The sequence below is a fragment of the Tasmannia lanceolata genome, unplaced genomic scaffold (genome assembly GCF_043159265.1).
Source record: "Tasmannia lanceolata isolate RefF3 unplaced genomic scaffold, GAP_Taslan_0.1 ptg000002l, whole genome shotgun sequence".
NCBI classification, from domain to species: domain Eukaryota; kingdom Viridiplantae; phylum Streptophyta; class Magnoliopsida; order Canellales; family Winteraceae; genus Tasmannia; species Tasmannia lanceolata.
The window spans coordinates 33431253-33533974 of NW_027518679.1; the positions used below are offsets into that span (position 1 = coordinate 33431253).

Genomic DNA, 102722 nt, shown 5'->3' on the forward strand with positions numbered 1-102722 from the left:
AAAAATGCCCCTTGTTTGAGGTTTTGGAAGACTTTTGATTTTGTTAAGGCTCAAAAGGGCTGCGAAAGGTTGTTGTATTAGTTTTTCAGGTTTTTTTTTTGAAGGTTCTGGCTGGCCAAAGGAGGTCTTCTGGTGCTCTAAGCATAATATTTCTTGAGCTGGTCCAGGTTTGTTGGCTCTGTTAATTTTTCACCATTTTGATCGAGGAGTCTGACGGATTTTCCTGGCAGGACTTCGTCCACAATATAGGGGCCTGCCCAATTGGGCTTAAACTTTCCCCTGGGATCATAGACCGGTGCCCGAAAATTTTTCAACACAAGGTCTCCTTTCTGCAAGTCTCTCATGCGAACTTTCTTGTTAAAAGCTTTCTCGATACGGCACTGATATCCTTGAACATGATATAGAGCTTTCAACCATTTCTCATCAATCATGTGAAGCTCCTGGTATCTAGCGTGTGCCCATTTTGATTCTGGCAAGTCAGCCTCCATCATCACTCTCAAAGAAGGAATTCGCAGTTCTACAGGCAGGACGGCTTCCATTCCGTACACCAGTGAATACGACGTTGCACCTGTGGAGGCCCTGATTGACGTCTTATAGGCCCATAGAGCATATGGGAGCTTGTTTGACCAATCTTTGTAAGTTTCGGTAATTTTGCCAATGATAACTTTGACATTCTTATTCGCCGCCTCGACAGCTCCGTTGGTTTGGGGCTTATAGGGCGAGGACTTGTGGTGCTTAATTTTGAACTCTTTGCATAAGTGTGCCACCTCCTTCTTGAAGTGAGATCCATTATCTGAGATCAGCTCATGTGGTACTCCGTATCTGCATATGATATTTGCTCTGATAAACCTGGCAACTGAAGCAGAGGATAATGAGGCATAGGAAGCTGCTTCTACCCACTTGGTGAAGTAGTCAATGGCAACCAAAATGTACTCATGTCCGCTCGATGACTTCGGTGATATCTTCCCAATAATGTCTATTCCCCATACTGAGAAAGGCTAGGGCGATGTAAGAGAATGCAACTGAGATGGGGGCACGTGAATGAGATTAGCATAAACTTGGCATTTGTGACACTTTGTTAGCCCAAGGGTTCAACAAGTACTCCTATTGAATTGTTTTGATGATTAACAAACTAAATTTGTTTTAAAGGTTTTATACACTAATGATTTCCATTGGCAAAGTTATAATGTTCACAGTGTACCATCCTCAAGAGTGCATGACAAGGTTGAACTCAAGGTTGAACTCGAGGTTGAACTCAAGCACAAGAATGGCAAATCAACTCAAGCATCAATGGAGTTGAGTGAAGACATGTCAAAGCCTCTACAAGGTGCCAACAAGATTGAAGACCAAGTAAATTTAGAATGTAAATGGTCCTCAATGTTTAGTCTAGGTCTATGGCACAAAGGAGAGTTAAAATCAACCTAGATAGAATTTAATGGGTTTGTGAATGTTCATAGTCGTGTCTCAACATTGTTGGACCCTCATGACACTCCATTTATCTTGAAAAATCAAAGTTCCAAAAGCCCAAACAAAATCAGCAAAATATAAGGAAAATCTGCTGGCCGTAGGCTTCTCGGAACTCCGAGAAAATTCTCGGAACTCCGAGAATTGTTCCAGGTTCAAAAAACATAGCCGCTCGGAGCTCCGAGCCCGGAGTCCGAGACGACCGTTGGGGTGCGAATATTTTGTGTTTTTTGTCCCCTCTATTTATATGAACCTAGGGACTCTTGGGTTTTTTACCTAAGGACATTACAAAGATTTCAAGAGCACAAAAAGCCATTTGTTCTCCTTCTCTTGAAGATCTTCACTCTCCATCTCTCACTTGTGCCATTTACCTTAGATTATTCTTGAGAGACCTTAGGACCTTCACTTGTTCAATCTTGTTCTTGTGAGAGTGAGTGAGCTTTACCTTAAATTAGCCTATCTAGAGGCAAGCAAGCTTTTTTATTTCATCTACTTTGTATTTGGCACAAAGGGCGCCGTAGAAGACCCTTGGAGCGTGGAGCTCGATTTGTACAAGGCGGAAGGAACGCCGTATTTAAGTTCCTTGGAGAAGATAGTGGAATCCTCAAGGAAAGTAACTTGAGAAGAGTGGAGTAGGTCTTGAGCTAAGACCGAACCACTATAAAAATCTTTGTGTCAAAGCTTCTTTGCCTCTTCTCCTCTTCTTGTGTGGTAAGTTTTCACTATTGTTTTGAATACTATTTTGGATTTCCTATTCAATCTAAAACTAGTGCAATCTAAGTTTTCAAAAATCTTAAAATTAGAAAAGAAACCCAATTCACCCCCTCTTGGGTTGCTAAGTGGAATTTCACTTGGTATCAGAGCATAGGCTCTTACATAGGAATTCTCTTTGAAAACCTACAAGGGAAAGATTCAAATGGCAACCTTTTCTCATAGCAATGAGGGGCAATCCACCACTAGACCTCCCTTCTTCAATGGCTCAAACTATCCATATTGGAAAGCTAGAATGAAAGTGTTTTTAAAATCTTTGGATTTTGATGTTTGGAGAAGTATCCAAAATGGATATAATGAACCTAGTGTTGATATGGAACTATGGGATGAAAATGAAAGAAGAGAATCCACTATCAATGCAAAAGCAATGAATGCCTTGATTTGTGCCTTATCTCCCGAGGAGTTCAATCGAGTTTCTACTCTTGAAACCGCTAAGGAGATTTGGGATATGCTAGAGGTAGCTCATGAAGGGACAAATCAAGTGAAAGAGTCCAAGATGAATCTTCTCTTTAGAGAGTATGAGCTATTCATGATGGACCCAAATGAAACCATTGCCGAAATGCATACTAGGTTCACAAACATAACAAATGGGTTGAGATCCTTAGGTAAACAATTGTATAGCAAGGACTTAGTTACCAAAATACTTAGGTCTTTACCTAAAGATTGGGATCCCAAGGTCACCGCCATTGAAGAAGCAAAAGACGTATCAAAAATGGGCTTAGAAGACTTAATAGGTTCCTTAACAACTTATGAAATGATTTTAAAAGGAAGAGAAACCTTAAACAAACAAAAGGAAGATACAAAAAGGAAAGGAATAGCTTTCAAAGCAAGAGTTGAGAGTGAAGAGGAAGAGAGTGAAGAAGACACACAAGATGATCTTGCTCTCTTTACCAAGAGATTCAAGAAATTTCTCAAATTCAAGAAAGGAGGCAACTCTAGCCAAGGAAGAAATAGACCCTCAAACAAAGAGGAGATGAGATGCTATAAGTGCAACAAGGTTGGTCATATACGGCCAAATTGCCCACTCATCAACAACAATGACAAGGATAGGAAGAATAGAAGACATGGCAAAAAGGCTTTGTGTGCGGCGGCTTGGGATGAAGGGAGTGCTTCATCCGGAAATGAATCCAACGGAAAGGATGAAGATGACCTTTGCTTCATGGGACTCGCCGATGTAACACAAGACATCTCCTTATCCGAGGTAAATGATGTTGATGATATATCTCATGAATTCTCTAATGATGAACTAATTTTTGCTTGTGAAAAACTTCATGAAAATTTGGATTTACAACTCGCCAAAAACAAAACAATGAAAAAGTCCTTACAAAATGTCACTAGGGATTTTGGGTTCATGAAAAAGGAATTCGATTTGCAAACCAATACAAGTGAAAAATTGTTTTTGGAAAACAAAGCTTTGAATGAAGAAGTAGACAAATTAATCTTTGAAAACAAAAGCTTAAAAGAAGAAAATGAGAAACTTATTTTGAAATGCAAAGAACTTGATTTGACATTTAAAAAATTCTCATGTGGCAAAAATAAACTAGATGAAATTCTTGAAAATAAGCTTGTCTCTCTAGAAAAAAATGGTCTTGGTTACCAACCCTTTTCTAAAGGAAAAGCCTCATTCAAAAATAAAGCTATAGGAAATTTCTCCTACATCCATGCTAACACTAGTGCCTTTATTCCCACTTGTCACTATTGTGGTAGAATAGGACACTTAAGGTTTGCATGCAATGTTAAGAAATCAAAAGCAACAAAATTTATGTGGGTTAAAAAGAATGAGCTTTATGATGTTGCTAACCTTGAAGGACCCAAGAAAAAGTGGGTACCTAAAACTTCAACATGAGCTTTGATTCTTGTAGGTGTGCTTGAAAGGAAAACCCTCAAAGGACAAATGGTTTTTGGATAGCGGTTGCTCAAGGCACATGACGGGAGATGTAAGCAAGTTCGCCTTTGTCACCATGAGTCATCAAGAAAATGTCACCTTTGGGGATGATACAAGAAGCAAAATCCTCAGTGAAGGTACCATTAAAATTAAGGACATTAAGGTTGAACATGTTTTGCTCGTTGACGGTCTTTCATTTAATTTGATAAGCATTAGTCAACTATGTGATCTTGGTCACAAAGTTCTTTTTGAAAAAGATAGATGTAAAATTTTGAATTCCAAGAATAATGAAGTTGAATTTGTTGCATATAGAGATGGCAATATGTATTCATTAGCATTAGAAGACCTTGAAAATCAAAACATCCAATGTCTCTCCGCCATGGATGATAACCCTTGGTTATGGCATAGGAGACTTGGTCATGCTCATATGGATTTAATTTCAAGATTATCTTCTAAGAATCTTGTGAGAGAGTTACCTAAACTCAAATACATTAGAGATAAAGTTTGTAGTGCTTGCATTCATGGAAAACATGCTAAAAACTCTTTTAAACCCATAAGTGTATTATCTACCTCTTGTCCACTCCAACTCCTTCATATGGACCTATTTGGTCCCATGAAGACTAGTAGTAGAGGAGGAAGTAGATATGTATATGTGATTGTTGATGACTACTCTCGATTCACTTGGGTGTTATTCTTAACTAGTAAAGATGAAACCTTCAAGAAATTTGTCAACTTGTGCAAGCGAATTCAAAATGAACAAGGGGTTTTCATAAATGAAATTAGAAGTGATCATGGAACCGAGTTTGAGAACTTTGAGTTTGATACCTTTTGCAATGAAAATGGAATCAAGCACAATTTCTCGGCTCCAAGAACTCCCCAACAAAATGGGGTAGTTGAAAGGAAAAATAGATCTATTATTGAAATGGCTAGAACCATGTTAAATGAGCACAATGTTCCAAGAAACTTTTGGGCGGAAGCCGTTCACTCGGCTTGCTATATTTTAAATAGAGTGCTCATTAGACCTCACCTTAACAAAACACCTTATGAACTATGGAGTGGAACACCCCCCAAAGTTAGTTATTTCAAAGTCTTTGGTTGTAAATGTTTTATATTAAACATGAAAGACACCTTGCATAAGTTTGATTCAAAATCCGATGAAGGTATCTTCTTAGGCTATTCAACCCATAGTAAAGCTTATAGAGTCTATAACAAAAGAACTCAAATTGTGGAAGAATCCGTGCATGTCAAATTTGACGAGTCATTTGAACCTCCTAATGTCATTAATGAAGATGATGATGGTGTCAATCTTCTAGAGCCTCTTAGTCAAGTAGAGTCCATTGTCCAACCCTTAGAAAATCTTAATTTAGAAGGTCAACCTATAGAAGAACTTGAAGTAGAAAGTCTTCCTAAACATAGTAGAATCATGTCTAGTCACCCCTCTACTCAAATCATAGGTGAAACCTCACAAGGAGTTAAGACAAGATCTCACTATAAGAATGTTTGTGCCAACATGGCCTTTATCTCCCAAATAGAACCCAAGTCCATAAAAGAAGCTGAAAAGGATGAATTTTGGATGATTGCTATGAATGAGGAACTAAACCAATTTGAGAGAAACCAAGTATGGAGGTTAGTTCCTAGGCCTAGTGATCACCCGGTTATTGGGACTAAATGGGTGTTTAGAAACAAACTCGATGAGCATGGAGATATTCAAAGGAATAAAGCTAGATTGGTAGCCCAAGGTTACAACCAAGAGGAAGGTATCGATTATGATGAGACCTTTGCTCCGGTTGCTAGATTGGAAGCCATAAGGATGCTACTTGCATTTGCATCCCATAAAAACTTTAAGTTGTATCAAATGGATGTGAAGAGTGCATTCCTAAATGGGTATATTATGGAGGAAGTTTATGTTGAACAACCTCCCGGTTTTGAGGATTTCAAATACCCTAATCACGTATATAGGTTGGACAAAGCCTTGTATGGTCTAAAGCAAGCTCCTAGAGCTTGGTATGAGAGGCTTAGCTCCTTCCTATTAGAGAGTGGCTTTCAAATGGGCACGGTTGACAAAACCTTGTTTATTAAAAGAAAAGGAAAAGATATGCTTATTGTTCAAGTCTATGTAGATGATACAATATTTGGTGCTACCAATGATAAGATGTGTGAAGAATTCGCACAATCCATGCAAAAAGAGTTTGAGATGAGTATGATGGGAGAGCTTACCTATTTCCTAGGACTTCAAATCAAACAATGTAAAAATGGAATTTTCATCAACCAAGAGAAGTATACTAAGGAACTCCTTAAGAAATTTGGCATGGATAGCTCTCAAATCAAGCCAACTCCTATGAGCACTTCCACCAAATTAGAAAAGGATGAAAGTGGGAAACCGGTTGATGAGAAAAAGTTTAGAGGAATGATAGGAAGTCTATTATATTTGACCGCTAGTCGGCCGGATATAATGTTTAGCGTGTGCATTTGTGCTAGGTTTCAATCGGGTCCTAAAGAGTCTCATTTGAGTGCCGTTAAGAGGATATTCAAATATCTCAAAGGAACTCCTTCTTTAGGATTATGGTATGAACGATCGAATGAATTCAATCTAGTAGGATTTTCGGATGCCGACTTTGCCGGTTGTAGAATTGATAGAAAAAGCACAAGTGGCACTTGTCAATTTCTAGGAAGGTCTCTAGTGTCCTGGTTTAACAAAAAACAAAACTCGGTAGCCTTGTCTACAACCGAAGCAGAATACATTGCGGCCGGCGCTTGTTGTGCACAAATCCTATGGATGAAGAACACTCTCATGGACTATAATCTTGCATTTAGTAATGTTCCAATCCATTGTGATAATACAAGCGCCATCAACTTGACAAAAAATCCAATTCAACATTCTAGGACTAAGCACATAGAGGTAAGGCATCATTTCTTAAGAGATCATTCTCAAAAAGGGGATATTGAAATTAAGTACATCCACACCAATGAACAATTGGCGGATATCTTCACAAAACCCCTTAATGAGGATCGATTTTGTGACCTTAGGAGTGGACTCAACATTTGGAGTCTAGATCAAATGAAAGAGTTTGCACATGAAGCATGAATAGAAGACATAATTATCTTTGTATATATATATCTCATATTTTGATTGTGATTACATGGTTTTTGATGATCCAACCCTAACTCTAAAAATCACTCAATTGGTACCCATAGCCCACTTCATTTCAAGGGGGAGTCGGTACCATCACCCTAAATTAAGATACTTAAAACTTTGGCCTTGCGCCATCATCAAAACCCTCGGAAAGTCATCTATGTTCATGCATTGGATCATGGTTGGTTAAGTTGCAATTCAAAATATCACATGTAACTCTGTTCTCCTCCCATTCAAAAAAAAAAAAAAAAAAAAAAAAAAATTCTCGGAACTCCGAGATTTTGTCTCGGAACTCCGAGATTTCTTCCAGGCTTCTCGGAACTCCGAGAAAATTTCTCGGAACTCCGAGAATCGGACAGTAGAAAAATAAAAAAATTGCGTGTGTTCTCGGAACTCCGAGAAAATTTCTCGGAACTCCGAGAATCGGACAGTAGAAAAATCCAAAAACGCGTGTGTTCTCGGAACTCCGAGACTATTTCTCGGAGCTCCGAGAATCGGTCCAGGAGCGTTAAAACCCCTGGATCCGGTTCATTTTTTCATTTTCTCCTCTCCCCTTTCCCTCTTCCTTCCCTTTCTTCTAAAATACTACCTCCATTTTCGTTCTTTTTCTTCCTTTTTCTCCTTCCACAACCCCTTTTCCTCCTTCAAACCATTTCCTTTAACTCTCTTCTTCCTACCAACCCATTTTTCTTCTTCAAACCCTAAAATTTCTCCTTTTTTTCGTTTTTTTTCTTCTTCCTTTCTCCCCTTCTTCTATTTTCTTCCATTCTAGGGCTATTTCCTTGTTTTTAAACCATTATCCTTCTCTATTTCTCTATTTTTCTCTATTTCTCTCTATTTCTCTCTATTTCTCTTATTCTCCTTCATTTTAGGGCTATCTCTCCACTCACATTTCTTCTCACAATGCCTCCCAAAACCAAAAATCTCAACATTGGAGGCTCCTCCCAAGCTGCAGACCCTGAATACTTTCCTGAAGAAGTTCCCGAGGAAGAAGGGCCTTCTCGGAAGAAGGCAAAGGCAAAGGCTGTAGCGGCTGAGGTTGTGCCTAACTCATTTTTTACTGGGGATAAAGCCATGAAACTCTGGGCCGACATCGGCACTAGGGGCATCCTCACCGGCAGGTACATTGATCCTCCTGTCCTTCAAAATTTCGACTTACAGGCCAAATTTGATGCCCTTCACTGGACATCCATCCTACACCTCAATGAACCAGTATACCCTCGATTGGTGCGTCTCTTCTACGCCAATCTCACAATTTCTCCTTCCTTCTTCAAAATTGAATCCAAAATCAAGAAAACAGTGATCAAACTCAACTATCACACCTTTGCCACTCTTCTTGGGATCAGCTTTGATGGCCTCACCCACTATTTCTGGCCGGAAGATGGGACCCATTCACTTGATGATATCGATCATGACACGATCTATGGTAGGATTACGCGGCACTACCACTCTGGTATGCCCGTCCAATCCGCCGACCTCATTCCGGTAGCGCGTATGCTTCACAACTTTATGTACCACATCTTCATCCCTCGTGGTGGGATGCGTGAAGCCCTCAGACCCTTAGAGGCCTATCTTATCTACAGCATTCTCGAGGGCCGCCAGCTTTGTCTGCCGTACATCATGTTTCGCTACATGTTTCAGACCCCTGGCCGCTACCGCTCTTCGTTGCCCTATGGCATGGTCCTCACCCGTGTCTTCCGTCACTTTGGCATCACCTTGGATGGTGAACTGACCATGACTCCGACTGCCCCGTTTGATGAGCAGACCTTTAACCGCATGGCTTTGAATCAAGTAGCGGTTGACGATGCTCCTGCCGCTGGAGGCGGCTACGAAGCCGATGCTCAGGCTGCACCGGCCCCGCAGCCATCACAGGATACATCTTCATACTGCACTCGCCAGGATTTGGCTCAGATGCAGGAGGCTATTGAACGATCCATGGCCTCACAATTTGCGCAGCTATCTACCCATGTTGACTCTGAGATCTCTGCTCGCTTCCAGACCATGACTACCCACGTTGATGAGCAGTGGGCCACTTATTATCGCTACCTCTCCGGTGACCAGTGGGGCCAGGCGCCGGGCAGCTCTTCTCATCAGCCACCGCCTCCTCCGCCTCAGTAGATGGCTCGAGTTCTCTGATGCTCAGATTTCTATTTCTATTCGGTGTATCTATCTGTTTCTGTTGTGTATCGATAGTCTTTGGACTATACGCTGGTTGTATGGATCTTTTTTTTGGGATGTTTTAGGTTTATCTACATCTGTCGCCATTCTGCTGTGTCATGAATGCTATGTATGCTGACTGATTGTATGCACTTTTCTGTATGCCATTTCACATCCTCTATATATATCTCTATGTTTCATTCTTTTTGCTTGCATACCATGTATTATGCCTACTCTCTTTATCGCATTTCACGTTACTTGTTCATTTGCTCTCACCTACCCTCACTCCTTTTGTTCCACCTTTTTGGTGATGACAAAAGGGGGAGAATATTTGAGCTCCCAATGCATATATTAAGGGGGAGCAAAGCTCTATGCTTAAAATGTTGCAATCAAATTTTCATCCTTAAAGTAATGCCTTAAATGTTCAATTAAATCAAACTCTTAGGGGGAGCCCAAAGTGTTTTATTCATCCCTAAAGGGGGAGCTCCTACCCTAAAACAAATTATGTTTGTCATCATCAAAAAGGGGGAGATTGTTAGCCCAAGGGTTCAACAAGTACTCCTATTGAATTGTTTTGATGATTAACAAACTAAATTTGTTTTAAAGGTTTTATACACTAATGATTTCCATTGGCAAAGTTATAATGTTCACAGTGTACCATCCTCAAGAGTGCATGACAAGGTTGAACTCAAGGTTGAACTCGAGGTTGAACTCAAGCACAAGAATGGCAAATCAACTCAAGCATCAATGAAGTTGAGTGAAGACATGTCAAAGCCTCTACAAGGTGCCAACAAGATTGAAGACCAAGTAAATTTAGAATGTAAATGGTCCTCAATGTTTAGTCTAGGTCTATGGCACAAAGGAGAGTTAAAATCAACCTAGATAGAATTTAATGGGTTTGTGAATGTTCATAGTCGTGTCTCAACATTGTTGGACCCTCATGACACTCCATTTATCTTGAAAAATCAAAGTTCCAAAAGCCCAAACAAAATCAGCAAAATATAAGGAAAATCTGCTGGCCGTAGGCTTCTCGGAACTCCGAGAATATTCTCGGAGCTCCGAGCTCGGAACTCCGAGAAAATTCTCGGAACTCCGAGAATTGTTCCAGGTTCAAAAAACATAGCTGCTCGGAGCTCCGAGCCCGGAGTCCGAGACGACCGTTGGGGTGCGAATATTTTGTGTTTTTTGTCCCCTCTATTTATATGAACCTAGGGACTCTTGGGTTTTTTACCTAAGGACATTACAAAGATTTCAAGAGCACAAAAAGCCATTTGTTCTCCTTCTCTTGAAGATCTTCACTCTCCATCTCTCACTTGTGCCATTTACCTTAGATTATTCTTGAGAGACCTTAGGACCTTCACTTGTTCAATCTTGTTCTTGTGAGAGTGAGTGAGCTTTACCTTAAATTAGCCTATCTAGAGGCAAGCAAGCTTTTTTATTTCATCTACTTTGTATTTGGCACAAAGGGCGCCGTAGAAGACCCTTGGAGCGTGGAGCTCGATTTGTACAAGGCGGAAGGAACGCCGTATTTAAGTTCCTTGGAGAAGATAGTGGAATCCTCAAGGAAAGTGTAAGCCCAAGGGTCTACTCTCCTATCTTGTTTTGATGATTCTAAACATAATTGATTGTGTTTTTGAATACTAATCAATTTGCTTTGAAGTGCTGTGTTTGAGATAGGATTGATCATTGAAGAAACCAACACACAACATGGTCATGCTTGGAGATATCCCATACAAGAGTCAAAGGAGCTAAGTGAAGCTCACCTCATCTCTCAAGCAAGCATACACAAGATGGAAGATCAATTGAAGACCAAGACTAAAGAGAAGTTGAAAGCTACATAGGTATCATTGTACATTCTTTCTCTTTAGATTTCCAAGTCAAGGCAAAGTGTTTTCAAAATGTTTTTTCAAAGAACACTTAAGAACTTAAAATGGATTAGTGAATGGTTATGTGGTGGACCAACATGTTGGGACCCTCATAAACATTCCAAAATAATCATAGGAGTTGAGTTCCAAAAGCTAAAAATCAAATAAGCAATAAAAATCAAAATCTGTGGATTTTTAGGCTTCTCGGAACTCCGAGAATTTTTCTCGGAGCTCCGAGCTCGGAACTCCGAGAGTTCCCTCGGAACTCCGAGAGTTCCCTCGGAACTCCGAGAAAAGGTCCAGTAGCATCTGGACATTTTCTCGGAACTCCGAGAAAATTTCTCGGAACTCCGAGAAATGGTCCAGTAGAAATTTTATTTCTTCTGGCCGTTGTCTCGGAACTCCGAGAATATTTCTCGGAACTCCGAGAATTCTCGGAACTCCGAGAATGGTTCTCGGAACTCCGAGAACCTTGCGACAGCTCAAAAAAGAGCCGTTGGGTTTTGAATTAAAATTTGTTTTTTTGTTATCTACACCCCCAAACGGTCATATTTTGAGGAGAGACTATTTATACAATATCTAGAGGATTATTTCCTCTCTCTTGATCTTTGAAAAACATCCTTAAGCATCAAAAACATTTGCAATCCATTCTAGCTTGAGTTTTTTGTTTTTCATCCCAAACTTGCCTTTCACTTGTGAATCTTTTGAGTTTGGATATAGTAGTGCTTTCACTTGCAAATCACCATCTTTGAAGAGCAATCTAGGGTCTACAAAGAGCATCAAGCTTTCAAGAAGAAGCCAAGCTATTCTCTTTCAAATCTTGTATAGGTGGCTAGGGCATTCCCTTTTTAATTCCCTAGAGAGCAACCGCTTAGAACTCGGCGGAGAAGGAGAGTCTTTGTAAAGGTGTAAGGGCATCCTTGTTTAATATCCCTTGGATTTGTAACCGCCTCGGAGCCGGGCATCGTGGAGGTCTCCAATAGTGGAATCCCTCAAGTGCGACCTTGAGTAGAGTGGAGTAGGCCGTTGGCCGAACCACTATATATCGGTGTGTCATTTCTCACTCTTGCATTTCCATTGTTGTTTTGGTTTGGCTTTTCACTTTGTTCTTTCAATTATATTTGCACTAACCAAATATTTAATTAAGTGAAGAAAAATTCCAATTAGGGTTTATAGATAATTTTCAAAAGGCCTAATATTGAGTTAAATTCAATTCACCCCCCCTCTTGAGTTTTTCAATTGGTATCAGAGCCTCGTCTCTATTTTTTTTTGAAAACCCTAACCGGTTTAGAGTAAAGATTCAAAAATGGCAAACTACCCTCAACATCATGAAGGTTATTCAAACACTAGGCCACCCTATTTTGATGGTACAAATTATGGTTTTTGGAAAACTAAAATGAAAATCTTTTTAACTCAAGACTATCAAATGTGGAGAGCAATTAATAATGAATATATCCTACCCACAAGAAATTTAAATGATTGGACCGAAGCCGAACAACAAGCTTCGAATTATAATGCCAAAGCCATGAATTCTCTCATTTGTGCTCTATCTCCCGGAGAATTCAATAGAGTATCAAATTTGAATTCGGCTAAGGAAATTTGGGACACTCTAGAAGTCACCCATGAAGGAACCAATCAAGTTAAAGAATCTAAAATGAACCATCTTTTTCGGCAATACGAACTTTTTCAAATGACACCCGATGAAACAATTGCCGACATGTACACTAGATTCACCAATCTTGTAAATGGATTAAGGGGACTTGGAAAACAATTTTCCAATAGAGATTTAGTAACTAAAATTCTTAGGTCCCTACCTTTGTCTTGGGAATCCAAAACCTCCGCAATCACCGAAGCCAAGGACATGAACACTTTGAACCTAGATGAACTTATAGGGTCCTTGATCACACATGAAATGGTAAACTAAAGCATGAAAACGGTAAACTATCTTTTGAATATGATGAACTCAAGAAACTCTTTGAAAAATTTGAAAATAGTTCATTAAAATTGGATAAACTTGTAAATCTTCAAAGAATGTCAAGTGACAAAAGTGGACTTGGACATAGATGGAATACCACAATATCTAACTATAAAAACAAACTTGAAAAGACTTCCTCTAGTAGTACCAAAATTTGCTTTTATTGTGGATTGTTAGGTCATTATAAAGTTGCTTGCTTGCATGCTAAACAAGATAAGATCAAATTGAACTCTAAAGTGAAAACAAATGAACATAGCAAGATTAGGAAGATTTGGGTACCTAAGGGATCTCACTTGCCTATTCCTATGTAGGTATGCCTTAAAAGCCACAACAAGAGGAACACATGGTACCTTGATAGTGGATGCTCTAGACACATGACCGGAGATCTCACTCAATTCGCATCCCTATCACTCAAGGATGGTGGAGAAGTTACCTTTGGAGATGATAAGAAAGGAAAAGTCAAAGGTGAAGGCACCATAGGTAACTCTACCTCTCCCATACATGATGTACTCTTTGTTGATGGCTTGTCCCATAATCTTATTAGCATTAGTCAATTATGTGATAATGGTTTTGAAGTTGTCTTCAATCCCGATAAATGCATTGTTAAAAATAAGATAAATGGAGAAGTCAAATTCATAGGTTTAAGAGACAATAACATTTACACAATCGGATTAGATGATCTTAGACTTCAAAATGTAACTTGTCTAAATGCCATAAGTGAGGATTCTTGGCTATGGCATAGGAGGTTGGGTCATGCCGGAATGGATCTCATTTCGACCCTCTCCTCAAAAGAAAGTGTTAGAGGATTGCCTAAGTTCAAATTCATCAAGGATCACATTTGTAGAACTTGTCAATTAGGAAAACAATTGAAAAGCTCATTTGCACCTAAAAATATGATTTCAACTTCCTACCCCTTGGAGCTACTTCATATGGATCTTTTTGGACCAATGAAGACTAGTAGCCTAGGTGGAAAGAGGTACGTGTTTGTAGTTGTGGATGACTACTCACGATTCACATGGGTCATATTTCTAGCACACAAAGATGAAACTTATGAAAACTTCCTTACATTGTGCAATCAAATACAAAATGAAAAAGGTGTTGCTATCTCTTACATTAGAAGTGATCATGGAACTGAATTTGAAAATGTACATTTTGACACTTATTGTAATAAACATGGCATAAAACATAATTTTTCCGCACCTAGAACACCTCAACAAAATGGAGTAGTAGAAAGAAAGAATCGAACTCTCCAAGAAATGGCTAGAACTATGTTGCATGAAAATGATCTCCCTAGATATTTTTGGGCGGAAGCGGTTAGCACCGCTTGCTATATCATAAACAGGGTATATCTAAGGCCAATTTCTAAGAAAACACCTTATGAGCTTTGGAAAAACTTGAAACCAAATATAAGCTACTTTAAAGTGTTTGGATGTAAATGCTTTATTTTAAACATCAAAGATAATCTACACAAATTTGATAGGAAATCGGATGATGGAATATTCTTAGGGTATTCTTCTCATAGCAAGGCATATAGAGTATTTAATAGGAGAACCCTAGTAGTAGAAGAATCCATGCATGTGACATTTGATGAAAGAGAGCCAACACCACAAGAAATGCCACATGATGAGGATGAACCCATTGAACATCTTTTTCCAAAATTGAGTGCTCCTCCTCATGCATCAACAAATCATACATTACCTAGTGAGGAAGTAGAAAATGAAAATGATGACTCATTGCCTAGGGATAGGAGAACATTGGTAGATCATCCTGAATCCCAAATTTTAGGTGATGCCACATTGCCAGTAAGAACTAGATCATACTATCGTAGTGTGAGTAACAATTTGGCGTTCCTATCCGAATTAGAACCAAAATCCATCAAGGAAGCTGAAAAGGATGAATATTGGTTGATGGCCATGCAAGAAGAGCTAAGTCAATTCGAAAGGAACAAAGTGTGGAGGCTAGTACCTAGACCTAGTGATCATCCAGTCATTGGCACGAGATGGGTGTATAGAAATAAATTGGATGAAAATGGAATTATCACTAGGAATAAAGCTAGGCTTGTAGCCCAAGGGTACAATCAGGAGGAAGGGATAGATTATGATGAGACATTTGCTCCTGTTGCCCGTATGGAGGCTATTAGGATACTTTTGGCATATGCATCTCATAAAGGATTTAAACTATATCAAATGGATGTCAAAAGTGCCTTCCTAAATGGCTATATCCAAGAGGAAGTGTATGTTGAGCAACCTCCAGGTTTTGAAGACTTCAAACATCCAAATCATGTCTTCAGGCTTGATAAAGCTTTATATGGATTAAAGCAAGCTCCTAGAGCTTGGTATGAGAGGCTTTGCACTTTCTTAGTTGAAAAGGGATTCGAGATGGGAAAGGTGGATAAAACCTTATTTATCAAAAGAGAAAATCATGATATCCTCCTTGTCCAAATCTATGTGGATGATACCATCTGTGGCTCAACTAATCAAAAATTGTGTGATGAATTTGCAACCTTAATGAAAAATGAATTTGAAATGAGCATGATGGGAGAGTTAACCTACTTCTTAGGACTCCAAATTAAACAATACAAAAATGGAATATTTTTAAATCAAGAAAAATATACAAAGGAGTTATTAAAGAAGTATGGCATGGATAGCAGTAAGACATCAAGAATTCCCATGAGTACTACTGCTAAGCTAGAAAAAGATGAATTTGGCAAATCTGTGGATCAGAAATTGTATAGGGGTATGATAGGTAGTTTGCTCTATTTGACAGCCAGCAGACCAGACATTATGTTTACTGTCTGTCTCTGTGCTCGATTTCAATCGGATCCTAAAGAATCCCACCTATCAGCCGTTAAGAAGATCTTCAAGTACTTAAGAGGAACCCAAAGTCTAGGACTGTGGTATGAAAGATCATCTTCCTTCACTCTCATCGGATATTCAGATGCAGACTTTGCTGGATGTAGAGTAGATAGGAAAAGCACTAGTGGAACTTGCCAATTCTTGGGTAAATCACTTGTTTCATGGTTTAGCAAGAAGCAAAATTCAGTAGCTCTGTCCACAACAGAAGCAGAATATGTGGCAGCTGGAGCTTGCTGTGCTCAAGTCCTATGGATGAAAAGCACATTGATGGACTATGCAATTAAAATGGAAAATATTCTCATCCAATGTGACAATACTAGTGCTATAAGCTTAACAAAGAACCCCATACAACACTCAAGAACAAAACACATTGAGATTAGGCACCACTTCATCAGAGATCACTCACAAAAAGGGGATATTTGCTTAAAATATATCAACACTGAAGAACAATTAGCGGATATCTTTACAAAACCCCTTAGTGATGATAGAATTTGCTATATCCGAAGTGCCTTAAACATATGGAGTGCGGATCAAATCAAAGAAATTGCCAAATAAATACTTTGTGTCTTTAACCAGCTTATCTATATAGTATTTATATATATAATCTTTGTTTGGTAGTATCTGCATGAATGAGATGTCAAATTTTTAATCTTAAAAATCACTCAATTGATATTCTTTGCCTTCTTAGTTTTTCTAAGTTGGAGAGGTATCTTCACTTTAATTAAAATACCTAACATCTTGACATATGTCAACATCTCGATCATGAACAGGTATATGTACATTACTTGGTTATATATTTTTATACCATAAGCATTGATTTAGGGGGAGTTATCCACTCCTAAATTTTTTTTTACACCCTTTCTGTCGATGACAAAAGGGGGAGAAGTTTGAAATTGATTATCTATTCAATTGACTATATGCACCACTTGCTTATAACTTGTATCATTTATATGTGTGCATATATTGAGGGGGAGTTCTAGTATTCACTTGCCTACTATGTCACTCCACACACACCTCATAATCAATTTTGTTTGTCATCATCAAAAAGGGGGAGATTGTAAGCCCAAGGGTCTACTCTCCTATCTTGTTTTGATGATTCTAAACATAATTGATTGTGTTTTTGAATACTAATCAATTTGCTTTGAAGTGCTGTGTTTGAGATAGGATTGATCATTGAAGAAACCAACACACAACATGGTCATGCTTGGAGATATCCCATACAAGAGTCAAAGGAGCTAAGTGAAGCTCACCTCATCTCTCAAGCAAGCATACACAAGATGGAAGATCAATTGAAGACCAAGACTAAAGAGAAGTTGAAAGCTACATAGGTATCATTGTACATTCTTTCTCTTTAGATTTCCAAGTCAAGGCAAAGTGTTTTCAAAATATTTTTTCAAAGAACACTTAAGAACTTAAAATGGATTAGTGAATGGTTATGTGGTGGACCAACATGTTGGGACCCTCATAAACATTCCAAAATAATCATAGGAGTTGAGTTCCAAAAGCTAAAAATCAAATAAGCAATAAAAATCAAAATCTGTGGATTTTTAGGCTTCTCGGAACTCCGAGAATTTTTCTCGGAGCTCCGAGCTCGGAACTCCGAGAGTTCCCTCGGAACTCCGAGAAAAGGTCCAGTAGCATCTGGACATTTTCTCGGAACTCCGAGAAAATTTCTCGGAACTCCGAGAAATGGTCCAGTAGAAATTTTATTTCTTCTGGCCGTTGTCTCGGAACTCCGAGAATATTTCTCGGAACTCCGAGAATTCTCGGAACTCCGAGAATGGTTCTCGGAACTCCGAGAACCTTGCGACAGCTCAAAAAAGAGCCGTTGGGTTTTGAATTAAAATTTGTTTTTTTGTTATCTACACCCCCAAACGGTCATATTTTGAGGAGAGACTATTTATACAATATCTAGAGGATTATTTCCTCTCTCTTGATCTTTGAAAAACATCCTTAAGCATCAAAAACATTTGCAATCCATTCTAGCTTGAGTTTTTTGTTTTTCATCCCAAACTTGCCTTTCACTTGTGAATCTTTTGAGTTTGGATATAGTAGTGCTTTCACTTGCAAATCACCATCTTTGAAGAGCAATCAAGGGTCTACAAAGAGCATCAAGCTTTCAAGAAGAAGCCAAGCTATTCTCTTTCAAATCTTGTATAGGTGGCTAGGGCATTCCCTTTTTAATTCCCTAGAGAGCAACCGCTTAGAACTCGGCGGAGAAGGAGAGTCTTTGTAAAGGTGTAAGGGCATCCTTGTTTAATATCCCTTGGATTTGTAACCGCCTCGGAGCCGGGCATCGTGGAGGTCTCCAATAGTGGAATCCCTCAAGTGCGACCTTGAGTAGAGTGGAGTAGGCCGTTGGCCGAACCACTATATATCGGTGTGTCATTTCTCACTCTTGCATTTCCATTGTTGTTTTGGTTTGGCTTTTCACTTTGTTCTTTCAATTATATTTGCACTAACCAAATATTTAATTAAGTGAAGAAAAATTCCAATTAAGGTTTATAGATAATTTTCAAAAGGCCTAATATTGAGTTAAATTCAATTCACCCCCCCTCTTGAGTATTTCAGAAAGTAACTTGAGAAGAGTGGAGTAGGTCTTGAGCTAAGACCGAACCACTATAAAAATCTTTGTGTCAAAGCTTCTTTGCCTCTTCTCCTCTTCTTGTGTGGTAAGTTTTCACTATTGCTTTGAATACTATTTTGGATTTCCTATTCAATCTAAAACTAGTGCAATCTAAGTTTTCAAAAATCTTAAAATTAGAAAAGAAACCCAATTCACCCCCTCTTGGGTTGCTAAGTGGAATTTCACACTTCTTTACAAAAGCATGACAATCTGCTTCCATCGTCGGCCAGTAATACCCAAGTCTTGTGATCTTTCTCGATAGCATTTTTCCATTCATGTGCGGTCCACAGACACCTTCATGAATTTGTTCAATGATTTCAGCGGCTCGATGTTCATCTATACACAAGAGCTGGATCCCGTCGAATGATCTCCTGTATAATTCTCTACCACATATGATAAAATTAGAGGCCAACCTCTGAAGTGTTCTCCTCTCTTTTCCCGAGGCTTCGGCTGAATGCCCTTGGCCTGAAATGAGATCTTTAATATCTGTGTACCATGGCTTGCCGTCTGGACACCTTGCTGCTATCTCTATTGCATTAATATGCGCCGGGGCCCATTGCAATCGTACTGCCAAAGGCTGAACCTCCATTGTCGCAGATAGTTCCAACATGGAAGCTAAAGTAGCAAGGGCGTCAGCGAAATGATTCTTCACTCGAGGCAGGTGAGTAAATGAGATGTTTCAGAATTTGCTGACTAGAGACCCCAAGTACTCGTGATACGGGATCAGTTTATCTTCTCTTGTTCTCCAACATCCTTTGGTTTGACAAATAATCAGGATCGAGTCTCCGAACACATCGATGTCTTGGATGTTTAAAACTAGAGCTGCTTCGAGACCAGCAATGCATGCCTCATACTCCGCCATGTTATTTGTACACTCAAACTGTAGCTTGATTGATATAGGGGTATACTCCTTTCTCGGTGATACCAGTACTGCCCCTATACCACGACCTTACTTGTTCACAGCTCCATCGAAGTACATAGACCAGGTCGTCCCTGGGGCTTCGTCTTCTACATTCATTATCTCTTCATCTGGAAATTCTGTTTTCAAATACTCAACCTCTTCTACGGGCACTTCAGCCAGCTGCTCAGCTACTACCCGCCCCTTGATTGACTTCTGAGTGACGTAAGTGATGTCAAACTCAGACAACGATAATAACCACCTTGGAGTTCTTCCGGTGAGAGCTGGTTTCTCAAACAAATACTTCAAGGGATCCATCCGTGAAAGAAGCGAGACCCTATTTGATAACAGATAATGCCTCAGCCTTTGAGTAGCCCAAACCAGCGCCAGACAAGTTTTCTCGAGCAGGGTGTACTTCTGTTCATACTCAAGCATCTTCATACTGAGATAATATATAGCCTTTTCTTGCTTCGACTCTGAATCTTGCTTGGCTAACATGCATCCCATCGCTGTATCAGTCACAGACAGATACAACAACAATGGCTGGCCTGGCGTAATTGGTGACAACACTGGAGGCGAGGTCAGACACAACTTGATCTTTTCAAAAGCTTGCTGACACTCTTCATCCCATTTCTTTGATGCATTCTTCTTCAAAAGCTTGAAGATCGGCTCACAAATAGTAGTCAACTGTGCTATGAATCGTCTCAAGTATTGCACCTTGCCAAGAAATCCTCTGATTTGCTTCTCCATTTTTGGTGGAGTCATTTCTTGAATAGCTTTTATCTTTTGAGGATCAACTTCGTTCCTCTCTGACTCACCAAGAAACCCAATAACTTTCCTGATGTAACACCAAACACGCACTTGTTTGGGTTAAGACGAAGCTGATACTTTTGGATACGCTGAAAGAACTTCCTCAATGACACAACATGCTCTTCTCTGGTCTTAGCCTTGACTATCATGTCATCCACATAAACCTCAACTTCTTCGTGCATCATATCATGCAACAAGGTAGTAGCAGCTCTCTGATAGGTCACTCCTGCGTTCTTAAGTCCGAACGGCATCACTTTGTAACAATATGTTTCTCATTCAGTTATGAAAGCTGTTTTGGTCATATCTTTGGGCGCCATCTTGATCTGATTGTATCCCGAAAACCCGTCCATGAAGGAAAGCAATGCATGACCGGCCGTATTGTCCACCAGGATATCTATGTGCGGCAGAGGGAAGTCATCCTTCGGACTTACCCTATTTAGGTCTCTGAAGTCTACACACATACGAACTTTTTCATCCTTTTTGGGCACCGGTACTATGTTCGCAAGCTATTCAGGGTATTCCACCACCTCGAGAAAGCCCACTTCTAGTTGTTTGGTAACTTCATCTTTAATTTTCAAAGCCCACTCAGGTTTCATTCTCCGAAGCTTTTGCTTTTTCGGTCTAGCACCCGGGATTAAGGGAAGCCGATGTTGGACAATGTCTTCACTTAATCCCGGCATGTCTTTATAGGACCAAGCAAAGACTTCTTTGAATTCCCTAAGTAGGTCAGTTAATTCCTCCGGTTCCTCAGGGGATAATGTTTTGCCAATTCGTATTTCCCGAGTTTCAGTTTCATTGCCAATATTTATAGTCTCGATTTCTTCTTCGAGTGGCTTTGCTCGACGCTCCTCCCATGTTTAATCATATACTTGATTTCGGGGAAAGTTTCGTCGGCATCCTCATTTGAGGAGGGCTCTTTATTGTTATTATTATTATCATTGAATTCATCAGATAAAGAAGCAGGCACAAAGCCATACTGAGAAGAGATATTCATTTCATTGGAAACTGCAAGTACATCCTTGGACGCACCTGACTCAGGCTCAACATTGGACTCGATAAGGAAAGAAACAGACTCGGCATCGGTCCCATCAGCGGACTCGAGCTTAACAGTAGCTACATCAGACAACTCAAACTCAATTTCAGACACATCACCAAACTCTGACTCATAACCAGACTCCATAACATTGGAAGACTTATTGACAAGAATGTCATCATACTCCATAACAACCTGAGGAAGGACATACGAACTCCAGTTAGTGAGGTCTCCTTCAGCTGAGGTGATCATGGCTTGCGGGTTCAGAAATGGCGCATCTTCTCCGATCATAGCTACAACCGGTGAATTGATCTTAAACAGAGATTCCAGAAGATACGGTTCCATATGGTCAGCCCAGTCTGATTCAGATTCCTCTTCATTGATCTGCAAGGAGGGGAATTCATCTGGTAGTTCCATCTCAAAGAAGATCTCAAACCATGGCAGCTTTTCATTGGTTATTGGATCGACCCATGGCTCAGCAAAACCACAAAAGGCGAAATCCTCCCCTTCTTTCCTGTAATGTCCATTCCTCAACAAACTGTAAAACCTGCTCGGCTCATCTATCCCCAAACGACGAAGTTCAACCTTTCTGCGCATGTACTTCTTCATCTCACTGATCTCTTCATTTGTAGGTTCATAGCCCAAACCAAACAGTCCAATTGCTCTGCCCATGTTCGGCCACTCAGCTACACCCTGATGGTGGCGACCTAACCCGGCTCCCGGAACATAGCTCTGTTTGCGCATCATTCGGACTACGGTGGGGTTTGAGCTTGTAAGGAAAGTGAGAGGTTCATTCATAGCTTCTTCCACTGATATAGCTGTGACCTCCAGTGAGAAACCAGTCAGACTGACATCTTCATTCTTTTCTAAAGCGGCCGGGATGATGAGCTCCTGAGAAATTTGGCCAACTTCTAGGTCTGGGTCTCCTCTAACCGTTATCACTCTGTTACCCTTAATAAATTTCAGCTTTTGATGCAATGATGAAGGTACCACTCCGTATTTATGAAGCCAAGGTCGGCCCAAGAGCAAATTGAATGATGGTTTAATGTCTAACACTTGAAACTCAATTTCAAACATTCCACCTCCAATCTGGATTTCTGTGGCTAAAGTCCCAACAACATCACGCCTCGTACCATCATAAGCTAAGATGCCTTGTTCATAAGGGATGAAATCACCAGATTCAAATCCTAAAGCAGTAGCGATACTCAGAGGACAAACATTCAAGGCAGATCCATTGTCAACTGAAACCTCAGGAACTTCCTTTTCATTATAGAAAACGGTGACTCGGAGCGGGCGGGTATGATTGCAACCTTCGAGACTCAAGTCTTCATCAGTGAAATACAAGGTTTTGGAAACTCGGGCCATAGCTACAAGTCCGACCAACTGATCTGGAGTGATATCCACAGACACTTTAGCAGCATTCAGCTCCCTAACTATAACCTCTCGGTGCTTTGCAGAGTTCATAAGCAAACCCCATATTGAAATATTTGCATGAGTTTTCTTTAACTGCCGGAGGAGGTTTTCGTCTTCTTCATCTGACTTCGACTTAAACAATTCAGATCCCCTGGCCAACTCAGCGGGATTCTCAACCCTTAACTCAGCTGACTTAAAGACACGCCCACCGCGAGTAACATGGTGGACCTCATCACAAACAATCTCCAAATCCTCTTCATCGGGCTAAAAAATATAAGGACGAACTTCATGATCTTCCTCATCAGGCTAGAAAACATAGGGAATTCGGGCTTCCTGATCTTCCTCATCGGGCTGGAAAACATATGGAGTTTGTGCTACTTGATGGACAGCGCGCTTAGCATGGACACATGGGTAAATCACTCGGTCTTCCTCATTAGGCTGGAAAACATAAGGAATTCGAGCGGTGTGATTGATGACAGGCTCAGCAAGACATTCTTCTTCCTCTTCTTCGAAACTTAAGACATAGGGAGTTGCAGGAGTTATGGCACAAATAAGAGAGGTTGGATCAACAAAGGGCTTGTCATCAGAGATGGCTCCTATGTCAGGTGAAGGGGGAGCGGTATGTCTGGGTAAGGGATTTCGAGTGACATTAGGTTCAAGTAGAACAAGGTCACCCACCGCTAGCAGTTTCTCAATTCTGTATCTCAGGGCTATACAACGATCAGTATGGTGTCCAGGACCTTTGTGGTACTGACAGAACTGGTCTTCTCTGAAACCTCTGGGAAGACGGTCTGGGGGAGGTCTTGGTGGTAAGAGTTCAATTACACCATCTCTGACAAGATTTCTCATGATGGAAGATGGGGTGTAAGGCAACGGAGTGAACTCTTTCTTTGGCTTTTGTATGGGTTTCTCTCCTCCCATTACTATATTTCTTGGAGGTGGGCGAGAAGTCCCCAATTGATTCACTTCTTTGGGAGCATTGATAGGTCTTTTACCCTCCTTCGGATTCACATAATGCTTTAGAACTACACCCTGTGCTAAAGCATCTTCTGTCTTGTTCCCAGTGTGGATGAAATGCTTAAAATCCGGATAGTACTGAGTAGCCATATACTGCGCATAAGGGCCGGAGAGATTTTTGATTATAATACTGAGCTGGTCTTCTTCAGATGGGCGGTTAGTCATCTGAGCTGCCTTTCTCCTCCACTTCTTAACAAAAGTACTAAACGGCTCATGGAGCTGCTGCTTGAGCATTTTCAGATCTCGACGAGTGACCTCAACCCCGTCATCATAAGAGAATTGTTCAATAAACTTTTCAACAATGTCCTCCCAAGTTTTGGTATAAGCTGAATCCAACGTCAGAAACCATTTACACGCCACGCCTGATAGAGACATTTGGAACAATTTGACCATCTGCTGAGAATTTAGACCGTACTGCTCAAGCGCATTGATGTACATCTTCAGATGACTTCTAGGACTCCCAGATCCGTCATACTTGGCAAAGTCAGGGATTTTAAACTTGGGAGGGAGAGTGACGCCAGGGAAGATTGAGAATTCAGACATGTCTATTTTCCTTGGATTGTGATTTTTCAAATTCAGAAGCTCGAGGGCCAACTGGTCTACTTTCTCGAATAACTCCTTCTCTTTTCCGGCTCTAACAGGAGATGGCGGAAGATTTTCCTCAGCGTACTGCTCATCATCGTAATCATAGGCAGGAGCTTGCATAGATCTGACTGGGATATGGACTCCAGTTGAAGGATTCTAGACCACAGGGTCCTTTGAGGTTGAAGACTTCTCATTTGCTTGACCCTCCAGACGTGTCACTTTTTCAGTAAGGGTCGACACATGTCTGGTAAGATTCGACATCATTTCTCTCATTTCGACCAGGAAAATACTCTCGGTAGACTCAGCCATTAGGTCAGGATTAGAAGATAGAGGTGAATCAGAGTAACGACTTAGTCTCGATGTTTGACGAGACAAACAGGCTTAGAAGCAGTAACTTTTCGGGGAGCGATGATTAAGCAATCGGGCGAGACTCCTGTCATGGACATCACAAACACTAGGTTTTAATAAGAGGTAATCATATGACAATATTACATGCAAATTGAAACAAAAGATTATACAAATGCATCCCTTCCCCAGGTAAAGCCAGCAGCATAGCAATCGTGAGAAGGGTCACGACGGCCTATCACACCTAAAAGAATTGCTATTACACTCAAGGTGTGTCTGATAAAACAAAAAAAAATCCGACAGTATAACGGTCTTACAAAAGGATCATGGCATGGTAAACTCATGGTTTATCAATACCCCAAAGGATAGTGATTACCCTTAAAAATTTTAGCTAAAATCCGGCAGCATAACGACAGTTCATGGAGACAGGGTAACGTAAGCACATGATTTGTTAACAAGCCTAAAAGGATGATGACCACTCTCAAGGTATTTAGAGAAAATTCGGCAGCATGACGGCCATACTAGGAGATGTGGTACGGTAAGCACATGGTTCGTCAACAAACCTAAAAGAATAATGATCAGTCCAAGGTTTTTAACGAAAATCCGACAGCATAACGACTGTACTAGGAGGGTCTCAGCAACTAAACATGAAGAATACGCCGTCATGGTCAATATAAAGCAGGGCTCTCGACAAAAACACACACTCTGGTAGCAATAATGGCAAGATAGGATCAGGCTCATAGAAGATAGATAGGGCTATAAAGATGATGAAGTGAAACCAATGATCCGATCATAATCTGAAAGACGGATAGATAGGGATAGCAGATTAGGTTAGGAAGGAAAATCTAACGTAAAAAACAGACCCTAATCTAAAAATAAGTACATACATACGTATACATATATATACATCCTAACCAGGTGCACCAGCCTAACAGAGTCAAGGAGGTCTCGACTGATGACAAACTGATGAGTGTACTAGGACCGTGTTGTAGCCACATAAGGTGAGTTGCCTTAGTCTATAAATGGAACAAGGTTCCTAACTCTAGGCTCCACATGTGTAAGCAATACATATTCGTCCTTATCTGAATGCAATATATACATATATAAACACGGGTACTTCCTAGTGGGGTTTCACTAAGTCAGTAAGTATATACATAATATATAAAATAAAGTAGGGCTCCGGACTCAATCTATCGGGCACTATGCATATGAACCATACTTAATATGTATAACAAAAGTACGCCCAATGTTATACATAGTATGCTTCATTGCTCATCGGTTGTTGTAGACAAAAGTACGCTCAATGTCTACGACTGCAACACCGGCGCATAGCTTGGAAATAGATTCAATAGTACCATCAGGGTAATGACATCCAAGTCGGGCACGCATTGTATCTATCCCATGGAACCAATGATAATGAAAATCAATAAAAGAAATAAAGAATATGATAATACATGCTGTGCAGTGTGTGATTTCCTCGTTTTATTTACACACCTATCTGGTGCCTCTGGATTCTAAGCGAAAAAGTTCCCATTTAACTTGATTTTGGCCCAAATTTCTTTAAAATTAGTAAAAATTGCATATTTACAGAGTTAGGCAATGTTTCAAGAACTCCCCAGCAGAGTCGCCAGCCTGTGGACCCCGATCCCGAGGACGGTGAGCGAGGGACGCGAGATCCTCTTCAATCCTCTGAGACCTCCACAATGTGAAGGAGAGCTCTACCAAGGAACTCTCGAAACATGATGCCAGTCACAGCAAGGGTGGCGATGGCTATGTATGAGATACCTCTTGATCAGGAGACAGGAGCCTCGAAACCAAGACGCACCTGAAAATAACTAAGAGTCGCCATCCAAGGAAATGGGCCCTGGATCCCATGAAATACTCTGCTGCAATGGATAACCAGAGATACAAAAGGTCTGTGCCTGGTGACGAATGAGGAAGATCCGAAAAGCACCCCCAATTTGCCCAAGTGCAAGCACATGGTCTCTTATGCTAGTTTTAATTAACTTTGAAGAGTATTGGGCAAAAATCATGTGAAATGGGAACAATCATCCCCGAGAAAACGTCTTTCTAAGTATGCATGATCCGGGGATGGGCAAAAGAAAATAAACATCAAAATCCTAACTCACCGCATCTAATCCTAACTCATCACATTCTAGGAAAGCAGTAACATCCGCATGCAGAGCTATAACTAAACAGACAATGATAGATATAATGAGATAGAGAAAGCAATAAAGAGCAGATCTAGACAGATAATCAGGATAAGACGAATGAATAAACGCTATAGCTAAGCAACCAAAGCAGTAAAGTAAACACACTAGCATGCGAACCTATGCGAGAGACAAGGACAAGAAAATAGTAATCAATCACAGGCGAGAAGAACAAACAAACTAGAAGTAACGCATAAGAAATCTAAGACAAGCATACAAAAAGCTAAAGATGCAAGAAAGGAAAGGGATCAGAAAATTGACGGTATGCGATAATAAAAAATGCCAGGAAAAAGAAAATGGAACACACGATAGGTTCAGAGGGCGATTCAAAAGGAATCAAGCCCAGCAATCCTAATCTGCCGAAGATCGGACAAGTGTCGTGATCGTTGGGCTCAGCGAGGACAATCCTTGTGAAGGGGTCACGCTACGTCATCGCCCGTCCCCAAAACTCGATAAAACGTCGGAAAACCGATGTAAACCATAAAACCACGATCAAAATCGGAAATGGAATGAAAAGGGGGCTCCGAGTGACCTGGCCATCACCATCCTTGCCCATTTTTGTTTTTGTTTTGAAATGTTTGAAAATATTTATTAAAAATGTTTGACTGAACTTGGGTGGACCCAAGCAACCTACGTACCCTGTGGAAAGGGATCAAGCCAACGTAGTTCGAAAAAGATTTTCGAAAAAAGCTTTTGATGTTTTTGACGATTTTTGGATTTTTACTATTTGATTCTTATGTGCTTTCGTTTATCCCTTTGATTGAAAGGGGTTTTGGCTCAGGAGGTTTCCGTCCGTCGTCGCCTTAGCCCGACGATGTGTTCCCAAAATCGATGGAATCCCGAGATGCAAAGAGTATTCCAAGGAACGTGAAGACAGTAGTCCTGAAAGAAGGTAAGAAAGGAAACCCCTCGAGCCCTGCGAAGACTCTAAGACGGAGAAAATGATAGGAAGGGCAAGGGGTTGGCTCAAGAAACATTCCGTCATCGCCAAGAGCCGACGATGTGCGTTCTAAAAATCAATGGGATCCCGAAGTGCAGAGAGAATCCCAAGGAACATGAGGAAAGAAAGACCTGAAGAAGGGAGCACTCCTAAACCCTATAAGCAAAAATATCCCCAGAGAAGAAATAATCCACGAACCCTCTGGAAAGTCCCAGTACGAGAAAGGGGACGAGAAGGGTAAGGGGGTTCAAGTAGCCTCATCATAGTTCTATATGAATTTCCTCAAGCTTAGGATAGAAAACGCTAACTAAATGCACGAGAGAGAAGATCGTACATAGAAGCATGAGGTTAACGACACTTACACTGCAGTATTTTGATAACGTCATATACTTATCATGCTTATCCATTTTGGTCAGTTAATGAGAGCCTTCTGAAGTGAGGTGATTTTTTTGTAATGAATTGAAGGGCGAAGAACACACCACACCAACATGCCCTTTTGAAGTGATATTTCAGTTGATATGGGTGTCTCAATAAAATTCTAAGTATAACCTGCCCTAACCAAAATGAATCCAAACACATTGACTTTACAACGACAACAAGAATGAGTTTAAGAGATTTGAAGGGAAGACTAAGTATGAATGAAATCCCAGCTCGAATCAAAGTAGGCCACAAAAGGATGGAACTAAAGGCCTATTGATTTCGACCTGTTGCATAAACCTTCACAAAACAAAGTGCTCATATCACATCATGAAAGCTGATTAAACCATAAAATCTCTTCGCATAAATATCACTTATGAAGATTAGAGTGGGTTATTGTTATCAAAACATGGCAGTGCAAGTATATATAACCTCAAATCTCCTCTACACAATTAAAATGACTTGGGGAACCAACATGTAGACAAGGACTGAACCAATTTGGGCCTTTGTCTCAAGATATTGAGGAAGATAGTATTGACACAACTCTGAGATCTACAATTTCAACCCAAGTTAACTTTACAGGTGTTCTGAGTGACTTGACCTTACAAACACTAAGAAGGAATAATTCCTAAGCTATCTATTGAGAACACAAAAGGGGAAATCTCAGTTGATTTTCAAATAGAAAGTTTGATTTGCTTTTTGAAATACTTTGGAAGCCTGACTCCATGTATGGAAACGAAATTTTAGTCACATTATTAATGCCCAGACACTCTTGAACTCACATGTATTACATAGAATTATGCCCAAACATATGAAAAATGAAATCACAGCTGGTCGGCGCATACCCCAAGCAAAATTTGTCGTGGAATCCATTTCCTCATATGAAACAAATTGAAGAAAATATTTATGAACATGCCAATGAAAACCTCCCACTCATTATAATAGTTTTCTACTCGAAACGCTTATTAAGCAAAAGCGAAAACCAACACACCATCACAGATATAATAAGAGAGAAATTTAAGCACCATGAGAGCAAGGTATTTAATAGAATAGGGGAAGGTAATCAGATAATAGAGCCCAGAATTAAATGAAGAAATCTAGATAGATGTTACCTTTTTTGCTTAGCTCCTTCGCCCCGGAATCGGGGTGGAGTGATGGTCAAATCTTTACTCCAAACCTCGAAGTTGGCCGAGCTCCAAACTCGCCTCCTTCAATGACCTTCTTGAAGCTTCAAATCTCAGAAATGAGGATAGGAACTGATAAATGGGGTGAGTAGGTGATAAAAAAAATAAAAATAAAATGGAGGAATCGAAGTGGGTTTGAGTGATAGTTGTGATAAAAATCAGCAAGGGGAGAGGTTAAAATGAAATGGGTTTGACCAATTCCAGATTGGGGTTGGATCTATGGCTGTAATTGGGCGTGAAAATGAGATGGGTTTAAGGGGCTGTGAAGAAGAAAATGATGGTGACCGGATTTGAAGAGGTGGCTGTTGGTGGAAGAAGAAATGCAGAGGTGAGGGTGAAATGGGTTTAATGATGGTGGAGAGATGGGGAAGGTGATGGCGGAGGTAGAGAGGGTAGCTAGGACCGGATTCTTGCCGGATTCCGGCTAGGATGGCCGGAGAAGATGATGGCGGTTGGGTCGGTGGTCGGAGCTCCTGTGATGGAGAAGTTACAGAGATGGTGGAGATGGGGTGAAAAATGGAAGGTTTGATGGTGGTGAAGAGATGACCAGAGATGGGAATGGTGTAGAAGGGAAGGAGTGTGTTAAGATGGAGGCTAAGATGAATTTGGATGGTCGGATTCTGGCAAGATTCTCGCCGGAATCAATGGAGGCTGAGGTTAGAAAAGGGAAGATAGTGGGGAAGGGTTTGAGAAGAGGGTTCGATAATAAGGGCAGTGGTGGTCGGTGGTAGGAAGAGGAAGAAGGTGGAAGAAGAAGATCGGTTGAGGCCGAGCCTCCTCTCTCTCTCTCTCTCTCTCTCTCTCTCTTATTCTCTCTGCAAGTTCTTCCCCCAAAAATCCAGAGCCTCTCCTCCTTGCTTCGCCCCTCTCACGAGCTCTACTTAGGGCTTTTATCATCAAGTCCCCCTTTTTTCCTATTGATCTCCACCCTCCTTTTGTTATCTTACCCATCTTAACCATCCATCCCTTTTTTTTAAGCTTAAACTTATTCTAGAAATATTAGCAATCTAAAATGTTCCTTCTGATCTCAGCCTTACACCTAAGCTTTTTGATCTAATGGCATATTCTTGTTGCTTGTAAAGAAAGCAACATGAATTGCCAAGAAGACCCTCTTGGAGACGGTAATTTACTCTTCCATCCACCTCCCTATTTGCTCTCTTTGGTTAGATATGCCTAGTAATTGGTATGACCACACCCATGATTTGATAAACCACCCTCCTTTTACAAGGAAATGAAATATTTCGCCCCTCCTATTCCATGGACAACCGCCCTATGGTGCATTTGTGACTACTCTTTTAATCTAGAAGGGGAGTCCAAGAAAAGGGCAGGGATGTGAATAAGAGAAAATGATATATTTATTCCATCTTTCTTCCTTGGACAAACTGCTTTAGCGAATTTTCTAGCTATAGTGGGTGGTCTAAGCGGAGTGAATTACTTTTTTTTGTATCTTTTCCTAGGGAAATGATATTGGCACATCCATATTTGATACTAACACTCTCCCTACTCGTCCTTTCTCACTTGTGGAGTACTTCGAAAAAATGTAAAACCCATTTGATAATTCTTTAAATCCCAAAACAAGCTGGGTTAATGAAAATATCAAAATACGACTGTGCCTATATACACTGGAGTTCGAGGGTTCAAATAGGGGAGCTACTACAAAAAACTCAAGGATATTTTGCAATATTTGTAAATTCCGGGAAAAATAAAAGGGAAAATTGGGGTAATTGAACAGAGGCTATCAGTGAGGCTTCAGGATCACTCAGGTTTTAAGGATATTTAAAAAAATGATTTTCAAGCGGGCGCTTTTGGATTTTTCAGGTTCTTTTGCAATTGGACCTCTTTTTTTTAAAAAAAATTTCGGGACTCAGTTTTCAGGGCATTTCAGGAATCGATTTCAGGAACTTGAAACCTAACTTGGATTCAAAATTTGGTTTTGAGACTTAGGTCTTGAGATTTATTCAGATTTTTGGTTAATTTGGGTTAGGTCAAAATGGGGTGTCTAAACTTGGGTGGCTGAGACATGTTTACGTTTATTCGCTCGCCCAGAGGACGTCCGTACAAGGATCATAAGAGAATATATCAAGATGCATTGGAGTATAACTATTAGCTATTGGAAAGCGTACAATGCGATGAACATCATACTTGAGATTAAGTTTGGGAATGTCGAGGACTCTTACCGCATATTGCCCGCATTTTCAGTTGAGATAATGGGCAGAAATCCTGGAAGCTACATGCGTGTTTTTCGACATAGAGATTTACGTCCAAGGGGAGATGATAAATTTGCTCACTTATTCTGGACATTTGATCCCTGCGTACATTCTTTTCGAACATTGACCTATAGTTTTGGTGGACGGAACACATCTGCGAGGAAATATCTAGGAATATTATTGATTGCAATCGGTGTCGATGATAACAACAGTTTATATCCATTAGCATTTGGGGTGGTGGGGACGGAGAATGAAGATAGTTGGGAGTGGTTTCTAATGTTGTTGAAAAGGCACGTATTGCCAGAGCAGATGAATGTATTCACTATATGCTCCGATCGGTAGAAGGGGTTGTTGCAGGCAGTACCTAAAGTATTTCCCAATTGTCATCATAGTTATTGCATGCGTCACCTCGCTGCCAACTTCCGGTCCGACTTCAAAGATCTTCTACTTGAGAGATTGTTCTAGAGAGCCGCAAGGACATTGAGGGAGAGTGTTTTCAAAGAAATAATGGAGAAGATTAAGGCAAAGAATGAACGCGCACATAAGTGGATAAGTAACATTCCGAAGGAAAATTGGGCTAGTTTTTATTTCAATGGGGATAGGTATGATGTACTGACTACGGATAGATCGGAGTGTTTCAACGTTGTCTTGAAGGATCCCAGAAAATTACTGATTGCATCATTGGTAGAGCACACTCGACATCAGACTACCCAGTTCATTCAGAAGAGTCAGAAATTAGGTAGTAGTTGGCACACAAAATTGACTCATTACGCAGAAGAACGTATGGAGTCATCACTGAGGGAGAGCTGCCAATATACACCTTATCGAGTAGGGACTCATGAATTCGAAGTAAGGTCTATTGAAACTACAGATTCTGTAGATTTGATAACTCGAACGTGTAGTTGTCGTGCCTTCCAAACATATGGACTTCCGTGCATACATGCAATCGCAGCCATTAACATCACAGAATTCGATCCGTCCGATTACTGCGACGAATGTTTTCATGCAGAGAGGTATCGAGATACATACGCTGAGGTTGTGCACGCAACACTAGATCGGATGCAATGGCATGAAAGTCCCGAACAGTTGATGAAAATATTACCACCGCTTACAAAGCGACTGCTTGGAAGGCCACGTACGAGAATAATGGATCGTGAGTTGAAAGGTGGATTACATTACAAGTGCACTCGATGCCGACAACTTGGTCACAATAGAAGAAGTTACAAAGACCCTCCCGTCGTCGGACCGAACCTCGACGAAACTGCTATTGGACCTTCTGCACCAATACTCACTAGGTCGGCCGTACCTTTTCAAGCTCCCTTCTTTGCATAAGGGTGTGGGTTGTTTTGAGAAGTTGTATATGATTTTTTGTGATGTACTCATATACTCTTACTAATTTTTTTTGTTATTTTGTAAACAGTGGTTGTATTTAGATACACTTATAATTTTTTTGGAGTAGAAGTCACCCTATTGTTTTAATTGCTTTCCTTTTTCTTTGGTTGGTATCCTGGAAGGGGTTACTAGGTCAAGGAAAATGGGGTTATCACATATGAAAATGGGGTGATCAAGAGATGAAATGGGGTTATTACACCTGAAAATTTTCGGTTCTTGTCTGTTGGGCCTGGAAGGGGTTACCAGGTCAAGGAAAATGGGGTTATCACATATGAAAATGGGGTGACCAAGAGATGAATTGGGGTTATCACACCTTGAAAATTTTCGGTTCTTGTCTGTTGGGCCCGGAAGGGGTTACCAGGTCAAGGAAAATGGGGTTATCACATATGAAAATGGGGTGACCAAGAGATGAAATGGGGTTATCACACTTAGAAAATTTTTGGTTCTTGCCTGTTGGGCCTAGAAAGGGTTACCAGGTCAAGGAAAATGGGGTGACCAAGAGATGAAATGGGGTTATCACACCTGGAAAATTATCGGTTCTTGTCGGTTGGGCCTGGAGGGGTTACTAGGTCAAGGAAAATAGGGTTATCACTAATGAAAATGGGGTGACCAAGAGATAAAATTGGGTTATCACACCTGGAAAATTTTCGGTTATTGTCTGTTGGGCCTGGAAGGGGTTACCAGGTCAAGGAAAATAGGGTTAACACTAATGAAAATGGGGTGACCAAGAGATAAAATTGGGTTATCACACCTGCAAAATCTTCTGTTCTTATCTGTTGGGCCTGGAAGGGGTTACCGGGTCAAGGAAAATAGGGTTATCACTACTAAAAATGGGGTGACCATAAAATTGGGTTATCACACCCGGAAAATTTTCGGTTCTTGTCTGTTGGACCTGGAAGGGGTTACCAGGTCAAGGAAAATAGTGTTATCACATATGAAAATGGGGTTCTCACATATGAAGCTGGGGTTATCACACTTGCAAAATTTTAAGTTCTTCTCCTTCTCTTCCTCACACCAAAGAGGTGGCGGCAACAACAACTAAATGGTTTAGGGGAAGTGATACCCCTTTTCTTCCTGTGGACGAGGCACTTTTCTTCCTCGAGCCACCCTATATATTGTTTATGACTCCTCTTTTTGCACTAAAATAGGGTTGCCCTTGAAAGTAAAGGGAGCAGATATATCATTTTCTTTGTTTATATATTTGAAGAAGATACGCCCATTTTCTTTGTTTAAATCACTTGGGCCCCAATGTAAATAGGCATTCGTCCGTCAACAGAATGGAGGGATAGGACCATCCAATAGAGATGATTTTTGGGACATAGTCTATTTACATTGAGGCCAAACAAATGAATGGTTTAGATCTTCGAACAAGTATCATGAACGCCATATAATGTCTCCTATTTTATGCGATATAATGGGTGGGCCCCATCTTGCTCAAAGGCCTTTCCACAGCAAAAATAAAGTGAGCACATATGCGCAAACGTCATGTATAGTGGACCCACCTATTATATGTGCACCTAATTGCGGACGCCATACAACATCCAAACCATTCACTTGTTTGGCCTCTATGTAAATAGGTTATGAGTCAAAGATTGATCTGTGGATGAACGACGCTTAAGGGTGTCAATTTTGGCTCGGGCTCGGAAGCTCGCTCGAGCTCGGCTCGAAAAAAGCTCGGCTCGAATCTTTAACGAGCTGGCTGGCCAGGCTCGTTAAGCTTAACGAGCCGAGCCTGAGTTAGGCCAGGCTCGGCTCGTTAAGGCTCGTTAAGAATTTAATATATTTAAATATATATATATATATATATATATATTATATGTTAATATATACACTAAAAGGGTTGTCCAGGGAGTGAAAGGGGGAGGCAAAATATGTCACTTTTTTTTGGAACCCCATTTGCTACTTGGACGGGAGCCTTGGACCACCCCCCGTAGTGTAAAAAGAGTAGTCAAATTACACTAGATAGGGTTGCCCAGGAAGATGAGGGGTGTGAATTTAATATAACTTTAAGCCCAATGGTTTCCACCTTGGCATTCCCATCTTATTTTGATGATTCCAATACACAAGTGATTTAAGATCACTAATGTGTTTGAATGTCTAAGTTGTAGATCATAATGATGTTAAGACAAGATTGCTTGGATTGAGGCCAAGAAGCTCTCATTGGACCACATTATGAAGGCCGAAGACATCGGAGATCCAAGACAATTGAAGACTTGAAGAATCTATTGAAGATCGAAGTCTAATAGAATGTATAAGATCCAATCTTAGTATTAGACTTTAAGAGGCATAAATTAAGTTAATCTCACACACCCTAAATGTCTAAGAGATTGTCTTTGTGATGTTCCAACACTTTGGAACCCTCATAACAATCCCAACTTGGTGTAAAGATGGAAGCCCAAAAACAGAAATTGAAAATCGCTTGACATAGGCTTCTCGGAACTCCAAGAGAATTCTCGGAGCTCCGAGCTCGGAACTCCGAGAGATTCCTCGGAGCTCCGAGAAATGGTCCAGTAACATTTTCTCATTTCTGTTTGTATTCCCGGAACTCCGAGATTTTTTCTCGGAACTCCGAGACCACTATAACGGGAAGAAAAATGTGACCGTTGGGACTTTGCCAGATTTAAGACAATGCCCATCAAACGGTCATATTGGGTTTTCCTATATATATGGGTATTCTATACTTCCAAATTATCAATCCTAACACTCTTAAACTCTACTTGAATATCACAAGAGTGAATCAAAGCTCGTTTATGCCTCTCATCCTCTAAGATTAGGATTTGGATCATAGGCTCAATTTGTACATCTTATTCAAAGTTGTAAACCCTTGTGAGGGATTTTTTAGTTCTTTCTTTCTTATTCTAAGATTGTATTTGGGCGAGTGCGAAGGGACGCGGAGCCATCCCTAGAGGGCTAGTGCGAAGGGGACGAGGAGCCATCCCAAGAGCAAGTGCGAGAGATGCGGAGCTTTCTCCGGTTCGTGGCAAGTCTTGCTAGGCGGAGCCGAACCAAATTGTAATTGGGTTGATTCCTCGCCATTAAAGGAATCCTTAGTGAAGCCATCAACGGGTTTGGTTGGTGGAGTGGAGTAGGCCTCGTGTTTTGAGGACCGAACCACTTTAAATCTCGGGTGCACTCTCTCTTATCTTTTGCTCTACATTTGCATTGCACTTAGGATTTAACTTGTTTGCTTAATATTCATTCCTTGATCCATTGATCTACAAAATTAGGTTAGAGGTTTTCAAAAGATCAAAACTTGTTAGGAATCTAAATTTTCACTCCTCATTTGTTGCCATTTCGGGACCACCCTTGGATTTTCACTTGGTATCAAAGCCTTGGCTCTTAAAAGATTTTCTTTTCTAAAAAAATCTTTGGAAATTTTTTGTTTTCAACAAGGGAAAGATCATAAGATCTTTGGCAACTTTCTAATTGTGAAATGGCGGATAAAAATGGAACCGGACTTCCAGAAGGCCATTCCACAACTAGACCTCTTTTCTTTGATGGGTCCAACTATGGACATTGGCAGACAAGGATGCGCATCTATCTTCTTTCGATAGATGTGGAACTTTGGTACATTGTTGAAAATGGATACATTTTGCCTTCCAAACCATTTGAAGAATGTAGTGTCGTAGAGAAAAGGCACACAAATTTAAATTACAAAGCCATAAATTCTTTGTTTTGCGCCTTATCTACGGAGGAGTTTAATCGAGTTGCTCTTTTTGATTCCGCCAAGGTTATTTGGGATACACTTGCCGTTACCCATGAGGGAACATCACAAGTTAAGGATTCCAAAATAAACTTGTTAAAGAGCAAATATGAAATTTTTAGAATGGGTCAAAATGAAAGTATCTCCGATATGTATACCCGATTCTCTAAAATTTCTAATGAATTAGCTAATCTTGGTAAATCTTATCCTACTGATGAGCTTGTGAGTAAGTTGCTTAGGTCACTTCCTCCTTATTGGGACCCAAAAGTCACCGCCATCCAAGAATCAAAAGATCTCAAGACGCTATCTATGGAGGAGCTTGTAGGATCTCTAATCACTCATGAGATGCTCCTCACTAGCCGTCAAGAAGAGAAGAAGCCGAAAGAGAAAGAAAGAGAAAGCCGATCTCTGGCTCTAAAGGCCTCCAAGACGGACTCATCATCAAGTGATGCGGATAGCGATGAGGAAGAAGCTTTAGGAAAATTTAAAAGCTTATGGAGAAAGCAACACAAAAAGGATAAAAAGAAGAAGAAAAAAGAAAGTAAAGTAGAAGGAGGAATTAGGTGCTATAATTGTAAGAAGACGGGACACAAAAAACCGGAGTGTCCACTTCTCAAGTCATCTTCCTCAAGATACAAGGGAAAGAAGGATTGGAAGAAACACAAGGCTCTTGCAGCCGGTTGGGATGGGGAAAGCACGTCGGGCAAGAGTTCAAGCGAAGGGGAAGATAAAAAAGAGGATCTTTGCCTCATGGCATTCTCCCATGATATTGAGGTAAATTCTAACCCCTCTTGCTATTCATCAAGTAGTGATAGTGAAAACATATCTTATGATGAATTATGCTCAACCTTGCATTCTCAAATTTCTAAAAATAAGGTTCTTAAAAAATCTATTTCAAAATTAGAAAATGAACTTGATTTTTTAAAAAATGAGTCATCCTCTTCCATATCCAAATCTCAAGCACAACTTGAAAATGTTAAACTTGAGATTAAAACCCTTAAGGGTTGTTTGGATGAGAAAACTTGCCAAATTGTCAAACTTCAAGATATGGCAAGCTCTTCCAAAACTTATGAAGATGCCAATAATGATTTTCTAAATCAAATAACCCATCTTCATAATGAAAATGAAAGGTTAAGATTATGTCTCCATGGTTTTTTAAATGGTGATAAAATTATAGACATAATCTTGAAGAAGACTAGTCAAAGACCTAATCATGCACATTATGATATGACTAGTTTATCTAACCCTCACGTTAGATGCCATTATTGTGAAATTAATGGTCATTACAAATTCCAATGTGCATCTAAGATTAGAGATTATGGTGGAACCAAGAAATCTTGGGTTCCCAAAGCCGCCATATGATTCTCTTCATATGATTCTTAGATTAGGGGCTAATGCTTAAAATTGAATATCTTTTTATGGTATGTTTTAAAATATCCCCTCTTATATTGAATTTGTTTTCAAAATAGGGGGAGTTGTATGTTTGTCTTTTTTCATGAAAAAGGGGGAGCTTTAAAAATTGGAAGAAATTTTAACCCTTTGTTTTTCTTTTACCCCATCTTTTTCATAGATGCCAAATGGGGAGAGAAATCTAGGTTAAGGAAATTAAGGTGTGCTTTTATTGGAAAATCTCTTCTGCTTGTCATCATAAAAAAGGGGGAGATTGTAAGCCCAATGGTTTCCACCTTGGCATTCTCATTTTATTTTGATGATTCCAATACACAAGTGATTTAAGATTACTAATGTGTTTGAATGTCTAAGTTGTAGATCATAATTATGTTAAGACAAGATTGCTTGGATTGAGGCCAAGAAGCTCTCATTGGACCACATTATGAAGGCCGAAGACATCGGAGATCCAAGACAATTGAAGACTTGAAGAATCTATTGAAGATCGAAGCCTAGTAGAATGTATAAGATCCAATCTTAGTATTAGACTTTAAGAGGCATAAATTAAGTTAATCTCACACACCCTAAATTACTAAGAGATTGTCTTTGTGGTGTTCCAACACTTTGGAACCCTCATAACAATCCCAACTTGGTGTAAAGATGGAAGCCCAAAAACAAAAATTGAAAATCTGCTTGACATAGGCTTCTCGGAACTCCGAGAGATTCCTCGGAGCTCCGAGAAATGGTCCAGTAACATTTTCTCATTTCTGTTTGTATTCCCAGAACTCCGAGATTTTTTCTCGGAACTCCGAGACCACTATAACGGGAAGAAAAATGTGACCGTTGGGACTTTGCCAGATTTACGACAATGCCCCTCAAACGGTCATATTGGGTTTTCCTATATATATGGGTATTCTATACTTCTAAATTATCAATCCTAACACTCTTAAACTCTACTTGAATATCCCAAGAGTGAATCAAAGCTAGTTTATGCCTCTCATCCTCTAAGATTAGGATTTGGATCATAGGCTCAATTTGTACATCTTATTCAAAATTGTAAACCCTTGTGAGGGATTTTTTAGTTCTTTCTTTCTTATTCTAAGATTGTATTTGGGCGAGTGCGAAGGGACGCGGAGCCATCCCTAGAGGGCTAGTGCGAAGGGGACGCGGAGCCATCCCAAGAGCGAGTGCGAGGAGACGCGGAGCCATCCCTAGAGGGCTAGTGCGAAGGGGACACGGAGCCATCCCAAGAGCGAGTGCGAGGAAACGCGGAGCTTTCTCCGGTTCGTGGCAAGTCTTACGAGGCGGAGCCGAACCAAATTGTAATTGGGTTGATTCCTCGCCATTAAAGGAATCCTTAGTGAAGCCATCAACGGGTTTGGTTGGTGGAGTGGAGTAGGCCTCGCATTTTGAGGACCGAACCACTTTAAATCTCGGGTGCACTCTCTCTTATCTTTTGCTCTACATTTGCATTGCACTTAGGATTTAACTTATTTGCTTAATATTCATTCCTTGATCCCTTGATCTACAAAATTAGGTTAAAGGTTTTCAAAAGATCAAAACTTGTTAGGAACCTAAATTTTCACTCCTCATTTGTTGCCATTTCGGGACCACCTTGGATTTTCAATAACCCAAGCTCGATAAGGCTCGCGAGCCGAGCCTAGCCGAGCCTGACTGAGCCGAGCCCGAGCCCGGTTCGAGCTCGAGTCGAGCCCGGTTCGAGCTCGAGTCGAGCCCGAGCTGAGCTTTTGAGCTTAACGAGCCGAGCCGAGCCTGGCCAAGCTCGGCTCGGCTCGGCTCGTTTACACCCCTAACGACGCTGTATATAGTTCTCTATGTACCGAAAGAGTTAGGATAATCTTATGGAGATGATTTTTGGGGCAAGGCTAGTTTATGTTAGTGCCCAACAAAAGAACGGTTTGGATCTTTGAAAAAAGTGAGCCCAAGTGATTTTTTTTAAAAAATATACATTATTTGATGTCAAAGCATATAGTTGAGATGATAAATTCGCTCCCCTATAGGATAATTCGCACCCCTTTGACATGAATTATGTGGTAGACTTGGTAGAAAAACCGGGGAACACTTATTTATGGCTTACCGTGATTTTGAGGGTGGAGGCGTATTTCGGTCAAAAAATGTGTCAGGAAAAGCAAAATGGAACCCTCTGACAAGTTTGAAATTCAGGGGTCCATCTCACTATTTATTTTTACGTACCTTTTGACCAAATTTCCTTTCTCGGCTGTGCTTGTGCGTGTTTGTCTTGGGAGACTGGAAAAAATAATCGAGTGGCACGTACTAGGTGTTGTCAAGAACATTAAAATAAGTCAATATCATCCATTCAATATTCAACATTAGACACCCAATTATTAGCCACAGAAAAATTCCAATAGAATTTGTACAAGAAAGTGAAGAAACAGATGGATCTTCTCCAAAATTTTTGAATTAATAATATGCCCATTGAATATGTTAAAAATTGTTTCAAAGAGGAGAAACAAATTTGCCAAATAACTAACTTTAAAATGAAAGGATACATTTTTCTTTGAGAGTTGCTAGGAAGACACGTGTGAAACTTATGACAAAAGTACTCAGCATTTTATTAAAGGCTAATGATATTGCCACTACCATGTACTATGCCATCTTCTCTTTAATTATTTAAACAGCTGTCAAAGTGTATTACAGTTCCCAAAAAGCTCGCAGAAACCAATTAAACAAAAAAGCTGAATTTGTGTAATTATTAAAACATAGCAGTGCCAACATAAGAAGCCCTTATTGAAATGACAAACATATCTCTAGTTGTGTACATAGTTGCAAGTTGCAGAGATTTTATAGGGGCAGGTACGGAGAAAAAGCAAAGAATTCACACAGTGGCAAGGGATATCATATGTAGGCCTAAAAGGGAAGGTGACTTGGGAGTTTGAAGTCTCAGAGATGTAAATCAAGCTCTTCAAATGAAGTTGCTGTGGGGGCTACTCCAAGACGTTTTGGGCTGAATGGATCAATGAAAAATATTTAAAAAATAAGAGCATTTGGACAATCTCCATGCCGAGGAAAGCCTCATGGGCTTTTCGAAATATTCTCAGAGCAAGAGATCTCCTCAGAGGTAAAATTTGCGACATTGTGGGCTGTTGGGGGTAAAATCGGTATATTCGGCACCGAACCTCAAACTCCTTCTCCATTACTCAACTGGATCGACATAGTCCCCGCAGCAACACTCGGTAATGAATCTTGATTGGACCTCCTTAATACTCCTCCCTTGAACGGTACCGAGCTACCAAGGGAACCAAACACAATCGCAGAGATCTCGCCCCCAAACGGGAAATCCGGACGGCCGGTACGCGTAAGGCGCGACTTTTGAATTCAAAACATCCCGCCTAAATCACCATCTCCGATCTTCGCCCATATTCATTGGAAATCGTATCTCCACGTGTTTATTTGCCAGCTATCAAGCTCCACGTGGATCAAATCTAGGGTATGATTGATGTCTCCACGATCTTACTCTCCCGCCATCACGCTCCACGTGGGCGAAACCAAAGGCACGATTGATATCTCCAAGATCGTGGATCTCCACCCCTGTAAAAAGGGGGCTACGCACTCAAGCAAGGGAATCCAACTCACCCTCTCTTCTTCTCGGGTCTGGTAACTTGACTTACCTCTCTCCCATTCCCCGTCTATTGTCTGTGATTGCCTGTCTCTGACTTGAGTGTCGAAGTGGCCGTCCGGAGCCACAAGTCCGGGCCCGCTGACGCTTTTTCTGTAAGCGCAGGATTATAGGTTCTGCGAAGTTAGTTTGTGCAGTCAGATTTTGGGCGTCATCAGATTGGCCAAGACAAGGAGATCGACTTTTGGACCCAATCATGGCACCCAGATGGAAGCCTTGACGGTCTAATCTCAAGAAGAACAACTGTCTATTCCCTCTCATCGATCAAAACTCTAGACGAGATTCATCGAAGAGATGAGTGGAATCCAATCATTGACAATCCATCCTTGAGCGCTGAAAAGGAAATCTTGAAGAGAGGTCTGTTCCAGGACACTCCTTTCAACATGCCCATAAGGAAGCCTGAGGTGAATGGTATGTTTACTGTCAAAAGTGCATGGAATGCGATAAGGAAGATCAACTGCTCTCCTTCTTGGGCAAATACTACTTGGTTTTCGGGTCACATACCCAAACACGCTATAACCACTTGGAAAGCCATCCAACTGAAGCTTCTAACGAAGGATCATCCAGCATTGCAGGATGCTAATATTGATGCCTCTTGTGTTCTCTGTAATGCTGCAAGGGAATCCATAAATCACCTTTTTTTCGATGTGGTTATTCTGCCTGGATTTGGAAATCAGTTCTTAGGAGGTGTGGATCAAGGAGACCTCTCAAAAGATCATTTATCTGCTGAGGAAGAGTGGATCAGGAACAAGTGGAAAGGAAAATATCAGAGTACCATTGCTGTCAAATTGGCCTTCGCTGCTGCAGTGCATAGATTATGGACAGAACGTAATCAAAGAATTTTCGAAAACAAATCCATGCATAAGACTGAGATTTTAAGACTCATTCTTCGAGATGTTAGACAAAAGATGTCCCCTCTGAACTTATGTGACCTGGCTGATGACCAAAGAATTCAAATATCTATTAACTTCGGGTACAGACATATCCCTAAAGAGGTTTCTGATAAGAGTTGCAGATGGTTACCTCCAATTCCAGGTGAATGCAAGCTGAACACTGATGCATCCTTGTCAACTGAGGGGGGAGGTATCAGGGGCATTATCAGAAATGATTGGGGAGATCCTGTTTACCTCTTTTCTTTGAATGTGGCCAAAGATGAAATCTTTACTCTGGAAATTCAGGCAATTTGTGAAGGTATTGTTGCTGCTAAAAATCTTGGAATTACAAGTGTGGATTGAAGCGGATTCATCCTTTGCAGTGGACATATTAGCTCAGAAATCTCAGCCACCCTGGAGAAAGATCCCTGCTCTGATCCAAGCAATGAAGGTCCTGAAAGAAACTCAGTGGAGAATCAGCCATATCTGGAGAGAGGCAAACTCCGCAGCTGATTTCCTTTCCAAGGGCAACTACCCATGCAAAGGCACGGCCATTCCAATCAGTTCTACCCCCCCAGATCTCACTCACATCCTAAATGGGGATGCTACAGGCAAAGAATATATACGTGCGGCTGTAACTCCTTTGTTATCTATTGTAAGCCCAAGAAAGCATATTGTATGTTTTGTCTTCGGACTAGTATGTTCTGTCTTCAGTCTCTGTCTTTCCTCTTTTAGTCTCTGTCCTTCCTCTTTTGCTTTTGGGAGCTTGTTCCCTTTATGATGGCCTCCGAGCCCCCCTGGTTGCTCTCTTGCTGGGAATTTGTTCCTATTTTGTGGCTTTCGAGCCCCCATAGTTATACTTCTTTTTTCGTTAATGAAATCTGGTAGGGGTCTTGCCTAACCCCAGCTTACCCACCAAACCAAAAAAAAGTTGCAGCTCAGGTGAAGCAGGTCGGGCCTACCTGAGAAATGACCTAGGGGTCAGTTTGGGTGGAGTTTTTTTTTCATAATGGGTCAGAGTTTAGTGTTTAGCCTAACTAAGATTATAGAAATTAACAAAACTTCAAAAAAAAATTCTCTAAATTTAAGTCATCAAGTGCATAAATTTAAGAAGGAAACTACTTTTTCACATCACAAAATTTACTACCTTAATGAAAGTAATTATATATTGGAAAATAACTTTTCTTGTTATTCAAGAGATAATTAAGAAATTCAAAGTACATGTCGGGTTTTAGGTTTTGAGTTTGTTTTTTCTTTAAACCCGACCCAACCCAAGATTGGGTTGGTTTTTCAACTTCAAAACCGACCCAATGTAAGGCCCATGATTTCTAAACCTGACCAAGGGTATTTTCGGCTCAGGTCAATGTGGGTATGGGAGAACCCGGCCCAAGATTCAACCTTACTTATGTAGCACCCCATTTTGTTTAGGGGTGAGCATTATTCGGTTATAACCGAATAACCGAACCGATTTGGTCGGTTCGGTTCGGTTTTTTTCCATTTCGGTTAGTTTTTTTGGAAATTCGGTTATTCGGTTTCGGTTTCGGTTATCTAAAAAATATTTCGGTTAACTGAAATAACTGAAATAATGGATGAAACCATTTTTTTTTCAAAAAAAGTTGCTTTATGTGCACTCCATGGGATGATCAAAACTGTCCATTTGATTGATCACAACTTAATTAGGTTGTGCTCAAAAAGTCATTTTGATCGGATGATCCTAGCCCTCCGATCCGAGGCAAAATTTTACTTTTTTCCCTCTTTTCCTCTTACAATTCGGTTATAACCGAATAACCGAATTTGTAATCGGTTTGGTTTCTCATAAATTCGGTTTCGGTTTCGGTTCGAATTTTGGGAAACCGAAATAAATTCGGTTTTAACATTTTGGTTTTTTTGGTTCGGTTTTAACCGAATAACCACCCCTAATTTTGTTGTTGTCGGCTTATTTTCCATTAAAAAAAAGGAATTCTCAAATAAAAGGGCGGACCCACATCTTATATCTTTGTATTTCTATTTGAGGACTTGAGAGAGTATAGACACTTGACACTTAGGTAAGCATATCACACCACTTCGTAGTCATATTAGCACTTTGATTCGAGGTTCTAGTGTTCCTGAAGCACATTAGGAATGCTAAGCTCAGGTGCGCACTTGCAAAAATCAGATGAAACGGCGCCCCCATTGGATGCACGTCACCAAAGTGAACTGAAGAATGTAAAAGTCAATGAATCTTAAATGCACTTTGGTGACGTGCATCCAATGGAGGCGCCCTTTCATCTGATGTTTGCAAGTGCGCACCTGAGCTTAGCATTTCTTGAAGCACAATTATGTCACAAAATAGTAGGATTTTTGTAATTTAGGCTTAATAGTACTCCGATATCATCTATGGGCACTTTTGACTACTTGGATCGAGCTTTGGCACCATGTGATCCACACAGACGTAGCTTCAAGTCCTAAAGTGATCACAAATCATCAACCTCTTCTTTTTTTTAGGATTTACTAGTGCCCTTAGAATGTTGTGATTGTACTAGGAGAACTTTGGATCGGGCAAATTCACGCATTTGATGCTTAGATAAAGCAATCAAGTAATGGATGCTCCAGATTTATCAAGATTTGCACACAATAACAAATCCATGGTAAAATTTCTAACAGTTGGCATCAAGATAAGAATATCCAATGGTATCAATCGGTTGAGGTTGAGATCGCCGAGATCAATTAGAATTGCAAACCGGAGCTAAAAAACATGTTTTCAACCAATCGATCAAGAGGGGTGCCATTGATAAATTTGTAGGGTTGATCATACCCCAAAACCTACAATTACATCTCCTCTATAAAACCTAAAATTACACTAATAACCCCTTTGTGCCAAGTCCTCAAACTTTTTAGAAATTCCCAACTTATCCTAGTTGTATTTATCGTGCCCGGAACAAAATCTTGTAAAAACAACTTTGATTGCTAATGAAAAATCAGATAGTTTTTTTTTCTTTTTTATCAAAACCGTTTGTATACTCAACTCAACTCAACTAAGCCTTTGTCCCAAACTAGTTGGTGTCGGCTAATGAATCCTTAAGTGGTTTTTTATAATTAGAAAAATAAAGGACGGGCAGTGATAAATCGGGTATCCCCTAATATCTTAAATCAATCCCCAGGACTCTCTCTCTCTCTCTCTCTCTCTTTATATATATATAAGCACTGCCCTATATGGGGATCTCTCTCTCTCTCTAAGCACTGCCCTATATGGGGATCGATTTAAGATATTTGGGGGTCGATTTATCACTGCCCTAAAAGAAATAATTAAAATGATGTTTGTTAGAGAAATTAAAATGCAAATCAATCATGATAATCCCCTCCCTGGAGCTTCGAAGTAGGCACGTAATCATGTAGATCGTCACTAGTAAGATATGATTGGATGAAGTGAAAGATGATCAATACATCAAAGGGGTTTAGTACGTACACTACTAGGGTGTTTGTACCGATACATCTGTTATATCTAAAGTTTGATGAAGATGGGCAACCCGGGTCAAAACTGGAATCATGGGAGCTTAGGGAAGAGAGCAGAGGAAGTGTAAAATTCTTTGATTTTCTATTAATCTGAGATATTTACAAATAACAATTACTAGTGCTTAAATAAGCACTTGAAGATAAACATGATAGATAAAGATAAGCAGATCATCATAATCTAAACCAACTTCCCTAATCTACCAAATCCTAATTTAAACCAACTTCCACCAAGATCATAAACGGATCAGATCTGATATGGTTTGACAAATCTCAACACACCCCCTCAAACGTATATTGATTGAAAATCTATATACGTTTGGATACAATGAAAAATCCCAAATTGATTACAATAAAAATCCCCAAACAATTAAAATAAAAACACCCCCAATATACTCAAGCATCTTCTAGTGTTATGCACATCAAGTTGATGAAGAAGGTCTATTAACGCTAATTGCTGCTTCCTGCCGATGTCCATAGATTCGAGTTGTTGAAATGAAGTCGCTTGCAAGATGAGCAACGATGATAGAATCAAGGCTTTAATAGGCGAGCCTACATGAAATGGGTCACCATGGACCAATGTCAAAATTGGCGAGAATGAGCCTAGTGGGCAAGAAAACTCTCTCAAGCAGCACATATTTCTATTTCAGGCACATACCTAAAAAAGGAGCCTCAACTGAAATAATTTGGAGAACGAAGATTTAGAAGAAAAAGAAGATAGAAACGACAACTAAACGGTTTAAGGACAACAATCATTGGCAAACATCAAAGGTCAGAGGAACTCAAAGGAAAAACAACAAAGGGGTGCTGTTATCAACATAAGAGGATTGGCTTATTGCAAAAGACAGAGAGGATTGCTGTTATCAACATGATAACGAGAAGGCATCGAGGCAATATGAAACCAAGATAATGTAAGGGGGTGTCATTATCAATACCTTAGATTGTGTACTTTGTAAAAGACAAAGCGAGGGTTGTCAACTATTTGCGTAAAAAAAACACATGGGCTGTGTTAATGAAAAATAGAAGCTACTAAATTTGTACCTCTCTCAATGCCCTATAGGCTGGCTTTACATTTCAGAACAAGAGAAAGAAGTAATGTCCAACAGTCCAAATATGATTAGTGGAATGTTACTTCCTTTTTTATTATTTTTATATTCCGACAACTTCACCTTTTATCTTTTCACCGTTGCCTCCCTTTAATGAGCATCTTTTCAGACAGCCATAGGTTTTGTGATGGGGACACCTTGAAGTTTTGGTTGAATCAGAGACGAACCTTTGTCAAAAGAAGTGCTTGCGGAGAGTGAGAACGCCGCATAGCATCTAAAGATGCCGAACAAGGGCCCCAATCAAACCAACAAGATGGAGAGGTGTTCAAGGTGGATCAGACCGGTCGCTACGCTAGACACGGTGACTTGTTAAGCTCCTGCGCGATGAAGAAGTAGGTCTCACAAGTGACCTTGAAGCTTGTTTTGCAGCGGTGGTGGACATTGTGATAGGGATGGATGGCGACCCGGCGGACGACTATATCGGCCGTCCACCAGAGAACAAGACTCCGTGCGTTGTGAGATCAAAGATCGGTCGGATCAAATTGCTCAGATACCATGTAAAATTCTTTGATTTATTATTAATCTGAGATATTTACAAATAACAATTACTAGTGCTTAAATAAGCACTTGAAGATAACCATGAGAGATTAAGATAAGAAGATCATCCTAATCTAAACCAACTTTCACCAATATCATAATCGGATCAGATCTGATATGGTTTGACAAATCTCAACAGGAAGAGACTTGGGTTTTCTTTTCTTTGTGGTATCTATAAAATGAATCTAATAACTCATAATTATAGAAAAAGAGAATCCTTTATCCTAATCATACTCAAATTGATATTAACTATAATTTCAAATATACTACCAAAATCTCTATGCATCAGGGACATTATAGGTAATGCCTGAGTCGATCATCAGAATAATAGGTATGCATGCCAAAGTAGTGATCACCAAACTATACCTTCCTAACGAGGTGAAGGATTGCCGATAGGGGTGCGACTTGGGTCGGGTCAGGTTGAGCTTTTGATAAAAAAATGAATTGAAATCAATTCGTATCCAACACAATGCTAAGCTCAACTCGAATTCCTAAACTTTGACGCGATTTACACCCCGAGTTGCTGAGGGCACACGGGTCACCTACAAGACCGGCTTCTCGCACAATAACAAGAATATGGATCAATCTTGTAATCTTGTACCTATAGGTAATGGTCTACAACAGTGGCATGATATACACATCATGATGTGATTCCAGAAAGCTTCAAGTAATCTCAAACTAGGTGTTACCCAATTATACTGATGGGACATAAATACGGCGCTGCTCTCAAATCTCGCCACGTGTCGCCCATGCACCAATAGTGCCTAACCAACCAAAGAAAGGCGCGGGGAAACAGCTAGACCGTGCGATTACGAAACGTATCACCTTCTCGCCGTCCAAACCTCATCATCACAAATTATGAAAGGGATTATCCAGCGAAACCACGCACGCCTTCCAGACAGGGGAACGGCCCAATCCCGCCAAGGAAGGTTTTCTCTCTATAATGATGAAAAGATCCGCGTGCCGTCCAGGCAGGGGAATGGCCCAATCCCGCCAAGAAAGGTTTTCTCTCCATAATGATGAAAAGATCCGCGTGCCACCCTTTAAAAAGGAAGAGAGGAGAAGAAGAGAATGATCCTTTTTTCTCAGCTCCCACAAAACAACCGGAAAAAGAGGCAAGGCAACAACAGAGGAGACTAGGAACTTAATCCCACTCTCCCTGTTAGTCCCCTCCGACGCATCCATCCGTACACCCAGAAAAGAACCTGCGCCTTGGTCCTGGTAAACCTGATCGAACCCTCTCCTCTTCTCGCTGTCCTTTATATTGATTGGTCGAAGGATCTGACTTGGGTGTCGAAGTGGTCATCCGGGACCCACCCCGGACCCCCCTGACTCCCTTTGTTTGTGATTGCAGACCCCGCGGAGGCCCTCTACCGACCGTGCGATCGCAGACCCGGATTCAGACGCCATCATATTGGCGCCATCCGTGGGACTCGTCGAGTACTGAACGCCTTATGGCGATGAGAAACCACACCCAACAGCAAGAAATATGGGTAATGACCAGGAGCCAGGCTCAACACGCACAAACGTACGCCTCAAGCTCCCGGGAGCCTAACTCACCGCTCTCGGGCCGACACCAGCCCTCCTCCAGCACACCGCAGATGGTCCCCACCATGGAAATGTTCAACGAACTCCGCCAAGAGCTACTCCAACGCATGCCTCCGCCGGAACCTCAGGCCCCGGGGAGGCCCCTGACAACACATGACCAGACGGAAGCCTATGACGAGAGTGACGAGGAACAACCAAGGGAGTGTCATCTCGGCCGAAGGCGAGCACCAACCCGCCGGACGCCGTCCCTATCGGCAAATAGCTCTTTGCCCCCCACAGCTAGGGGAGGCCAGCGAGACGACGGGAAGCAAGCTACGCTAAGCCGCGCTCCCCCTGCCCGGACTGCTCGTTTCCAGGAACCGACCCCAGCTCGGACGGAGGAGGTAGCAACCTCAGCGCAACCCCCCGGTATGGATCCGATAGCCAACCTGCAAAGGCAAATCCGAGAAGTAAAACTGGAAATGAAAAAGCCCTACGCCCACGGCATCCTCGACGAATGGGAGAGGGAAACGGCATCCCCGTTCACCTCGGAGGTCTTAAAGACCCCAGTGGAAGCAGGAATAGACCTCTCCCGTTTCGGTCTGTACGATGGAAGCACAGACCCCCTCGAGTTCCTCCAAACTTTCAAAAGGGTAATGACGCTCTTGGGCACGTCGGATTGATTTATGTGCAGAGCCTTTGCCTCCCTGTTAAGAAAGACCGCTAACGACTGGTACATGAGATTAGAGCCCGACTCCATCGCATCCTTCCACGAAATCGGAAGGAAGTTCAGGCAAGGTTCGCCAACAACCGCCTCCGCCACGACCCAGAGGATGCCCTCTTAGCCCTCCGACAAGGAAGAAACGAGACCCTAAGAGACTTCATGTTGAAATTCAACGCCGAGCTAGCCCAACTTTCCAACATGGACGTCCAAATAGCGAAGCATGCCACCACCGACCCAAATCTCAAGCTGCACCTTACCCTCAAGCTACCAAGGGACCTGCAGGAACTTGAATCCAAGGCTGACAAGTTCGTACGATCAGAAGAAGCCTGCGCTCGAGAACAGAGCCGGCCCGACCCCGATGAAAGAAAAAGCAACGAAGGCCGAGGGGCCAAAAGGCCACAGGCCAAGGAAGGACAGGCGAGCCGGAACCCCGTCCCCGTCTTCGAAAGACTGGGAAGCGCCCCACTGAAGGTTCCCCTCTCCCATGTCCTGCTAGCTATCAGAGATCAGGGTCTCCTGACCCCCCCCCAAGAGAATGGCCACGGACCCGAAGAAGCGGTCCACAAAGAAAGTTCTGCGAATTCCACGGGGACCACGGCCACGAAACCGACCATTGTTTCCACCTCTGGCTCCAGCTAGAAAAACTGGCTGAGGAAGGGAACCTAAATCAATATCTCAGGAGCCCTGACAAAAACTCGCCCGAGGCCCATCACCCTCCCGACGAACCCAGAGGCAGGCGTCAGTCACATAGCAGGCGCCGGTCCAGTAGCCGTCGCCGATCCACAAGCCGACACCGATCCCCGAGCAGGCATCGCTCCCGAAGCAGGCACTGATCCCGCAGTAGGCACGACATGCGCCGCCACCAGCGCCCCAAGAAAGAAGAGCCCCCTGAACAGCCGCAGGCCCGCGAACAGCCGCCTACCATTATCGGAAAAATCAACATCATCGCGGGCGGACCGACGGCGGGAGGACCAACAACAGCTGGTCGGCGAGCGTATGCAAAGCGGGTGTTTTTCCTGGAAATACGTTCCAAAAAGGCCCGGACGGATCCTCCCCATGAAGATCAGGTCATCACTTTCTCCCCCGAAGACCTCAACGGACTACAAGAGATGAAACTGGGAAGCTCCGTCAATGTGCTACACCTCAGAACCTACGAAGAGATGAAACTGGGCGAAGGGAGACTAGGACCCGTGGAATATTCCATCTACGGGTTCTCCGGGGCGTCGGTACGGGTCAATGGCAAAATTGACTTACCCGTAACCTTTGGGACGTACCCCCTCCAAAAGACCATCTTGACCACCTTCATGGTCGTAGACATACCCTTCACCTACAGTGCCATCATAGGGCACCCCGCTCTAAGAGACTTGGGAGCGGTAGTCTCCACCCCCCACCTCAAGATGAAATTCCCCACTCAAATCGGAGTAGGGGAAGTTCGGGGGCAGCAGATGATAGCACGCCATTGCTTGCCTAAGAGGAAGCAACGCCCCGGCCAAAAACTTCACGATCGGGAGTGAAGACCCCCGGCAGCAGGCCCGTACGATCAGAGGAGAGCCCGCTGAGGAGCTAGACTCCCTCCCCATAGCCCAAGATCAGTTGGAGAAATAAGTCCGGATCAGTTCCCTGCTGAAAGGCACCTTGCGAGACCAAATGATCGATTTCCTTAGAGCCAACAAAGACGTGTTCGCATGGTCCGCTAAGGACATGCCCGGGATACCCGAGGATTTGGCCGTTCACAGGTTAAACGTGAATCCAACCCTCAAACCCGTTCGGCAGAAAAAGAGGAACTTCGCGGTAGAGCGCCATACCCACATAAAAGTCGAAGTGGAGAAACTGCTACAAGCCGGATTTATCAGAGAAATCTGGTACCCCGAGTGGCTGTCAAATGTGGTCATGGTCAAGAAAGCCAGTGGGGGCTGGCGGGCCTGTATAGACTTCACAGACCTAAACCGAGCTTGCCCAAAGGACCCTTACCCCCTCCTGCGTATAGACTAGCTCATCGACGCCACATCCGGGCACGAGCTCCTCACCTTCCTAGATGCCTTCTCGGGTTACAATCAGGTGAAAATACCCGAACCAGACATCCTGAAAACAACGTTCATCACCGATCAGGGCGTCTACTACTACACCGTCATGCCCTTCGGGTTAAAAAATGCGGGGGCCACATACCAGCGGCTCGTAAACAAGCTATTCTGGGAACAGATCGGAAGGAACGTGGAGGTGTATGTTGTTGACATGCTGGTAAAAAGCTAGGAAGCCTCTAAACACATCTCCGACCTTCAAGAAACCTTTGACACCCTGCGACGAGCCCGGATGAAGCTGAACCCCACAAAATGCGCCTTCGGGGTGACTTCCGGGAAGTTCTTAGGGTTCATGGTTAGCCAGAGAGGCATCGAGGCCAACCCCAAAAAAATCCAGGCCATCCTGGACATGGAGCCCCCGACAACAGCGGTAGAGGTGCAGAGGCTTGCACGGCGAATCACCGCCCTCGGCCGTTTCATGCCCAAGTCGGCGGAGAAATGTCAGCCCTTTTTCAAACAGCTAAAAAACATACGAGAATTCGAATGGACCCCGGCCTGCCAAGAAGCCTTCGACGCCTTGAAACAATACCTTCAGACACCGCCCGTACTAGCCAAACCTGAGCCGGGGGAAGAACTATTGTTGTATCTGGCCATCAGCCCCACGGCGGTAAGTGCGGTGTTGGCCAAACAGGTCGACAAGAAGGAACACCCGGTGTACTATGTAAGCAAGACCCTCCACGGTGCGGAGGTCCGATACTTAAACATAGAAAAATTCGCCCTTCCAGTTGTCAGCGCCGCCTGGAAACTCCGCCCCTACTTCCAGGCCCACCCCATAATACTTTTAACTGACCAACCCCTTAGGAGAATTCTCCAAAAACCGGCGACCTCGGGCAGGATGGTAAGCTGGGCCATTGGGAGAGTTCGACATACAGGTCCGACCGAGGCGGGCCATTAAATCCCAGGCCCTTGCCGACTTTATTGTGGAATCCACAGCCCCTGCCACGGAACCAGCAATAATGGCAACTGCCAGGGGCCCCACCGAACAGACGGCTCGCGAAGACATGAGGCCAGACTCGGCGGAACAGAGCAGCGAGATTAACTGGACCCTGCACGTTGATGGCTCAGCAGGTAAAATGGGGCGCGGGGCGGGAGTGGTCCTCCACGGCCCCGAAGGATTCACATTAGAATACGCCCTCCGGCTAGATTTCAAAGCCTCCAACAACGAGGCTGAATACGAGGCCTTGCTAGCAGGGCTAAGCCTAGCCACGGAGCTCGGCGCAGGAAAGCTAAAAGTCTATAGTGATTCCCAGCTCGTCGTCAATCAAGTAAACGGGGCATACGAGGCCAGGGGCCTCAGAATGAAGAGATACCTCCAGAAGGTAAAAGAAAAGCTGCAGAGAATGGGGAAAGTTGAGATCCTCCAGGTACCACGAGACATGAACAATAGAGCGGATGCATTGTCAAAAATGCCCTCTGAAGAAACCCATGACTTCGGCAACGTGCTCACAGAGATACTATCCCACCCCAGCATCGATGAGGTACAAGTCTTGAAAATTCCACCAGGACCAAACTAGATGGATCCTATCATGCGATACCTGAAAGACGAGATACTACCCGAAGACAAGATGGAAGCCCGACGTCTAACCGCAAGAGCCGCCCACTACGTGGTCCACGGACCCAGGCTGTACAAACGGTCATACACATGGCCATACCTCTGATGCCTGGTACCCTCCGAATCGGAATACGCACTACGGGAGATACACGAAGGAATCTGCGGAGACCACGGAGGCGGCAGGATCCTAGCTCAGAAAATCGTAAGGCACGGCTACTTTTGGCCTACGATCCTTAGGGACGCCAAGGAGTTCGTAAAAAAATGCAGCCCGTGCCAGAGGTACGCAACCACCCCCCGTCAACCGGCCACCCCATACACTGCGATGGCAAGGCCCCTGTCTTTCCCCATGTGGGGCATGGACCTGCTCGGGCCGTTCCCAAAAGCCCCCGGGGGACACCCGATGTTGTACGTCGCCATCGACTACTTCACCAAGTGGATCGAAGTTAAAGCCGTGGCAAAGCCCAATTCAAAAGCAACGGAGAAGTTTTTCTATCATGACGTGGTCTGCCGCTTCGGCATTCCAAGAATACTCGTAACAGACAACGGACCCCAGTTCGCCAGTGTTGAATTCGGCAGATTCTGCGATAACCTAAGCATCGAACACCGTTTCGCCTCCGTAGCACACCCGTAGGCCAACGGGCAGGTAGAGGTAACTAACAGGATTTTGCTCCAGAGCCTCAAGAAGTGATTGGGAGAAGCTGGAAAGAACTGGGTAGAAGCACTCCCTAGCGTCCTCTGGGCCTACCGAAAGACGCCACGGACCGCAACCGGGGAGTTCCCTTTTAGTTTAACTTTCGGGGCCGAAGCAGTCGTTCCGTTGGAAATCGGCCTCTCCAGCTTTCGCACAGAGAACTACGACGAACAAGGAAATTCTGAGCTCCTCCGGAACACTCTCGATCTCGTGCTCGAGAAAAGAGAGCAAGCCCTCCTCCGAACCGCCTCCTACCAGCAAAGGGTGGCACGATACTACAACGCCCGAGTAAAAAAGCGCACAGTAAAACCCGGAGACCTAGTACTAAGACGGGCGGAGGTATCCCACCCCCGCAACACCGGGAAACTCGTACCAAAATGGGAAGGACCCTACAGGGTCGTTCGAGCACTCCGCCCCGGAGCCTACCAGCTAAAGCACCTCGACGGGACCCCAGTCCCTCGAAGTTGGAGCATGAATAACCTCCGAGAATTTTACCAATAAGAAGGTAGGGTAAGGTCCGTGTTTTTCTTTTAAGATATGACGGCTGTTTTGTTTGTTTCCTTTTTGTGATTTCTAGAAGCAAAGCCATGTTTTCCCCTTTACAAATCAATGGAATAACGTTTCTACCTGAGCCATGTGCATCTCCACTTTCCGGCCTATGATGAATAAAGGGCCGGAAAAAGACAAGGAGTGGGACAGAGGTAGCATCGGGGCCGATCCCCCCGAAAATACCCTAAAACGCTCCCCATGAAAAAAAGACCTCCCCTTTAAGGGCAGGCGGGACCCATTAACTCCGAGCTGATCACTCAAGGGGAAGATGGTCCTTCCACGAACAAGACGCCCTACAAGGGTGCACTAGAAGTATTCTCACCAACCAGATTAGAACTTAATAAACCGCCGCAAAATACCGAATAGCTCGAATGGCCCACGGCGCATTGTATAAAAAAAGGGGGGGAGAAAAAGAAAGGAAAGAAAGTTCAAATGTTATTACAGACCAAGCATGTCAATAGAACCATGAAAGAGAAGCAAATCCCCAAGGCGTCCGAGCCTCACCGAGCCCCCGCAGGGGTCTCAGTAACTACATGAACTTCCGAGGCAACCGCCGGATCCTCGACCGGTCTCGGTGTATCCACTTGTGCCGGCAAAAGATCCTCCGGGACGCCTTCCTTGGCCTCGTGCACCAACTTCTCGAGAGGGAAGGAAGAATCGACCTCGCGAACACGCCGCCGGCATTCAACGAAAGCATCTATCTCAATATCCACGCTGAACGAGGCTGCGGCCTTAAAAAACTCCTCGGAATCCCGCCATTCCTCCCGCATCTTCGCCAGCTCCTCAGCTTGTGTTTGTCGAGCCACCACCAATCTATCTTCCACACGGCTTCTCCCATCCACGGTCTGTCAGAGGTCCACCCGAAGTTGAGAAACAGTGTCGTCAAGCGCCACCTTTTCCGCTTGGGCCTTCTCCAAGTCCTTGCTCAGCTTTCGAACTCGCTCCTCGAAAGCACCTATCTCAGACTCATCCTCGACCATGTACTACAGCATCTTCCTGGCATAACTTTGAGCCTGCAAAAAGAAAACCGTTAGGAAATTTCCACGTGCGGTCTCAAGGGCAACAAAAAGGAAATGCACAAGCAGGTAAGCCAGCCACTCGATACTTACGCAGGACATCGACTGAAGGAACCGAGCCCCCAGAGCCCTGCGGGGGAAGCCTTCTAACTCAGTTTCATCGCCAGGAAGGGCGGTCATCAACCCAAGCTCCACCCCGACCCGGGGATTCCCGAGGACACTATCATCAACCCGATCTTCCAGTCAGGCTTAAATATTTCTCCTTGCACCTGGTAGCACTGCAGGGAAAAGTCCATTCGCTCCAGAAGCAGCTTGGTCATAACCTACCCTTCCAACCGACTCGACATATCCTCTGTAAAGGCAGGAGGATGAGCCACACTGCCGGCTTTCCCCTGTTTAGCGCCAGAAGGGGCAACCCTCTTGGCGGGAGGCTCCAACTCCCGGGGAGGAGACTTAGCCGTACCCTTTTCTCCGACCGATCGACCAGAGGAGCTATACGGCGCGGATACTGGAAGCCTAGTTTGCGACCGGTCCAACCTCGCCGCGGCCATAAAACCGGAGGTAATCTTCTTACGACTCACCAGACCCTTCGTCACCACCGCCGCGACTCCCTTTCCTCTACCAGCATCACCAGAAGAAGACATACCTGCTGCCAACAACCACTCAGAGCAAAGAAAAATGACAACTAAAATAACAAATGGGGGGACAAACCTAAGGAAAAAGGCTCACCATGATGGCTGGCGGAACTCTCCCCCGCTTCCTTGCCCGTACAGCGGGCCCTCCTCTCCATAGCTCCCAGCAAACCGAGGCTCTTCAGACCCCTCTCCCATCTAAACTCGGAAACATCAATAGCCTCCCCAGAGGCGAACTTCCCCAAGTCAAACTTACTATAGTCGGACTCGTCGGGGAGGGACTTCCTTCGCCACTCAACGGAGCGCCTCCAAGAACGAGGGAAGCCCCAGCCACCGTCCGACGGAGGAATAATAAGCACATACTCCTCCTTCCACTTCTTAATGGAAGAAGGCAAGTTCGCCGTGATTTTCACCTGAGGACGCTGGGTCAGATACAACCAGTTGTCCTCCCCCTTCACCAACGGGCTAAGGACAACACAACTCCGGAGCAGAGGGAGGTTAGGCTGAATCTCGTGAAGACCCGCCTTGGCTACAAAGGCCAAGAGAGTACGCAAACTATTAGGCGCCAGTTGGGAGGGGGCCACCCGGTAAAACTCGAGGGCCTCTACTATAATAGCCAAGAGCGGAAACCTAATCCCCGCCTGGAAAGCCTCCACGTAGAAGGCCACCTCTTCCTCCGTAATGCCCTCACACACCCCCTCCCCAAAGGAAGGAACCCTAATCCCATAATCATCAGGAATGTGAAACTCTCTCCTAATCTTCTCCGCCGCCCCTTCTTCCAAAGTACTCCTATAACACGCCACCCGGCCAGGGCGGATAACCGCACCAGACCAAATGTCCCTAATCTCCGCCTCACGAGCAGAAGAGACTCGAGCGGGAGATTCAAAGGGAGCGGCCCCCAACAACGATCTAGAAGCCCCGGAGCTATCTTCCAACTCCCTGGGCAGCTGTACATCTCGAGAGTCGACGCCCCTACCCTTTACCAACCGCCTCCTTTTCCTTGGCGGAACCCTCTCCACTACTTCTACCGACTCGGAAGACGGACTCTGAGAACCGGTTGCGACAGACATCTCAAAATAATCAAATGTCGGACGAAATAAAAAGCACAAAACTCACCGAGGCAAACAGACGAGGAAGGGCGAAAACCAGAGAAAAGCTAGTGAAGAGCAGCACCCAGAGAAATCGCCGCAGAAGGAGCCCACTTCACCCGAGGAAGACGAAGAAATAAGACAAGAATGAAATCCCCAAAAATGCTTTAAAAAGAGCTAGGGTTTCAACACGCGTCGATTAATCTCCCTTTCCGTCTAATCCGATGGGATGCGCACACATGGCGCCGATTGGGAAATTCGAGGGAACCGCCAAAAATCGAAGCGCCATGCCCCTGACTGAAAAGGCGTTGCTACCCCTACCGCTAAGTAACTTCCCCAGCAAGCCATCCCTATATCCTCCCCACCTAAGGAGAAGGAAGGGTCCGGAGAGGAAACACCAAGCAAAGGGCCCGGCATACAATTTCACAAGATGGTAAATACCACGTACAGTGGGGAAAGGGTCGGGACCCATCACAAGGGCCCGACATACAATTCCACAAGATGGAAAATACCACATAGAGTGGGGAAAGGCTCGGGACCCATCACAAGGGTCCGGCATGCAATACCACCAGAGGAAAAACACCAAGCACAGCGAAAAGGGCTCGGGTCGCATAGCAAAGGCCTGATCTTACTTCTACCGCTCCGCTCGAAATAATTCGGCTACTATGCAAACGGAAATGAAGCATAAGGTACAAGTCGTAAATACAAAAAAAAAGAGCCATTCATAACTATTTCCTTCTGGCCCGCGGGCCTACAAGAAAGGGGGAGGAGAGTAAAGACAAAAAAGATAAGGGCACGCAGGCCCGGGCCCCCAAAACCCCCAATAAAGAAAAAAAAAAGAGGAAGGGAGAGGAAAAAGAGCCCCTCCAAAGTCCCCCTCAGCCCACTCCCTCCCGCCTAAAGCGACTAGCCAGTGAAAGAATTTTTCACGTCAGAGAGCTCCTTATCACTATGCTCCTCCTCCGAAGAGCTCCCCCAACCTGGATCCTCAACAAATTGGGTCTGGTCATTTAACCACCTCACCCGGTTCCTCAACAAATCGTTCTCCGCACGCAAGGCTGCTATCTCTCGATCCATGTCGATCATCCGGCTATAGACCTCCATTTCCCTACGATGAACATAAGAGAAGAACGACCGGTTGCGATGAGCAAAGGCTTCATGGGACTCCCTCTCGTAAAGGGGAGGAGGATGAGAGCGCGGGGGAAGCCCTTGAGGCTGGTTCCTCTCAGGAATTGTTTGCTGAGGCCCCAACCCGTCAGGGTTTGTCTCGGGGCTACTGGGAGGACTCCCCTCGGTAGCAAATTTTCCCTCGTCACTTACAGAGAGACCCTGAAAAGACAACGACATCTTTGGCAAGCCCGAAGAAAGGCCGAAAGAAAGCAAAGAAGGAGAAATGAGCGAAAAGGCGATCTGCATAAAAGACGGAAGAACTCACCCCTGATAAACCGTATGAGAAACCCTTGGGTAAGAAAACAAAGCAACTTGGCCTACGCGTGTCCGTTTCCTATTGGATGACCGGCCAGCACCGTGTGATGGCACCACAATTCCTCGGGAAGGAACCGCCGGACGAAACAACACGTCCTCTCGTATCCCAAAGCTCCCATAAATGCCTTCGTCACGATATTCCTCAACCAGATAAACAAGCTTGCTCCCTTGGTCCATTCAATGGACCAAAGGTAGTGTTATGATGAGACATAAAAACGGCGCTACTCTCAGATCTCGCCACGTGCCGCCCATGCACCAATAGTGCCTAACCATCATGAAGAAAGGCGATGGAAAACGGCAAGACCGTACGAGTACGACACGTGTCACTTCCTCGCCGCCCAAACCTCATCATCACAAATCACTTTCAACTCCTCCCCACCTAATGAAAGGGAAGGGTCCGGAGGTGGGAAACCAAGCAGAGAGATCCGACCTCAATTCCACTAGAGGAAAAATGCTCTCCCAGGCCCAAAGCCCCAGCACGAGACCACGACGCACAAACACAACAGGCGGAGGAAACTAAACGCGCCAGGAAAAGGCTCGGAATCCCGCACAGGTTCGAACAAAATGCCACAATTCCTCGCAACAAAGATAATTTATGCCAAGCACAGTGGAAAAGCAACCAAACAGATGGAAAAAGCAACATAAGAAACACGGCACAAATTCATAAAAATCGTCCATTCACATCCTCTTGGCCCACAGACCTAAAAAAAGGGGGGGGGATAATAAACCGAACGTAGGGCGCGCAGGCCCCAAAAACCCCCGACAAGAAAGGGGAAAGAAAGAACAAAAAACAAACAACAGGAAAACAGGAGAAACCAGAAACTAATCGGAAGAAGACTCCTCTCCCGAAGGGTTCCCCTCCTCCTCCCAGGAACTCTCCAGCAAGGGGTCCACCTCGTACTCAAGCAGCTGCTCGTTGAGAGAGTGAACCTTTCTCTGCAACGCCTCGTTCTCCTGCTTCAAATCCTCGATCTCCTTACCCATCTTCGAAACCCGGCCACGCAGTTCCATCCCCTGGTGATAGGCCCGGGAGAAAAAAGACCATTCCCTGGCAACACGGGAACGAGATGACTTGTCCTTCCTAGGCAGGGAGGAAAGACAAAGGGGGGGAAAGCCCCAGGAAGGGCTCAAATCCGTTCTAGCCCTTTTCTGGCGGGCCGTAAGGTCCTCCTCCGAGTCAGAAGACAGATCGGGGTCACTCGACGATTCCTGGGAGAGAGGGGCTTTGCCCCTAACTCGCGAAGTGGAACCAGACATGTTGTTGAAAAAAGGCGCGGAGAAACACCTATCTCAGAAAAAAAAGAGAGAGGCAATAACAGAGCGCCGGGGTAGTCCTCCTTTTCACGCTCGAGGAAGAAAACCTTGTATCTCGAAACAAGACGACCCATAATAACGTTACCATTTCCCGGGGATAACAGTCGGATGAAACAGCACGTCTCCTCGTACTGCGAAGCCCACATAAATGCCCTCACCAAGGCGTCGCTTGACCAGACATTACTCCCTTGGCCCATTAAATGGACCAAAGGAGTAAGGGGGTGTTATGATGGGACATAAATACGGCGCTCCTCTCAAATCTCGCCACGTGTCGCCCATGCACCAATAGTGCCTAACCAACCAAAGAAAGGCGCGGGGAAACAGCTAGACCGTGCGATTACGACACGTATCACCTTCTCGCCGTCCAAACCTCATCATCACAAATTATGAAAGGGATTATCCAGCAAAACCACGCGCGCCGTCTAGACAGGGGAACGGCCCAATCCCGCCAAGGAAGGTTTTCTCTCCATAATGATGAAAAGGTCCGCGCGCCGTCCAGGGAGGGGAACGGCTCAATCTCGCCAAGGAAGGTATTCTCTCCATAATGATGAAAAGGTCCGCGCGCCACCCTTTAAAAAGGAAGAGAGGGGAAGAAGAGAAGGATCCTTTTTTCTCAGCTCCCACAAAACAACCGGAAAAAGAGGCAAGGCAACAACAGAGGAGACTAGGAACTTAATCCCACTCTCCCTGTTAGTCCCCTCCGACGCATCCATCTGTACACCGAGAAAAGAACCTGCGCCTTGGTCCTGGTAAACCTGATCGAACCCTCTCCTCTTCTTGCTGTCCTTTATATTGATTGGTCGAAGGATCTGACTTGGGTGTCGAAGTGGTTGTCCGGGACTCACCCCGGACCCCGCTGACCCCCTTTGTTTGTGATTGCAGACCCCGCGGAGGCCCTCTACCGACCGCGCGATCGCAGACCCGGATTCAGACGCTATCATATACTACGCAAGAAAAGTCCCATTCGACTCATCTCAGATAACCCATCCTAGGATATTAACACACATGCATTTATCCTGATCTCCAAAGGAATCATGGCGGCTTGTCACCTATACAGATTAGCCTCATCCTGGTCAATCGGGTTGGTCTCACTGTGCAAATAGTAAACTAGCCTATGTGGACGATCATAAATTAATTACACATTAAATTAACTAGTTATCTTAGTTCATTAGCATACATCTCCATAATAATGTAATAAATAAGTAATAACAACCTTCCAAAGACTATGCAAACACAATCACAATTATTAGCATGCTTAAAATAACTAGCATTCACTATATCCAAATAAAATTGACTGAAAGGCCACACCAATGGCCAACAATTACAATTATGAGAAGATATGAACCATTGATCAAATTTAATCTTGTGGTTCATATTCTCTCAAGAAAAATTACCAAAATATTCATTTGTGCAAGTAAATTGCAGTCGACACTTGGCAATCCCAACTTTACCCATTTTCACATTAACAACTTTTGTCAAAGGGATAAAATCGGTGATATCTTGATTAATTGAAAATACTCTGCTTTGTCTATTGGGGTTGGGCCTCTAGCTCAATGGTTGAGGCTTTGTATCTCAATCTTGAGGTCGCAGGTTCGATCCCAACTTTAGCTATCAATATAAAAAAACTTTGCTTTGTTAATTCCCAACCAGTTATCAAGTTCTCACCCATGCAAGGAAAATGAAACTGACATGTAGAAAAGCTCATTTACCCATACCATGAAATTTGTAAAAAATTGACTAAATGAATAATGTTTTTAAGGGAACTTTCCCAAGACCTGAAAGGACCTGAGAATGGTAGTTTAAAAAAATATTCACCCATTAAGGGTGATGGATGATTCAAAGCCTTTTTTATTTTTTTTTATCTTTTATTGGTTTTTAATTTTATTTTTGTACTAAACTATTCTCATCTGATTGCCCTCTTGCCACCGTGTCAACGATCGCTATCCGCCTTTACAAGAAGAAATGGAAGAAGAAGAAGAAAAAGAGGAGATTGAAGAAAAACAAGAATCGGCCAAAAACAATTGGGAAAAGAGACAAAAAACAGCTTAAAATAAAGGTCAGTTAATCTAACATGGAAACTTTAAAGGAGGATATAACCCAGCAGTATAAAATTCACCAATAAAGCGTGCACACCCTGTTGTGAGTGTTAAACATGTTAACACAAGCTCTTAAGGGTATTTTGGTCAATGCACACAACACACATAATATAAAATAATTTTCGTGTGGAGAGAACCCTAACTCTCACGCACGCTTCTCTCTAACTCTCTCTTCACGGTCTCTCTTTCTTCTTCTCTTCGATCCTTGATCTCTTTAAACTATGTAATCATCTAACATGGTATCAAAGCAAAAGGTTGACGTGTTCATCGCTCATTAAAAATGTACTACAAATCTTTTCTCTGTCTTCTTCATCTTCTTTTTTGTTCTCTTTTCTTTCTTTCAACCCTAATCCCCAACCCATTTTCCCAAACTCAATTGCTAAACCCAAATCCTTTCCATCCCACCACTAGAAGTGACCTCCATCAATTTCGCCCCCTCTTTTTGGACCCATTTTGTCCTATTATAACCCTAAACCCTAACCCTAGTTTTTTCAACTTTCTATATGTGATCTTTTGTGAAGACTATCACCTAGGTTAGTGATTCCATCATATCCTAACCTTATTTTCTTTTCAAATCAGCAACCTATTTGCATCTATTAATGATCTAGATTCTCCTCTTCTTGCTTCCTTCTTTTTGTTGGTGGTTCCAAGTATTTGGTTCTTATTGCCAATGTTGTTGGATATTCGTTGTGGTGATTATTAGTTGTTGCTGATTTATTTTATTGGTGATTCTAAGTATTGCTTGGGATTGTTTATGTGGATTAAATCGTATTTGGAGTAGTTTTGTGGTGTGGTTGTTGGTGATTTATTGGTTGTTGTTGGTAATGGTTGTTGGTGGAGCAACTTGGGGTGATTGTGGACTATTGTGGGTGGTGGTTGTTGGCTACTTGATAGTGGGTGATTGTTGATGGACAGGTTGATTATTAATGGTGATTGTGGGTTGTTCAGTGAATGTGGTGTTGATTCTATTTCAGTGACCCTGGTCGTAGTGGTGTTGATTTTCTCGGGTTGGTGATTGACCCAGTATGTTATTTGTGGTTATTGGATGTGTTATGACATTCTAGTTGTTAGTTGATTGCTCTTTGGGTTCGTCATGGTGTTTTTCCGTGTATTGGAGATTGCTTGTTCTTTGTTGGTGCTATGGATCAAGTTGATTTATCTTCACAACAACTAGGATCCATGAAAGTTGATGAGGTCCATACTTCATCTACGGTCCCTCCACTCACTATTCTCATGTGGAGGCCCCGTAGAGGCTCCTCTCCAAATGACGTCTATCAGACTTAATGGAAATAATTACCCGGCATGGAAGAGGGATGGTCGTATATATCTTCTGGGTCGGGTAAAGATTCATTTTATTGAGCAGTCTCCTCTAACCAAGACAGATTCTGCTTATGCGAGATGGGAACAAGAGGATGCAGTTATTTGATCCTTCTTATGGAGTTGTATGGACTCACATATCACTGCTAATATGATGTATCTTGACTCCTCTAAGGAAGTTCAGGATTTTGTATTCTGGAGCAGATAATATCACCCGGATGTGTGATTTATTCTCAGACTAGTTTAAATTTTAGCGCGGTGACATGTCCACACTCGATCATTACAGCTCATACATTGCATTATGCCAGCAGCTAGATATGCTTATGCCTTTCATTGTCGATCCTATTATTCTTGCAGAGTGTCAAGAAAAATTACGTGTGGTTCACTATCGTGATTCTTTGGGGCATGAGTATCTTCAGATGCGACAGGAGATTTATTGTTCTGGGTCTCTTCCATATCTTTCTGAGGCATTTTCTCGAGTACAACATATGAGGACTATTCAAGCCAGTGAACACCCTAGATGGATCCTCCCTTGCCATATCTACTGGTGGAGATCGTGGCCATATTTTTACTAGACCTAGCCATGGACATGATGGAGGATCCTGTGGCTGTGGTCGTGATGGAGGTGCACATGGCCGTGGTCGTGATTCAGGGGGGAGGCCGTGGTTCTGGGTCTCGATATTGTACCCACTGTCATATGGAGGTTCACACCATCGATTATTGTTATGACTTACATCCGGAGCTTCGCCCATATCAGTCTACCATCGCTTCTGTTGTGACATCTGATAGCCAACCCCTGACTCTATTACTGGATATGTTGCTCCTACTCTTCCACCTGCTTCTGCTCCTCCTCCTTTGGTCCAGTGAGACTCTGATGGTTGACCGAGCTGAGTATGAGGAACTTGTACACCTACTTGATCGAGGCAAGCAGCCCACAACCACATTTGCCCAGCTAGGTTGCTCGTCTTGTTTCCTCTCTAGCGATGCTTCTAGATTGTGGCTGAATGATTCAGGAGCATCCCATCACATGACTGGTAATTTCAAACTACTTTCCATTCAGCATCATCTGGTACACCTCACATTGTTAGTTTAGCAGATAGTACTACATCAATTGTTTCAGGGGTTGGTGCAGTTTCCATCTCTAAATACCTTCACTTATCTTCTGTCCTTTACGTTCCTTCATTTCCTGTTAGTTTATTCTCCGTGCGTCAATTGACGAAAAATCTGAACTGTTTGGTTTAATATTGAGTAAAACAAAATCATTACATTATCACCATTACTCAACAATTTATAATGCCAAACATATCTTATCTCTTCTGTAATTAACAATACCCCACACATTAAATATACGTCCAACAATGAACTTGACCAAACAAAGCCAGTGCCACTCAATCTAAAACAATTAACGATATTTGTTCCCTTCCATATTCTCAATCTATAACATCGGTAACATTTCCACTGAATTTTACAATCTCTCAATTCATTTTAAACGATGGAATAAGAAACTCACATAACCACTTAAAATCATTTTTGATTAAATGTATGAATATCTAGCACAATGATGCACTCTCACTACAACTTTTTCCGCAAAGCTTAACAGACCTCGCATTCATTTGGTTCATAAAGCTTCCGAGTAATTCTATCACTTCTTTTATCCAACTATCACATCATTTTATTGATCATTTTGCATACAACATAGACACTGAAAGTTACATTTGAGTACCTCTTAAACACACAACAAAGACATGCGGAACCATTTTCCAAATTTTATTCTTGGTGGAGAACACTAACAAACCAACTACCAGGCCAATACCCTCAGTCATTCCCCAACTCGACTTTTATCCACTCGCTTATGCCAAAATTTCATTTTCAACCGACGATCCTTTGCTCACCTCTTTCGATAAGATTATCCAACATGGTATTGCAATTTAGAAAGCATTTGAAGCGAATGGAACATTTCCTTTCAGGCCTAGTGTAGATCCCTCTCTTAAAATACAACCTCAATCACATGAAATTAATAACATATGCTGCCAACCTTCGTACAAACCTAACCAAATTCTGAAAGAAAAATCAAATCTTAGACCACTTAATCTTAACTACACTCATCTCTTTCATATTCTATTATCCCAAAACTTGATCCAACATCCAAAACTTAAGCCCAATGCTCCCAAACATAAGAACAATCGTGAAGACAAATATTGTGCCTTCCATATAAACCCGGTCACATAATCGGAAATTGTATTGCCTTTAAATATTTTGATGAAACCCCTTCTATGCCCATGGTCATTCAAAATTAATCCTTACTCCCTACTCAAACAATGCAACCAAACTCAATTAACAACATCATCAGTAATTCGCACTACCCTTAACAAATTGAATCTCTCTCAAATACCTCTAGTCTTCACAAACACAAGCATCAGTTCAAAGAACTTCTCTACTGCACTTGATCCAGTCTACTTCATTGCATTGATCTTCTTTTAAACAAACTCACTTCCTCTTGCATTTCAAAAGAAGACCACCCCTTCTTCACCAATATCTATCCATTTACTCTCTACAAGCTTTTCCTTATAAGCTTTCCCTATACACCTATTTTCACTACACCCCTTATCTTGGCAAGATCTTTTCTTCTCTAAGCAATTTATTTTATCCCACTCATCTGGGCAACACACATCAATCGCTGGCATCCACCAATGATCTTCACACAGGGCTCCCGTGGCCCACCCATTTCTCTTCTACTCGCGTTGAATCCGTCGTCAACATTTGGACCCACAATAAAGCGTTGGGAAAGTATTAAATCATTTTATTTATTTATTTACAATATTGTTCTTTATTTGATTATAATTATTCAATTTTTTTTTCTTAAGCTCACAAAATTTTATTTTTATTATTTACAATGTGTTATTACAATATTAAGGATTAGTTGTGGGTGATAAAATGCCTTAGTTGAGTGTTATGGGAAGTAGATCACAGAATATTGCTTCCTAAAATGAGTCTTTTTGAGTATGGAGACTTGATAAAATGCCGGACCCGTTATTCAATTCAATATACATTGACTGAAGGATTGTTTTCTATTGGAAGGTGGTTATTTTTTAGGTAACCAAAAAGGATGTTTTGAGGTTTCTGACAAAGGCTTAATCCTTGCTGGAAAATTTTGAAACACTATCAAAACTTCAATTTAGCTGTTAATTTCGATGTGTTTGCTCAGGTCCATCGGTTCACCAAATGGAAAATTCAAAAGATTGTTTGCTCAGGCCCATCTGCTAGACGGTTACCAATAAATGAGCTTGATGATTTGTTCAATCTTATCAATGCCAATGAGAAGCTAATTAGATCCTTCAACGAAAAAGATGACCAGACTCAGCGTAAGATGGAGGACAAGTTACTCTATTATTGAACCTGTGAAATGTATGATTTAAAAAAAAAAATTTTTGTCATGACTATTGTTTAGCAAGGTTTTCCTCATCAATTTTCTTCTTGTTAATGTGGTGTATTTATTTCTAGTTTGTGTTAGCATGGGTTCTTTGTAGCATAAGTTCATTGACAACACTATGATTGTGATATTAAACAACCGCAAGAGCACGGATCATGTAAATACAGGTCGAACTCAGGAAAGAGAATTGTGATTTCTACCCTTATACTATTCGAAAAATAAACTTACTATATATTATTGCTTGGCATATACTCAGGATTTCCGTGGACAAAAACCTCAGAGCCAACAATATATCGTAAATTTATTAACTAAATAGATATGGGTCGAAAACAATGTAAATATGATTACCAATTTAACTCTTATATTTAGGCAAAGTGTACCAAAATTCTAATGATATATTTTAACTACTTATCTAATCTAATTAGAAAATCAAAATTCTAAGGGCCTAAGTTAATTGGAAATTTCAAAAGTAATTGGGAATAGTGTAAAAGATCTTAATTCAATATAAAAGAGTACTTACGGTTAGAATCCACCATGGGTTTTGAATTAGATTATTAATCAAACATATTTTTGCATTGGATAGTGTATTTGATAAATCCAGTCAATGGGGAATAAGATCTATTGATGTCATTGCCCATGAGTGATTGATCAAATGTATTACCCAATTTTATAGATTATATTAGAAAATATATTTGTTTATCAGTAATTACTCATACGAAAGGGGAAAGCCAGTGGCATAAGTGATTGGGATCCAACAAATACAAACCCTTATATATGATGTTATATTATGCCACTGGTTTTAATTAATCATCTTTCTCCTTCCCCATGGCTTCATCTAAACCCTAAGTATAGTGGGTTTAGCTACTCATGGAAAAGGGGAAAGAAACAAAGAAAAAGAAAAATAGAGAAAGAGCCATTGAGAAAAGGGAAAAGAAAACAAAAATAACTCATCTTTAATTAATATTGAAATTAAATATATATGGATTTGGATTTGAAATAAAGAACAAAATAAAAGAAAACTTAGTCTTTTTCTCCTCAAGCTTTGGTTGAATCCTTGATCGCCTTCCTTCAATGCCTTGGATTGTACCGTTGATTGGATTTTGGACGGTTGGATAGAGCCTTGATTGAGAAAGAAAAATAACTTGAAAGAGTGGAGAACAAGAGAAACTAAGAGAGAAAGAGAACTTGAGAGTAGGGAGTGTGTTGAGAAAATTGAGAAGGAAAAGAAAGCATAAAAAAAACAAAAATTGGAGGAGAGGCTCGAGAGAAAAGTGATGGCCCTTTTTTTTATAGAGTTAGGTTGAAAGAATTGCCTAGTTTAATCTTAGGAAAACAAGAGTTGGATTGCACCGAAATATCTACCAACTCAACGGCTCGGATCATCCATTGGAAAGGATATAGAAGGCATTCCATGTTGTCTTTCAAAAAAAATTCCAAACGTGTGATCTACTTAACTAAATAGAAGAGTTGCCATTTTATTTTATTTTCTTCACCTTGCAAGGAAAGGATATTGCCCAATAGAAGTTGATTAGACAATAGCAAGAGAATCCCCACTGTTAGAAAAACGTCATCCTTCTTTTATAAACTGTATGTGACCGAAGCTCATAGCTCGTTGGCATTTCCAATTATAATGTTTCTATATGCCATACCATAGTTGAAACAAATAGGAATGGCAGCTCTCTGTAGTGGTTTGCCAAAAAAATCATAGCTAGATATCTTGTTGAATACTAGAAATGGCAACTAGCAACTACACTTGGCAAACTAATGGACTATTGCCTATTAAAAATTCAGCAATTATGTCACTCACTTTCCTCATCAGTAATAGTAACGTGGGCTTTCTTAATTAAAGAAGTTGCCACTATTCAATTGCCTCAAGGTGGAATGAAAATAGCAACAGCAGCCCTAAAGTGGTCCCACGTGTGTGATTCCACATGTGTGGTTCTCACATATTATTCCCCACAATAGCCGAACCACTTGTTAGTGTCCATTAAAACCCAATTAAATATCAACCCATTAATTTAATATCCACATCCCATTATTCCTATAGGATCATCCAAACCGTCAATTGATTGCACCCCTTTAGGATAATCTGAACCGTTCAATGGATAAACCACAAATTAGATGGGTCATACCCCCTTAAATCATTTTCGTGGGCTGATCCTAGCCATTCACTTTATAGCCCATTATGTGAGTTGATTACACCCCTAACCCATTGTCGTAGGATGATCTAAACCGGACAAATGTTGGGCAATGGGAATTCGCCAAAAATCAGTGGATGGGGTCCTACTAATTAGAAGGTGGGCGAAATTAGAAGTGGTATGAGCCAATCAGATTTTGGTATTCTTGATTCCCTCTTTTGAATTCAGCCAAAATATCTTGAAATGTTGTTGTGTTTTGAATTAGATCTAGGCCATCCAATGTGATCCTCCTTGATCAATGGTATGTAAGAATCCAAGGGAATTATGGATATGAGCAATAAAACAAACCCACCATGGGTTTCAAATGTATTCCGCCAAAGGGAATCCAACAAGGACGAGTGAACTAACCAAATAAGGGGGTGGTTTTTCAAAAAAACATAAATTTCGATTTCCTCCCTCTTGCTTTGTTGATTTCAATCTCAACCATTGAATTTAGGAACTTCACTCTTCTTTGTTCTTCATCTAACCCTTGAAATACTTGAAACTTTCAAAGCAAAATAATGAGGTGGCATTATCAATTTGGACCCGAAAAGAAACCTTGACTATTTGGCCTACTAGGATATCTTAAAATTCTTGGATTTTCTTCTTTGATCTTGACCATCCAAGTTGGAATACACACACAATTTTCGACCTAGACTGTTCCAAACTTGCAATTTTTCCCTAAAATTTCATTCTTTTAGCACATTTTCCTCGAAATTCCCAATATAACCCTGAAACACCAAAAACAAGGAAAATACCTTAGTAATACCGCTTTAAATATGAAATATGCATGTTTTACCTACGTATAATTCACACATAAATGTACTCATCACACTACAAGAAAAATAGTTATTACATACATTAGCTTACCGATGTTCTGTAGAAACGTCGCTAATACTATATATGCACCGACGTTCGTAAAATAGAACGACGATGAGTGCGCCAGTAGCCTACCGAGCCTACAAATTACACCGTATTTATTTATAGACGTTTTAAAATCGTCAAGGTTTGTGTTCACCGACGTTTGCAATGTAAAACGTCGGTAACTAATTGTGTAATTGCTTTGATATTAAGCGACAATCATAAGCGTCGCTGCATATAAGAACCACCAGCATTTTTTCCGAAACATCGGTGAATTAAAAAAAAACTAAATCAAGCGCACTACGTTTCCCGACCCGCGCTTTCTAAAATTTCCCTGGTGAAACCCATTTTTCTCTCTTTAGGGTTTCAAAGTTTGGGAGAAGGAGAAGATGAAGGCTCGGTCAACACCCCATCTCGACATAGGCCTCCATCAAATCCCACCACCCCCACATCGAAATCCACGGCCACCAGCACCCTCTCTTTCCCTTCTCCTCATCTTAGCTCTCCCTCTTTCTTTGATATGTGGAAAAGGAGGGCCCGATTAGGGTTTTGAAAAAAAGAAGGAAAGAGGGTTTGGGAAATTTCAGAAAGTGCTAGAAGAGAAGAAGAGAGGAGGAGCATTTAGGGTCTTTGGAGAGGAGAGTGATTAGGTTTTAAAAGGAATAGAAGAGGAAGAAGTTGGTTGCAAAAAAGAAGATCAGATTTCTTTCTCAACCATAAGGTATTGTTATCTACCATTCTATCATCTCCATTTTCATTAATTTGTCCCTGATTTTTTCTTTTTTATTCATGTCCGAAATCTATATTTCCATCTCATTTTTCAGCTAATGAAATCTATATTTCCATCCCATTAATTTGAAATGTGACAAGTTCAAATGTGTATACTAAGAAGAAGGGGCTCTTGGTTGAAGATATTCTTCCCCAATTAAGTCAAGTCTGTCCCTTCAATTGAAATGGATAGGTTTTGGGAGAACCAACCTCCTATTGGAGATTTATATATGTAGTGAAAAACCACCTAGCTTCAACATCCCTGTGCTGCTCTTGATTACAAGACCTGAATTTCACCCAAAATTTGTTGGCTCTGTCCAATTTAATGCACTGCAAGTTCCACAAGCCAAAGTTCAGCTGATGCCCTCAATACCCGAATTCTTTGGATGTATCCTGTAGTCACTTTGGCTCAATTTCATAGGTGGAAACTATGCTCTCAGCTGAGAGTAATATTAGTACACAAATTTAGAAACCAGAGTCCACTAGCCTGAACAAGAGAGGATTAAATCTCTTCAAATCTAATTCAAAAGTCTCACAACAGATAGGTCCAATCACAAAGAGAAATCGTTTCCAAAGAAGCCATCCGTGACAATTGTAGCTTGTCTGTCTAATTGGTCTCAATGCAGCCAACAACATAGGAAGCTTAATACAGATAGTGATGTTTTTCAAACATCCTTTACCGGCGTTCAGCTACCCACGTTCAAGAATAACGCGGCTAATATATACATGCACCGACGTTTGTTAAGTAAAACATTGGTAATAAGTGGATGGGATTCACCCACATTCATGAGCGTCGAAGATTCATTTCGCACCAGCGGCGTTATTTTGGGAACGTGGGTTATATGGGTCGAAAGACTCAAAAGTCGAAACCCACTAACCATATCCGCTTGTCTTTTCCGCTTCCCGCTACCTTTTTTGCTTCCCGCCTCTCTCTCTCTCTCTCTCTCTCTCTCTCTCTCTCTCTCTCTCTCTCTCTCTCTCTCCCTCCTTTGATTTACTTTGGTGTTGGTTTTTTAACTATCAATTTTCTCTTCAGCTTGGTTCGGTGGGGATTTCGGTTTGGCTTTGAGTTTGGGTTAGGGTTTCAGTGGGATAAGGTTGTGATTCCGGTGGTGATTTGGGTATGGCTTGGGTTTTCAATTCAAATATGACCTAGGGTTTCTCTCTTTCTTTCCTTCTTTTTCCTTTTGACCATATCCCTCTTTGTTTTTTTCTTCCTATGCTCTCATTTTATGGCGCGTTACATAAAATGACAAAAATTTGGTTGTCCCAAGCCGGCCAAGATATAACGCATTACATAAAACGACAAAAATCTGGTCGTCCCAAGCCGGCAAGGATATGACGCATCCACAACACGACAAAAATCTGGTCGTCCCAAGCCGGCCAGGATATGAGCCGTGCATAACACGACAAAAAACTAGTCCTTCCATGCCATGCAGAGGGCTTGGCCAGGCAGAATAAATCACTTCATGCCTCTGGTCGTCCCAGGCCATGCAGAGGGCTTGGCCGGACAGATTATTTCACTTCATATCTCTGGTCGTCCCAGGCCGTGCAGAGGGCTTGGCAGGGCAGAGTAAATCAGTTCATGTCTCTAGTTGTCCAGGCCGTGCAGAGGGCTTAGCCGGGCAGATTATTTCACTTCATGTTTTTGGTCGTCCCAGGCCGTGCAGAGGGCCTGGCCGGACAGATTATTTCACTTCATATCTCTGGTCGTCCCAGGCCGTGCAGAGGGCTTGGCTGGGCAGAGTAAATCACTTCATGTCTCTGGTCGTCTCGGGCCGTGCAGAGGGCTTGGCCAGGCAGATTATTTCACTTCATATCTCTGGTCGTCCCAGGCCGTGCAGAGGGCTTGGCCGGGCAGAATAAATCACTTCATGCCTCTGGTCGTCCCAGGCTGTGTAGAGGGCTTGGCCTGACATATTATTTCACTTCATATCTCTGGTCGTCCCAGGCCGTGTAGATGGCTTGGCCGGGCAGAGTAAATCACTTCATATCTCTGGTCGTCCCAGGCCGTGCAGAGGGCTTGGCCTGGTAGATTATTTCACTTCATGTTTCTGGTTGTCCCAGGCTGTGCAGAGGGCCTGCCCGGGCCGAATATTTCAGTTCATATCTCTGGTCGTCTTAGGCCGTGCAAAGGGCTTGGCCGGGCAGAGTACTTCATATTTCTGGTCGTCCCAGGCCGGGCAGAGCGCTTAGCCGAGCAGAGTAAATCACTCCATATTTTTGGTCGTTCCAGGCCATGCAGAGGGCTTGGCCGAGCAGAATAAATCCCTTCATATCTCTGGTCGTCCCGAACCGGGTAGGGTACCAGAAACCGGCCTATGCACTTCATTCCGAGCCTCGACTCATTCAACTGATCAGAAGCGCAACCTCTCATGCTTCCCCAAGTCATCAAAATGACCTGGAGAACCCGGGGACAAATGATGGGGTATGAAAAGTCACCCCCAATTAGCTGTTGACACGTGACCCTTGAAGGGCCCACTAAGAAGTTAGCACCAGCCCCAGGGGTAGCCAGGTAATCGACCAAGGGCAGGTAAAATCAGGCCCACACATGGGCTGACACCTGTCCTGGGGTAGGTAATTCAACTACCCTAAGGCTCCCACTATAAATAGCCTTCACATATGCCAAGGTAGGGGATCGAATTCCTAAGGAAAAAAGACCATCTCTAACTTTGGTTTTCCCAATTTTGTGCCCATTACTGACTTCACTATCGAATGGCCCGTCTGGAGCCAAGACTCCGGGTTGGTCTTCTGACCTTGTGCTCTGTGCAGGACTTAACTCTCAATCAGTTCAACAGTTCGGACCCGCCAAATCAGCTCCTTCGTCGCTGCCTCATCTGTTACCAATTTTGGGCCTAACAAGTAGTAAAAATGTAGATGAGGAAAATAGATTATTGAAAAGGGAAAAATGACTGTAATATGGGTAAAAAAAACTAGGATAGAAAGGAAGACTTCAATTAGCAAAAAAAGAGAATGAAGAACAAAAACCGATTTTAAAAACACTGTTTAAAACAAACGAGTAAGACCCAGATCAAGAATTCACAACACTCATTGAAGATCTCGTTGAAGAATTGGAATGAATGAGGCGACTCCTGCAGCAACAAAAAAAACCTTCTTTTCGTATAATTTTTTGTATGGGGCACTTTTCTTTTTTTATCTCTGAAGTGAATTGTTAGGAGAAAAATTAATTCTGGGATTTTCGGTATGAGGGACTGTCACCGAGATTTTCTTCCGAGGAAAATCGGGAAAGGTTTGAAATGAAACTTGATGAATGTTTATCTTGCTGAATTTATATGCTATGTCTAATACTAAGAGGGATATTTGTACAATGTATCTCTCTCCTCTTTCCAAATTTAAGGACTTCACTTTTTATTAGGCTCTCTCTTCCTCAAAATCTCTCTGTAATAGTCTTTTCTTTCCCTAAAATCGTTGTTTTTATATTCTCTATAATAGTTCTTTCCAAGCTCAGTTTGTGCGATTATTGAAACTTAGTGCCAAAATCAGGCTCTGTTCTTCAACCGTGAGGAAATAGGTTCTTACCAAAAAAAAATTAAAAAAGAATTTGCTAGCCTCCTTCGCAGGAGGCTTCGCACTCCTGCCTTTGCAAGTGATGACAGCCATGTCAGAAGAATTAATTAAATGAATAAAGCAAAAGTCAGCAGTTGTCATCACTTGCAAAGGACCGAGCACAAAGGTACTTCTACAAAGGAGGCTAGCAAATCCCTTAAAAAACATTAATGGCCCACCATACCACACTTTTGCATCTTTAACCTCTTATTTAATGGTTTTTTTTTATTAATGTTGTACTCTCTCATACGTACACTCACAAATAGTAGCCTGCCTTTTGCCGGTATCTATATATCTATCTATTCTATATATGTAAAGCTGGATGTGGTACACTGAAGGTATGCCACGTGGCACCCCCTTTGCAAACCGCATTCAACCATTTTTTTTTTTGACGTAACAGCCGTAATTCCAAACGCCACTTCTCCATTTTTTTTCTCGCTCCCAAAAAAAAAAATCCTTTAACCCCTAAAACAAACTAACACCAACATTTTTCCAAATCAGTGAATTCCTAAAAATCAGCCAACACACCCCGAAAAATTAGTGAATTCCTTTGATGAACCTGTTACCGCCTCCTGCTGATGTGGACAATCCCCATTTTGCCAACTAAGCATTATATCTTATGTGTCACTCAAATGTTGAAAGCTCTCCTTAATGGCTATCATTCCAAGCGCCTCTTCTCCTGATTTTTTTCCCATACGCCCCTTCTCAGTATTCTATTTTATTTTCTAAATCGGTTACTTTTGAACCCGTAAAAATCAATCCCTTTATTTTCTAAATTGATTGCATTTGAACCCCTAAAAATCAAGCCCTATATTTTCTAAATCGATTGCTTTTGAACCCCTAAAAATCAGGCCCAAAACACACTCCATTTGAATCATACTTGGACAGTCCCCTATTTCTCCAACTCAACCTTGCGTGCCAGCGTTCCAAACGCCCCTTCTCATGCAGTTTTAACATATTTTTTTTTCAAAAAGGTAGTAATCCCTAGGGGTGTAAACAAATCGAATTCGAATCGGATATGGCCATATCCGAATTTGATTACAGTGTACACTATCCGAATTCGGATTCGAAATTGACGGATATTTAATATCTATTACCGAATTCGTATTCGTCGGATATTGTTCGAATTCGGATATTATCCGTATCTGTTTATCCGGTAAATTCAAACATTTTATTGCAGCACTTTATCTTTCTTCTCCTTCTTACTCCTCGAATAAATTTTCCAAACCTTAAAACCAGACCTCTACCTTCTCTTCACAAAATTAACTCTCAAACCCTAAAATATATGAGATCCTCTTCTTCCCTTTAAAACAAAGGCAGAGAGAGAGGCGGTGGGGATGGATGATGGTGTTGGTAGTGATCTTTGGGTTTTTTCTTTTTCTTTTTATGTATATGATGGAATGTGTTTGGGCTATTTTGAATAGGGGAAGTGGGAGTGCTGATTGTGGAAGATGAAGAGAAATGGGGATGGAGATGGGGATTGTATTAGAGATGGAGGTGACTGGCGGTGATGGAGGTGGTTGTGAGAAGGTGGAGAGGCACGGTGGTTTTGGTGGGGTTGGAGGCACCAAGGAATGTTGAAGATTTAGCCTCCTCCTTTCTCCTCTCTCTTGCTTCTCCTTGCAAACCTTAGAAGTCCCCTCTTTTAATTGCATTTTGGGATTTTATATAACCCTAAGTTGGAAAATTGATCTGAGCCGTCCATTTACCATCATTGACTAAGGCCTTTTTGCTCTAAAATTCTCTAGAAACTATGACATCTTCTCTCAATCACCATCATCCATTTGTCTCTTTCATCCTACAACCCACATTTGTTGCTTCATAAACAAGCCATGTCAAACTCCAAGAATGCCCTTAAAATGAGAGATTACTTCATTTCCTACCCAAAACACTTTTTGCTTTTGTTTTTTTCTAAAAAGAAAATTTACTTTTCTTTTAGAAACAAAAGATAGTGTGTCATTACTAAACAGGAGCATCCCAATGAATACTCCTTCTAAAAGTTGTTTCCATTATCAGATCTTTTTAAGCCAGGGTAGTTTGGCCCTCCAATCCAATCATACGGTCATACCTCATGCAGATGGAAAAAGAAAATGATTCTTTTGGGCATAAACTGTTTTGAAGGAATTTAATCCTCCGTCAGTTTATATTGGTTATTTCAATAGCATATAAGCATGTCTGTGCAAGGATTGAACAAGAGCCTACGTCACTAAGGATTTCATTGACAAGACCATAATAAAAAGGTTTGTTTGGTGAGCCATATAATTTGGAATTACATAGCGTTTGTAATTCATCATCTACATTTTTTGAAATTGCTTATATTTTAGGTCTGTCTATCATCCTATCCTCATGGATATCCACCTTTGGGTGTGTTGGATGTAGGGGTGTAAACGGATCGAATACGAATCGGATATGGCTATATCCGAATTCGGATTCGGATTCGAATTTGACGGATATTTAATATCTATTACCGAATTCGTATCTGTCGGATATTGTTCGAATTCGGATATTAGTGGTCTTTGGATTTTTATTTTTTATTTATTTATATGATGGAATGGGTTTGGGCTATTTTGAACAAGGGAACTGGGAGTGCTGATTGTGGAAGATGAAGAGAAATGAGGATGGAGATGAGGATTGGGTTAGAGATGGAGGTGACTAGCGGTGATGGAGGTGGCTGTGAGAAGGTGGAGAGGGGCGGCGGTGGATTTTGGTGGGGTTGGAGCCACAAAGGAATGCCAAAGATGATGTCTCAGCCTCCTCCTTTCTCCTCTCTTGCAAACCTTAGAAGTCCCATCTTTTAATTGCATTTTGGGTTTTTATATAAACCTAAGTTGAAAAATTGATCTGAGCCGTCCATTTACCATCAATAATTATGGCCTTTTTGCTCTAGAATTCTCTAGAAACCATGACATCTTCTTTCAATCACCAACATCCATTTGTCTCTTTCATCCTACAACCCACATTTGTTGCTTCATAAAGAAGCCATGTCAAACTCCAAGAATGCCCTTAAAATGAGAGATTACTTCATTTCCTACCCAAAACACTATTTATTTTTATTTTTTTGTAAAAAGAAAATTCACTTTTCTTTTAGAAACAAAAGATAGTGTGTCATTACTAAAAATAAATATTAATGATATTATTAATAATAAATAAAAAGGATTTACTTCTCGAATTCGGATGTTGAACGGATCAGATATACCATTTACCAGATTCGCATCCGCTAAGAGCCTGATATCTCATAAACGGATTCGGATGCGGACGGTAGTCGAATTTTCGAATATCCATTTACACCCCTAGTTGGATGTATACACATTGAATTTGGGTGTATATCCAAATGAGCGTTTCTACACCAAACCTAATGCTGTCTTTTTTTCTCTTATGAAATAAATGTCTTTGTTGTCTTATGAAATACATGTACAATGCCTTCCTCTTTTCTTTTCTTTTCTTTTCTTTTTTCATATAATCATATACCATCTTCAGGGGAGCCTTGATTTATTATTACCAACATGGCAAAAGTTTTGTTATATATAAGTCTTATTCTACTTGCCAGATCTTCATTCAGTCAATTGTGGTTGAGGTTTTTCTTTCACAGGTTCTCCCTTTCAATCTAAGAGGCATGCATGGCTGATGGGACACAAATACGGCATCGCTCCCAGATATCGCCACGTGTCATCCATGCACAAGGAGAGCCTAGCCATCATGAAGAAAGACGTTGGAAAACGGTAAAGACCATGCAATCATGACACGTGTCACCGTCCAGGCCTCATCATCACAAATTATGGAAGGAAATGGCCGGCGAAGCCACGCGCCGGCGAGGCAGGGGAACGGCCCAATCCTGCAAATGAAGGCTTTCTCTCCATAATGATGAAAAGGGCCGCGCACCTCCCTTTAAAAGGGAGGGAAAGGAAGAAGAGATGGATCCACGTTTTTGGAAAGGACTTCCTCCATTCTCAGCTCCGCAAAAAGCAACCGGAAAAAGAGGCGATGCAACAACAGAGGAGACTAGGAACGCAATCCTACTCTCCCTGCTAGTCCCCTCCGACCCACTCATTCACACACCCAGAAAGGAGCCTATGCGTTGGCCCTGGTAACCCTGATCAAAACCCCTTCCCCTTCTCGCCGTCCTTTATATTGATTGGTCGAAGAATCTGACTTGGGTGTCGAAGTGGTTGTCCGGGACCCACCCCGGACCCCCTGACCCCCTTTGTTTGTGATTGCAGACCCCGCGGAGGCCCTCTACCGACCGCGTGATCACAGACCCGGATTCAGACGCCATCATATTGGCGCCATCCGTGGGACTCGTCGAGTACTGAACGCCTTATGGCGATGAGAAACCACACCCAACAGCAAGAAACAGGGGTAATAACCAGGAGTCAGGCTCAGCGCGCACAAACCAACACCTCAAGCTCCCGAGAGCCCAACTCACCACTCTCGGGCCGACACCAGCCCTCCTCTAGCGCACCGCAGATGGTCCCCACCATGGAGATGTTCAACGAACTCCGTCGAGAACTACTCCAACGCTTGCCTCCTCCGGCCCCGGAGAGGCCCCTGACAACGCAGGACCAGACAGAAGCCTACGACGAAGGCAACGAGGAACAGCCAGGGGAGCGTCATCCCCTGCGAAAGCGAGCACCGACTCACCGGACGCCGTCCCCATCGACGAATAGCCCTTTGCCCCCCGCAGCTAGGAGACACCAGCGAGATGGCGGGAAGCAGGCTACGCTAAGCCGCGCTCCCCCTGTCCGGGCTGCCCGTCTCAAGGAACGGCCCCTGGCTCGGACGGAAGAAGTAGCAACCTCAGCGCAACCGCCCAGCGTGGATCCGATAGCCAACCTGCAGAGGCAGATCCGAGAGGTAAAACTAGAAATGAAGAAGCCCTACGCCCATGGCATCCTCGACGAATGGGAAAGGGAAACGGCATCCCCATTCACCTCGGAAGTCTTAAAGACCCCAGCGGAAGCAGGCATAGACCTCTCCCGTTTCGGTCTGTACGACGGAAGCACTGACCCCCTCGAGTTCCTCCAAACTTTCAAAAGGGTAATGACGCTCCGGGGCTCGTCGGACGGATTCATGTGCAGAGCCTTCGCCTCCCTGTTAAGAAAGACCGCTAACGACTGGTACATGAGATTGGAGCCCGACTCCATCGCATCCTTCCATGAATTCGGAAGGAAGTTCAGTGCAAGATTCGCCAACAACCGCCTCTGCCATGATCCAGCGGACGCCCTCTTAGCCCTCTGGCAGGGAAGAAACGAGACCCTAAGAGACTTCATGTTAAAATTCCACGCCGAATTGGCCCAACTTTCTAACATGGACGTCCAAATAGCGGTCGCAACACTAAAGCACGCCACCACCGATCCAAATCTCAAGCTGCATCTCACCCTCAACCCACCACGGGACCTACAGGAACTTGAATCTAAGGCTGACAAGTTCGTGCGAGCAGAAGACACCTGTGCCCGAGAGCAGAACCATCCCGGCCTCGATGAAAGAAAAAACAACGACGGCCGAAGGATCATGAGGCCACGGGCCGAGGAGAAACAGGCGAGCCGGAACCCCATCCCCGTCTTCGAAAGACTGGGAAGCGCCCCACTAAAGGTTCCCCTCTCCCATGTCCTACTAGCTATCAGAGATCAGGGTCTCCTGACCCCCCCAAGAGAATGGCCACGGACCCAAAGAAGCGGTCCGCCAAAAAGTTCTGCGAATTCCACGAGGACCACGGCCACGAAACTGACCATTGCTTCCACCTCCGCCTCCAGCTGGAAAGGCTGTGTTAGAGATATTAAATAACCGCAAGTGCACGGATCGTGTAAATACGGGCCGAACTCAGGGAAGAGAAATCTAGTTGTCAATCCTATTCTTGTACCGATTAGAATACTAGCTATGATATAATGTTGCCTGGAATGGACTCAGGATTTCCGTGGACTTAGACCTCGGAGCCAACACTATATATAAGCGTGTATTCTATTCAATCTAAGAATCAAATTCAACTACGATCTTGATTTGGAAATCTTAATTTAGGCAAAGTGTACCAAAATTCTAATGATCTTGATTAACTACTTATCTAATATAATTAGAAAACTAAAATTCTAAAGGCCTAAGTTAATTGAAAAATTGCGAAAGTAATTTGGAATAGTGCAAAAACTTGTTAGAGATATTAAATAACCGCAAGTGCACGGATCTTGTAAATACGGGTCGAACTCAGGAAAGAGAAATCTAGTTGTCAATCCTATTCTTGTACCGATTAGAATACTAGCTATGATATAATGTTGCCTGGAATGGACTCAGGATTTCCGTGGACTTAGACCTCGGAGCCAACACTATATATAAACGTGTATTCTATTCAATCTAAGAATCAAATTCAACTACGATCTTGATTTGGAAATCTTAATTTAGGCAAAATGTACCAAAATTCTAATGATCTTGATTAACTACTTATCTAATCTAATTAGAAAACTAAAATTCTAAAGGCCTAAGTTAATTGAAAAATTGCGAAAGTAATTTGGAATAGTGTAAAAATCTTAATTCAATATAAAAGATTACTTAGAGTTAGAATCCACCATGGGTTTGGATTAGATAGATTAATTAAAACATCTCTTGAATTGGGTTGAAAATTCGATTAACTAGTCAATAAGGGATAAGATCAAAGGGATGTCATTCCTTATAAGTAATTAATCAAATCCACTCTCCAATTTACATTGATTATATAGAACTTTATATTTGTTAATCAACAATCATTCATACGAAAGGGGAAAGCCAATGGCATGAATGATTGGGATTTTTCAAACACAAAATCCTACACAATTTTTCAATTGAGTAGATTGATTTAATTATAAATATTTCTCCTTCCCCATGGCTTCAACTAAACCCTAAGTAATTAGGATTTAGTTATTCATGAAGAAGGGAAGAAAAATAAAAATAAAAGAGATAGATGGGAGAAAGAGTGCCATGTATAATTACTTGAAAATAAAACTAAAAGAAAAATAAACTCTCCACTAATTTGAATTGAAACAAAAATACATCAACTTGAACTTGAAAAATAAATAACAAAAAAAATAAAAAGAACTTATTCTTTTTCTTCTCCAATCTTTGGTTGAATCTTCATCCTTCAAGCTTTAATGTCACCTTGAGTTTGAATGGTGGATGATTGATCCTTGGTTGAGAGTAGAAAAGAAAAAGAACATGAAAGAGAATATGAAAACCTAAGAGAGAGAGAGAGAGAGAGCTTGAGAATGGTGGAGAATTGTCGAGAGGAAGTAGAGAGAATGAGAAAGTGCTATATAAAATCTTATGATGCAAGAGAAACTTATTCCATGCAGCTTCTTTCTCTCTTTTAGAATTAATAGAGACAATCACCAATTTCGTGAGCTACTTTCCATAATAGAGATAAGGTCGGTCAATTTCTTTCTAAGAATAAGCAGGCTTTCACTAATTCCAATAAGAGAAATCGTGATCTCTTTTCTATTCACGAGGAATGCCACCACATTGTAATTTTTTTGCAACTTCTATTCAATTGTAGCAACCTTTTTTTTCGTGGAAATTGTTGCTGTTTCATCATAAAGGAAACGAGTATCATAAAGACAAGAGTATCAAGAATAGCAAGTGGGTCCCATATGTTGCCCCAAACGTAGAGAGAGCTTTACCCAATTCAGAACATGACCTGCCAATATAAAAAAAATGCAAGAGATGTTCTTGTCTTTCTAAAAAAATGCTGAATTTCTCTTTCAATGAAAGAGAGAACCACACGTGGGCTGCTTTCCCATGTGAGAGGTGTTGCTAATTCTCCACCGCATGCCTTTTATACCCTTTGTAGTCTTTCTTTCTTTCTTTTTTTGTAATTCACACAGAATCGGCTCTTCAAATAATTTCTAGTGGGTCCCCCTTAAATTAGCAAAACGTACATCCCTTCTAAAGAATTCGGGCTATATTTCATCCCCAAGTTGACTCTCTTCTGTTGATAAGAGCAGTCCTTACCATTCTCTTTGAATTTACAAATTGATATTGGGACTACCATGTTCGAATTCCACAAGGTAACTTAAATTCTAGAAAGGCCCCACACCTTGTTGAATGCTCGACTTTCATTAAATAATAATAAAGGGAATGCTTGCTTCGTTTAGAAGTGAAAGAGAATACCCATTGGATGAATGGTTCAGATCACCCCATGGTATGCTTATGCATATACACTTGATATGGGTATTCCAGCCAGCCCATTTCCTTATTGTCTTTGGCAATTAACGTGGGCTTTTTGCTGCCCCTTAGTAGTGGGTCCCACTATTGCCATGATCTGAAGAGAGAGAGAGAGAGTATGACTCTAAACAATTCCAATGCATGAGCTGCTGTCCCATTACGTTAAAACATGGGATCCATTTGCACAAGCCGAACATGTATTTTCTTCCCCTAATTAATATTTTGCACATAGTGGGCCGAATCGAAGTTGGACAAAATTCACATTCCAATGATTGCGGACCCACTCAAATTGGTAAGCTCATTTTGAGTGAACAAGAGAAGAAAGAGAAGGTCGTTGTATGGCATACATCGTACGATGATCTCAGCCGTCTAATTAGTGGACAATAAATCAATGGCGCCCCTAAATCATTCTCGTAGGGTAATCCGAACCGTCCAATAATTGCACACAGACATAGCTTAGTAAATCAGCAATAACGTTTTAACCACTACTCCAAATTTTGGCCATAAGTACTTGTTGGAAAGCTCTTGAGAAGACCTAAAACTTTGTAGTTTACCACTTTCCCTAATTCTTCCATTTAATAACCTAAACATATGGTTGAAAAACGGACCAGCAACATTGTGAAAGAACTGCCCCTGCATCAAAGATGAAATAGCAAATGGGACTAGTTCGTTGTGGGCCCTTGGTGCGACGTGGGTGAGGATGATTAGAATTGATATGTAAATGGGTCCCATCATTGTATAAGAGAAGTGATATTTACACCCACTTCTTGATTTTCGACCAAACCGATGCCATTTTTATCTTTTTAGCTTCAATTTCTTTGAAACTCCAATTAGAATACTGAAACACCAAAAATAAGGAAGATACCTTAGTAGCACTGCTTAAAATGAGAAAAATGCATGCTTTTCCTACCTACAATTCACACATAAATGTGCTCATCAGGCTGGCCGAAGAAGGGCACCTGAATCAATATCTCAGAAGCCCTGGCGGAAATTCGCGCGAGGTCCAGCATCCACCCGACGAGCCCAGAGGTAGGCGTCAGTCACCCAATAGGCGCCGGTCCAACAACCGTCGCCGATTCACAAGCCGATACCGATCCCCTAGCAGGCATCGCTCCCGAAGTAGACGTCGATCCCGCAGCAGACACGACACACGCCGCCACCAGCGCCCCCGGAATGAAGAGCCCCCCGAACAATCGCAGACCCGCGAACAGCCGCCCACCATTATCGAAAAAATCAACATCATCACGGACGGGCCGGCAGCGGGAGGGCCGACAATAGCTAGTCGGCGGGCATATGCGGAGCGGGTATTCTCCATGGATATGCCTTCCAAAAAGACCCGAACAGATCCGTCCCGTGAGGACCAGATCATCACTTTCTCCAACGAAGACCTTGACGGGCTACAAGTCCCGCATGACGACGCACTCGTCGTCAGGCTAGTCATCGCCAACTTCGACATAGGAAAGATCCTGGTCGACACAGGAAGCTCCGTCAACGTGCTACACCTCGGGACTTTCGAAGAGATGAAACTGGGCAAAGATAGGCTGGGACCCGCGGAGTATTCCATCTACGGGTTCTCCGGTGCGTCCGTACGGGTCGACGGCAAGATCGACTTACCCGTGACCTTTGGGACGTACCCCCTCCAAAAAACCATCCTGACCACCTTCATGGTTGTAGACATACCGTTCACTTACAGCGCCATCATTGGGTGCCCCGCTCTAAGAGATTTGGGGGCAGTGGTCTCCACCCCCCACCTCAAGATGAAATTCCCCACTCCAACCGGAGTAGGGGAAGTCCGGGGGCAGCAGATGATAGCACGCCAGTGCTACGCAGCGAGCCTAAGAGGAACCAACGCTCTGGCCGAGAACTTCACAATCGGTAGTGAAGACCCCCGGCAGCGGGCCCGCACGATCAGAGGAGAACCCACCGATGAGCTAGACTCCATCCCCATAGCCCAAGATCAGCCGGAGAGACGAGTCTTGATCAGTTCCCTACTAAAAGGCCCCCTGCGAGACCAGATGATCGACTTCCTCAGAACCAACAAAGACATGTTCGCATTGTCCGCCAAGGACATGCCCGGGATACCCAAGGAGTTGGCCGTTCACAAGTTAAACGTGAACCCAGCCCTTAAACCCGTCCGGCAGAAGAAGAGGAACTTCGCGGTAGAACGTCAAACTCACATAAAGGCCGAAGTGGAGAAGCTACTACAAGCCGGGTTCATCAGAGAAATCCGGTACCCCGAGTGGCTGTCTAACGTCGTCATGGTCAAGAAAGCTAGTGGAGGCTGGCGGGCCTGTATAGACTTCACAGACCTAAACCGGGCCTGCCCAAAGGACCCCTACCCCCTCCCGCGCATAGACCAACTCATCGACGCTACATCCGGGCACGAACTCCTCACCTTCTTGGATGCATTCTCGGGTTACAATCAGGTGAAAATGCACGAGCCAGACATCCTGAAAACAGCGTTCATCACCGATCAGGGTGTCTACCGTTGCACCGTTATGCCCTTCTGGTTAAAAAACGCAGGCACCACCTTCCAGCGGCTCGTAAATAAGCTATTCGAGAAGCAAATCGGAAGAAATGTAGAGGTGTATGTCGACGACATGCTGGTAAAAAGTTTGGAGTCCTCCAAACACATCTCCGACCTTCAGGAGACTTTCAACACCCTACGACGAGCCCGAATGAAGCTGAACCCCGCAAAATGCGCCTTCGGGGTAACCTCCGAAAAGTTCTTAGGGCTCATGGTTAGCCAAAGAGGGATTGAGGCCAACCCCGAAAAGATCCAAGCCATCCTAGACATGGAACCCCCGACAACAACGGTAGAAGTACAGAGGCTCGCGGGTCGAATCACTGCCCTCGGCTGATTCATGCCAAAGTCGGCGGAAAAATGCCAACCCTTCTTCAAACAACTGAAAAATATACGAGAATTCGAATGGACCCCGGCCTGCCAAGAAGCATTCGACGCCCTGAAACAATACCTTCAGACACCACCCGTACTCACCAAACCCGAGCCGGGGGAAGAACTATTTCTGTATCTGGCCATCAGCCCCACGGCGGTGAGTGCTGTATTGGCCAAGCAAAGCGACAAGAAGGAACATCCGGTGTACTTCGTGAGCAAGACTCTCCACGGTGCAGAGGTCCGGTACCTAAACATAGAGAAATTCTCCCTCGCAGTCGTCAGCGCCGCCCAGAAGCTCCGCCCCTACTTCCAGGCCCACCCCATTGTGCTTCTGATCGACCAACCTCTGAGAAAGATTCTCCAAAAACCAGAGACCTCGGGCAGGATGGTAAGTTGGGCCGTCGAGTTGGAAGAGTTCGACATACAGGTTTGCCCGAGGCCGGCTATTAAATCCCAAGCCCTCGTTGACTTTATAGTGGAATCCACGGCCCCGGCCGTGGAACCAGCAACAATGGAAAATGGCGAGGGCCCCACCGAACAGACGGCTCGCAAAGACATGGCGCCAGACTCAGCGGAACAGAGCGACGAGATTCACTGGACCCTGCACGTTGACGGCTCAGCAGGCAAAATAGGGCACGGGGCGGGAGTGGTCCTCCACGGCCCAGAAGGATTTACGCTGGAATACGCCCTCCGGCTAGATTTCAAAGCCTCCAACAACGAGGCTGAATACGAAGCCTTGCTAGCAGGACTAAGTCTAGCCGCAGAGCTAGGTGCGGAAAAGTTAAAAGTCTATAGCGACTCCCAGCTCGTCGTCAACCAAGTGAACGGAATATACGAAGCCAAGGGTCTCAGAATGAAGAGATACCTCCAGAAGGTAAAAGAAAAACTGCAAAGAATGGGAAAGGTCGAGATCCTCCAGGTACCGCGAGACATGAACAGTCGAGCGGATGCATTATCAAAAATGGCCGCCGAAGAGACCCAGGACTTCGGCACCGTGCTCACAGAGATACTGCCCCACCCCAGCATCGACGAAGTGCAAGTTTTGGAGATTCCACTAGGACCGAACTGAATGGACCCCATCATGCGATACCTGAAAGACGGGATACTGCCCGAAGACAAGCTGGAAGCCCGACGCCTAACCGAAAGAGTCGCCCACTACGTGGTCCACTGGTCCAGGCTCTACAAAGGGTCATATACATGGCCGTATCTCCGATGCCTGGTACCCTTCGAATCGGAGTACGCGCTACGAGAAGTACATGAAGGAATCTGCGGAGACCGCGGAGGTGGCAGGACTCTGGCCCAGAAAATCGTAAGGCATGGTTACTTTTGGCCTAAGATCCTCAGGAACGCCAAGGAGTTCGTCAAGAAATGCAGCTCATGCCAAAGGTACGTAACCACCCCCTCGTCAACCGGCCACACCATACGCCGCGATAGCAGGGCCCCTGCCTTTCGCCATGTGGGGCATGGACCTGCTCGGGCCATTCCCAAAAGCCCCCGGGGGACACACAATGTTGTACGTCGCCATCGACTACTTCACCAAATGGGTCGAGGTTAAAGCCGTAGCAAAGCCCAATTCGAAAGCGACGGAGAAGTTCTTTTATCATGACGTGGTCTGCCGTTTCGGCATTCCAAAGACACTTGTAACGGACAACGGGCCCTAGTTCGCAAGTGCTGAATTCGACAGATTCTGTGATAACCTAAGCATCGAACACCGTTTCGCCTCTGTAGCACACCCACAGGCCAACGGGCAGGTGGAGGTAACTAACAGGATCTTGCTTCAGAGCCTCAAGAAACGACTAGGAGAAGCTGGAAAAACTGGGTAGAAGCACTCCCTAGCGTCCTCTGGGCCTACTGAACAACGCCACGGACCGCGACTGGGGAATCCCCTTTTAGCTTAACCTTCGGGGCCGAAGCGGTCATTCCACTAGAAATCGGCCTCTCCAGCTTCCGCACAGAGAATTATGACGAACAGAGAAACTCCGAACTCCTCCGGAACACTCTCGATCTCGTGCTCGAGAAAAGAGAGTAGGCCCTCCTCCGAATCGCCTCCTATCAGCAAAGGGTGGCACGGTACTACAACGCCCGAGTAAAGAAGCGCTCGGTAAAGCCCGGAGACCTGGTACTATGACGGGCGGAGGTATCCGACCCCCGCAACACCAGGAAACTCGCACCTAAATGGGAAGGAGCATACAGGGTCGTTCGAGCACTCCGCCCCGGGCCCTACCAGCTAGAACGCCTTGACGGGACCCCGGTCCCTCGAAGTTGGAGCATGGACAACCTCCGAGAGTTTTACTAGTAAAAAGATAGGGTAAGTTCCGTGCTTTCCTTTAAAAGTATGACGAGTGTTTTGTTTGTTTCCTTTTTTCTAGAAGCAAAGATGTATTCTCCTCCTTAACAAATCAATGGAATAGCGTTTCTACCTGAGCAATACGCATCTCCACTTTCCGGCCCATGATAAATAAGGGACCCGAAAGAAGACAGGGAGTGAGACAGAGGTACCATCCCCCCTGAAGATACCCTAAAACGCTCCCCATGAAAAAAAAAAGACAGGGAGTGAGACAGAGGTAGCATCGGGCCCGATCCCCCCGAGAATACCCTAAAACGCTCCCAATGAAAAAAAGACCTCCCCTTTAAGGGCAGGCGGGACCCATTAACCCCGAACTGATCACTCGAGGGGAAGATAGTCCTTCCGCAAAAAAAAGACGCCCTACGAGGTGCACTAGGAGTACCCTCGCCAACAAAGATCACAACTTAAATAGCCTGAAAGAGCAATACCGAAAGCTCAAAAAGCTCATGGCACATCATACATAAAGAAAAGAAAAGTTCAAATGTTATTACAGACCAAATACGTCAATAAGACCAAAGTAAAGAAGAAGAAACTCCCCGGAGCATCCGAATGTTACTGAGCCCCCTCAGAAGTCTCGGTGACTACAGGATCTACCAAGGCAGCCACCTCCTCCCTGGCCGACTCCGGTACTTCCACCGGTACCGGCAAAAGACCCTCCGGAGTGCCTCCCTCAGCCTCATGCATCAGCTTGTCGAGAGGGAAGAAGGATCGACCTCTTCAACACACCGCCGGCATTCAGCAAAAGCATCAATCTCAATGTCCACACTGAACGCAGCTGCGGCCTTGAGAAACTCCTCGGAGTAGCGCCACTCCTCCCGCGCCTTCACCAGTTCCCTGGCATGCGTTCGACGAGCCACCGCCAATTTGTCCTCCTCACGGCTTCTCCCTTCTATGTTAGTCCAGAGGTCCACCCGAAGTCGAGCAACAGTATCATCAAAGGCCGCCTTCTCCGCCCGGGCTTTGTCCAAGTCCCCGCTCAGCTGCCGGACTCGCTCCTCAAAAACACCGATCTCAGCCTCATCCTCGAGCAAGCACTGCACCATCCTCTTGGCATAGCTTTGGGACTGCAAAAGCAAGCCATCAGAAAATTTCCAACGTACGATCTCAGAAACAACAAAGAGAGAAAAGTACAATCAGAAAAACTAGCCACCCGGTACTTACGCAAGATGTTGATTGAAAATACTGAGCCCCCAGGGCCCTACGATCGAAGCCCTCCAACTCAGCCTTGTCGCCAGGAAGAGCGGTTGTCACCCCTTGCTCCACCCCAACCCGGGGATTCGCGAGAACGCTATCCTCAACGCCAATCTTCCAGTCAGGTTTAAACAGCTCTCCTCGCACCTGGAAGCACTGCGACGGAAGCTCCACCCGCTCCAGAAGAAGCTTGGTCATAACCGCCCCCTCCATCCGACTGGCACGTCCTCCGAGAAGGCAGGAGGATGCGCCGCACGGCCAGCATCCCACTGTCGAGCGCCAAAAGGGACAACCCTCATGGCGGAAGGCTCCGACTCTGGAGGAGAAGACCTAGCCGCCCCCTTTTCTCCGACCGTTCGACCAGAGGGACTCGAAGGAACGGATGCCGGAAGCCTCGCTTGCGACCGGTCCAACCTGGCCGCGGCCATAAAATCAGAAGGGATATTCTTGCGGCCCGCCAGACCCTTCGTCGCCGCCGCGATCCCCTTTTCCTTACCAGCGTCACCAAAATAAGACATACCTCCTGCCAAAAACAGGAAAACAACAACCACTCAGAACAAAGGAAGACAACAACTCAAGAAAAAAAGAAGGGGCTCACCAAGATAGCTGGCGGAACTCTCCCCCATTCCCTCGCCCATATAGCTGGCCCTCCTCTCCACAGCTCTCAGCAAACCGAGCCTCTTCAAACCCCTTTCCCATCTAAACTCGGAAACATCAATAGCCTCTCCAGAGGCAAGCTTCCCCAAGTCAAACTTGCTGTAATCAGACTCGTCAAGGAGGGACTTCCTTCGCCACTCAACGGAGCGCTTCCAAGAGCGAGGAAAGTCCCAGCCAACGTCCGACGGAAATTGAAAAGTCGCATAGGGACAATTAATACTTCCCAAACGCTTAATGTTGTCATTCCAACACCTTACCAAGACCTTCCAAAACATCCCACCGAACGCATGACTGAGAGTATTACACGATTGAGGGATGATCATTTCGGAAAGCACCCATCTCGCTATTTCACCTTCGGATGTATTGTAAACGAACATGCAATTGAGTTTTTATCTATGAATCAACATTTTTAGTATGTTTTTTCAGTCTATCCCATGATGGGGTTTGGTTCTTTTGCATACTAATGGCTATTTTTATTGTGAATTGATCCATTCCTGACTCTCTTCTCCGACAATATCTAAACATACTCAAACGCTGGCATAATGCTGCTGGTCATTTGGTCCTCGGTTAGTTGTTAGGGGGTGATATTGGTGGAAACAGCAGAAAAGATCCGACTGCATTTGTGGTTGGGCTATACTTCTTGGCTCCACTTCTCAAAACGAAAGCCTTGCTGAGTTTTGCAGCAGGCACATCCCTCTGCAACAACTCCATCGACATGTAGAAGAAGAGTAAGTCCAATTCATCTTTTTACCGAAGGTATAAAGTTTTTCATTACATTCAAGGCACTATTTGTATTCCAAGAATTTTCTGAAAAGGTTTGGAGTTTTCTCTCTGTTTTTTTTCAGAATTCCCTGCTTTTCAATTGTTTGATTACATATGAACAAAGTAACTTGAACCACCACAATTCAAATTTCATTTACAGGGATGTTTTGTTTTATTTCCTGCAACCCAAAAAGTTCTTGAGGAGAAAATAAATGTCGGGGGTGAGAGAGAAATCCATTTACTCACGGCCTGTTGAAAGGCCTACGTGGAAATTATGTAACTGATGTCTATCTTCTTCCAAAATGGGTAATTTTACACATGTTATCCTTTGTTCATATCATATGCATAAGGGTTTTGCTTTTCTTCATGTTTTTGCTTCGTGGTTAACCAAGAAAATGAAATACGTTCCCTTAGTTTTTTAGTCATAGAGAGCTCTTATTGTAGCGAAGTGATATATCCGCCCCTTTAGATTACTTGGGACACCCGGCAGCACTGTACGTGGCAATCAGCCCCATTGAATACTTCTAACGCAAAGTACATCCGCCCCTCTGAAGTCATTGATACACTGCTTCTTGGTGTCCCAAGTAATCAAAAGGGGCGGATTTATGGCGCCCCTTATTGTATGCTCTTTCTTTGTTTGCTCTTATATACATATTTTATTATTATGTCATTCTCATTTTCTATTTTGCTTTCTTCCATCATTTCTTTCCAAGTTGGTTGTGAAGCATCATTGACTATTTAGAACTCCAGCATAATTATTCTTTTGCAATTTTTAATCTTTAACTCGAACTTTCAATTTCTAGAAATTTCTTTTGAATCTAAAAATACTATTAATCCGTGCTTTGGTCTCACTAGTAGGTTTTATAACAGCCAGTGCTGAGTTGGAAAGTCCTCAAATTCGCCAACTCCGCCTCAAATCCTACATGGCCATTTAAATTTGAAATTTCTCCTCACCAACCATCATTCCAAACACCCCTTACAAGATGGCTTTTCACGATTTGTTTTCCAAAAGCCACCCTTCCTCCACAATCTTACAACATGGCTTTTCACGATTTGTTTTCCAAAAGCCACCCTTCCTCCACAATCGTATGTGGCATGCCAAGCCAGCCCTTCTATGACGCCCTTTATTTTCTAATTCCAAACCGTTTTTCCCTTATTTCAAGGATCCCTTCATAAATAATCTCACACCAACAATTTTCCAAAGGGAAATGATTTCGGCGCTCCAATGTTTTGATAAACATGCGCTCACTTTTCTTCCTTGTGATATTTTTGCCCTTTTGGCATACACGGTCCAAACCCTAGACAATAATCATGTCAAACACTAAAAACCCAAAAGACAAAAGCATACAAAAACTACAGTCCATGACAGAAAGAGAGCGCGCTCAGTGGTCTTATCAAGTACTGGACTCACGAGAAATGCCTAGCCTAGAATTGGGCACATCAAACAGGACCCTGTGGTTCTGCTGCTGCATATTGGCAATAACGTTAAGGACAGAGTTGATGTTGTCTGGTACAGAAGCCATGGCCAAACAAGTGATGGTCCCGGCCGTGCTATGTATGAGCACATTATCAACTGGAAGAGACATATTAATGGGACCTGCAAAATGAAATGTGATAGTTGGAACCAAGTGTCACGGACCTTTGGTTTGGGATTGAGGTCCGTGCGGCACTTGCGTTGCCTCACAACAAGCAAGTAAGCCTAGCAAAGTTATGAGAATCAAACCTACAAAACAAACACAAATGGAGTGCTAAGTTTCCAAACACACACAAAGCAATATGGCACGCGAGTAGGCAAATGTTAAGCTTTATTGATGATTCTAGAACAAGTTACAATAGGATTATGCCAAAACGTCTACAACTCCTAAGGGTCCCCGATCACCCATTGACTAGAATGGAATCCCTGCTAGGATATGCACTAGCAATGCACCACTCGATGGCCAACCAAGATCTCAGGGTAAAGAGCTTTAGCAACCAACCCACTTAGCGGCGAGTGGCTACCAAAGGTGCTATAAACAACAACTTTCCAAGACGCAACGAGACGAGCTACGTTTGGATTTTAATACCAACTAAGTCCTCACTACAACATGTACATAGGCATGAGTCTTACATATTACATTGATAGACCAAGTCACGGGCCATAGGCCATGCGAACAGCGCTGGACGAAATGGCCACGTGACACTCCCCCACCCAATCATGTCGACGCCCTAGTCGACATTACGTCCGTGTAGGTACGTATTTCATCTTCAGTGAGGTGGATCTTTTCCCTTGGTTCCTAGCTGACTTCTGAGTCTGGTAGGCCTTTCCACTTGATGAGGTATTCTAGTGTCGGTCTTCGAGAAGTTCCTCGCGGCTTGGTGAGTTCTGATACCCTCAACTTCAGGTGTGAAGGAAGTTGCGTGCGGTCTCTCGAACTGATGTGTTTCTGGTGTTGTCTTCCTTATCGGCTCGATAGGGCTTCAAACAACTGGCATGAAAGACAGGATGGATTCTGAGCCATGAAGGGAGTTGGACCCGGAAGGAGACTTTACCAACATGCTCAAGTATGGGAAGGGGTCCTTCATACTTTTGAACCAAGCCTTTATGCACTTTGCGGGTAAACTTGAGCTGGCTAGAGTTCAATTTGAGTAACACCAAGTCAACAACTTTGAAGTCATCTGGTCTTCTATCCTGATCCGCCCACTTCTTCATCCCCCTTGAAGCCTTCTCCAAATACGCTCTGGCGATGTCTACATTTGTGTGCCACTCTTTTGTCATATGATAAGCAGGAATGCTATTGCTGATATAACCAGCAGCGATGGAAGGGGGGTGGAAGGTTGCCGGCCAGTCACTAGCTCGAAGGGGCTTTGATGAGATGCAGAGCTCTTTTGTTAGTTGTAGCAAAACTGTGCTACATCGAGCAGGTGAACCCAATTTTGTTGGTTGGCGCTAACAAATTCCCTCAAGTATTCTTCAAGTAAGGCATTTACCCTTTCTGTCTGTCCATCGGCTTGGGGGTGTAGGCTCGAGGAGAAGTTTACTTTGTGCCTAACAACTTAAACACTTCGGTCCACAGGCGGCCTGTGAATTTTGGGTCCCTGTCACTGACAATATTCTGAGGAACGCCCCAATACTTCACAACATGGCGGAAGAATAGTCTAGCTGCCTCCTCTGCACTGCAATATAATGGCACTGGTATGAAGGTTGCATACTTTGAAAACCTGTCCACGACCACTATGATAGAGCCAAACTCCCCAACTTTGGGTAAGCTCACAATAAAGTCTAGGGAGATACTCTCCCAAGGTCCCTTCGGCACTGGCAACGGGTCTAAGAGTCCCAAGGGCTTGTCCCTTTCCACCTTATCTTGCTGGCAAGTGAGGCACGTCCGAACAGACTCTCCCACATCATCGTTCATTCGGGGTCAGTAGTAACTACGTTCAACCAGGACGAGAGTGCGATGAATCCCAGGGTGCCCTACCCACAGAGTATCATGGCACTCTCTCAAAAGTTCCCTCCTTAGGTCACCTGATTGCGGAATGTATATTCGACTCCGCTTGGTCAGTAGGAGACAGTTTTGGGTCCAAAAACATCGTGATTTTCCCTCCTTCACAAGCTGCATGATAGTTTGGGCGAATGGATCTTTCTCAAGCCCTTCACGAATACGGTCTTGTAGGTTGCTCTTTATTTGACACATGGAGGCATGTTCATCCAATTTCAAGGTGGCCAACTCAGCCTTTCGACTGAGTGCGTCGGCTACTTGGTTCGATCGGTCCTGCTTGTATTCTAGAACCATGTCAAATTCTGCAAGGAAATCTTACCATCGAGCTTGTTTTGGTGACAACTTCCTCTGGGTTTGGAAATAGCTTGTGGCTACATTATCGGTTTTGACAACAAACTTGGAGCCAAGAAGGTAATGTCTCCAAACTCGCAAGCAGTGTACTATTGCGGTCATCTCCTTTTCTTGCAGGGTGTACTTTCGTTCAGTGTCATTGAGTTTGCGGCTCTCATAAGCAATCGGGTGCCCTTCTTGCATAAGCACACCGCCAATAGCATAGTCTGAGGCATCAGTCTGAACTTCAAATGGCAGCGAATGGTTTGGCAGCTGTAGCACTGGCTCCACCATAACAACATCCTTGAGATTCTGAAAGGCAGTATTACATTTTTCGGACCATAACCACGGGCGATCTTTCTTCAACAAATCTGTCAAAGGAGCTGCTCGATTTGAGCATCCTGATATGAACCGCCAATAGTAGTTAACAAGCCCGAGGAATGACCGGAGTTCTCCCACCTTGGTTGGAATTTGCCACTCTTGGATGGCACAGACCTTCTCATTGTCCATGCGAATTTCTCCTCCACCCACTTCATGACCCAAGAACATAATACGCTCCTGAGCAAATGAGCACTTCTCTAGCTTCACATAGAGTTGGTTATTTCTGAGTACCCCAAGGACCTTCTTTAAATGATCGTCGTGTTCTTCGAGAGTGTTGCTATATACTACAATGTCATCGAGGTAGACCACTACAAACTTATCTAGAAACTCATGAAACAACCCATTCATCAAAGTACAAAAGGTTGCAGGGGCATTAGTAAGGCCAAATGGAATCACCAAGAATTCAAAGGCACCATACCTTGTTACACAGGTTGTCTTGGCCTCATCTCCTTCTGCAATTCGCACTTGGTAATAGCCGAATCGCAAATCCAGCTTGGAGAAGTATCTGGCTCCTCCCAGTTGGTCAAACAAGTCAGCAATTAGGGGGATAGGATACTTATTCTTCACAGTCAGCTTGTTGAGGGCCCTGTAGTCAATACACAATCGTAGACTCCCATCATGCTTCTTTTGGAATAGAACTGGGGCACCAAAGGGGGCCTTTGAAGGCTTAAGAAATCCTGCTTCTAGTAGCTCATTGAGTTGCCTCCTAAGCTCTGCTAACTCTGGAGGGGCCATTCTGTAGGGGGCACAGGCTGGGGGTGTGCTGCCAGGCTCTAGCTCGATTTTATGGTCCACTGCCCTCCTTGGCGGCAGCTTCTTGGGTAGCTTCTCAGGCATGACATCTTTAAATTCTTCTATAACATCTTTGATGCTCGGGGGAATGAGGATCTTCCCCACCAGTGCCTCTCCCATTTTTAAGGTTGCCACGAAGGTGGGTTCCCCTTTCTTTAAACCCTTCTTTAGCTGAAGGGCCATTAAGTGTTCGACGTCTTTCCTCTCTTGTCTAGTGGCAGGAATCATACAAAGTGCTTTTTCTCCAAACATACATAAGGAGTTTAAGTAGGGCATTGGAACTGCTTTGGTGTGGTTCAAGAATTCTATCCCCAAGATGACATGAAAATCATCTAAGGGTACTGCCATGAGATTGGTTGTTCCAGACCATGCTCCAATCTTGATTGGTACACTCCTTGCTTTCCCAGTGACGGGGCGGGCCTCTGAGTTTACTGCCTTCATTTTCCAGTCATCTTTTTCGAGCTTCAACGCCAAACGTTTTGCCTCTTGTTCCGAGACAAAGTTGTGTGTAGCACCTATATCGATCATAGCCCGAGTCATCTTTCCATTGATGCATGCTTCAATGTACATCAAGCTTTGGATGGGACTCCTTTAGAAAGAATTTTCTTGGCACCTTGTCCCTTGATAGTAGTGCACAGGCTTAGAGCTGTCATCTTTGGTTCCTCCTCATCTTCTTCCTCTTCGCTCTGAGCATGGGGTGAGGAAGTTGAAGCTAGCAAAGCATTGACAGTCCCCTTTTTTGGGCAAAACCGAGTATAATGTGGACCGGTGCATATGAAGCACGGCCCCTGGGACGCAGAAGTTGGTGCCTCATTGTATTGTCTGGACCCTTCTCTGGGATAGGTTCTCCTATCGCTTCCTTTTGTGCTACTAAAAGACCGACTAGAGGTATTCATGTTGCTGGGGGCCTGTTGAAGCTGCAAGATGGCTTGTTGTTGAAGTCTTTCTTCCTGTTTGTTGTGTCATCCCCCACATGATCAAATAACTTTTCTGCTTCAATCATTGCCGTGGCAAGGTTCTGAACTCCTCTTCTTCGGAGCTCTGTCTGAGACCAAGGTTTTAGTCCCTCCATAAATTGAAATAGCTTGTCCTCCTCTGACATGCTCTTTATATCAAGCATGAGAGTCAAAAATTTCTTCACATATTCTCGAATCGACCCGGTTTGTTGAAGGCGCCGTAGGTTCTTTCGGGCAATGAACTCCACATTCTCAGGCATGAATTGTGCCTTAAGTTCTCGCTTCATGTCTTCCCAACTGTCAATAATACATCGTCCCGCTTCAATCTCTTCATAACGGGTTCGCCACCAGAATTTGGCATCATCACTGAGGTACATGCTAGCCGTAGTGACTTTGGCCTCCTCATCAAGATGTGTTGCACGGAAAAATTGTTCTATATCGAACAAGAAGTTTTGTAACTCCTTAGCATCACGGGCACCGGCGTAGCATCGTGGTTCAGGCACTCGTACCCCGCTACCCTATCCATCACCGTGACCACCTATGCCATTACCGATGGTCCTCATGAGTAAATTCACCTGGCCAGTGAGGTCTCAACTTGCTTTCGAAGATCCTCCATCATGGCCTGATTCAATAACTCAGCAAGAGCATGGACTCACTCTTCTACCTATTCTATCATGCCCTTGGTCTCCACACCAAGGCCTTCTGTCAACTCAACAAGATTAAACTGTTGTTGCTCTACCTCTGTCACCCTTTCCTCAACACCATCAATCCGTTCTCTTGTACTTCGCACCGGTATTGGTTCATTGAGTGGTTCTAGATCATCACGGACCTGATTAGACTCCGGAGGGAGTGTTTGGGTAGCATTCTTCTTCGCCATTTATGAATGTAGGTAGGAACTTCCGCTCTGATACCAACTGTCATGGACCTTTGGTTTGGGATTGAGGTCCGTGCGGCACTTGCGTTGCCTCACAACAAGCAAGTAAGCCTAGAAAAGTTATGAGAATCAAACCTACAAAACATGGAGAGATGACACTTCATGTGTTGGTTCAGCTCTTATGGCTAACAACAACAACATTATCATCTTCTATGGCAAAACCTGGGTACCAAGATAAGTGTGGTAATGTCGCAATTCCCTACCCTTTTGGCATTAGAGATCCCAACTGTTTCATAAACGAGTGGTTCAACGTAACCTGCAACACCACCTTTGACCCTCGCAAGCCATTCTTACACAACTTTGATCCTAAACCGGAACTAAAATGAGAATTCTTTAACTATGGTTAAATAAAGAATTCCAAAATAGTGAGCTCCCTCTTTTGGGATGTTCGCTTAATACGGGTAAGTTACACTTTTCCTAAAGACTTCTCTAATATTCAATCCACACTTCTACTACAAGCAGCAAATAGGTATTAAAGCTAGGGAGATGATAAATTCGCACCCCTTGTAGGATGATTCACACCCACATTATAACGGGTGCGAATCATCCTACAGGGGGTGTGAATATATCATCACCCTGTGGACCCCGATCTGAGGAGGCGGCTGTAGACACCCCATTATGACCGGGCCCTGAAATCCCAAAATTCAATAAAATTCCAGAAATTTGAGTCCCTAAATATCCGAAATCCCCAAAGAATAGAGCCTAAATGCGAAAAAAACCTAAAAAATGCCCAATTGCAGATAATTTTTGAAATCTTTTGGAAGCCCGAGTGTCTCCCCCAAGCCTCATTGGGCCCCTTTTGACTATGTTTTGTAATCTTTCTTCATTTAGAATGTTAATATATTCCTGTGTTTAATATATTAACACAGGAATAAAAGTAGCTTTTGTTATATATTCCTGTGTTTAATATATTAACAATCTTGAATGCCCCTTTTGACTGTGTTTAATAATCTTTCTTCATTCGGAATTAATGATTGCGTAGTTTCAAGAGGGATCATTTTCCTTTCTAATAATCTTAGTACGCATCCCTTTTCTCTCTAATATTGATAAATTGATATATTTAACCTATTAAGATAGTAGAATTCTGTTTTGTCCAAGCCCAAGGGTCTACTCTCCTATCTTGTTTTGATGATTCTAAACATAATTGATTGTGTTATTGAATACTAATCAATTTACCTTGAAGTGTTGTGTTTAAGATAGGATTGATCATTGAAGAAACCAACACACTACATGGTAATGCTTGAAGACGTACCAACACAAGAGTCAAAGGAGCTAAGTGGAGCTCACATCATCTCTCAAGCAAGCATACAAAAGATGGAAGATCAATTGAAGACCAAGACTAAAGAGAAGTTGAAGGTTACATAGGTATCATTGTACATCCTTTCTCTTTAGATTTCCAAGACAAGGCAAAGTGTTTTTTAAAAGAGTTTTTCAAACACACTTAAGAACTTAAAATGGATTAGTGAATGGTTATGTGGTGGACCAACATGTTGGGACCCTCATAAACATTCCAAAATTATCATAGGAGTTGAGTTCCAAAAGCCAAAAATCAAACAAGCAATAAAAACACAAAATCTGCTGATTTTTAGGCTTCTCGGAACTCCGAGATTTTTCTCGGAGCTCCAAGCTCAGAACTCCGAGAGTTCCCTCGGAACTCTGAGAAATGGTCCAATAGCTTCTGGCCATTTTCTCGGAACTCCGAGAAATTTTCTCGAAACTACGAGAAATGGTCCAGTAGAATATTTTCTTCTTCTGGCCGTTCTCTCGGAACTCCGAGAATATTTCTCGGAACTCCGAGAATTTCTCGGAGCTCCGAGAATGGTTCTCAGAACTCCGAGAACCTCACAACAGACCAAAAAAGAGCCATTGGGATTTGAATTAATTTGTGATTTTTGTTATCTACACCCCCAAATGGTCATATTTTGTAAGGAAGCTATATATACAACATCAAGAGGATTATTTCCTCTCTCTTGAACATTTGAAAAACCTCCTTAAGCATTCAAGAATACTTGCAACCCATTTGAGCTTAAGATTTTGTTTTTCTTCCCAAACTTGCCTTGCAACTTGCAAATCTATTGAGTTGGGATTTAGGGCTTTCACTTGCAACCATTATTCAAGAGCAATCAAGGGACTACAAAGTGCATCAAGCTTTCAAGAGAAGCTAAGCTATTCAACTTCCATTTCTTGTAAAGGTGGCTAGGGCATCCTATCTTAATACCCTAGAGAGCATCGCTTAGAACTCGGCGAAGAAGGAGAGTCGGTGTAAAGGTGTAAGGGGATCCTTATTTAATATCCCTTGGAAGTGTAATCGCCTCGGAGCTGGGCATCGTGGAGGTCTCCAATAGTGGAAAACCTTAAGGACGATCTTAAGAAGAGTGGAGTAGGGCTTTGCCCGAACCACTATATATCGGTGTGTTCTTTTCTTTTCTTGCATCTTCATTCTTGTTTTTGGTTTGGTATTTCTTTTATTTTTAATCTTACTTGCACTAACCAAAAATCTAATCTAAAGAAGAAAATTCAAACTAGGTTCACTACTTATATTTTCAAAAGGGATAATTTAGTGTTTAAAATCAATTCACCCCCCCTCTTATTTATTTCATCCTTTATATTCCTCTTACACGACCCTTCCCAACTGTAAAACTCATATATTGTTACTCTACCCATCTATTATTTTTCCTCCTCTTTATCCTCTAAATAAGTTAAATTGCTATATTACGGTGGTGTTTTGTTTTTATCTCTCTACCCAACTCTTTTGTTCTTTATTAAACTTTCATTTTTTTTTCCAATTCGAAATAGCTCTCAAACCGTGCATCGCACGGGTAGTCCCACTAGTTATCTATCTAGAGATTAAAGATGATAGCCACTTGCGCACTTGTGCACTCCCCCTTCTTGCCAACTCAGCATTTGATATATTTGATATAATAGAATCGTAGTTCAAAATGTGTCCAGTTGTGGTGTTTCAAATTCCAATGCAAGCCCATCTCACCAGCTATAGCTATAGAGGTCAAAGAGGGGAAGGTGGGCTCCTAGCTTGAACCTTTCATTGGATTAAATGAACCATCAGAAGGAGATTTATTCGAGAAAGACCGGCCAGACTCTCCATTCTGAATTTACATCCGGGGAAGAAGGGCCTGAGAAACCAGTGGGAGAGGTGGGGCTCACATCTATGAAAACCTCTTCTGATAGGGCTATTAGTAGACGTGCTTGTCAACGTCTACTACTAGACTTCTTCTGATGTGGCACTCATTCTAAATCCCATTTAACCTGAAACGCCTATGCTGCCCGTCGATTCTAATCCCGCGGCGTGGAAACGCTAAACGCTGCCAGAGGCACGGAAATTGAAAAGTTGCATAGGGACAATTAATACTTCCCAAACGCTTAAGGTGTCATTCCAACACCTTACCAAGACCTTCCAAAACATCCCACCGAACGCATGACTGAGAGTATTACACGATTGAGGGATGATCATTTCGGAAAGCACCCATCTCGCTATTTCACCTTCGGATGTATTGTAAACGAACATGCAATTGAGTTTTTATCTATGAATCAACATTTTTAGTATGTTTTTTCAGTCTATCCCATGATGGGGTTTGGTTCTTTTGCATACTAATGGCTATTTTTATTGTGAATTGATCCATTCCTGACTCTCTTCTCCGACAATATCTATACATACTCAAACGCTGGCATAATGCTGCTGGTCGTTTGGTCCTCGGTTAGTTGTTAGGGGGTGAGATTGGTGGAAACAGCAGAAAAGATCCAACTGCATTTGTGGTTGGGCTATACTTCTTGGCTCCACTTCTCAAAACGAAAGCCTTGCTGAGTTTTGCAGCAGGCACATCCCTCTGCAACAACTCCATCGACATGTAGAAGAAGAGTAAGTCCAATTCATCTTTTTACCAAAGGTATAAAGTTTTTCATTACATTCAAGGCACTATTTGTATTCCAAGAATTTTCTGAAAAGGTTTGGAGTTTTCTCTCTGTTTTTTTTCAGAATTCCCTGCTTTTCAATTGTTTGATTACATATGAACAAAGTAACTTGAACCACCACAATTCAAATTTCATTTACAGGGATGTTTTGTTTTATTTCCTGCAACCCAAAAAGTTCTTGAGGAGAAAATAAATGTCGGGGGTGAGAGAGAAATCCATTTACTCACAGCCTGTTGAAAGGCCTACGTGGAAATTATGTAACTGATGTCTAGCTTCTTCCAAAATGGGTAATTTTACACATGTTATCCTTTGTTCATATCATATGCATAAGGGTTTTGCTTTTCTTCATGTTTTTGCTTCGTGGTTAACCAAGAAAATGAAATACATTCCCTTAGGCTCTGTTCACTTGTTTTCTAGCTGCAGGAAAAGAAAAGAAAGGAAAAAAATCTGACGTGGAACACTGGAAAAGAAAGGAAAAGAAACTGTGAGAAAATTCCTTTTGTGAGAAAATTCCGTTGTTCACTTGGCCGAGAAAGGAAAAGAAAGTATGCAGGCAAAGTGATTTTCTCAGGAAAGTGATTTTCCCATCCTTTTGGTGAGAAAATTTAGAGGGAAAGTGCAAGAAAGCTGGTTTTCCACGTCATTATTTTTATTTTCCACCTGTATAATTCCGCTTTCCCGAGAAAACAAGTGAACGGCGGAAAATGTCAAATCATGTCCAATCACAGGAAAATTTGGCTTACTTTCTTCTCATTTCCTTTCTCAAGAAGGCAAGTGAACAGAGCCTTAGTTTTTTAGTCATAGAGAGCCCTTATTGTAGCGAAGTGATATATCCGCCCCTTTTGATTACTTAAGACACTCGGCAGCACTGTAGTGGCAATCAGACCCATTGAATACTTTTGACACAAAGTACATCAGCCCCTCTGAATTCATTGATACACTGCTTCTGGGTGTCCCAAGTAATCAAAAGGGGCGGATTTATCGCCCCCCCTTATTGTATGTTCTTTCTTTGTTTGCTCTTATATACTTATTTTATTATGTCATTCTCATTTTCTATTTTGCTTTCTTCCATCATTTCTTTCCAAGTTGG

General features: G+C 43.0%; 5 protein-coding genes across 5 annotated transcripts; 3 read left to right on the forward strand and 2 right to left on the reverse strand.

Moving 5' to 3' along the window:
• Positions 1-137: 137 nt before the first annotated feature.
• On the reverse strand, positions 138-539 carry LOC143890804 (uncharacterized). The gene has a single exon (XM_077395486.1). The coding sequence runs from the start codon at positions 537-539 to the stop codon at positions 138-140; it is 402 nt and encodes a 133-aa protein (XP_077251601.1).
• Positions 540-20945: 20406 nt separating this feature from the next.
• On the reverse strand, positions 20946-24607 carry LOC143890831 (uncharacterized). Its single transcript, XM_077395512.1, has 3 exons — positions 23201-24607; positions 21407-23149; positions 20946-21287 (listed from the first exon to the last, which is right to left on the reverse strand). Exons 1-3 carry the CDS (start codon positions 24605-24607, stop codon positions 20946-20948), a joined length of 3492 nt encoding a protein of 1163 aa, XP_077251627.1.
• A 7690-nt stretch (positions 24608-32297) lies between these two features.
• LOC143890840 (uncharacterized) lies at positions 32298-33122 on the forward strand. The gene has a single exon (XM_077395523.1). The coding sequence runs from the start codon at positions 32298-32300 to the stop codon at positions 33120-33122; it is 825 nt and encodes a 274-aa protein (XP_077251638.1).
• An 8188-nt stretch (positions 33123-41310) lies between these two features.
• Positions 41311-43164, forward strand: LOC143890850 (uncharacterized). Its single transcript, XM_077395534.1, has 2 exons — positions 41311-41371; positions 42071-43164. The coding sequence occupies exons 1-2, from the start codon at positions 41311-41313 to the stop codon at positions 43162-43164; spliced, it is 1155 nt and encodes a 384-aa protein (XP_077251649.1).
• Positions 43165-62839: 19675 nt separating this feature from the next.
• Positions 62840-67648, forward strand: LOC143884274 (uncharacterized). Its single transcript, XM_077387749.1, has 2 exons — positions 62840-65036; positions 67208-67648. The coding sequence occupies exons 1-2, from the start codon at positions 64523-64525 to the stop codon at positions 67264-67266; spliced, it is 573 nt and encodes a 190-aa protein (XP_077243864.1). The 5' UTR covers positions 62840-64522; the 3' UTR covers positions 67267-67648.
• Positions 67649-102722: the final 35074 nt, after the last annotated feature.

Coding starts and splice junctions, on each gene's coding strand:
- LOC143890804 (XM_077395486.1), bottom strand. CDS start 539: ATGGAAGCCGTCCTGCCTGTAGAACTGCGAATTCCTTCTTTGAGAGTG.
- LOC143890831 (XM_077395512.1), bottom strand. CDS start 24,607: ATGCAAGCTCCTGCCTATGATTACGATGATGAGCAGTACGCTGAGGAA. Junction 23,150..23,200: donor AGGAAGCCCGAATTCCCTAT/GTTTTCTAGCCT, acceptor TATATTTTTTAG/CCCGATGAAGAGGATTTGGA. Junction 21,288..21,406: donor TCTCTTCTCAGTATGGCTTT/GTGCCTGCTTCT, acceptor TAAACATGGGAG/GAGCGTCGAGCAAAGCCACT.
- LOC143890840 (XM_077395523.1), top strand. CDS start 32,298: ATGGAGAAGATTAAGGCAAAGAATGAACGCGCACATAAGTGGATAAGT.
- LOC143890850 (XM_077395534.1), top strand. CDS start 41,311: ATGCCGAGGAAAGCCTCATGGGCTTTTCGAAATATTCTCAGAGCAAGA. Junction 41,372..42,070: donor AGCAAGAGATCTCCTCAGAG/GTAAAATTTGCG, acceptor TTGTGCAGTCAG/ATTTTGGGCGTCATCAGATT.
- LOC143884274 (XM_077387749.1), top strand. CDS start 64,523: ATGGATCCTCCCTTGCCATATCTACTGGTGGAGATCGTGGCCATATTT. Junction 65,037..67,207: donor AGCATCCCATCACATGACTG/GTAATTTCAAAC, acceptor GTGTTTGCTCAG/GTCCATCGGTTCACCAAATG.